Here is a 125,303-nt window from a genome sequence, read left to right on the forward strand (position 1 = left end):
ATTTAACTAAGACCTCAACTGGTAGTATTGTAATGTAACTACGTCCTCCATTGGTAGTATTGTTATGTAACTAAGTCTTCCATTGGTAGTATTGTCATGTAACTAAGACTTTAACTGGCAGTATTGTTATGTAACTAAGTCTTCTATTGGTAGTATTGTCATGTAACTAAGACTTCAACTGGTAGTATTGTTATGTAACTAAGTCTTCCGTTGGTAGTATTGTCATGTAACTAAGACTTCAACTGGTAGTAATGTTATGTAACTAAGTCTTCCATTGGTAGTATTGTCATGTAACTAAGACTTCAACTGGTACTATTGTTATGTAACTAAGTCTTCCATTGGTAGTGTTGTCATGTAATTAAGACTTCAACTGGTAGTATTGTTATGTAACTAAGTCTTCCATTGGTAGTATTGTTATGTAACTAAGTCTTCCATTGGTAGTATTGTCATGTAACTAAGACTTCAACTGGCAGTATTGTTATGTAACTAAGTCTTCCATTGGTAGTATTGTCATGTAACTAAGACTTCAACTGGTAGTATTGTTATGTAACTAAGTCTTCCATTGGTTGTATTCTTATGTAACGAAGTCTTCCATTGATAGTATAGTCATGTAACTAAGACTTCAAATGGTACTATTGTTATGTAGCCAAGTCTTCCACTATTTGTACTGTCATTGATGGCAGCCAAGTTCTTTATGTTGGAACAGAAGTATCGGCAGGTGAAATAACTGAGCTACAAGGCTTTTACCGGTAGTGTTAGTACCAACTTGTACCGGTAGTAATGAGTACTGGCGGCATTGCTTGTACTGTATTAGCATTGATACTGGTGGTACACACTGATATGGATCACCTTAGACATGCACAGGTGGTACTGATATCGATGGTGATTGGGTCAGAAAAACCGAATAGTAACTCTGTTACTAAGAGTGCACTGTGATACTGAGGCAATGTCGGTGGCTAGGAGACTGGTTTGGAGTGGCAGCTGTGATGGGTATAGTGAGTGGCTTCCGCCAGCGGTACTTGCACTGTTAGTAAGTTACTAAGACTTGAGCTGGTGGTAATGACATCAATGGTGATTGGGTTAGAAAGACTCCCACTATGGAACTAATGGTGACTGTGTTACTCATGCCACACTACTACTGTACTCGGATAATGGTGGTTAGGATGCTATGGCTTTCATTGGCGATAGTAACTTACCAACAGTCTTAGTACCGCCAGTGGAAGCCAGTCTCTAAGACATGCACTCACACTAATGGCAAGCGGTCCTGCCCATGCTCACGCCGATCGTGACTCCATGGTAGCACTAATTACACTACTGCTATAAGAGATAACATTGGAAAGCTTTGTTTTTAAAAGGGAGGGGTTGTGGCCTTCTTGAGTGTCTAATTATTTGTATTTGGGATGTCATAGTAAGATTAACAACATCTCTTGAGATGTGGTTGTTTCAGGTTAAGGACACACAACAACCCTTACAGTAACATGACTTTTCCATTGGTACCCACTGACTTCGTGAATATTTTGGATGGTCAAAGCAGGAAACTGGCTATGTATTCAGTGAGCATGGAGTATAGAATCAGAAGGGCTACAAGTCCAATGCAAAACTACTCCAAATTCGGTCTGATGAGGAAATCCGGAGTCGTCTGATCAAGCTTACAGACAGCCCCATACAAATGCCAACTACACAACAGATGGCTGACGGCATTGTCTATAAAGTAATAGTGTGTTTTTTTTTAATTCTATGAAATTCTTAATTTTGCTCAATTGGTAGAAACCTTGATCAATATCGGAGTTAAAAAAAAGGCACACCTCAAGTGTGAAAGACAGAACGCGTTGGCTCATTAAGGTTAGCGCTGTGAGCTGTAATCAAGTGACAGAACTGCCTACGCGTTAAACACCTACTTTTGATGCATTAATATATATAGGCAGCGGTGACATCCACTGTACACCGTTGCTAGCTCTTCCGACTACCTGCAGTGGAGAAGTGGTTAGAGGGTGCAGGAACGCCAGGTTGAGGCCATTGGAGACATATGACACATGTCGTATAAGCAGACTTTACCCAGCTCGAGGCTGGAGTAGAGTTATGGCATGGGTCCTGCAGGCAGCTTGAGACCAGCCAGGGTTTGGCTAGGGAGCGACAGAAGAGAAATAGGTCTGAAATTGCTAAGCACTGACGGATCCGCAGAAGGCTTCTTTAAAAGAGGAAGTACGAATGCCCTTTTGCATTCTTGGGGGCAGTAGCTGTCTCCAGTGACTGGCTACATATAGCTATTAAAGGACCAGCAGGACACTCAGATGGTGGCTTCCAAATTATGGGTGGTAGGTAGTGGATCTCATGGAGTTCCAGAGGTAATAGATTTAGCAGTGTCAGAAAATGAACTTCCCGATGGATGATCAAAGTCATCGAACGCCATTAAGGAAGAACCTGCAATTGGGGAGGCCAACCCTATTTCCGACACAGGAAGAGGAGTTGTTAAGTATTAGGATCAATGGTGAGAGAGGTGAGAATATCTTTAATCTTATCCTCAAAGCAGGCTGCCAAATCCTCACTAAGTAGTTGAGTGGGAGTAGCTGGGTGTACAGCACAGGAGCGATTGGATAGAAAAATGGTCCTAGGAGCTACGACAGCAAACGAGATGGCCGCTTAGTGTCCCGGCTCCGCTGACCTCCGTCTTTCGCTCGCAGATCCTGTCGTCTATCCTGATTTTTCCGCCACATGTCCGTGTCTATGAACTGATCTGCAGTCCGATGAAGCAATCCCGAGACTTTTCCGGCATGGTGGAGTGGAGTAATGTCGAGGTTTGACTTGAGGCCTAACCCAGTCTGGGTGCCGGGGTCTTGAGTGCTGGTCCTGCCGGGGTCCCAGTTGAACAACAGCGGACTGGTGAGGGTGGCAGGGTCCGGTCTGTGTAACGTTCAACATTTTTTGACCTGCTTTGCTGCCGATCTGCTGTCTGGTCTCGTATAGAAGGTGAGGAGACGTGTGACGCCTGGGGCGGTGTTGCGGGGGTCCCTGACTCGGAGGCCTGGTGTTCGCCTCGCCGGCGCCTTTGGGTTGGGGGATTGGCGCGCACGGCCGCCTGTTGACGATCTGTCCCTCACGGCTCATCCCTGCTCCACCTAATCTTCCCCCGGGGTGAGCGGGCTCTCCAAGGGGATCACTGTGCCTGATGTCGTGCGAGAACCGGCGGAGCGGGCTGATTGTGGCCCGTCACTGCGGTCTGTGCTGGCAGCCCTTGAGGCACTTCGGGTGACTGTGGAGGCCCGGGTCTGTAAAATGATGTCAGCAGCAGACGGAATTAGACAATCGGGACCGGACTCTGATACATCGCACAGGACTCGACGGCCAGCTCTACTCCCGATAGACACCCCAGCGGTACATTCAGACCCTGTGCATGGAGATGTGCCTGCCCCTACAGAAGTGGAACTGATAGAATGTGCTGCGATCTGTGTATCGACTGTATTGTTGGAATTCTCGGTTTCACTACCAGTGGAACATTTACCTGCTGTTCCCATTCTGGTACTTTTTGGTCGAGACTGTGAACTGCGTTGGATTGTGTCGCACCCCCTTCCCAGCTGGTTCATCAAGATGGCAAAGGAAACAGTGTCGGGCCTTGGAGTCGGGGAGGGGTATCGTCGGAACCGGCCATGTACTTTGGGGTTTGCCATCTCTTCTCCATCCAGCAGACTATATTTCGGCAACCTCTATGTATATTTCGACAATTTGTGGATGGAGTTCTACTCACCAAAGGGAGTCAACAGGTTTGATCGACTGGGTCTGGGCTGAGACTGTTGTTTTGGGTTTACTATTGTGGTCCAATCGGTAACGGGATTTGCTTTATTAGGTTAACGGACACCGGGCGGGGTATATAGTTTCCTCCAGAGTAATCTTCTATTGTGTTTTGCTCGATTGCGTCTGCTTTGTGGGGGAATTTTTGTTAGGGCGGAGGGGCGAGAGACCGGGACCGTGTATGACAATGCCCTCCTCCATCTCTACTAGTTACTCTTTATATGTCTTCGTTCTCTCTATTTTTCGGGTCTCAGTTCTTTGGGGCGACAGGCACGCTGCTAGGGGGGTAGGCCGTAGTCTTCTGCAGGGGTGCAGGGTGGGAGGTTGGGGGTGAGGATTTTTTGTTTTGCCTTTCTTTGTTTCTATGGCCTTTTTTCTTTCGTTTCCTTTCTTTTGCCTTTTCTTTGTTTCTTCATTTTTCGGGTCAGCATAGCGGGTCCACTTTTGTGCCTATTATCGATCTTTCCTCATCTGTGCCTATACTTCAACAGTATTATCGGTATCAATGGACGGGCGCCTAACTGGTGCGAACTGTGATTGTATGCTTGTTTATCCTGGATCATATGTTTTAGCGCCATTGTTCTAACTGCGATCGTTCTCACTGTGGATGTTCTACTATTTTGCCCGCCCTTTGTGTGACTCTGACTTATTGTATGGCACCTGATCCTTTAATTTTTTCTATTATAAAATGGAGCCTTTTAAATCCTGTAATTTAGTTGGTACGCTCAATAACAAGTTTTAACCGAATCTATGGTACCCCCGATTCACGGGCTGCCCAGTCGTATCGTAACTGACTTGCTGTGATGGAAACTGATTAGCGGCCGGCCCTGGGGGTTGTAGGCCCATACCTGTAATCGTTTGAAGTAACAATAAAGGTTTTCCCAAAAAAATAAAAATGGTCCTGGCAGGATTAAAGGCTCATGACATTTTATTTGCAAAATATTCTGCCTTAACTTATCAGGCCTTGAGAGGACCTATTCTTTGGCCCATACCCTTCAAGGCCTCAACAGAGGAGGCGCTGCAGGGTGGAAGCTGACAGAAGCAGGAAAAGGGCAGGGGCAGACTGTGCACACCTCTCAGTCCCTTTCATGGGGTCTCACGTGCTAGTCACTGGGGGTCTCACAGAAACTGAAGGAAACTGAGGCGGTCTGAAATCTTCACAGCCCTTGTCTTTTAGAGGTAATGCATAAGTCTACCTAGCTTAAGGCAGGTGTAGAGGTACAGAATATCTCCTACAAGTAGACAATAGGCATCTTGAGATAGGTGTATGGTTACGGCACAAGTCCTACAAGTCAACTTTACCCAGGTTAAGGCAGGTGCAGAGGTACAAAACCAGTCCTACAAGTCACCTTTACCTGGCTTGAGGCTGGCGTAGATTTAAGGCACAGGTACAAGTCAAGTCAACTTTGTCCAACTTAAGGCAGGCGTAGAGGAACAAGACAAGTCCTACAAGTCAACTTTACCTGGTATGAGGCCAGCGGAGAGGTACGACAAGGCTCCTACTAGTAGACTTTACCTAGCTGAGGCTAGCAAAGAGGTAAAGCATGGGTCCTACCTTCACCCAGCAGAGAGATACGACATGGGTCATACAACTAGACTTTACCCAGCTTGAGGCAATCAGAGGGGTACAACAGAGCTCATTCAAGCAGACTTTACCTGCTTTGGACAGGCGTAGAGGTACAACACGGGTCCTACAGTAGACTTTACCTGGTTTGAGGCAAGTTTACTGGTACAGCACCAGTCCTACAAGTTAACTTCACACAGCTTGAGGCCAGCGGAGAAGTACAACACAGGTCCTACCTTTACCCAGCTTAAGGCCAGCAGAGAGGTATGGCACGGGTCCTACAAGTAGACTTTACCCAGCTTGAGGTCAAGGGAGAACCCCAACATGAATCCTACAAGTCAATTTTACCCAGCTTGAGGCAAGCTTTAGAGGTGTGACACTGTTCAAATAAGTAGATTTTCCCCATCTTGAGACCAGCGGAGAGGTAGGACACGGGTCCTACAAGTCCACTTCAGCCAATTTGAGGCCAACGGAAAGGTACGACCCGGGTCCTACAAGAAGACCCCATCTTGAGGCCAGCGGAGAGGTAGGACACAGGTCCTACAAGCAGAGTACTTTGAGGCCAGCTTTAGAGGTGCAACACCGGTCCTACAAATAGACTTTACTCAGGACCCCTAAACGCTTCTGCTGGCTTGAACATTTTCTACAGAATCATGTGACACACTCACAGGTGAGCATTCTGGGGAGGGAATGGTACGGATGTTGATTCAGCAAAATGCCACAGTTAGCAGAAGTGACATCACACGCCCTCCAACCATCGCTGTCATCATACAGATGACCTCTTGGCCCCTGCTGAGCCCCTGAGCAGCCTAGGAGAAGAGCTAAGAGTGGAAACAACAGAAAGTAGCCAGAGCTCTGTAGAGCGCTGTTCACAAACTGTTCTAATGTTGAATTGGGACCCCAGAGCCCAGAGGTAGCAAGGGCAGAGCCAGGGGTGTTATAGAGCAGGCCCGGTACCAGCCATTGCTGCCTTTCCCTACGCCTAGCTGGCTTCCGCGAGGAAAGAACAAGCAAGGCTGCTATAACGACATTGGTCTTTCCTTAGATCACTACACACTTTCAAGATAGATTTTGCTTATCCTCTTAAATGAAAATAGTTGCTTTCTTACAAATGTTGCTTAAATTGTGTCCTTAAAGTATACAACATCACATTAATGTTCTTCTTCTGCCAGCATTGAGCAAACAAATGAAGTGGCCATTGAGTCTGCCTGCTGGGTGTGTGCCCAGGTGTTTGCAGTTGCAAGAGAGAGTGGCAGGCGGGTGATGGCCAGAGCTTGTGCCACTGACGCGGTTGGGTGACTTCACTGGGATGAACATTTCTTGTGGCAGGCCCCATGACAACAGGAACTGTAACATACTTGAGCCAAAACTAGTTTCTGCCAACAAGCTGGCTGATCATCTGAGTTGCAGAGACTCTATTCCTACATGAGTTCAGCTGTGCAAAGGCAATTCTAAATATTTTGGGGCAAATTTGGGACCATCTGCAGGGAATCAGAGATTCCCCACAGATGCTGCCCCATGCTTTTTGATACAGGCCAGAAGCAGACTTTTGAAGTTTTCTGCCCTGTCACGACAGCAGATATCACCGCTAGCATTCATTCTATAAGATGTGGTCCTCTGTAACAAGATGCATATGTTAGTGGAATTGATTGCTCTATTACTCGGGCTAGTACTCACTTCTTGTTTAAAGCTTCACAACTCACCCTCCTTCTATAAAAAGTCAATCATTGTTCCTCTTTTTAAATAAAAAAGAAATAACCGAAAGCTGACTTCGCTGTTCTCACCAATATCAGACCTAGCTTCTTCCTCTTCTAGCCAAATTACTGGAGAAAGCGGTTATTCAGCTTTCTAGAAACCCACAAGATCTTAAAACCTGCTTGGTCAGGGTTTCGTCCACGTCACAGGACTGATACCATTCTGGCGGTAGCTGCTGACTAGGCGCATGAATCTGGTCCAGGTGGTGGGATCCTCTTGGACCTATCTTTAGTTGTCGATTATGGTCGACCACAGCATTCTCATCGCGGGACTGGAAAATTTGGGTATTAGATCAGGTGCATTGGACTGGATTTGGTCATTACTGCTGGAACCACATCGAGTAGTCTCTGAAATGTGGGGTCCCTCAGAGCTTGGCATTAAGCCCCGCCATGTTCAACTTATATGTTACCCCTCTTGCTTCTTTATTTCGTAATTTGGCCTATCGTTTTTAGGTCTCGCCTAGACGAAAGCAAAAGCGAAGCTTTTGCTGTCTAGGGCGAGACAACTTATGTTATCACTTTTGGGGGAATGTGGACAGCAGACTGTCACGCGCTTCTCCTGCCGGAGATTTGACCTCGTGGGCGCGCTTTGGCGCCTTGGCTGCTTGGCGGTGCGCGCGCTACATCGTCAGTTTCTGTTCGTGGGCGCGCTTTGGCGCCTTGGCTGCGCGCGCGCTACATCGTGAATTTCGGTTCTTTTTCTTCTTAAAAGGGGCTGGCGTCAACGCGTCTTGAACATGCGGCGTGTCTCTATATTCAGTCAATAACCAGGGTCCAGGTGGGACCGACTCCCCAACTAGGGCCCAGGAAGCGGCGAAGCGCCAGCGCGGCTCTCCCCGGAGCAGCGGGAGAGCCGCTCATTTAATATGCGGCGCAGCCCATAATGCCTTGCAGGCCAGGACCGGCCTGCAAGGGCAATACAACTTTTTCTTGGGGGTCTTGTTGGAGCGGCCCTGCTGACCAGGTGGGGCCGCTCGGTGGCACTGTGGCATGGTCCGGAGCTCTTCCCCCCCCCACCTGACAACACTCACCGGGCTCTGCTGGCGGGGGCTACACGAGAGCTCCCGCTCCTCGGGGCTCTTTCCGCAGCACTTCTCTTTGCTCCCGGTGTGACTCCTCGGCTCTGCAGCTCTTCTCCGGGGCCGCGGGACAAAAGGCAACTCCTCTGCGCAGGCGGCTCCGGGGCTCTCCACAGCTCACGGGAGGCCCGGGCCGCGGGAGGACTTTTCCTCTCCTTTCTCGGGTGCTCGAGGAGGCGGAACTTCCGGCCGGGCCGCGATGCAATTGGCCGGGCGGCCGGCTGTGCATTGTAGGCGGGGGTTGAACTGTGAACGTGCACATCTCTTTATACACTCTACGACACCTTCGTGAGCGAGTGCCCGAGCTGCAGATCACGCTGGTATTGCAGAGGCAAAAGACTGAAGCAGCAGAGTTCACGGACCTCTGACTAAAAACAGCACCGTGGCCGCTCCCGCTTCCCCAGCGCCACACGTCTGATCGGCTTCACAGTCTGCTTTAATTTTTATATGTCATTTCCACCATGTGGCTGCATATTTACAACAGCACCGCAACGGCTGCAATGATGCCACACGGCTTCTTTAATATCCATATATTTGCTCCTACGCGCACACTTCACCAATGCCACGCGTCTTCTTTAACATGTTGTTGACTAAAAAAGAACTCGGTCCCGTGTGATGTCATCGGGCGAAGCCGGGTTTGATGTTGTTGTGGTCGTGGGGCAATGGTGCTCTTCGGCCGACTCTGCAGACTGTAGGCTGCTAGTTTGCAATGGTGGCCAACCCGGTGCAGGACGAATTCACCGCTCCAGGCAGCCCGACTGGGGCAGACCGGAGGGGCTGCGGACAGAGCTGCAGAAAGCAGGTAAGGGCTTCTCGGCAACAAAGCCCCTAGTGCATTGCATACCAAACCGCCCTTCAGTGACACCCTTACTGCCTGCGGACACCCAGCTTTGCCACAGTTAGTTGTACTCTCTTTACCACCATGCACACTCCTCCGCTCTGCCACATTTGGTTGTACCCCCTTACAACCCTGTGCACACCCAGCTCTTCTCCCTCCCACCCCAGTCACGCTACAACCTTGCCAGTCCCACGGCACCAACATATCCCCGCTCCCCCAGTAAGACTTCACCAAGGGGGGGGCTGTGCGAGGCTAGCTGAGGACCGCTGATCATGGCCTGCAGAGAGACGCATTCCCATTTCTTAAGCTGGTGAGACAACAAACTAGGTAAGCAGGAACGTAATGTGAATCCGCATCAGTAGTGGAAGGTGAAAGAGGACCCCAGTGCTGGTTATTGTTTGCAGGTCAAGCAGCGATGCACCTTTTGGGTAACACCAGTAATAATAACTTTCTTTAGAGTTTTGTGATTTAAAGGTGCTGGCACCACACCCCCTCACTGCCCCCCCTCAGTGCACAATACCTCCTCACTGCCCCCCTCAGTGCACAATACCTCCTCACTGAACCCTCAACGCACAATACCTCCTCACTGCCCCCCTCAACGCACAATACTTCCTCACTGCCCCTCTCAGCGCAAATGCCTCCTTACTGTTCCTCTCAGTGCACAATACATTCTCACATTTGCAAGATTAAGCTATTGGCATTGTAAATAACGATGCCATTTATTATTCTGTTTTCAAAACCAACACATAAATAAAAATGTTGTCATTTACAATGCCAACAGCTCTAACTTTTGCAAAGGCGAGACCGTTGCATTGTAAATGCTTGTTTCTTATGCAGGCGATACGCTACCAAGCACTTGCCCCCACCACTCTACGAAACTGTCTTACCACTGTGGCCTGCTGGATGAGGGAAACAGCGTTTACAACCCTGTTGGTACAACACGGTGCCATTACAACGCGTTCAGTACAATGACTGCGTTGTTACCACGCATACCATTACAATGCAAGTAATTAATCCCAGAAAGTAAATGCAGGCACTGGTTCACCCCTGTTCCGGAAGTGTCCACTTCCGGAACAGAGGTGAACCAGTGCCTGCATTTCCCTTAACACACTAGCTAGAGGTTCTGTTGTAGCGGCAGACCCGCCACTCAACTTGATTACAGGCACTTACTTTCTGGGATCTCAGGTACACCGGAGTCCTCGCAACAGAACTTTGTGTCATTGTCATTACGTCTGTCCTGCGTTATTGTATTATGTTCTGCTCTCATTTCATTTGCTCTGTAACTGATGTGAAGCGCTCCGATACCCCCGGTCTGGCTAGCGCTATGTAAAACTTCTTAAATTAAATTAAAATAAATTTATTTTTTACCTTCCTAAAGACTATTCCGTTTATTCTTTTATACTTAAACCAGACCTGCCAGGTTGGAATTATCACCGGCGGATCGATCTCTCAAAGACATCCACGCTTTCCCATACAGCCCTGAAGAAGTCACGGGATACTTCCCATTGTGACGAAACACATGTTGGCTGGTTGTGTCCATTAATGATTAAGATTAAATAACTGAATAAATTCTAAACTACTTGAGTGGACAGTATTTGACTACTCTCCAGATGCAAGAGACTTTATTAACCATTGTTTTTACCCTGTAACGTGTGCCTGAGGCATTGTTTTTTCACAATTTCATTAACGTATCCTTCTCTCATGAATAATTTTTGTTACTTGAATCCAAGATGTAGTGCTCATTCTATTCACGAAACTGACTTCAGGCCACTTCAATATGTAATCTATTAGTACAATGGCAAACATGGAATTCACCCAAAACTCTAATGGACCCCAAAATGTCTACAGCCAACTTTGACCATGGTGCAGTAGGTGCATCCACAGAAATGCGTAGAAAGGTCTAGTCACTTTAGTGAAGGGGGTAACAACTTTTGCAGAAAATTCAGCCAACTCCAAGAAGGACCTTAACTAGTCTTTGTTGGAAGAAGCTGGGGCCTCTGCAATGGCTTTCAACTACTTTATTTTGGGTCTAACGCCACTCTTGGATATGTGATGACCCAAGTAGTCCACACAAGTTTCTTCAAATGTTCTTCAAATGTATACTTATCAAACTGGAGCATCAAACCCTCTTTCTTGTAAAATGGTTACTCCACATTAGTTTGAAACACAATAAGTTATCTTGGAAATACCGAACACCTACACAATGTTTGAACGTCTCCCTCATGAGCCTTTGGAATACAGTGGTTGCGGACGCTAAGGCAAATGGCACGCGCTTGAAAGGAAAAGCTCTCCCGGGTGTCACAAAGGAGGTGTCTGTTTTCCTCACATAATGTAAATGTAAATGTAGGTGTACTTATATAGCGCAAACCTGTCACCCAAAGGGCATCCTTGCGCTTGCTTAGGAAACCCGTCCTGGTATACCCCTGTGAGAAACCCCGCCAGGGTGTCCACAAGGTGAAAGTCAGGCATCCCGCCGCGAGGGGCCGTTGTGGAGATTAAGCAAGCTATTGCCCAGAGTCGCAGAGTGTGAACCCGTGAGTCGAGGAGGCACTGGAGCGAGAATTGTCGAGTCCGTGGAATTTTTAGCCCAAGACCCGCCGAGGCGGGGAATTGAACCCTGGTCCGGGACCGATCTCAGCTTCCGGGTCTGCTGCCTCTAACCCCTGAGCCACACTTCTCCACTACATTACCTGATGGTAGGCAGCTGGCATATTAAATGTTATCAACACTGAAGCACCTCCAAGAGAACTTAACCTCTTCCATGCTCAGGACGGCCCCTGGCAGTCCGCGTCACGGTGGGCGTGTGCTGAGGATGGCCGGGGTCCGTCCGAATCCCGCTCACTTATTAATTCTCCCGCACAGCGCCGAAGGGGTTAACATATCACAACATACGCCCAACCATCATATCATGGAGTGACTGAAAAGGGTGTCACGCTCTCCTGGTTTTAACTTGCTATTGTGTTATCCTAGTGATGAAAGAGTGCCCGACCACCCAAACCATTTTTGTCACTAGACCCAAAAGGAAAATTGGTGACATGGCTTTAATTCTAAATGGTTTGCAATGTCTGAGCAAACAGAGTAACATACGTTCCCAGCTCTCGTCCAGTCATTTATATAAAAATTACACAGCACCTGAGACATCTGAGAGAGAAAGCAAACTTGCAAAAATGTATATAAGAGTACATTGGTTGCATCATCGCCCAACATGAACATTTGACTCCAAACCTGTACCCTTCTCGAATAAAGTATCCCTAGGGTAGCACCTGGTCTTTAGAGAAAAGGCAGCATTGGGATGGATATAATACGTGCAATGTTCAGAGTCCCGCCTTCCTAGTGTCTTGTTTTTAGTGTAATCTTCCTGTGAATGCTGTTACTGCCGCCACCAATCAAAAAAGCTGTGCATGTTCACATCCTTACCAGGTAGTCCAGGTTTCGGTGAAATGAGGCTAGCACTTCCATGAATTGACACACAGTGATGCCTCTGGCTGGTACTTCTTGGCGCCCCTCAAAGTGTACAATATCACCGCCTTCTCATTGCCCTGGTCAGCTTTGGAACATAGGACATGTAGTGTGACCCAGGCGTGTGATCCAGCCCAGGACTCTTCAAGCGAGCCACCAGTAGACGTGCCCAGAGCGCTCTGAAGAACGCCCCGAAGTGTACATTTTAACTAGGGTGGAGGGGGGTCAATACAGCATTTCAGCACCTTGCAGCTCGCCGCGGTGTGGCTGTTACTCAACCTAGTTTGTGTGTTCTTCTCTCCTGCAAGCTCATCATTCAGCTGTCCTCTACAAGCAATTAAACGCCCTCCCGCCCTTTATAATTCGCATATATGAAACCCCAGGACTGCTTATATGCTTATGCAATTAAAAATGCCTTTATGTCAAATATACTGTAATCCAAATTTCCATTTACTTTCTTTGAGTGGGAGACATTCCTTCCATCTGCTTCATCCACAGTACCTTCAAAATGAACCCCCACGAGCAGATGTGGCACCGTCCCCACCACATTTAGCCCCATGACCGTGGAATTAAGAGTTGCAGCCAGATTGCTAATGCCAGCGATGGAAAATGTAGCATTGATTTTGAAAATGGCAGCTGACCGCTTCAGTGCCAGGTATCATCAAGCAGGCAAATGGAAGCCGGGCTGGAATGAGAGGACCTCTGCGACTCAAAAAAATCCAAATGGAAGGCATGGTGGCCGTGGTATAGTCTGTCGCGACAGGAGAGGATTTTGTGGTGAGACAGAGAAGGCGAGGAACTGAAGCTCTGGCATAGGGTTCTGTTTAGAAGGTATCTCCAGCCTGTTTCAACGTGCAGAGTGCCACCATGGTGCACCACGCGGGCGTTAAGAAGCGATGTACCACCTTCGAGTTACAGCATGGCGGCCAGGTCTTCGCGGCCCATCTTCAGCATGAGGTCGAACAGCGTGCCCACCGTCGCCTCCGAAATCTTACACTGCAGAGAGGGAGACAAGAGACAAGTCATTATTGATACAGCAAGGAGAGATTGTGTGAGCTTGTGTGGCAGAAGTTGCTACAGCTATTACATGTACAATAACAAAGAAGTACACACAGTAACATTCATTGCTAAGTAACACAAGCTTCTGAACTGCATAACTCATACATATTTGATATGAACTTATATAATGTGCCTACTGCTGTTGGTGTCACCTTGAAGGACCACTTTGGTTCAGATGTGCTCAAAAAATGTATTTAGGGTAAAATGATCGCTATCTGTATAGCGCAATCAACTTTTACGTACATAGGGTTTTTGAGCTGAATAATGTATGCAAAGTTGTAGGGCAGCACACCACAAACACCAATAGGAACGAATTCAGACCTGTTGCTGCTTATATGACAAAGTAACACAACCGAGCATTGTGTGCAATACTGGTGTCAAACAAAAACAGAGGCACACAATGGGCAGAAGATGTGGGAGCCAACGCTGCATGTTTTATCAACTCATAATATATTTAACAGTCACGAAAAGTACAGATATTGTGCAGTATACCCTTGAATGGTGTCTTCGTAAAGACAACTGCAGTCCAATTTATGGCTGTAGTACAGAAGTCACCTAAGACCGCTTTCGGACTGCGCGCAATGCTACACCGCTTGTAGCTTAACACAAGCATTGCATTGTTTGCTTTTGTTTTGGCAGTGTCATCATCATGACGCAATGTGTAGTAAATATGATGCAGCATTAGCTTTGTCACTCTGCGTAATACAAAGATCAGTGAGATCGCCAGTAGGGGAACAGAGCGGTTGTATTCTTCATGGGAATTAATGCTGGTATTCCTAGACCAGAACACGGCGGAGCTGTAGGTTACTGTGGACTCTTGTCAAACAGGAGGTGGTAAAGACAGCTACATTGTGTCTCTACTCTGAAGTACCCCTTGAGGGTTTTTTAACAGTTTTACTATGTTTGTCAAAGTTACTAAATTGTCTATCAAGTAGGAAGGGACCTTTAAGTTTGACAAGTATTCTCGACTTAGTATTATGGCTCAGTTTGCACTCCGGAATCCCACGTCCTCCCTCTCAGATGAGTTCAGAGGGGTCCTGTGGACCTTATCTTTCTGTTCTACATGGTGAAGTTGACATCTCCACTGAGTCGGTGGAAGTTTCGTCCAAGAAGCTCTTTCTCTCGCTGTATACGTCGTCGTTGAGATGTTGCATGGGAGGTTAGGTTCTGAGGGGAGCAGAGTGGTGTCAATGCTAGATAAACTACTCACCCAAGCCCACCCAGCGTAGTGTATCCCAGGCCTCCCTCAGAGATGTTTGATGACCAAGCTCACCATGGTACCTGGAGCTGCTCTTCTCCAGGAAGCAGATCAGCTGGGCGCCCATGCGTTTCCCGCTCTCCAGAACCTCAAGCATTCAAAGTAGTCCCAGGGAAATGCGAATCACGTGCTAAGGATTTATTTTTACATCACTGTTCTCTTTCAATATAAAAAAATAACTTTATGATTTGTGTTTTGACCACCTCTACTAATTTAGACCATCTTACAAGAGTGATATGACATGCTTTTTTTTTTTTTGGGATGCTCAACATGAGAGCTTGAAGGCAAGTGCATCTTTATCTTCCAGAATAAATCCATGCTGCGGATTGAGATGTAGAGTCTACTCCCTGTCTCCAGGTGCCTCAGAAAATCTTTACAAAATACCCTTCTGTCGGTAGAGCATACGTTTTCCTAATGCAGTCATAATAGTTAATTTAAAAAGCGGATTTTCTCAACGGGCCACAAAATTATTACACAATATATACACAGTAGCGCACGGTACGGTATGGGCAGGGGGGCGGCGAGAGGGAGAGGAGGAGTTGAAGAAAAAAATTACAATTCAATTACCTGATCTCGCTGCGTCATTCCTCCGTCCCTCACACGTTGTGTCTCTTCCAGGAAGCTCCCCGGCTCCCCACAGCCAATCACAACGCTTCAATGCAGCGTTGTGATTGGTCGGAGCACCATGATTCCGCTCTCAGACAGGGCTGTAATGCAGCCTGGGTGGAGAACATGCAAAGTGTGCATGACGCTTTGGCTGCCACTAGACAGCCGGACAAAGCGTCATGCGCACTTGGGAGTGCAGCAACCACTCCTCCTCCCCGACGTCAGGAGAGCCAAGCACCGCCCGTGATGATACTAAAAATAAAATGATAATAACTGCAGTCCGTTATTATCATTTTCTTTTACACTGCTCTGTGAGAAGTGGAGCGACGCTCGTCTGCCTTAGCGGAGGATCGCCACTGAATATACATAGTAACGACACTAACCTAGCACTGACAATAGCCAGGTTAACATGCAGGCCACCTCTCCCACATTTGTGAATGATCTTTCCTGCTCTGGTGCAACATTGTTCCAGATGTTTGACTTTGCATCCCCTATTCCCCAAGGTAATCTTTCACCTGACATCTGTGCACGGTGCCTGTAAAATGACCCTGGCGTTTGAAGCAATCGCAACCCATCCTTCCCTTAAATGGGCAGCCCTGGTCCCTGAAGAAGTATTGTATCCTATCACCGGGTTTCAACCACCCAACCATACCTCCTCTGAAGGGCCTGCGTCACTTCACAAACAAAGACACGTGCACTTCGTGGTGAACTCGTGCTTTTTAATCACGCTGTGGAGCCATGCAATTATTTTCAGTGTGGCTTATTTACTTGCATTATTTTTAGTGCACCACATGCATTATTTTCAATATGGCTCACTTACCTGCATTATGTACCACCTACCATACTGCTGCAAGCGCGCTGGACTAGCGCTGTGGACATTTTAACCTTTTGTTTGTTTCTAGCTGGGTTTACCTCGGTGTTTTTCTTGGGTTTATATTTTCCCTCGTTTTTAACTTGCTCCCTCCTGCCTACATCCCGCTCCCCTTACTGCACATAAAAACGGCACCTTTGTGCCTTCAAAGCACCACTACTTTGTGGGTCCGGGTCCTGGCTCTTCATTTCGGGCGCCATCTTGGATTGGGGCTTGGTATTTGGCGGCGGCCGCCATCTTGGAGCGGACTCGCGCGCCAAGGGCTCATTGGAGAGCCTATTTAAGGCGGTCCTTCGTGGGGCAGGGGTCGTTACCACCTACCATACTGCTGCAAGCGCGCTGGACTAGCGCTGTGGACATTTTAACCTTTTGTTTGTTTCTAGCTAGCTGGGTTTACCTTGGTGTTTTTCTTGGGTTTATATTTTCCCTCGTTTTTAACTTGCTCCCTCCTGCCTACATCCCGCTCCCCTTACTGCACATAAAAACGGCACCTTTGTGCCTTCAAAGCACCACTACTTTGTGGGTCCGGGTCCTGGCTCTTCATTTCGGGCGCCATCTTGGATTGGGGCTTGGTATTCGGCGGCGGCCGCCATCTTGGAGCGGACTCGCGCGCCAAGGGCTCATTGGAGAGCCTATTTAAAGTCGCTCCCTTACGCGCAGCGGTACGCGCAGTGGACGCCTTCTCTGTGCCTGAGTCGTGCCGGAGTCCTGCCCGTCTGCGCCCGTCAGCGTCGCGGGGCGGCGGAGGACTTTGGTCGGGTGAGGGTAAGGATGATCTACTATTCCTCGGCGACTCTTCATGCTATGCGCACCACATCTAACTTGTGTCGTTCTGTATTTCCTGGTCGACACAAGGGGAAACGTCATTGCCCGGCATGCGGCTGGTCGCCTACGGGGGCACGGTGCAGCGTCCTTAGGACACCCGAGGCTCATGTGAAACATCGCTGCTTGCTGCTTAACACTAGATCGGTAGCAAGGCATGCCCTGCACATACACGATCTTCTGGTCAGGGAGAATCCCTTATGCCTGCTCCTGACCGAAACCTGGTTGGGAGAGGCGTCGAACCCAGATATTTTCACGGCGGTCCCTTCATCCTATAATATTTTCCGCCAAGACAGAGCTAAGGGTAGGGGGGGAGGAGTTGCTGTGGTGGTGAGGAAAGACATTTCCTGTTCAGTTCTTCCCGTGAACTCCATCGAGGGCTCCGAATCCCTGAGCTTTATGCTTAGACTGTCTCCTGGTCAAGCGCTTAAGGGATTGCTGGTTTATAGGCCTCCCGGCCCGGTGGGCTCTTTTTGGGACGACCTACAGATAGCCATCTCGGAGTTGGCTCTGTCTGCGCAGCATTGTCTGCTTGCAGGCGATTTTAACTTTCATCTTGATGTTTTGGACGATCCGGATGGGATCAAACTCCTAGATATTACATCTTCGCTTGGACTAGCACCGTTTGTGCTAGGGCCTACTCACGAGAAAGGGCATACTCTCAATCAGGTGTTCTCTTCTGTCCCTATTGTTGACATCGCTGCACGGCCGGTGCTTTGGTCGGATCACTGGCTGATTGGGTTTTCCGTGTTGGAGAACGGGCGGTCTGGCATCTGTGCCCCCGTGGTGCCCAGAGCTGCCTCGAGAGCGTTACACAGAGTGACGCCGGCTATGTTGGAGCAGGCGCTCACGGAACATCCGTGCTCTCTCTCGGGCGACCCGGAAAGAGACACTGAGGCCCTTCAGCGTTGGTTGACTGAGAGGTTGGATACTCTCGCCCCAAAGGTAACCCCCAGGTCCACCGCGATACGACAATCTGCGCCATGGTTCACCGAGGCGCTGCGTGTGGCTCGCAGCCAGTGCAAGGTTGCTGAGCGGGCTTGGCGCCTTCAATATGATGGGGAGGCTAAGCTCGCCTATAGGTCTGTGGTGAAGGCCTATCACCGGGCTATTCTTGGCGCCAAGCGGGACTACCTTGCCAGGAGGATTGAGGTATCGGCGAACTCCTGTAAGGAGATCTTTACGATAGTGAAGGAATTCACGTCGCCGACCTCTTATTCACCCCCGCCTGTGTCATCTGAGGCGTGGGCGTGTGATCTTGCCACTTTCTTCACCAACAAGATTAAGGCAATTCAGGCCTCCTTCTCGGAGAGCTCAATGGAGGATGGCTGTGGACCTGGGGCAGGACCTGGAACATCGCCCGTGTCCATGGCAGTACTGGCTGACTTTCCACCTGTCTCCAGTGACATGTCTCGGACACTGTTGGCCAACCTTAAATCTGGCTCACCACTGGACCCCTGCCCTGCCAAATTTTTGGCGGGCATGGCGGCAGTGGTGGATCCTTTGGTCAACCCGATCCTTAATGCCTCCTTGCGGGAGGGGATTGTTCCACGCACCTGGAAAAGGGCGATGGTGATCCCCCTCCTGAAAAAGCCTGGTCTTGATGCCGAGGTGTTGGCCAATTACAGGCCAATTTCACTCCTTCCGGCGTTGGCTAAGATCACGGAGAAACATGTCCATGGCGTCTTGTCGAGCTTTCTTGAAGCTAACAATCTGCTCCATCCATCCCAATCCGGTTTCCGTCCGAACTTTAGTACGGAAACAGCGTTGGTGGAGGTCTCGGAGATCATCAGGGAGACCTTGGATGTGGGTGGCAAGGCCATGCTAGTCATGTTGGACCTGTCGGCCGCCTTCGATACCGTCCCCCATGAGGCGCTTCTCGCCAGGCTCCATGACATCGGCCTAAGGGGGACGGTGTTCAGATCGTTTACATCTTTTCTGGAGGGCCGCCGCCAGACGGTCTGGGTGTCCCAGAGCTCCGCCGAGATGCCGCCATTGGGAGTCGGGGTTCCACAGGGGTCTGTGTTGAGCCCGACATTGTTCAACATCTTTATGTCCCCTCTGGCGGCGGCGGTGGAGGCTTACGGAGCCCAGATCGTGTCCTACGCCGACGACACGCAACTCCTCTTCACATGTGGCAAAGATCAGCCCTTTGATGGGGAGAGAATTCGGGATTGTCTGGATATGGTCTTCGGCTGGTTCCAGCGTAATAGCCTGAAGGCCAACTCCAGCAAGTCGGAGGTTTTATTCTTCGGCTGTGCTATCGATCCCGAATGGCGGCAGTGGTGGCCGGTTGCTATGTGTCCTCCGGCGCAGTCCTCTACGGTTGCCAAGAACCTCGGTGTTAGGCTTGATAACAAGCTCTCTCTGAGAGCGCATGTTCTCGGCCTGTCCGGCACCTGCTTCGGTATTCTGAAAATGCTCCGCAAGTTTCTCCCTTTACTATCTGCGGAGCACAGACGGATTACAGTGCAGGCACTAATCGGATCTAGGCTCGATTATGCCAATGCTCTCTTTCTGGGCTTACCGGACTATTTGGTCCAGCGTCTGCAGGTGGCACAGAACTCTGCAGCCCGTGCGATCTTTGGTCTGCATAGACGAACACGGGCTTCTGGGCTGCTGCAGACGTTGCATTGGCTGCCGATCCGCAAACGGATTATGTTTAAAGCCCTGACGCTGGTGCACAAAGCTCTGTTTGGCACAGGTGCGGGATATCTGCAGAAGAGATTGGCTTTTTATCGTCCTGCCCGCTCTTTACGCTCTGAATCCCTTTTTACTGTTGTGGTCCCACGGGTGAGGAAGGCGCGTACGGGCGGGCGTTCTTTTAGCCTCAAGGCCTCACAGCTGTGGAACTCGCTCCCACTGGTACTTCGCAGTACTCCCAACCTGCTTCAATTTAGAAGGAACTTGAAAACTTGGCTTTTTAATCTTTCTGTTTAGGTGGATTTTCTTTTTCCTGCTTCTGGGATCTGTTTTTCTTGTTATGTTCTACACTGTAGTTGTTGTGGAAAGCGCCGGGACACTCTTTTAGAGTAGCCGTGCGCTATATAAACGCATTTTAACATAACATTTTAACATAACATAACATGCACCACTTACTTGGATTATTTTCAATATCACAAGTATGTTATTTTTGAATGCACAACTTGCATTATTTTCAATATCGCTCGTTTGCTTTATTTTTTAGTGCCCCACTCACTTGCATTATTTTCAGTATTACTAATAACTTATTTTTTAATGCACCACTTACTTGCATTATTTTCACTGTTGCTTCTTTGCATGATTGTCAGTGCACCACTTACTTGCATTATATTCAATATCACTAATATATTATTTTGCAATGTACCATTTACTTGCATTATTTTCAGTATCACTAGTATAGTATATTTCAATGACCACTTGCGTTATTTTCTATGTCGCTCATTTGCATTATTTTTCTCTGCACCACTCATTTTATTTTCAGTGTGGCTCAATTAGTTGCGTTATTTATTTTTCAGTAACCACTTACTTGCATTATTTTCAAAATCAAAAATACGTTATTTTTCAATGCACCACTTACTTGCATTCTTTTTAATATTACTAGTATGTTATTTTTCAATGCACCCCTTACTTGCATCATTTTCAATATCACTTCCTTGCGTAATTTTTCAATGCATCACTTTTTTGTATTATTTTCAATGTCGCTCATTTGCTTTATTTTTCGGTGCACCGTTTACTTGCATTATTTTCAATGTGGCTCAATTACTTGCGTCACTTTTTAGTAACCGTTTGCATTATTTTTGAATATCACTAATATGTTATTATTCAATGCACCACTTACTGGCATTATTTTCAATATCACTTCCAAGCATTATTTTTCGGTGCACCACTTACTTGCGTTATTTTCAATGTGGCTCAATTTCTTGCGTTATTTTTTAGTACACGCTTTAAAAACCACAAAAATGTTCATGCGCTCTTTCAGTCCAGTAAATATGAAACCATGCCTTACCTCCCATTTCCTCAGCAGTATTTCCGCGGGGTCTTTTTCCGTCTGTTGCCATTTTTTAATGAAGATCAGCTCAACGGCCAGATGTTCCGCCAGCCACCTCCAGTCGAGGCCTGGAATAAGAAAAGCAGAGCCGATCAATTAGTTGGGGTTGGTCCACTACAAAGCTTCACAACAGGAGTTTGCATGGGCACGTGCAGGCCCTCGACTTCATTTGGGGATGTCCCCGCTTCTTCACAGTGGGCACATCTGGTTACAAATTGAACCATTGGCAGGAGAATTTATTGAATGTGGATTTTACCAGATTGGTAGTAGAGTGCAGACTGGGATTTTGGAAGGCTTAAGTCAGAAACATTAACCGCATGCGTGCAGCGCGAATTCCCCGCCCATGCTGACTCCGCCTTGCGCGGGCGGAGTCATGACGGAACGGTTCCGTCATCAGCACAGCTCAACCGACGCTGATGACGGAACCGTTCCGTCATCAGCATCGAAGGGGTTAAACAAAAATACAATAGTTGTAAAATCATAAGCTTGAGAACATATTCTAATTAAACAAAAAATGTTGTCTACGGTGAGATTTTAAAATAAATTGCCCTTGCCAAATACAACGTCGGGACGGGCTGCTAGTCAATTGAATAAAGTTGATGGAAAGATCTGGCAGAGATCCAGTCCATCTCACATATCACTTCCTTCCACTGACTCGTTAGTGTATGAAATAAAAAGAGTTAAATTAATTCAGGGAGTACAGCTTTCCACTTTAGAATTCTACTAGATGTCATGCGGTCTATGAAAAATAATTTGCTAATATTCCTGTTGAAATGTAGCTTGAAAGTAGAGAAAAAAACAAACCCCCAGATTCATCAAAGTCCCGTTTTGTGAGTCCTTAATAGCGATTATTAAGGAATCGCTATTAAGGACTCGCAAAACGGGATTCATGTAGAAATCGCAATATTATTTGCGATTTCTACAGCTTCTTTATTTGCGATTAGCAAATTGCTAATCGCAAATAAGGAATGACTCCCCATTCATTCCTATGGGCCTACAGGCCCATAGGAATGAATGGGGAGTCATTCCTTATTTGCGATTAGCAATTTGCTAATCGCAAATAAGGATGCGATTTCAAGGCTGCCAGGGGTGTCCAAAGGACACCCTGTAGCACCCCTGAAATGAAAATGTAGACTGATGTTGCGCACACACATGTCAAAAGGACATGTGTGTGTGTAACATACAACTTAGAAAAATGCACTAAAGTGCATTTTTCGAAGTTTTCGCTATTTACCACGAAGTCAGACTTTGCGGTAAATAGCGGCCAAAAATTGCGATTTCGCAATTCTAAAATGGTTCATGAATTGCATTTAAGGAATCTCAAATAGAGATTCCTTAAATGCAATTCCTCGCAATTTAGCGATTTCGCAATTTGCGATTTTTGCATTTGGGATGATGAATCCCAAATGCAAAAATTGCGCTCGCAAAGGGCCAGATTCGGAGAATCTGGCCCTTTGCGAGCCGATTTTCCGTTGATGGATCTGGCTGAAAGAGTTTGAAGGCACTAATTCTAAAGAGACCTAAAGTATGGTTCCAGTATACCTTACCTAACCCCTGTCGTCTGCCGGCTCTCCCAGGAGCGGGCCAGTTTTACTTACAGGTCAGTTTGGCATCTGATACTAGGCTTTTTTATACTAATTTTAAATCTGGAGGTCTCTTTGCAGCACCAAAGAGAGGAGCATGGGAAGGGACATCATGGAAAAAGGTGCGTTTTGTTTTCTCATCGTAGTCTCCAAATGCTAATTCCTGTTCTATTTGTGCGCGAGGTGTGGAAGCGACTCCGATACTGAATCATTAGACCCTTTTGTGTGACCAGTCTCATTTGGGCAATGAAAAACATATAAAATTTGCTATAATGATGTATTAGTATGATGTAATATTTATTGGCACCTTTCCTACATGTAGGAGTAGACTTTACTATTTTAAGTGAATGTTAATGCAGTGGGTTCTGTGTAGGGCACAGTAATAGGGTTTGTGCAGCAGCCAGAAGAGGTTTATGAAGACAGCAAAGGAGAAGGCAGGACACCCCACATTCTGCCACCCAAGAGGCTGGTGCAGAAAATAACAAAGGGTGATGGAAACTGAGAAAGGGGCCAGGACCCAGGCACTGCTTGGAACTGGGGCACGTGGGCACCCTGAGACGGGACAGGAGTCCCCCGAGACTGCAGGATGGAAGTTCTGTGCCGTGTGGTTCACGGTGGGCAGTCTAATGCGGCTTGTGGTGGGTTTTTGGCATTGCCACCACCCGCTTCACCCCTCCTCGTCCAGGGCTAAGCTGAATTCAGCCAATCTGGGCAGGTGGTTTGGGTGAGGGCGGCAAGTACTGCAAATGGGCCTTAAATTAAGAGAAACAATACACATGGGCTTAAGCTGACCTAAAAGGACATGTTGGGCTGAAAGCTGCCCAAAGGGTGCCAGTGAGCTGCCCTAAGGGTGACAGCGAGCTGCCTTATGGGTGACAGCGAGCTGCTCAAAGGGTGCCAGCGAGCTGGCCTAAGGGTGACAGCAAGCTGCCCAAAGGGTGCCACCGAGCTGCCCTAAGGGTGACAGCGAGCTGTCCAAAGGGTGACAGCGAGCTGCCCAAAGGGTGCCACCGAGCTGCCCTAAGGGTGCCACCGAGCTGCCCTAAGGGTGACAGCGAGCTGCCCAAAGGGTGACAGCGAGCTGCCCAAAGGGTGCCACTGAGTTGCCCAAAGGGTGTCATCGAGCTGCTCAAAGGGAAACAGCGAGTTGCCCATAGGGTGCCAGTGAGCTGCCCAAAGGGCAATGCCCGAGGGGCCCGTATCGTAGTTCCAGCTGTGGGCTGCTTTTTTGAGCAGCCTGGGGGGCGATTTGGGCGGTTTCTGCGTTGTTCGATGCCACCAGCAGCCCAGTGGGTGCCTTAGCGGCCTTTCTGAAGGCAGATGGGCGTCCAGTACCTTCCTTTTATCAATGGCAGAGGTGTCACTCCCTTTCTCTCGCTGGGCCAGCCCTTTCATATATGCATCTTGAGCAGGGACAGGGCGCCTCACTTGTTTTCAGGCGTTTCACCAGTGTAAACTAATCCATGCATTTTTTTAAACCTCTTCCCCCACCCCCTTTTTTAATAAAATTTCACAGAAGCAGTGTTTTGCAGAAAGGCAAGTGTGGCCGGGCCGATTTTTTATCGTAATCTAACCCTGATGCCCCCTCCTTCTCTTCAGCGCATCCGCCACGGGGTCAAAGGCACGGACCACCACGGGCGGCAAAGTGCCTAGCAACGTCACTGTTCGGAGCGCCCTGAATTATCAGCTGCGCCACAATGCAGTCAATGCATACATAATGTCATCTTTGAACACGCATATGCAATACAATAGGGCTCGCATTTACGCAAGTTTAAGCTATTGGCATTGTAAATGGCAATGCGTTTTATTTATGTTTTAAAAACCAAAACATGAATAAAAGGCGTTGTCATTTACAATGCCAATAGCTCAAACTCACGTAAATGCGAGACCTATTGCAAATGGTAAGCATCACGGACAATCGAGGGAGGGTGGGGGATACGGGAAGGGAAAAGGCATTGACACAGGGCGGTCGGGGGGACGATGGGATGGGAGAAGGCACGGAGAACGGGAGGGTGGGGTGGTAAACAAGCCACGACAACAGGGGGGGGGGTAAAGAAGGCACCAAAGCCTGTCGTGCCTCCGGTAGGAGAAACTGAATAAAGAAAATAGTGCTTAAAGACTAAATAACAGGTACCGTATAACAACCTAAGTAAAGGGGCCAGTCGCCATGGGACGTGACAAATGAAGAGGAGGCGGTACTAAGGAAACACTAACAAGCCTATTTACGAAACAGAAGCCAGCATTTAGGACAGAAAATGACACAAACCAAAGGCAAATATGGGCGGGGAGTGGGCAGGGCTTCTATTCGATACTCCTCCACAACAAGTCTTGCAGAACAGCGCATTCGCGCTGGTCTAGGCTCGACCTAAAAATTGTAAAGGAGCAGCAGCATTCGGACAGAGTCCCTACAAAAATCTTTTGGAAGTCCGAGGAAAGTATTGTTTCTAGTACGTTCGTAATGAGGCTTAAAAGAAAGTGAATCCGATGGAAATAGCTTGTTTGGTAACATTGGAAATAACTTGTGTTATTATTAACACACTGACAGTACACACAAGGGTGGGTGGCAGTGGCCGGTACTACTTACTGGCCTTGAGTTTTGCAGCACTACACACCGTGTGACAGGAGTCGGTGACTCTGCAAGGCAGCAGGCTCAGGCTGGGAGCCACCCCCACGGCAATTATTTCGGTTTGCCGCTCGCTTTTTGTCCAGCCTGCCGAGTGTCCTCATTGCGTCCCGTCTGTCCTGGCCGCAGTTGCAACTGGTCATGGTCAGCCATGACTCCATGACAACTCTCTCCCTGGCCCTGGGCTCAGCAATAATGAATTTGCCGGCCATAATAAGATCATAATATTACAGCGGCACAGGCGGCCTAGAGTGAGCAGCAGGCAGCACTGCAAGCTGAGCGCCAAAAATTGCGGCAGGTGCTGCAGCCTACAAACCAGTAACCTGCTGCCTTTTTCCCGAATTCCCCGCTCTGGCAGCCATTGGGCAATACCTTGTGACGTCAGGCTCGGCTATGTGACTCTCAGAGCCCCATGGCACTGCAGGAAATAATAGATACATTGTAGTGAGCCTGCCAGCACCGTAGCAGCGCCCCAAGCCTGCGGGAGTAGCACAGACAGGCCATGGGTGGTGCGCTGCAACACACTCAGTTTGCAGCTCTTAAGTGACAGCGGAGACGCATGCATATGCGTGACAATGCATTTCAGTGCAGTGATGCGGAGCACCACACTGAAATGGGTGAGTCTAACACCTGATGCGTGGTACTTGGCAGGACTGCGAGAGTGCTGCTGTGTTTGTCCAGTCTAAGATTCCAGTCACCCCAGATTTGGAAACCTTTCATCCCACTGACTGAAAATACACCACCAATGTGTTTTCAAGGTTGTGCAGACCTCTTCCTCAGACGATACCCAAAAGCAGCGTTATAAGGACTGAAGTAGCTGAACTGGGTACTATGGGGCAGATTTATGTTGCCTGACGCATCTCTGCAAATCAGCAGAGCTGCGCCAGGAAAGATGCGGCAACCAAGTTTATCCTTGCACCACCCATGATGCGCCGCATTTACAATGCAGCGCACCATGGCGCAGGAATAATCAGATGCGTGTCGTATCTAGGGCGTGAAGTTGGCGCAGTGCTGAAGTTGTGTTGCATGCGGCACGCAACTCCAGCACTTTACCAACTTGCCCTATCTGTAACGTGGTGCGTCAAGTCTACGCCTGCTTCAAGCAGGCGCAGGGTTTTGACGCATCAGCGTTGGTAAAGTGACTCCGTGAAAGCTTGTAGATTTCACTGAGTCACTTTTCAGGGGCGTTTCTGCAACGGCCCCCCCTGTGTGGAAACGCCCACATGAAACCTGACGCAGGTTTCATGTGCCGCAGGGCCTTACATCGTGACGCATCTCCATAGATGCGTCACGATGTAAGTATATCGCAATGTGCCGCAGGGTTTACGCCGCCGCTGTCTCACAGAAGTGACGCAACGGCGGTGCAAAAGTGGCGCAAGTCCAACATAAATCTGCCCCCTATGTGTTTTTTACACACAGTTCAAAAACACCAGTATTAGACTTATAGCAGTGATGAGACATAAACACAAGCAGTCCAACTTGTTTGTTTTTCTACTTTTCTTTGGTTGATCAGGCTTACACTCCCCTTCAGCAAAACAAAGGGAGGAGTCTGGTCAGTAGTGTCTGAAATGAGTGCTTCAGAGCAGGAGGCCACACCGCCAGGTTTTTGCGCTCTATATTTCAGGTGAGCGGAAGCTCCTGCTTAGCTTCGGTCCCTATTTTGGGTTGGGGCGGTGGGATGTAAATAGCCTTTTGCCCTTACTTGCAGGGGAAAAACAGCTTTTAATTACCCCTCTTGATATGCACCGTAACCTGTGGCTCTGGCACATAACAAGCAAGCAGGGTAATTAATAGCTATTATTGCCTGTGGATATGGGCAATAACACTAAAGTAAAACTGTTATTGCACTCTTTGAGATTCTCAACAGCCTTATGCTGATGGTAACATACACTTTTCTATTGGCTGCTTTACTGAATTGAGGGAAATAAAACTACATCCCATAAGCGTTAACTAACGGTAGCAAGTAGTTTCAGCCTCAACCTGTGGCTTGCCCTTTGTTACCCGTGGACCTGCCCTAGCTAGTCCAAGGCATCGGCAGAAGCAGGAAGTGGAAAGGACTGCAACAGCCATCTTCACTTTCTGTAGTTTCCTCTCTGTGTCCTCCTGTTGTCTGTATGGCTGCAACTTTGAGGCTTCTGAAGGGTTGGGGATTGTGGGTGAACACTGTGATGTCATCGTGGTCAAACGGTACATTATATCACTTCCACTTCCACTGGCATTCTGGAGAATGAGTAAACCTCAGGCAGTAGTCCGTCTGCTAATAAACAAACAATGCCAGCAATTTCCAATGCACTCTAATAAGAACCAATTACCAGTTCCAGGCTGCAACTGGATTTACCTGTACGCTTCTTCACAGCAGTTGATTGCATGCCTAAAAACTGAAATGCGACCACTGGATCCAATAGAAACCATTAGTAAGTGGTGAACTGGACATGCACACTTCCTCTCACCTGTGGGATGTTGTAGGCTGAGTGCTGTTGTGAACGGGTACCGGTCCGATAGCTTCATATTTTTGATGGCGAGCACTTCCGGCAGACGCGGACCTGTAACGGACAGGCACCAGGTGAATATCGAGCAGGGACCCTATTCCAATGTGTGGCTTTAGAATTTACAGGTGACATTTAGGGCTTGATATAGAGTTAAGTGGTGAAGGAAATTCCTCAGAAGAATCCACCCTTATGGCAAGATATCCCACACTGGATTAACTCTAAATTTAGCACTTCCTATTGAAAGAGGCATATTTACCATTGCCATCAAGCTGTAACCTAGGGCCATATGAACAGATTTTAGGAATAGTGATTACTTAATTGTGTATTCTGCAAATCGCAATTAGGAAATTGCTATTCCTAATGTATGAAACACAATCAATTTAATTTAGCGATTCATAATGGGGTCGCAAACAAACCTACCTTATGACCTGGTAGGGCACACCAGAATAAGGGCCTGATTTAGAGTTTGGCGGATATGTACTCCATCACAACTATACATACAAATGCACTTGTGATAAGGCGGACGGGATAGCCATCAAGTTTGTTATGGGAGCCCCCGTTCGGCAAGCTCTAAACCAGGCTGTAAATTCCACAATTACGTGGAACGGGTTGGAGAGTGGTTCCGTTAACATTCAAGTGGGGCCGCACCAAAGAGAAACCCGAATATTGAATCACTGTTATATTTTGTCGCTGAAACTAAATGCACTCTCTGCTTGTCCAGTACATTATTCCGCAATGTGGTTAGACCAAGGAGAGTCTATGGGCCTGATTACAAGTATAGGTGCTATTTATCGTATGGGTATAGTATAGGTGTTAAATAATAATACCACTGAGTTTGTTATTTATCGGGTGCAGTAAATAGCATGTATTACGAGCTTCTGGGGAATAACATGCAGATTTTGGTGTTTAACGTGCCAAAATCCGCTTGATAAGGCATTTACCCTCAGATTCATCAAAGTCCCGTTTTGCGAGTCCTTAATAGAGATTATTAAGGAATCGCTATTAAAGACTCCCAAAACGGGATGCATGTACAAATCGCAAAATTTATAGCGATTTCTACATCTTCCTTATTTGCGATTCGCTAATTGCTAATCGCAAATAAGGAATGACTCCCCATTCATTCCTATGGGGAAAAGGCCAATAGGAATGAATGGGGAGTCAATCCTTATTTGCGATTAGCAATTAGCGAATCGCAAATAAGGATGCGATTTCAAGGGTGCCAGGGGTGTCCAAAGGACACCCTGTAGCACCCCTGAAATGGTAAGGTACACTGGTGTTGCGCACACACACGTCCAAAGGACATGTGTGTGTGTAACATCCAACTTAGAAAAATGCACTAAAGTGCATTTTTCTGAGTTTTCGCTATTTACCACGAAGTTACACTTCGCGGTAAATAGCAGGCCAATATTGCGATTTCGCAATTTTTAAAAGGTTCATGATTAGCATTTAAGGAATCTCTAATTGAGATTCCTTAAATGCGATCGCAATTTGAGAAATCGCAATTATTTGCGATTTTTCAAATTGCGAGTTCATGAACCATTGATGAATCTCAAATGCCATTTTTGCGGGCGCAAACGGGCGAATTTTGCGATTCGCACCGTTTGCGCTCGCAAAAATGCTTGATGAATCTACCTGTTACTGTATAGTTTTCCCCTGTTAAATTTCGGCAGGTTTGACCTAATGAAATTTAAAGAAGCTTGAGGTATTTAACGCATTTGATAATCATTGGATGCGTTAAATAAAACTCAACTCGTAATTTCCGACCCGTGCGTAAACAGAGGTTTATGCACAGGTCGGGAAAAAAAGACTGACTCATAATCAGGCCCTATGGAGGTTCCCATTCAAGATGGAATACTGAATGATTTCTCAGGGTAAAGGTCAGCAAGAGCTCATGTCAGCCCGGACAGATTATAAATGGCAAACTAAGAAATACAAATTCTCTTGCAGCTGCTCAGTTAGACCCTGGAGTTGCTTCTGACTCTTCGTTTGAGTTAGTATTCCCTGTCCTGTTGATGCTACAGTTCATGTTCTGCCATGGCTGCCAGAAATTCAGTAATCTTACTGACTTTGGCAATGTCAAGAATTTTGTCTGCTTTATGGAGCGGTCTCTTTGCAAACAGACCTTCGACCTTGAGCAATGGATCTATTCAAAATTCACTTTCAATGTTAAATTTAAAAAACTGGTCTTTGTTTTATAATGTTGCATTGCATTCACACAAATCCGATTACTTGTAGTAAAGTGTCAGTCTCAATGGTGTCACATCATCTGGAGAATGAGCAGATGAATAATAAAGAAAAAAAATAAATGTATATTGATTCTATTTGTAGCATGTCGCGTGGGATTATTGGCATAAAACAAGGAGTCCTTCCAATATGTTGATATTTTCTTTTCCATATGGGTGAGGATGGGATGCATACATGTGATTTTATTGTGCATAAAAATCAGTTTGACAAAACAGATCGTTAGCCTACTCACAAAATAATTAATAAAATGCAAATCAAAACCCCACAATACTATTCATGCAAAAAACGATTGACAAATGAAGATGAGAAATTTAAATATTCATTAAGGCCATTTTATTGTAATATCCTACAAAAGTGAATCTATTCCATTTTTCAATAATATTCTAATGTCACACCCTTCAGGGCGCAAAAACATTTTCATAGACTTTTGTAGCTGTAACATTAGTTTCTCCTTATTTTTATACCATACCTTGCAAAACTCGTTTTCATGTTCTTGCTTTAGGTAGAAGATTTAAGTTTGAATTTGTTGTCAAACTTTATGGGATGTCTGACTGATATATCCCAAACACAGGGACATTTGTACATGTAGATTATTCTTTCTTTTTCACATTCTGCACAGTATCTTAAGGTCACTTTTTAGCATTAGATGGCTACATTAAAGTTGACCTAGTATTAACATTGTTACACTAGATGAAATCCAAGCAGTGGTAAGATCAGAGCCTTTTGGTTCCCCAGTCATCTATACCTTTAAACCTCCTTTCAATTCAGCATTGATTCCTTTCAGTTTTGTTTCCTGGTACATACCACAAGAGGATTTCAACTGCCTTCATGCATTTTGCATTTTTCTTAAGGTGATTACATTTTAACATCTCCCACTGTGTTTATTGTTTCTTGGTGAGCCAGTATTCTGTTTTTCATGTTTCCTTGGGGGGGGGGGTGCATTATATGCACCTTCTCTTGTGGTGGGCATTTTCTGGCAGGCTGTCTCACTGTGCAGGTGTGTGTTCATGTCATTGCTGGGTACAAGAACTTGTTGTGTTACAAGAAGACATGCCCTCCTCTTTGGTACTGCTGCCTTTGCTGACCAGAGAACCGTGCCCAGTACTACTTCTCTTCTACTTGGCAGTGAGTTATGCCAAAGTTAATTGTCTCCTGAAGCATTTTCTTTCACATTTGCTTCTTCTGCAAGCTATTCCAATGTGAATATCCAGCTGTCAATGTAAGAAGCAGACAGAAGACAAACGGGCAGGTTCCCAAAGCATAAGAAGCTGTTGTAGCACCAACTTCTTGGATAGACAAAGGCGAGACAACCATGATTTAGGTCTGCAGTTGGAATACCTTACACCTGATTTAGAGTTTGGCGGGCAGAGTGCAGCCGGTCAGGGTGGTCGAGGACATTACCTCCACCACCCTGACGGACTAGCACCCATGAAAATTTAGAGATGACCGCTGGCCCAGCGGGTGTTTCTGTACATTAGTAGAGACCACTGTCACAGCAGTTCCTGTCAATGTACTAAAGGTGACCAATCAGGCAAGGAAACGCCAGGTTCCAATCTCAGGTGCTGAGTAATCCGCAAAACGGCGTACTGTGCTTATTGTCTAATCTGAGTACCACCGGCATCACCAAGACCTCAAGAATGCGTTTAAATGCCGATTCATGATTCCCTGCAGGAGGTTCATAATGTCACACTTAGCATCCCTTGGAGCAGCTTGCAATCGAGTTGCAATACAAGTGCAGAACGATGAGGCTGGGTCGTTGCTTGGCACAATGTGCGTTGACTGATGGCTTGTTCATGGTGGAGCTTCTTTCCCTAGGGTTGTTTTTGCCTCGATGACTCTCTCAAGCCCATCATGTGCCAAATCCATGGGGTTCTGCTGCATTGACCTTTCCATGACCCCTCTCTCACATGTGTTTCATTTGTATTACAACACCTCTCATACCAGTGTAGGGTGTTGGAACACTTTATAGCACACACACATACAGAGACAATTACTCATACATGTGTAAATCAGTGTATAGAAAATGTTATGTAGGATTTACATGTCATCCATACAGGTAGGCATTTTTTAGGTGTTTGGTTGGGAGAAGCACAAACTCTGGATTCAAATACTAACACAGTAATAAAAATGTATTCCAACCCAAACCAATTTTAGAAACATTAGGATATTTAAAGACTGGGGAAAAAACATACGTTTTAAACCGTACCATGCAGCTTTGGTGGTAGTTCACAGCTCACTGTGCTATATTACGATTGAAAGCTATGACCTGCAAGCTACAAAAGGATATCCGTGACAAAAGCCGTAACCCACTGAGCTATGCACAATAAATACAGTTCTGTGATCTGCATGGCACACAATTGCAGCAGGCATAGGAACCCTCTGCCCTACTTTAGATGAGTCAAAACTGCTAATAGACAAAACTTCGATCTCTTTTCAGCAGGAAGACTAATCACCAGAGGTATTGACCATGACACTTTTATTGTTGCCTGAAAATATGAGGAACTTTGCAGCGAGAGCGTGAAGGGAGTGATAATGCTTGCCAGGCCTGCTGAGTTTGTTACTGGATGCTGATATTGCAACACTGCTGCAAAACTGACCCCTAGTAATAAAACCACCACCCTACCTATCCAGCCTCCCTGGGAAAAACCCGGAGCCTGGGAGGGCCAGTCCGGCCTTGATGATTTGGTGCCTAAAAAGGACCCAAGTCTATAAACTGTTCTTTGACAGTAGATGGGAGCTCTCCTTTCTACTGTTGATAATTTCAATATAAAATCAGAAGTGAAAAACGAAAATAGTTATTGCAAAAACCTGTAACAGGTGCACAAAGGGGGTTCCTTGTGCCTACCATGGTTAAAGGCCTGATATTATAGTGACCGCTAGCACCTGATTGGTTTACATGTAAGCCATTGCTCTACACCATGGGTACTCACAAACATTTGCCCAGGGGCTACAAAGTATAGTCTTTGGTGTGATTGAGGGCCGCACTGATGCCAGCAGGGCAGCGGGAGGGGGTCTGGGTGGGTCAGGGATTGTGAAAGGTGGTCTAAATGTTTTTAAAATAAACGGGCAAGCATTTATTTGCAGGTTAACTAAAATTACGGGGTGCAGGACACCACCGTAGTTACTTCATTTAACCTGCAAATACCTGCTTGCCCGTTTATTTAAAACAAAATCTGAACAGGGGCGTAACACAGGCCCCCGCAGCCCAAGCGGTGCGGGGGAGCCCCTAGCTCCAAGGGGACCCCTCGGCCCTGAACTCTGGCTGGGACAGCTCCTTATTGAGCCCGTAGGGGCCCCCCCTAAGTACCGTGCAGGGAGGCCCCCTCACTTTTCGTTACGCCAGTGAATCTGAATATTAGTGCTCAGCAACTAAGTTGCAGCTGGTGCTGCTGTTCACCTGGGGGTCCGCATATAAAGGTCAGGAGGGCCACAAGCGGCTCCCGGGCTGTACTTTGAGTATCACTGCTCTACACACGGTTCCTCCGCGGTTGCTTACCCAGATACTGGAGGAGGGACGGCTGGCCGCGCATCACTTTCACGACGTCCATTCTCAGTTCCTTCAGCTTGTTTGCCATGGGGCGTAGTTTCTCCTTGGACCTATCCATGATCTGAAGCGTTCGCATGAGCTCTCTCACATTCAGAGGAAGCACCTCCTGCGGAAACAGAAAGTGTAATCAGGAAGGTCTTGCGTTTTGGTTCCACCAGCTTCGCTGTTTGCAATGTGGCCCAGAATCATTCAGAAGACAGACTATCTCAATGAGCACTGCGCCACACTACCTCGCTGGAGACAATGGCCTGATTTAAACTTTAGCGGGCGGGCAATAGTAGAATACTCCGCTGCCCGAACAGACTACTCCACCCTCCTACAGGAGTCCCCGCCTGCAAGATTTTGAGATGTCCGCTGGACCAGCAGAGAATTCTAGCATTGGCAGGAACAGTAGTCACAGACGTTCCTGTCAATGAATTGTAAGTTTGACGGACAGCTCTGTCAACATGATGGAGTCACACAGCAAACTTACAATGTTTTTTTATTTTATCCAAAACAAAAACCCAAAGTGAGATTTTGTTTTGGAAAATGCCCCTTGGCCTTTGGAGTTTTCTCCTATGGCCAGGGGGACATTTTGCAGTTTTCATTTCCACCAATGGACAGTGAAAACTGCCCATATGTTTGCCCACTCTAAATTGGGTGGGTGGACACATCGCGAAATCTTCAACAGCCCATCCTCCGTTGGCCTACCAGAGGTTTCTGTCAGCGCCAGAGACATAATGAAGGTTAGTTTGAAAGGTTTAATGAAGTTTTTTTCAACCCTTTGAAATGTGTGTTAAGGTTAAGAGATATACAATGTAACAAAAAAATCAGCAAAATTAGGTTTTGCAAAAAAAATCTCAATAAAGCAGAAAAGCTCACTTGCAAAACCTTATGACACAATTTGTCTCAAAAAATGTTGCTAGAGGGATTTTTGTCCCAAGGTGGAAGCCAAAAAAGCCAAACAGCCTCCTCCAACTAATGATGTTATTACTCACAAACACCCAGGGCATGCTAATGAAGGCATAGTGAATGCCCCACCATTATTCTCCACCCTCGATGTTTCCTCCCTTCGCCGCACTCTTACATGCCACCTGACGACCGCCCACTCCCCGAACACCACTGTCCACCTAGCCTACCTCCAGGGACCTTGTCATCTCTTTCTCTCTTCTCCTGTGGCACACAGGGCAAAACCTTATAAACCATGTATCCATTTGCATTATTGTGTATCCACGCTGTACTGGTATACTGTCAAATGCCATGAATAACAAAGCAAAACAAAAAAAAAGGAAAGGTACGTGTGTATTCTTCATATCCTATCATCTGTGTTTTATGGACCTCAGAGCTCTAAAATTATGCTTAAATAACAGTTTTTCTTTTGATTGTTCTTTTCTCCTCTCTTTTTTCTTCTCTTTCTCTTCTTCTCTCTTTTCTGTTGTAAACATAACTAATGCAGCACATTAACTCTGATGTCATACAATGCAAACTTGCATGTATATGATGGAAGCTCTGCAGACATTTGATGTGACATAATAGCTGTGCTGTCATTAAAAATATTTACAAAACAAAAAGAGGGATTTTTGTCGATAAGTGAAGTTTTGAGAAGTTAACAAAACGCTGGGCCTCATTTATGAGGTTTTGATGTAGGGCAGTGAGTAAGGAATTTTGCACCATGGTGCAAGGGTGTCACCATGTAAAGGGTCTTTACGTGGCCTCATAAATATGCCGTGACATATTGCGCCACCAGAACGTCAAAAAAGTGAGGATCTGGTGACGCAAAAGTGCCGGTAGGGCCTTGTAAATGAGGCTCTCTGTACTCTTCATGAGTACGAAGATTGTAAACTTCAAAAATTTTCATTGACAAAATGCGCATGTCTCCATTCCCTGACTGAAATATTTCAGAATTATACTTGTTCTTGCAAACATTCGCTCTGCCTTTGTTTAATAATAATAATCCACACTTGTAAAGCGCAAACATCCACCCGTAAGGGTCTCCAGGCGCTGGGGGCCATCAGGAAGATTAAGCAAGCTATTGCCAAGAGTCACATGGTGCTGAGCTAATCTGCCGCCGGCGCCGGGGATCAAACCGTGATCTCCAGATTCCAGCGTCAGTCCGGGATCGAACCGTGATCTCCAGATTCCAGCGTCAGTCCGGGATCGAACCGTGATCTCCAGATTCCAGCGTCAGTCCGGGATCGAACCGTGATCTCCAGATTCCAGCGTCAGTCAGCCTGGCCGCGGCACCACACCTCTCCCTTGATAATGCACCGAAAGGTAATCAGTGGCTTCGCAGCTCAAGTTGCTAACTTGGCAGGTGAATTACATTTTCTCGAGTACCCGACCTGCAGATCTCTTGTTCAATAGTAGATTTGATTTTTCTCTCACGGTGCTAAGTATTCAACCAACAGATATTTTTGTATTTCTTCTTTTCTATTCTGAACTGTCCTTCTCCCATCAGGAAATGGCCAGATGAAGAAAAAAACCTTGCGAATCCTGATAAGGTGCTTGTTACCTACAAGTGGTCCTCGTGCTTCGATTCTATCCTTTTTGCCCCAGTATGCACGTCTAGGAGGTGTGCACAGGAGCAGGGGGAGTGGCTGGAAAAATGGGTATACTTACTACTAAATGGAAGGGGTTTATGGAGAATAAGAAGAGGTGTAGGAACAGTGAGGGGGAACCTTGGGGATGAACATGCACTCACGACAAACCAGTAATTTGCTATTCACAAAACACACTTCTAAAGTTACTACATCCAAAAGGGGGTTTATTTTAAGTCTCTGTCTCCATTATTTTCTATGGGAGGGTGTTGCAGTATCACTGGTTGGCCATGAATGGTGCTGGACTTACTACTATTTCTTTTTTCGGCAGTAGTAACTTAGACTGCTTTTTCAGGCGGTGAATACATCACTCTACACTTTTGTTTAGTAATAAATATCTTTAAAACCATTCAAATCTTTTAAAACACTTAAAAGTCCTTGTATCCAAAACAAACAATTCATGTGGGCTACACTTTTGAGTAACTTTACACTCGGATTTTCACCAAAAGTAGTAGTTTTACTCAAAAGTGTAAGAGTAAATTACGTATAAACTACTCACAAGTGTAAGATACCTTTCTTAATAGCCCTTCCTGTGTCAGAGGGCAGGTAAAAATAGAAAGGGACCGATTTTCAAAAACATCACGCAGCGCATCCCCCAAAGAGGCTGCGCTGTGTTGCGTGACCGGAAGGGAGCAGGAGAGCGCCATATCTTCAGAGATATGGCGCTCTCCTCCACTTTCCATAGCGCCTGCGCTGATTTCAGCTAAGCGCTAAGGTGCGTGCCTGTATCTAGCACCCTTCATTTACAAAATACTATGCCTAGACAAGTTTCAAAGATGTTCCTACTTTGTATGTGCATTGCACATTGCACCACGCATGCAAAGTCGGAAAAGCACAGAGAAATGAAAAACATTTTTCCTGTTAGCGCCTCCTTTGAAGTGGTGTTAACTATTGGCACAAATCCCGGTCTACAATTCTTTGTAGATAGTGTTTTGCGTCAAAAGGCAGGTGTGGTTGCATGAGAACCCCCATGTATTACCTACGTAATGCTCCCTCAGTACTAAGTAACGCAAAGCATTACTGAACGCTGCTCTGTGCTACTTTTAGGATGATTTCCAGCACAAAACAAGTTTTGCGCTGGAAAGTAAATTCCCCCCCAAAAGTTTTGCACTGGTTAGTGTAACTTTTTGTGACACTAACTCAGCGCAATTTTTTTTAAAATCTACCCCGATGTCTTAAAGCTTATGCTTGCAGTGGGGAGCAGGCTGCAGAGTAAACAGGCATGTCCAGTGCCCCGAGTATAGTATGTTGCAGTCCCAAAATAAATAATATGAAACTCTAGTGACAGACAGAGAGTCAGCTACACAGTACGAGTCGAGTACCGAGAGAGCCCATACTGTTGTACGTTTTTTAATTATTTTAACTGATGTAAATTGATTGCATTGAATTGTTTTACCAACTGTATTAGCTAGAGTTGAATTTGTGGTTTTTAAAATATCTTAATACCTTTTACAAATTTGCTGAGCGAGAACTGAATTTGGGGCTTTTAACATACTCTTTAACTAACCTAATGTGAATCTGAATTGGGGCAATTTCACTAACGATAGATCTACCCTTGCGCCTTCCTGCTGATTGGCTGGCCAGGCGGGGCAGGAAAAGGAAGACATTAGTTAGGACCCGCCCTCGCGAGGAGAGAGAGCCAGGTCAGTGGTCTAGCCATTTACAGGAAACGCCTACTTATGATGCCCACAGCGCGGACGCGCCAAAGGCGTGCCTAAGGCAAGCCCGTCTGCGCCCGGGCACGGCTAAGGGCCAGGAACCCTGCCTGTTCAACGCCAGAAAGTCAGAATATCATACCGAACTCTGGAAAAGAGCTACTAGCAATGAGGCTTCAGGGGCCACTCAATGCGGTCAAATCCTCCCGCCAGTCAGCCGGATAGGTAAGGAAACTACATGTACACATTGCTTTGCTAAGGTTAGTACAGGGAGCACTGTCAAGAACCAACAGATAAACAGGACCATGAGCAAGACCCTGTGGAAAATGGGACTCATTAACCCGTTCGGTGAGTCGGACGGCCGGGGTCCGTCCGAAACACTCCCAAAATCACCTGCACTGCAGCAGAATTCGCACCGCGGTCAACGGGTTAATAGCAGGTCACTACCAGCACACACTACAGCTATTAGGCTGCTCATTCAGAATGAATAATTGGACATCCTGTTTCTGACAAGAGACATGGCTGAGAGAATGCTCTTCTCCAGATATAGTCCAAGCACTCCCTCCAGGCTTTGCAATTAGAAGGCAAGACAGAAGGGAGAAAACAGGAGGGGGAGTGGCTAACATATATAAAAATGAATATGGCTGCATGACCACACCCCTGTCTATCGCTAATTGCGATACATTACTATTTAGCATTAAACTCACGCCCAACACCACCTTCTCAGGTACTCTAATCTACAGACCTCCTGGCTCCACCAACTCCTTTCTAGAGGAATTTCCTGGGATAATAGCAACAGCGGTGGTCAGTAAAGGTTCACCACCGACTTGGGGATTTTAACTTTCATTTAGATATACAGGACAATAGCACCTCAAAAAACTGATCCAATACATGGAAGCCTTGCAACTGAAACAATTGGTAAGAGATGGCACACACGAAAAAAGGGCCCCTACTATCTTCTCCAATGAACCCAAGTTAGAGGTAGGGTCTCCCATGCCAGTTCTGTGGATTGATCACCATCTTATTCCTTCTACATTAGAGAACCCCCAGGCTCAACCCATAGGTGATCAGTGCACAAAGTCTAGAAATAAATGGCCCTGGTTGCTAACGGATAGTATGGTGAGTGTTGTTTCTGTAGATTTGGTGGTATAGATCATAGGGTATAGGCGCCTATAGGTAATTGCACTCGGTATTCTGAAAAGGTCCTGAGTAATGACGGTGCTTATAAGGGTAGAGAGAACCACCTGCCTCTCTAGGTTCTGTAGCAAAAGCTACAAGACATCATAAAATATATACCCTAGCACACATATATTTCAAACTGGTATATTCCAATATAGATTATATTGGAATAAACCAGTTTGAATTATACGTGTGCTAGGGTATACATTTTATTTTAGTATGGTGAGTGAACTAGACGCTCAGGCCCCATGCTTAACAGACAACATAGAAGAGGCTGATAAGATGTGGGCAGAATGGATTAATAACATAGCAGCTGGTCATCCTCAGAAAACCAGAACAAATATTAAACCTGCCAGGAAAAAAGTGGTGTGGTATAACGTGGACCTAATCTTGATGAAAAAGTCCTGTAAAAAATTAGAGAGGCAATGGAGGAAAAATTATGACACCGCCATCAAAAGCCAATACAAGACAGGTATTAGACAGTACCATAATGAGATGCCCCAAGCCATATTTTTCGAAGGAAAAATAAACTCAGCTGGTATCTCGTCTACAGAACTTTTTAAGATAGTACGCTCCCTTACCTCCAACGATCAGAGAAACAAACAATAACGCCTCGTCCAAAGAGAGATATAATAGTATGACAAACTTTTTAAAAAGCAAAGTGGAAATAATATACAACTCGATGCTGGGGAAAAAGAAGTCCAAATCTAGTCAACACTCACCCAAGTAATAACGACAACATAGAAATTAAAACAGGGGGAAGATTAGACCACTTCACAGACCTAAATGAAGAAGATATGACCTCTATCTTGCTAAAGATTAAATCCAGTTCCCTGCAAGACACGATTCCACCAGACATCTTGAGACAGGGAGGTAAAATATCCAGGTCCACGACGGCAGCACTTATATATCTTTCCCTAACACAAGGAATTATTCTGAAAACCTGGAAACACGCTATTATCCGGCCATCGCTGAAAAAGCCCCAGCTGGATCCATCTGAACTGGGGAACTACCGACCGATTTCACTCTTACCATTGTTAGGCAAAATAACTGAAAAACATGTCAATGGGATTTTGTCCCAATTTCTAGAGGAGAACAGTATTCTGCATATCACGCAAATGGGCTTACGACCCAAACACACTACAGAGTCAGCCCTGTTGGAGGCAACAGAGGAATTGAAGAGAATCCTAAACCAGGGAGGCAAAGCCGCTATTCTGCTCCTGGATCTCAGCGCTGCATTTGATACGGTGGATCATAAGACCATGATCCGCAGGCTAAAGGAAGCCGGTATCACAGGTTCGGCATTAAAGTGGATAACCTCTTTTTTAGAAAACAGATCCTTCCCAATTAAAGGACGGTGAGCATCTATCTGATATCCTCCAAATTTCATGCGGAGTCCCACAGGGCTCTGCACTAAGCCCGACACTATTCGATATGTATATGCAACCATTGGCAGAAATAGTGCAACAATTTGAACTATCTATAGTGTCCTAAGCGGATGACATCGAGCTGATACTTTCAGTGTCAGAGGGCCCCCAATCCATGCAAGAAAACCTGGCCCCATGCATGGTGCAAGTAGCTGAATGGATGAATAAGGGATGTCTAAAGCTGAACGGAGGAAAACAGAGCTCATGTTCCTGGGAAATAAGGGGATCCCAAGAAACATGATGAGCTGGCCTCCAGAAGTGGGGGAACCCCCAATCCCAAAGACAAAGGCAACAAATTTGGGAATGTGGCTGGACGATAGTGTGTCTATGGAGACTCAAGCTAGAAAAATATCAGGAACATGTTTTGGAGCGCTGCGAACGCTACGAAAGATCCTACCGATCATTCCTGAAAACACTCGCAGAAGTGTGGTACAGGCTCTAGTGCTGTCGCAGCTGGACTATGTAAATGTAAATGTGTAGTACTTGTATAGCGCACAAATCACCCATGAGGCATCTCGGCACTTGTACGCATACCGCTGTGGAACCCTTCCTGGCTTTTCCCTGTGAAATGTCCACTCCTGGGCACCCCCAAGGTGAAGCCAGGCATCCTAGCGTTGTTGGGGCCGTTGTGGAGATTAAGCAAGCTACTGCCCAGAGTCGCGGAGTGGGACCCATGATTAGAATAGGCACCGAGGCGAGGATCATCAGGTCCGAGGAAATTGAGCCCAAGACCCGCCGAGGCGGGAATTGAAACCCTGGTCCCGGCCCAGACCTCTGCATCAGGGTCTGCCGCTCTAACCATTGATGCAAACTGTACGGGGGTTGTGTGGAATGCTTGTTCCTGCTCTAACCATTGAGCCACTCTTCTCCACTATGGCAACTCCTTGTATCTTGGTGCCCCTAAATACGTGATAAACAGATTACAAGTGGGAAAAACTTAAAACTTGGCTCTTCCCTTGAACCCCCATGTACCCTCTGCCATTTTCTCCCAGCGCTGGGAAGCCTTCGAGCTGCTATGCGCTTTATAAATCCCTAAATAAAATAGTGCTTGCCATGGGCAACTGAAGTATCCTCGTCTGCCTGTCCACAGGGGAGACATTTTGCTGACACACAGGTGCTTGCTTGAGTACCTGCAGATCAGAAGTCCAGAAGTTAGCTGGGCAGGGGCAGCCTTACATTCTTCTGAGGTCAATTAAGACAGCATGACTTAGCTCAGAAATAGCATATTATTTAAAAGCTTAAAGACAAGAGCCTCGATTGAAAGAAAATAAGATAATTCTTCTAGCTTGTATTGTCTCCATTTGTTATGATGTACCAATGTTTTATAAGTTTTGTTGGATCGATTGAAATTGTATGTAGCTTGACTCCTGAGGCCACCAGGCTTAGGTTGGCTGTGCTGCCCTCAGTGCAGCACAGCACTCAGTGACAGCCACCCATGAGACATGCACACACAGCTGGGCAGGCTGCTGGGTTCATGACAGTGAAGGCACTTCACTACCTTGCAGTCTGGAGACCAGCCAAGGAAGTTATTTTCGGTGAAACAGGGTGGCCGCCAGCCAGGGTGGGCATTTCCCCGAAGGGTGAATGTATTCCCCTGAGGCCACCTCTATGTTGATGCTGAGGTGTGTTGTGCAGAGCACCGCTACACATGTTTCTGGCATGTTTCAGCCCTGGAGCTGAGGCGGGGCGATGCATTGTCTTGTCCCAACGCCTCCATTCAGGGGGAGGGTCTGAACTCCTGATCTATCTTGCACCTGGGTAAACGTCCTTCACAACGCGGTCAAAACACCGTGGTGCCATTACGACGCGTCTTTTACAACGTAAATCGTTACCACGACTTGCTCTAGAGGGCGCTCTAGACTAAGAAATAGTAGATTTACTATTCCAACACCTTCCCTACTGTACGTAGGCTGGAGTTGGAATAGTAAATCTTACTATTCCTAAGTCCAGCACCCTACAGCGCAAGTCGTGGTAACGACTTGCGTTGTAAAAGATGCGTTGTGATGTACCGCGATCATCATACAACCTGAACCTGTTAGCTCCTGCATTAAAGAAACTAACAAACCCAACCAATGGCCATACAAGCTACTGCACTCCTTCCCTAAGCATAATCAATCAGCTATTGAGGTTGATCGTGTGTAGGCTGTTGAGTGGTCACGGAGGATCAGAGCTCTTTGCTACCTTCTTCCAGGACAACGAGGAAGTCGTTCCCAATGTTTGCCAGAGCTGGCTGTGCCTCAGGAAGTATATATCACAATGCTGGACCTGTTACTTATGGTGATGTGATTATCCTAGGTTAAACCCTCCTATATCTCCATTAGGATGGGGACATTGCCACAAACTCACGACAATTTCTTCAGGGCTTGTGTATCTTCACCCTAAGAAATTGCCGTGAGTTTTCTAATAGGCAATGAAACATGTCGGCATTTTAATACGAGCAGACTAGCAGCCTAGAATAAATCAGAGAAGGCCAGCGAGTATTAGCTCACTTTTAACATAGTGGGGTTCAACCTTGCTATACACATATCTGGGTGTATATGCAGGCACTGTTACCCAAGCACCCTCACCTACTCTTACTCTTTTTCTTTGACACTTCACAATTTCTGTTCGAGTGGTGTACGCTGATGATGAGAACCTAGGTGGCAGGCGAGTACCTTCCTGCAGAGCCTCCATGGTGATACTCCCGTGAGGCGACGCCACTCTTTTCCTCACGTTTTTCTCATCTTGATCCTCATCTAACTACTGTGTCTAAATCCCCCCTACCTGTGCTTTTCTCACTAGATGTGGGTGGCAGGTGAGGTAGAGATTGGTAGAGATAGATGGGCAAACAGTGTTCTCTCTTTTATGTAGTCAGAAAGTGGTGTACCTGGTCTAGAAACATTAGCCTGTAGAGATGGCAATGTCCCCATCCTAATGGAGATATAGGAGGGTTTAACCAAGGATAATCACATCACCATAAGTAACAGGTCCAGCATTGTGATATATACAGAGAGAGGGGGACGACCTGTTTACTTGAATCCCCTATGCTCCCGCATGTAGCAAATGTGCCTCAGGAAGGCCTGCATGTTTATAAGAGGGTGGTAGTTGGCAGCCTTTGACGTCTGCAGTAGGTTTCGTGAAGGGGGTGATGACTGCATGTTTTAATAAGTCAGAAATGTGCCAGTAAGAAGAGAAGCATTGAATATTCTTGTGAAATCTGCGGTAATGGAAGGCGGAACTTACATCAGGAATGCAGCAGATCACGTTGCCACTGGAAGGCAGGAAGCTTTGATTTTCTTGGCCAAGTGTATCACTCCTTCCTCCAACAGGTGGGCCGGGAGTTCTGGGTGGGCTTAGACCTGTGTTCATGAAATGCAACGGGTGCAAACATTCTTCGGTTTACCACTTTGACTCTCTGCCAATCTTCTACAGCATGAGACCTATGAGCTGTGACAATGCGTGATTGAGCAGTGTGAGGGAGATAGTGTATAACACCCACATTGATATTATGTTATAGTTATTCAGGAGAACAGATGAACAGCAGGTCCTGCCTTATCGGTCTGTGTTCAGTAAAGTGAGTACTTTTAAACTCAGTAACAGCAAAACCAGCAACTATAGCACTTAGAAATGGCATAAGTGCTTTATAAAAATGATTAAAAAAAATTTATCAAGCTGAAAATCCTTCTGCTCCTGACATCTGTGCAGCGTTCACCTTAATTCTGCATGCAAGCCTGTGAGCACCTATTTTTAGGTCTCGCCTAGGCAGCACATGCGCTGTCTCTTCAAGACATGCTGTATCCACTCTGTGGGCTTACAGCCCGCCCCCTTTCTTTTGATTTGTTGCTTTTTTGTGCCCTTCCCAAGAGCTTGCTTCTATATGGGTTATCTGTATTTTGTGTCCCTCCTCCTACTGCCTTTCTCCCTTCCAGGGTGCAGTGGCCTATTACTTGCATCTTTTCACTTTTGTCTATCTCAATTTGCATAAGCACACTATTTTTAGGTTTCGCCTATTATCATTCGCTTGCGAATGTAATAGGCGAAAATTCAAGGGCTCGATCGACTCGTCAAACCACTGCGGTTTTTCCACAGTGCATGTGAGTCACGTGACCACAAAAGCTGGTCACGTGACCACACAAGCACGCGCATCTCCCTAATCCGCCTGCCACACTTCTCCTCCCCTCGCTCGCATTCCCGCCCCCATCCGGCTTCCCTCCGCGCACATAAAACATCTGCTGTGCCTTTAGTCACACCGAAGTCCGGATGCCACACTTCTCCTCCCCTCGCTCGCATTCCCGCCCCCCCACCAGGCTCTCCCGCCCCCATCCGGCTTCCCTCCGCGCACATAAAACATCTGCTGTGCCTTTAGTCACACCGAAGTCACGTTTTTAAACGACGCTTTCTTCTAACTAATTACAGGTTTGCAAAATATTTGATATCACCATCGCTGACACGATTAACAGAAAACATTCCTGTGAGACATAGTTCTGTAATAAAAAAGTCAGCAATTATTCCACTGGATGTCACCGCCCCATATCCTGCTCCGATGTACTCTAGGGGGTGATGTCACGCACACTTTAACTGCCACACTTCTCCTCTCGCTCGCATTCCCGCCCCCCCACCAGGCTCTCCCGCCCCCATCCGGCTTCCCTCCGTGCACATAAAACATCTGCTGTGCCTTTAGTCACACCGAAGTCACGTTTTTAAACGACGCTTTCTTCTAACTAATTACAGGTTTGCAAAATATTTGATATCACCATCGCTGACACGATTAACAGAAAACATTCCTGTGAGACATAGTTCTGTAATAAAAAAGTCAGCAATTATTCCACTGGATGTCACCGCCCCATATCCTGCTCCGATGTACTCTAGGGGGTGATGTCACGCACACTTTAACTGCCACACTTCTCCTCTCGCTCGCTTTCCCGCCCCCCCCACCAGGCTCTCCCGCCCCCATCCGGCTTCCCTCCGTGCACATAAAACATCTGCTGTGCCTTTAGTCACACCGAAGTCACGTTTTTAAACGACGCTTTCTTCTAACTAATTACAGGTTTGCAAAATATTTGATATCACCATCGCTGATACGATTAACAGAAAACATTCCTGTGAGACATAGTTCTGTAATAAAAAAGTCAGCAATTATTCCACTGGATGTCACCGCCCCATATCCTGCTCCGATGTACTCTAGGGGGTGATATCACGCACACTTTATTATAACTATAATGCTCACGTTTCAGCCCTAGACACAGCTGTCTGACATACGGCGTGACGTCACTGCAGTAGCAGAACAACTAGCTTCCATTGCACGGCATGCACAGAACCCTGCACCCCCTCCCCCTTGTATCCCGTGCAGAGAATATCGGTGGTTACCAGCGCCCCAAACTGAAACTCAGCAACCCATGCACCCAGACCCTCTCTTCAACAAGGCACTCACATCTTCAGCGGGAGGCAGTGGAAGGACAATTCATTCATCTTGACCAGCAAGGTGGCCTTAGCCTGACTTGGCAAGGCCTGTTAAGATGGAAACACATGGGGTCTGGTTCGAGGCAGGCTCCATTATTTTGCCAACATTCATGCTTCTCTGTCATGTGCTGGTTCTCTGTTTGATCAGAGCCTCTGACAGGAATACAGTGCAAAGTGTATGCCAAAATATGTCTTCTACGACCGACCACAAAAAGGAGTCGTGCGAAGTGGATGGAGTGGGTGATCAGAAAGCGCAAGGAGACACGTATAGGCTATTATGTCATTGTCAACATCACTGCAGTGAGATAAACACAAGCCTCGACAACTAGCAACGCACACATACATCCAGGCAGTGCAAACAGTCAAGCACAGATCCCTGCGCCCCCGCATCCACTAACCACAAAGAGAACCCCATATAACCTCAATAATGCACGAAACCACTGAACATTCAAGATATTTTCATTATCAACACCTTTAGCAAATCGTAATAATGAGAACACAACAACAATAATAGAGACATATCCTCTACTTAAAACCACAAAAGTGGCAAGCACTCGTGACAAGAAATGTTAAAGCTAATACACGAGCATTGTGTCTTTCAGTTATTTTCATTTAAAACATTTTTTAAAAATCCATGCCTGGCGGGGGGCTTCTTTTTGGGCTACTTTTGCATTATTTTCTTCTACTGTATCATTGAAAATGTATATAGGTATCATTTAGTTGCAGTTAAAAAAATTAAAACAAGCACTGGCGTTGCCAATAGGAAATTTGGAAAGTTGGAGCTATTGGTTTTGTAAATGACATTTTATATTTATATATCGTTATTGGCATTGTCAATAACAATATATAAATATACAATGTTATTTACAAAACCAATAGCACCAACTTTCCAAATGCGAAACCTATTGCCAACGCCAGTGCTTGTTTTAATTCCTTTCATCCTGTGTTTTGGGAAGGTTCCCTTTTGTTTCTTTGTAGTGTTGATGATCCTAGCACCGTTTCTGTAAACAGCCCTGTAAATCTTGACATCCATTCTGTAACATTGCATACAGACTTCCATAATTTTTTTAAATACATCATTTTTTTATGCAAACACATTATTTGTTTGTTTAATTTGGCTGTTCGTCCCCTGGGAGCTATGTATGTAGAGCCTCCCGCCGAGACTCACACCTGGTGGCCCCGCTTCATCCTTTACCTTTGTCTCCACACTCCATATGAGTGCATGTGTTTAGACTCGAACTCCTCTTTGTTTTATTTTTTATTTTGTACTTTAATATAGAGCGAACTTGACCTGAAGGTATTGGAGCGTTTTATATGAGGACCCAGTTGCATTACATATGGACACTTTCATTTTTAGTTACAGGGAGATTGTTATATTTTATTTGTAAATTTTTATATAGCGCAAACCTGACCCTAGAGGGTATCAGAGCGCTTTACAAATTGCTAGCCAAGAAAAAAACAGGTAGAACAAACATATATGCTGACTGTATACGGTGTAAATCAGGAAAAGGCCAATAAGTTAATAAACAAGGACAGTGCAAGAGAGTAATAGCCTTGTGTGTCGACACTAAATCATCTCAGTGCCCGAATATAGGAGTCAATGGGTTCTAGGGTAGAAAGTTGTTCATCAAAAGCACTTTGACTTCTTTTTTGAATGATTAAGTTGAAGAGTTCATTCTGGTTTCAGAGGGCAGGAAGTTCCAAATCCTCATGGCCATTCCCGAGAAAGCTCGGTTGTAGGTTTTCTTTTTCAGAAATTTCTGAGGTTTCGAAATAGGGTGTTCGAGTTTCCAGAGGATCTGCAACCACCAGACAGCTCAAGTTATTCAGCTAGGTACTTCGGTGGGTTGAAGTGTAGGGCTTTATGGGTCATGCAAGCAATTTTCAGTTGTATCCTTGCCTCATAAGGGAGACAGTTTAGCGACTTCAGATCGGGAGTGATGTCGTTGTTTCTTCTGGATCCAGTGATGAACCTTGCAGCAGAGTTAAGGGATGCCCTTAGTGGAGCCAATTGGATCTAGACAGACCGCAGAGGGTTGCACTACCATAGTCCAACCTGCGGATCACTAGAGCTTGCACCGCTGACTTGAAGTCGTCAAGGGGAAGGAAGGGCTTTATTTTTCTCAGTACGTTCATTTGAAAGTTTGCTCCTTTGGTGTCTGAACTGATGTGTTCCTGCATATTAAGATCCTTGTCAAGGGTTATTCCCAGTGATCTTGTGGAATCTATAATGAGTGGAAGGCCGTTAAGGGCTGTTAGATGCTTCATCCATTCTTCGATATTGAGGGATTGTTTGAGTTGGGCGAATAAGCGGAGTTCGCTTTTGGGTGTGTCTAGTTTGAGGTCGTTTCAGGTCAGCCAGTTCTGTTTTTTTTTTTAGAGTTATGTTGAGGGATCGCATGTCTTCGGGGGGCGAATGACCTTTACAACGTGATCGTTACACCGCAATACATTTACATTGCGGTCATTACAATGCAAATTGTTACGACTTGCGCTGGATGGTATACATTAAGGAATAGTATGATTTACTATTCCAACACCTTCCCTACTGTTACGGAGGCTGGAGTTGGAATAGTAAACCATACTATTCCTAAGTTCAGCACCCTCCAGCGCAAGTCGGTGTAACGACTTGCGTTTTACTAACTGCGATGTAACATACCGCAATGTAAATTATCGAGTAGTAACATATTCATCTTCGGGGGAACAGATTTTTAGGCATAGCTGGGTGTCATCTGGGTACAGGTGGTATTGGATGTTAGATAATTTTAGAATTTCAGTTAAAGGCTCCATGTACAGGTTAAAGAGAGTAGGTGAGAGGGTGGACCCCTGTGGAAACCCTAATGTGACCAGAGTGGTATTGGACAGGGAGTGGTTAACCTTGATTCTTTGAGTCCTGTTGTGGAGAAATGAGGCAAACCTGTTTACAACGCACCCTGATAATCCCATGCTGATGTTTAAGTGTGTCAAATAGACTGTCCACAGTTCAAAAGTCGACAGCTTTGGCCGTTATGCCACACCCTTTCCCCAGAGTTTCAGCTGACATTACAAACTAACTTGTGCAACAAACGATATGCTAATTTTACAGACCTGGCTTGATGTTTATAATTTGCTTATATTTTGCACTGCGTGTGCCATAATATGAAGATGTTCGACTGTGTGATGTTAATTATTGAATTGGTAATTTTTCCGGTCATTGAAATTTAGCGTGATCAGATGTTTTGATTGGTGGTCCTTTTATACTATGCTTTCTAGAAACACAGGGGCATATTAGCAAGGGCCATATCGCCGCTTTAGCGGCACTTTTTGCCGTTAAAGTGGCGATATTTTTATGGCCCTATTAGCAAGCTGTTGCTAACAGCAGTTAGCTACAGCTTTTAGGCGATAGCGACCGGTTTGAGGCCCGCTTTGCATGTCAGCGATATTTATCGCTAATGACATGCAAAGTGGGCGTACCCAAACTGTTAGCGACTGAAAGCAGTCGCTAACACAGCTATCGCTTATTAGCAAGGCAGGCATAACGATAAAAATAATCGCACTAAGCGCGATTATCGCTATAATCTAACGCCTGCTAAAAACATGACTTACTTGTTTATCCAATGGGAGGTGGATCTTCAGGTTAAGTCCCCATTGGCGTTAATGCGTGAATATCGCTGGAAATTCAGCGATATTCACGCATTAACGCCGCTGGATATTTTAGCACAATGGAGAAAAACGTTGCTAATAGCAGGTTTTCTGCGCTAACATATCCAGCAATAGGCAGCAATAAAAAAAAATGCGCTAAGCGCATTTAGCTATAAATATTGCTATTTCTTGCTAATATGCCCCAAAGTTATTTCCAAGATGCAGCACCTTTTATTGACAGCAATACATATGGCTTTTTCCTCCTTACGTGCTCTTTCCTGGTCGATATTTCAATTGTTAGCCGTGCCTCATTTATCAAATTTATACAACTGCAGGACCGAAAAATGTTAATTGGCTGAGTTTTGTGCTTTTGAAATGTTGAGTACGACTTAATTGAGGAACTAGCATATCAAACATTTTTTACATTTTTTAGTTGTGGATACAGTTGGATGTTTTGAGATGATGACGGTCCTTTTCCAAAGAGTGTTTGATTTGGCACAGACGTAAAACCATCCCAATTTTGGTTGGAATGGCTGACGAGTTTAACTAGTTGAACCACTTCTAGCTCCCAGCTCCAAAGTTGCATAACCGTACCGCCATGCTGCCTAGGTGTTTATTTGGTACACTGTTAACATTGTGCCTTTATTTTTCACACTTTAGGCCATTCGTGGTCTCGCTTTATACTTATGACCGTTTACGAAGGATGCTGGAAAAAAATTATAACACGGTCAACTTTGGCTGCATAATCACACTTTTTTTCTTGACTTTAAGCCATGTTGCACAGCAACTTGCGTGGTTGCACAAGATGACTAAAAAAACATTGGCAAAGCCATCAAATCTTGCATAGACTGCTTGCTTAGTAGTAAAATATAACAATAATCAGTGTTTAGTGGGTTTCCTAGACCTTCTGGCCCTTGTGTCACTGCACTTGCTGCACCATTCAAATCAAGACCCTAGTGCCTGCAGGGTAATTGCACTTGTGACTGCTTGTTTAGTAGTAAAATATAGCAATAAAATATAGCAATAATAGTTGTTGAGTAAGTGTCCTAGACCTTTTGACCCCTGTGACACAGCACCAGCTCCATCATTAAAATTGATTCTAGTGCCTGCAAGAACAAATGAGGTAATTGTTTATATCCAGTAATAGGTATGCTCAGAAAAAGTCACAGTTGCAGATGAAATACATAATTACTGTGTGGCTAAACAAAAACACAAAAGCTTTTAACAAAAAGGATTCATCATTATAATTAACTTTACAAATTTAAATAGGCCGGTCAAATAACAGCATAGCTAAACAAAACCGTTGAAACAACGGCGGACTGGAAAAAACACACCTCATTCAGAATTCACAATAATAAAAAGTCCTGTGCACTGCTCATCCGGTACCTGCCGTTGTTCAGTACCACTGTCCAGCAGATTAACAACAGTAGCAAAGTGGATGGGTGCACCGTTAAGAAGTCCAAAGCATTTCCAATAAGTTAACCTTTTCGATGCGATCTGCCCACGCGTATGATTCGGCCGCACCCCGGCGGAATGTCTGCCGCGGCGGAGAGGTTATTTCCAAATATGCTTATTTATTTTCATCCACCAATTCCAACAAAATCCAGCCACCACGTTTCGTTCCAACAACTAATAGAACTTAGTCAGGGCTTAATGCAATAATATATAAGTGCATCCGTATCATGCATAGTAGAATACTACAAATCCATCTAAGTCATGATCAGAGGTAACTCATGATAAATTGTATCACTGTATCTCGATATGTAGTGGTCGAAATAGTGAAGTTCAGGGATCAATACCTAAAAGTGAAAGTGCGTCGTGCCACACACTAGTATGAAATTAAATAAACAAGTAGTTCCCAAAGAACACACAAACATAGACTGCAATAAAAAACTAATATAAAAGAATAACAAAGCAAAAAGAAGTAACATAGGTGCAACCTATTGGCTTTGCCAATGCTTGTGTTTCTTTGTAGTGTTGATGCTCCTAGCGCTGTTTCAGTAAACAGCCCTGTAAATCTTGTCCTTATCTAGTCAAATGTGCTGTTTTTCGAGGGGGTCGGTTTCGTCCACCCACCCCTTCCCTCATCGCTGCTTGCCCCCTTAGTCGTCGGCCGCTCTTTCCAACTCCTCCCCTCTACTTTAGCTTCCTGATCCCTTGTTACAACTGCTTCCAATGGAGAGCACCACTCACACATGAGACCGCCAATCATCACACAAGGGCACAATGCATTTACAATTATCGCAACCATCTATCCACACCCCAAACTTTACAGCTATTTTTTTTTAAAAGGAACTCTTAGTGCACAGTCTTGAAGCTACCCCGCATTTCCAAAAGTTAACATTCAGGAGCAGGGAAAGCAGTTGTGCGAGTAGTCTAACTCATCTTTTTCACTCTACGTCACGTGACTCAGGTTGTCTGACGGGTTGCACAGAGTCGATGCTGCAAGAGGTGATTGATTTACGGACATTGAGTCACACTTTTACGTCAAACCACATCAGCAATACTCCACAAAACAGCTACCACTTCTATCATGTGTTGTGAGGGCTCAGCCATAACAATATACAGCGCTCTGCTGCCTTTTAACTCCTTCCCCGCGGTGCGGGGGGGAGGGGGGCTGCGCGCGGTGCTTGTGACGGGCTGAGCGCGTCACGACTCCACCCACTCAATGGAACGCCCCGCACAGGAGTGGAATTATCCCCGCGTGGGTGTTCCACGGCGGTTATGACGAGCTCAGCTCGTCATGAGCACAGCTCCACCCACTCAATGGAACGCCCCGCACAGGAGTGGAATTATCCCCGCGTGGGTGTTCCACGGCGGTTATGACGAGCTCAGCTCGTCATGAGCACAGCTCCACTGTGCCTCATGATGAGCTGAGCTCGTAATGAGCGCCGAAGGTGTTAATTAGATTTATATATAAATACCTTATACATACACCTACTGTACTGAATAGAGGCTAAAATAAGATCCCCTCTCCTACTGAAAGAACCAAGCCTCTGCGTGCTGTGCTAAAACCGCTTAACAAAAGCACGTACTATAGCTCGCTGAACAAAGGGAGCTTATGTAATCTGCGGTAATAGTTTCCAAAGCTGTTGAGGAAGTGCAGTGCATTAATGCTTCAGCTGGCTAACATCGACAAAAAAACATTTGCAAAGCCAATAGGTCTACCGAGGCAGACACAACATTCAACATACATCACTTAATCAGCAAAACATTTTATTAGCACAATCTACACTTACTATCCACACAACTACTGTAAAATAGAGAAAACAGAAATAGAACCTCTTGCAAAGGCGAGACCTATTGGCTTTGCCAATGCTTGTTAAGAAATGTGAGGAAGACTACTGGATTTCATTAAAAAAGCAATTATTCGCATCCAGTAGGTTTGGCTTTAATGTGCGGACACATGCAAACAGACTATTGGGTTTGCTAATGCTTGGTGTGCCAGTAAGAAGGATTTTCAGAGTCTCAAGCTAAACGTTATGTTGCCACTTGTGTCCTCCCTCCTTTCTATCAGTAACATTTGCAATTGGGAACCAAGCAGGAACCATTTGTGGTAGCACCGGAAGGCATTTTTTTTACAATGGCCTGAATACAGCACCAACACCAGCTGACTCAGAGTTCATGGTGTGCAGTGCTCTGCAGGCACAGCCCTTCCCAAAGGATCCACGTGCATCCGAATTGGCAGGAGTGTGGGGGCCACAAAACTGCCTTCTCTGGGCCCAATTCACAGAACTAACTTAAGACAAAATCCTAAACTTACTACCATTTTGGTATTCACAGAAGGAACTTAATCATTTTGGTATTTACAGAAGGCAATTACTCATTTTGGTATTCACAGAAGTTAGCAGTCCTAACTCCTAAATGCTTTCTGTGAATTCCGAAAGTCTTTAAGTTAGGATCCTTCTCAGTTTAGGAGTCCTAAAGTTAGGAGTCCTACATTTACTACTCCTAAACTGAGAAAAATCCTAACGTAAAGACTTTCGGTATTCACAGAAGGCATTTAGGAGTCCTAAAGTTAGGACTCCTAACTTCTGTGAATACCGAAATGAGTAAGTGCCTTCTGTGAATACCAAAATGGTAGTAAGTTTAGGATGTTGTCTTAAGTTAGTCCTGTGAATCGGGCCCTCTGAAGCCCACACCTACTCCGGGTCCAATGTAAGCCCCCACATTCCACCCTTAATAGATGCTGAGCTCGCTGCAGAGACAAAGGCACTCATACCTGGTTGCTGGATCATTGGTTTCATTTCACCTGTACAATAAAGGGGGGGGCAGAGAGAGTGAGGGAGAAGAGAGAGCTGCTGTTGCAGGGACTTTGCTGACTGGTGCAGTGAAAAAACAAAATCGAGATTTCTTTTTGTATACGATGCATGAATGAGCTAAATAATTTGAGATATATCAATGTACTTTGGAGATGTCCGATAGACGCTCATGCATTGCAATGCAAACACCCCTTAGGAGGCAGAATAACGCACCAAACAGCCAACAGCATGAGGTGAGAGAAAAATACTCCACTGAAGGGAGCCTGAGACACCTCTACGTGTCTGGTTACGAGTAGACCCTGCCGGATGCTACAAATTTGGGGAGAGGATGTGGCCTAAAGGCCAGTGCTGCCGGCCTTGGAACTGGGGAACCAGGATCGAGTCTCTGCGTCGGCCCAACATTTTATGATTGGGCAAATCACTTAATCTCCCCATGTCAACCAAAAATTAATGTGTCTTTGTGTAACACAACTGGTGCTCATGGAAAGCGCTTCAATACCTTCGGGTTGAGTTTGTGCTATATAAAACCGCCCAAACTTTTTTTTTTATATTGCATCCCAAAAAATCCAAAATGACCGAATGCAGTAATTATCGCACAGTCCATCATTTATTCCCCTAGATCCTGATGAAAAGCCAATAGGGGTATGGCTAGAAACATGTCAACCTCTTAGGAAGCAGGTACATTTAACCCTTCTTTCCTAAATCCCCCCTTTTTAATCATACTGACAGGAGGTCAGAATAAATATGATAAACCTACTAGCCAGAAATTTGTAAAATTCACTCCAGCACACAAACACCCCACTCCTATTTTTTAATTTTTTGATATTATCTCCTTTCTCATTGTATAATCATTCAAGTGCTCCCACGTAAATCGTAGGTCACAGCACGCCCCGCTCCATAGTGGAACGGGATGGACCCGATGGTGAAGCATGCCACCAAGGGGTAACCCTGGAGGGTGAGGGTTTTACAAGAAAACTTAGTTTTTTCCTGTGGAGGGTTAGTCTCCTCATTATAGCTGGGTTCTTGTTTTTTGTTGTAGACCTGCCATTGAGAGTTTATCAAACCCTTGCGTAAGGCCTGAAAGAAATTGTTAAACTCACTCATTCATTATTGTGCTGAATCGTACAGTATAATCAAAACCAACTAGTGCCTGCCTGGTGTCATGGGGGAGGGGCACTAGGACCCTGCAGTGCAGAATCCTCCCAGGTCAGACAGCCAGGGGACTAAAACCACTTCCTGTGAGAGAGATAGAAAAAGGCAGGAAGCAAGGGGAACAAGGGACTATCTAATGCGGGCTAGGATAGGGACAGATGGGTGGAGTCAAGCTCCCCCAGAAGTACAGGAACAACTGTAACAGAGAGTGTATGATACCAAAAACAAACAGAGCTAGCCAGTAGCGGTGTTCATTGGGTCTGTTCATATGGCATGAGGATACTACACCTGGGTTTGTGATGACAGAGGTGCAATCCCTATACTCACCGGCCCAGCAAGACACCATCTTGTGAATGGCAGTACGTGCATTAGTGTTCGCCATTAGTGGTTGGCAAAATGCACACCGCAATACACATCTCTTGCCAGTCACAAGAAGTTGTCTAGGGATTTCTGGGATATTGAATACTAAATGAGCAAGGTGGAGTGTGTTTGTCCCACTTGCACACTCTGTTTTATCTTATTTTATCAATTCCAGCGTGCTCTAGGGTGCACCCTCCGTGCTGGGGTGCATCCAAAACAAAATTCAACAGCGTGTCCCGTCTGGGAGACGTCCCCTAGTCACAGCTCTTTCATCCCAAAGGGGGAACTCAATTAGTAATAGATTCCAATTAGTCGCAACGTTTTTAAGTTCACATTCATTTATTTTTTCATTGTTTTCAAGAATTCCTTCATTCTTTTATAAGCATTTGATTTTCAAATCCAATTGAATTGTATTCAATCACATTCTTCAAACTTATCCATCCAATGCATTTCGGCTATTATTAAGCCTTCATCAGGGATATCAATTTGGATACAGAATACTGCAGCTTCGAGTGTTCACTCAATAAGTTGACCGTAATACACGTCTCTTGCCTGTCACAAGAAGGTGTCTAGGGATTTCTGGGATATTGAATACTAAATGAGCAAGGTGGAGTGTGGTCACACACAGTATTCAATATCTATTGAGCATGGGCCAACGAGGTATCAAGGTTAAACAGGCACAAAACAGACCCTGAATTGGCGTAAGGCAGCACATTGTCCGCGAGCACAAGGAGAGGACAGGAATACACCATGTTAAAATAAGGTGCATTCAGCACTCTTCCTTTCATGCAGGTGTCTTACTGCATTATTTTGCAGGAAATATTAATAAATCTGCCCCTGAGTGTCTGGATAAATGATCCTGTGAGACAAAAGTTAGTTAGAAACATTACATGGACGTCAATTCACCAAAATGCTAGGAGTAGCAGAAATTACATCGATATGACGTCCATCAAAAACCACATTAATTTTGGTTAAGTGTTCTAGAACCAGAAACCCCACCGAGACAGACTAAGCACCTTTGAGAGGTGATGATGAACCGAGGTAGGCGATACATTAACTAACCTGATCGGTCCTGAAAACCTCGGAAACCGTCTTCAATTCCTCTGGCGTAAAATCTCTGAGCTTCCCAAATGCAGTCAAGGTCTCCTCATCCCAAAGAGGATCCAATTCTGTGGAGAGAAACCAACAGCACTCATGTGAGGGGGCCAGACAGGCAGTCCTGCCCCACCTGGGGTTACAGCATCAAGGGATGACTAACACAAGCATAGACCACAGACAATCACAAGGAAGCAATGGTTGCAAACATCCCACTTTTCTGGAGTTTGTGAAAGGTATGGATACTTTCCTGAGCACAAAGAGACAGTAGAGTAGCAAGGATGCCCTGGACCCTATGCAAGGAGGTAAAATTACCTCTTTGACTGCTGCTGGAGTAGTGAAATATAGCAATTCTTTTATCCATGGATTGTGATACTAGTGATTTGCATTTGTTTCCTATTGTTTTGTCTCTTCCTTTCAGATATGTATTGATTTTTGTCTTTATTCTTATGTTTTGTACTTGAAAATTCAATAAAATAAAAATAAAAATAAATATATATATATATATATATATATATATATATATATATATATATATATATATATATATATACCAATTACCAGGGTTAAATGGGTCCTTTGGGGCTCTGGGAACTGGTCCCACTGCAATTGCTGCACCAATGTCAGCTACGCCCCTGCAAAGATTATCAGATAATGAGCTCAAGTACTGAGCACATCCACCACCCGGTTACGAAGGCCATCAGGACTGTAAAACCACTAGGCACTGCAAGGGGTGAGGAATAGATGCCTCACTGACCCACTCCCCATAACACTGCCCCTTATCCTATGCTCCCTGTTACTTCCCTAATTATCCTGCAACAATTCGTGTGTGCCCCCTGACCCAGCTGCCCTTGAAATTATAAAGCTAGAGCTGTAGAAGCAGAAGTCAAATGACCTAGAAAAAGTTAACTAGCAGGACCCCATCAAGGAAAACTGGAGCAGGAAAGACAATGGATAGGGAAGCGAAGGGGGAGAAAAAAGTGAGAAAGCTCACACCTTTGGACTTAAGAAACCCTGGTTACAAGTGAGAACCAGTGGCTCAGGTCTCATGGGCGCAGCCACTTCCCGGAAACAAGGCTTTTAAGTAGATATGTACCTTTGAAGTGGTATTAACTTGAGGAGACCCATTGGGGTACCAGCCCATGTCCAGTATCAAGTCTTCAAACTCTGGGTTCGGAGACCAGTGAGGACAATACGTGTTCTCCGGTTGAACAGTATCTGGTGTCCTACAAAAGCCAAAAAAGCAGCCCCACAGGGCTCCATCCCTGGACACTGGAAGTTATTCTTGGACTACCTGGACGCATCCGATTGCCTCAGGACCTGAAGAAGCTAAACCGTTGTGAATGCAAGTCTCATCCGCTGAGGAAGTAAAGAATTGACGTGTGGCTCCTGTCTCTGTCCACTTCGTAGAAGAAGGACTTAAGGATGTGGCGCCTGATAGAGTTGGGGCCAGGTTCTTGCAGCGGGCGCCTGTGGTTCTCTCGTCTTGGTCTTGTTAAAAGCTTCTGCTCCAGGCTCTTAAAAGTTGGTGACGGAGAGCAGTTTGATATACATGTACCTGAAGAACACAGTCATGATCAGCGCATGGATCTCTCTTTTGTAGAATTAGCTCAGCCCCAACAAATTATCTGAGAGGGAAGTAAACCACTTCTCTGAAGTAAACTGTTGGTCTCCCTTAAATCTGTGGCAAGAGGGGTGCAGAAAAAAGAGAGAGAATTGCAGAAAGAAGCAAAAGTGGTGCTCTAAGAGGCAAGAGGAATACAGAAAGAGGCAACAGCAGTGCAGAAAGAACCAAGAGAAGTGCAGAAAGAAGCAACAGAGGTGCAGAAGGCCACAGAGGACATGTCTGAAGGGAAGATCCTTCAAGCTGCTTTATTTTATACCAAGGTACAGGCACATTCTGAAGGACAACGCTGTGTTCACTGGAAGTTGACTTGCAGTTGGTAAGAGGAAACTAACAGAACAACCTTGAATGAAGGGAGGCATGTGCCCAGGTTTGGCAGCCCTGCAGAGCAGTCTTAATGCCACATTTAATGCCACCTTGCATCTGATGCTGTAAGGTCTTGGACACAGGCACATGGAGTGCATACGCAACAAGTGCTAGTCATTGGATGATGGCATACAACATTCATTAGGTAACGGTGATAGAAGCAGACTAACATTACACAGCGACATGCAGACAAACAGACCACGACATAGACAACTATTAGATAGACTGGCAGAGGTGGGACACCTACCTCGAGACGAGCATACAACATTCTCGATGGTCGTGTATTGGCTGGGGCCAGTCTGACAAGTCGAGTCTTCTTGACTGCCACAACTGGAGTCCGGTGAGATCTGCAGTTTATGCAAGCTCAAAGATCTACTGCTTTCTTGGTCAGGACAGCCGGCGCAGTTGTATAGTCCATTGATGTTGGAGGACAGAGGGTCTCCTGGTGGAGGGATGGAGGGAGTTTGCAGAACCACACCCCGCTGGGTTTTTAACTTCACTGGCACAACGCCTTCTATACACTCGTTTGCAACATTGAGAAAAGGGTGACCCATCTGACCACAGGAAACCCCTGGAACACCCACTGGCAGAGATGGGTTTCCTTTTTCTTGCTGGGGCTTGTGCCAACTGACATAGCCTAGCGTGCTGTTGTTGAAGGCACCATGGAAGGTAGTTGCTCGTTGAAAAGGAGGCCCAGATGTTGAACTCTCGACTGTGAGTCCTTGATCCTTGCTTAGATGTTTCGTGCACGATGCAAGTGCAGAGTCTTCTTCATCCTCTTCTGGCTGCAAATTCCTGGTCAGGCCACAGCCCAGCAGATGTGAGACATGAAGATCTACAGAGCTGGGACTTGGCTGAGTAGACTGTTGTGGTAATGTGAAGCGGTCTGACCTGGGAGCAGTGGTAGCTGTCGCCATCTCTCTGCTGTGCTGGTCTGGCCTCTCTGGATGGAGCATGCCATCATCTCCTCCGCCGAGGCATGCAGTGGCACCAAGAGCTGTGGATAAAGACAAGGGTATAGCTATTAAATGCAGTACAGAGGGGCATACTTATGACACACCGTGCATCTACAACAGAGGTTACAACTGCAGTCTTATGAATTTGGAGTCTCGGACATACCATCCAATAATAAAAACTTTAGCCCTCATTTACGTGGAACTGACGCAGGGCAACACTGCAAGTCTTCTTGCTGCGCTGCCGTAAGCCAATGTGAAAGGCCAGAATGCACTGTATTCAGGAAATACGGTGCATTTCTGTCATTTCAGCCTGCGCTGCTACACATTTTGCTACATAGCGCCAATGCAGGTACCCTTGCACCATGGTGTGAGGGTGCCTGCATTGCATACAGGATTGTTTTTGTGCAGGAAGGGAACACCTACAGCAACACCCATGGAATGCCCCTTTACGCGGTCTTGTAAATATGGGCAGGAAGACTGCGCCGCCGGTTGATCTAAAAAAGTGACACCGGCGGTACAATGGGTTTGTCAATGAGGCCCAGAGTCTGATTAACTTACCTAGACAAGGAAAATCAGGTTTCTGGACATTCCTGTCCAGAATGTTGGGGCAGTTATAGGATGCGCTGCGACTGATGCACAGATGTGTGTCGAAAGAGGTACTGTCCTGGCTCTCACAGCTGGAGACCCATTGGTCACACTGAAAAGATCGCCCTGCAGAGAAGAAAAGGCCAGATACAACTTTAGAACATCAGCTTTTTGTAATTAGTACCAAGGCAGATCACAGCTTCAAGAACGTCTGTCCAGAAGCACTTCCTGGCCCAGCGTCCCTCCGCGACGACCAGTGTCTCACTCACCGTATCCCACAGCATCACAGCTTCCAAGGCTGGGAAGGGGACGCCAAGGGACACAATCAGCCAAAGAAGGAGCAAAACGTAAACAGGCGTTTTTCCTCTTTTTGGGGCTGTTTGAGCTTCCCTCAGAGGCAGATGCCCGGGCAGCCATCTTTGTCTGTGCCTATGAACCTGTGGCTGCAGGTAAGGGCTGCAGGAGAATGGTGCTGTTTTTTTTCCCTACTTTTCCTTCAGATAAGTGACAGCTCCCTCAAGGCTCCCTATTTTTTAGGGGGGGTGAGGGAGGCATCTAAAAGCCGCATTGGCGTTACTAGCAGGGCAAGGCTGGTGATTTCCCAATATGTGGGCTATTATAAGGGCCACTGAAATTATGCAGTAGAAGAGGGTCAAATTATGTCGGCAGGGTTAAATAAATTATGCGTCAAGAAACTTCTAATTATGTAGCATTATGCGGCACATTTTGTGATAGTATTACTTCATTATTTAGTCATTTTTAGGTCTCGCCTACGCAGTGCACAAGCGCTGATTAGGAGGGACCTCTTGGCATCGCACTGTACTTTCTTGGCAACTCGTGCATGTTTTGCACTGTTTCCAATGAGTACTCGTGCATGCAGAGCGTTTGCCTTGTGGGAGCGAGCAGCGGGGCCATTTGTTAGCAATAATCGCGCTCGCCGCTGCTCGCTCCCGCAAGGTAAACGCTGTACATGCCCTCTGCTCGCTACCGCGTCGCTTTAACTTTCGCGGCCGCGGTTGGCTTTCTGCGCTTGTTGCATTTACAATTATATGATGCGTTTCTCTCTGTTTAAAAAAGTGTAACAGTGCAGATCAAATGATGACCTTTTCAGCAGAATCATGCCAATACACTACAGAACTTAATGTAATAATTCTGTTTATTTTTTCGTAACGGGCATTGCACCACTGCAAGGGTGCGTCCAATTACATTTGGAGGGCAGGCGGTTTACTTATGCCCTTACACAAGGCACGGGGTCTTCATAAAAGTAAAATAGAGATGTGTCTACCGCTATACCCGCATAAAACTATATTGACTGTGTGCACCTGGGAAAACGAGGGGACAGAAAGCATGACTGTTTTGGGTAGGCCCTAACCTGCCGCCCCTCGCTGCTGGGTTTCTTTGGAATAGCGGCTGGGCTACCATTGGTACCTCGCGCACTTGCATGCAGTGTCCACGCGAGGACCCCTCCTCTCAGGCCGCCGATATTTATTTACAAACTTTGCGAGGCGGGCAAAGCTCACCGAGCACACCTCGGAGCTCCGTGTGCGGGCTGACACGGACCCAGGTCCAAGGAGCGTCGGAAACTGCCTGGCGGGCCCTTATGGTTGAGGTGGAGGACTCATATGCAAATGACTCTGCTCCAACCCTACCCTTCTGCCCGATCCTATCGATGTACCACGTCTCACCGACCCCCTCCCAGAGCAAGCCAAGGTCAGGGCAGTGGCTGAGCCGCTCTGTCCCAGCGGGTAGCACTTCAGATAATAAGGACGTTCAAAGCTTAGGCAGTTTTTCTCGCTACAACTTAATCATTTGATAAAAGCGGAGTTGCCTTACTGTGTGATCCCTTTAAAGTCAATGCGTCCAACTGAGACTTATCAGTAACAAACCTGTCACCAGGTGTGACAGTTACGGGGGGAGGATTTAGGTTGCTGTTGCCCGTTTTGACAACGACAGTCATGCATTTAAAAAATAACAAAAATACAGACTACCCGTCGAGCATGGGACTTACTCTGGTCATAAAAAGTAACTTTTTTGAACCCTAACCAAAACCTTGTTTACTCCCAAGTTCCAAAAAGGCTCTGGATCGTGTCTCTGTAACCCCAAAGTTGGCGTCTGTAATAGATTGCTGCATTTTCACGGCCAGTTTTCTTATGTAACTCCTAATACTGTGTGGCTGACTGTTTCTAACAAGCATTGGCATAGCCAATATGTCTCGCCTTTTGACATTTTAAGTTCTTTTTAATCAGGGTGGGAGACAGGATTATTAAATTAGTTGCCCTGATCCTCCCATTTCCCTGTTTTAACTCACTTGGTCTTTTAGAAACCACTACACTACACTTCTACACTTTAGGGCCCCTTACACACACCTCACCATACAGCAAGGAATAAAAGATCTCCGCCAAAGAGCCCACACTGAGGGTGCCCGTCGGGTATTGCAGCGCCGACCCGATAAGGAGCATGCCCAATGATGAAGCATGACACCCAGCGGGCCGGGTGTGTGAGGGCCCTAATTCCGAGGATCCTACACGCCACTTCACCCATCATGAATATGGCAACGGTTTAAATAAAATGCTAATTGACAGAAACCTGACAATTATCAATAAGGTCGACCTAAACACTTTTTTACTACGAATCAACACTCGACTATGAAATAGTCTCAGAGACTTTCCAGGGTAATATTGAACAACCAGAAATTAACCTAACCCATTTTGGTGACCATGCACTGCTTTGTGTCACAATGGAAACAGGGTTAGGTAACGCCCTCCCTACACAAAAAGTTTGCAAACCAATTTTGGGCAGGAAAAACAGCTTCCTATTAAAATATAACCAATTAGATAAAGCAAAAATAGTCCTGTTAGTTTTAAATAACAACAAGCAGCTTGTCATAGAATGCCTGGTCCCCGATAGTATGCCTGAACAAATCATATCCTGCTTCGGGGACTTCTTTGTCGAAGTCATAAAGGCAGGGCTCGAGTCAGGGTACCACGCAGGTGGACGGCGTCCGCCCACTTATTCTACCGGGTGGACGCCGTCCCCCCTGCCAAACAGATGGACTTCACTTTTTGCCCTCTCTGGGATGAGATCGGAGCTCACAGCACGCTGCTCACGCGTTGGCTTCTCAGATGCAATCGCATCTAAGGGGTGAGCGAGGGGAGGCAATGAGCCCGATGGTGCAAGCCACCTTTCGTGATGTCACTTCCTGTCGTGATGTCACTTCCGGTGACAGCGTCCCCCCACTTCTATTTTTGGGACTTGTGCCCTGCATAAAGGCCCTGACCTGTGCCCAAACATCCAATGCTGCTCCATTAAATTGATGGTTTGAAGCATTGCATATAGCACTTAAAGGAAGCCCCCAAAATGGTGTATTAATTGCGTCCCTTAGGAAAACATATTCAGAAGCCAGAAAATCAAGAGAGAGAAGCCTGAGAGAAGTGGCTCGGGAAAGCTTGGAAAAGGCAGCACTAACTAAATGTTGTAGCGAGTTTTGGAATACAATTAATGCTCCATTCTTTAAAAACTCAGAGGCCCCTTCACTGGATACCCATGTGGGTGAAGAAGCCTGGGTGGCCCACTTTTTACGGGTCTTTGGCTCAGTGGAGAGCGGATCACTTGAAGATTCTCCCATAATCCGTGCCCAGACGGAGCATTTAACATTCACATTGGAAGAGATAAAAGTAGGTTTGGGAAAATGGATTGGTGGTAAGGCACTGGGTCCTGATGGAGTCCCCATTGATTTATTTCTAACACATGAGGACCTGTTGGCCCCTTGCCTTACAAACGTGATTAATGCAATAGCAAAAAAAGGTCCACTATCTACCTTGTCGTCCAGTATTTGTATCCCGATTTTCAAAAAGGGAGATAAGGAAAACCCACAGAATTACAGACCAATCTCTCTACTGGACACAACCGCAAAGCTAATGGGTCACTTGTTGCTACAAAGGTTGGAGGAGTGGGCTACAGAGAAAAATATACTGATTGAAGCACAATATGGGTTTCAAGAGGGGAAGGCACAATTGACCAATGCCTTAACTAAAGTTTGATTTACCGAAAAATATGCCAGGGGAGGTCAGATTTTTATGACATTTATGGACCCTAGTGCTGCATTTGATTCCGTATCCCACACCAAACTGTGGTGGCTTCCATGGGGATCGATGCCGCTATTATAAATTTCATCCCCCAACTATATACCAGCGCAACAGCATCTGTCCGTTACTGAAAAAATGGGGAATGCACGCACCGCTTCAAGATCACCATGGGGGTAAGACAACGGTCCGGCCTCACCCCTTTCTTATTTTCAATTTACACAAATGGGGTTGAGGCAGCACTCAGGGGGTCAACATCGAACGTCCCCATTTGTGATAGCCGTAACGTACTGATACTGGTATATGCGGATGACGCAGTCCTAATTGCTAGAACAGGAATGCCCTCCATCGCTGAATAAATAACTATGCATCCTTTATGGCCTCTCTGGACCTGCGGATAAATGAATCGAAATCTTTCATTCTTACTGCAGGAGTACCTAAGGGTAAAAGAACACTCCCCTTTCATATAGGCACATGTAAACTGAAGGTGGTAGAATCCTTTCCTTATCTTGGTGTCCTGTTTGATAAAATTCAATCATGGGTAAAAATGGTCGGAAACAAGTCCCTTGTGATGGAGAGGAGTTTGAGAGCAATCCTGGCTTTCGCTAGAAAGCTAGGCTCAAAACCTCTTGAAACAATTAAAACTGTTTACAAAGCGAAGATAGTATCTGCCGTCTCTTATGCGGCAGGCATGTGGGGCATGGCGAATGTAAGTCAACTACAAAAGTTGGAAGATAGTTTCTTTAAGGGTTTGGGGCCAGATGTATCAAGATACCCTTTTGCGATTCTCAAATAGCGATTTTTAAGGAATCGCTATTTGAGAATTGCAAAATGGTATGTATGTAGAAATTAGCTATTTTTTTGCGATTTCTTAAAATTCCTTAATTGCGATTAGCAAATTGCTAATCGCAATTAAGGAATAATTTCCCATTCATTTCTATGGGCCAGGAGGCCCATAGGCATGAATGTGAAATTATTCTCAATTTGCAATTCGCAATTTGCTAATCGCAAATTGAGAATAATTTCAAGGGTACAAGGGTGTCTTAAGGACACCCTACTGCACCCCCCTGAAATTGACATGTGTGCGCATATGGCGTACATACATGCCCTAAGGGCATGTATGAGCGTCACATGCCACCTTTACAAATTGCAAAAAATTTATTTGTAAAAGAATTCGCAAATTACCACCAACTACAAGTTGGTGGTAATTTGCGATTTCTTAGTGTGAAATCGCAAACTTTCTTGTTTCTTACATACCATTTAAGGAATCGTTTTTTGCGGTTCCTTAAAAGGTAGCGCAAAATGAAGGAATCGCAAAACTTGCGATTCCTTAATTTCGCAATACGATTTTTTTCATACATCACATTTTCCGTTTTTTTTTTAACGTAAACGCTGCTATTTTGCAATTCGCAGCGTTTGCGACAAAAAAAACGCTTGATACATCTGCCCCATAGTCTCCCTTCCCAAATCTTCATCAAACTATATTTGCCATATAGAGTTGGGTTTGCCTTACGTGACTGACTGCATCAAGCTAGCACCACTCATGTTATGGTATTCTATCTGGCGGAGGAATACAGTGAGTTTAACTGACTCAATAAAAGACTGCCAGCATTTAGATAATTTGTATATAATCACGTGGCTGCAGTACAGGGAAACAACAGTAACTGAAATAGGACACAAGGAACTATTTGAGGACCCTACTGTTTGCCGGAAGATTTAAAAATCTGAACTCCAGCTCTCCTTTTTAGGTCTCGCGCCTGCGATGCATATGGCGAAGCCATATGCATCGCGCCAGGCGCGATACTATAGTTGCGGAGTCTGCTTCCCAGGAGACAGAGACTGGCGCGCGCACGCTCAGGAAAGCGATCGGAGCCGGCCGCGCGCGCGCGTTCCCAATCTCCTGTCTCTCTGGGAAGCACACAAGCAAGCCCAGCAAGCCCCGCCAAGGCATCACGAGCACGTCCCAGCCCGGGGTGCCAGCCAGAGCCAGCCCGCGCGAGGACACACCCTTTTTTATCATGTGAGAAACTATTTGAATATTGAATTATTTCCTTTAGCAGCTGAATCAGTTCACTTGCCTCCCTCCAAAAATATGAAAGTGTGCTGATTTTGCAGGAATTGGATTGTGTTCATTTCGGGTTTCCTCATTCGTGTTCGTTGGTCTATCAGAAGAGCATACGCAGCGGGCAGATGGGAAGAGAAGACGCTGGAAAAGTACGTCGCTTTTACACTACAGCATAGTTAACCCGCCCTTTCTGTAGTATTTTAGCCCACTCTACACAATCCCCCCCCACCCCGTACGGGTTAGCTGTTACCCAGTCACCTCTTGTCCCGCATTCTAATGTTATATTTATGATCGAGCGTTATTTTACCACTCCCTACATCTTCACGTGGATACATGCTGCACGACAGGACTTGGGTGTCCCTCGCCTGCTTCTTGCTTCCGTAGCCTGTGCTCTGAAGATCTTTTCATTTAATAAGCAGATTAACAATGCAGCAAAGCAACCTTTCGCCCTCTCCCGGGCATTCAAATGAGGACCATTGAATTGGGTAAATGTAGAACATTATATATTTCAGACTGTGGAGACGATTCATCCTGTGGGGCAGTAAAATGCTCTAGATGATGTCCCGTGCAGGTTCTTCCCGCTCTGCAGAACACTGACGGTATGTTTAAAGTAATTTCCGATGTGTGCGCCTGGTCATCCGTTTTACTAAGGCCTAACTAAAGCTTTAACGTTCTGACACACATTTGTAATAAAGAAAACATAATATATAAGCTATTCCAACTATGTGCTACACAAAGTTAATATACTGCCCCAAAAAATACTATCACAGAACATCTTGGAAAAGATAAACACTGTTAAGGTATGCAGGCATTAAGGAAAAAACTTAAACAAGAACAGCACGGATTACCTTAATGTTTTATATATTCATTGATTATAAATCGATCAGTGTTTTTGCACACAAAGTTAAGGACATGAATACAAGGCCAGGAAGCGACCCGTTTCATGTTCTTTTTACATTACTGCAGTGTCTGAGACCTAGAGGGAACCGGTTCACTTAAGTCCTGGCCTACCCGTTTTCTTTTTTTTAACGTCCTAATTTTTTATTGGAGTAAAAGCACACAACAGTTGCACAGTATGGTACATAGGCAAGACGCACCAAGTAATACAATGCAGTGCGTGGAACAGGGAGGGGGAGAATACTGTGTCGCAGAGTAGAGGTCCGTCACATATGTAACCAAAGGCCACTGCCTATGGCAAATATGGATATCCCATTGAATGAGGAGGGTCAAGAGATCAATTATTTGAGAACTGTAGGGGGTAGGGGCAGAAGAAGAAGATAAGTCTGCTGCAAGGGGGAGGGGAGATGGGAGTTGCTCCCTATAGCTGAATAATATAGATATGGAGGGTCGAGGAAAGAAAAGGGCATAAATGGGAGAGGGGTCTCGTTTTAGTAGAGCTCTCTCCACTGGGAGAGCGATGGGTAAACGTTCTTATGTCTGTGGAGGAGAGAACGTGGGAGTACAAAAATGTAAGATTAGGAAGGCGGTGTCCCTCTGAAGGAAGGTCTGTATGTCTGCCTTCTCCGGGTAGGGAGGTGGGATGCATTGGGGTTGGGAAACGGGGAGGAAAGGGGAGGTGAGTTTGGGGTGGGGAAGGGGGGGTGATCCGATTGCTTCAGGGAAGGTGAAGAGGTTGGGAAGGGGAAGGGGCTTGGGTGAGAGGCAGGGAAGGGAAGGTAAACCAAAAAAGGGAATTGGGGCCAGGGAGGTGAATGAAGAGCAGCAGGGGGTAGAAGGAAAACGGCTGTGATGATAGTTGAGGTGGAAGGGGAAGATGGTGGGTGGAAAGGGAGATCAGCGAGGCATGGGTGAAGGACGGATGAGAGGCCTCGCATAGAAATGGCAAGGGTCTGCTACACAGCATGTAGGGACACTGAACCCAGTGTCCGTAGGGGGATGCAAGGAAGGATCGGTGGGAAATGAGGGATGGCAGGGCCAATCTCTCAGGAAAGGGGCCCAGATCTGCGTGAACACCTCAGCCTGGTCTTGGAGGTTATAGACAACACATTTATGCAATGCCGTCTGCATCAGTGCCACTGTCTAATTCTCCGCTGAAGGGGGAACGGGTGACCTCCAGTGACGGAGGATTCATATCTTTGCCTCCAGCCAGGTCCGTGTGAAGGAGGTGACGTTTTGGACGGGACAGGTCCGGAGAGTCCCTAGTGTTGTGGAGGAGAATGACTGTAGTGTGAAGGGAAGTTGCACTGGCATGGATGCTACCAAAGTATCACCTACATGGGACCAGGAGGGCTGGATCAAGGCACACTCGCATAGGATATGAGTGATATCACAGTGTGTCTCTGCGCATCGCTAGCAGTTCATGTATGATATGAGTCCTGCTCTGTTCAATTTTGTCGAAGTCCAGTGCCAGTTGTGGAGTGTTTTTAAGAGGCAGAAATTTCAGAGGGTTTCGTACGTGCCCCTATTCAGGGCATTCAGGATGTCAGTCGAGTCCTCTTTCCCCAAAGTGATCTGCAGGCGGGTCTGCCATTTGGCTCGGACGCTGCGAAGAAAAAGTTGGGAAAAGAGAAGGCCCAAGCGCACCCCCATAAAGACCCAATGTCACTCCCTTGTGGCGGCCCCACAATGTCAAAAAGGCCACTGTCAGCGTTGATTATAGTGACCAAGGGCGGGGACCTAGACAACGTTGCAGGCAGTGCTGCAATTGCAAGTGACACCAGGCTTGCTGAGGATGAAGGCCAAACTCCTCCCGTAGACGGTTGAAGGGTTTCAGATCCCCATCATGCAGGATTTGGTCCAGGGTGTGGATGCCATCCTCCATCCAGGGAATTTAGTGTAGTGCCCGGCCGCCAATATGTAGTCAATCATTACCCCATAACGGCCTTAGCCATTATTGGGTGGGCGGGGGAGGGGGTGGGCAGCACTTCCTTTTGTTTGTTGTGACACCATTTAGAAATCCGTGTGGTGTAGTGGCCTCCCTGCCACCATCAGTGGCAAATTGAAGGCATACCCCCGGGCTGGCCCTGCGGGGAGGGGTTGAAAAACTGGTTTGTCCCATTTAGGATTGGGCTGTGGTCAATGCCTATTATTTAAACTTCAAATTTTGAATGAAAACACACAGTTTCGTCACCTTTCTGTGAGGGAAAAGTTGGGAAATTGTGATGAGCCACAAATTTCCTACTACCCTGAGTTCCCACATGTCCCTCAATAAGAATGGTACCCCACCTGTGTGGGTGGACCGAGAGATCAAGACACAAAAGACCCTAAAGTGCTTCATTGATAAAGAAGCAATTGGGGTAGCTGCGGTATTTGGGGCAGTGCTCTGATATCACTCATGCAAATGTACAAACCAGACATGTTGGAAACCTAGACAGCCAGAGGATTCCAGGGTGGTGTTTCTTACATTAATCTGATTACGTTTTCTTACCTTCAGTGCCCTGCAAACCTCAAGCTTTTCCTGAAATCATGCATCTTCCTTACATTTCTGTGATGGAATTTTGTGGAATCTGAAGGAATCCACAAAGTCCTACCATCCAGCATTACCCCACTTGTGCCGATAAAAATGCTGCACTACTTATGTGGCTGCGCCTAGTTGCCGGGACAGAAATTGAACACCCCAAGCTCAGTGCAAATCCTTGCCCTCCCCAAGTGTGCTCCCCATATTGATGCTGCATGATCTTGTTATATTGTTGTTGAATAGCGTGATAGTTTAGATTATGCAGTGGCACTGTACCAAGGGAGGGACACAAATATTTTACTGTGTCGTCATGCAGTGTTTGTTTTTTAAAGAGCTGTGTCTTCAGCTGTTTTGTAAATTGGGATGAGGTGGTGTAGTCCTGATGGAAATGGGACGTTGTTCCAGCTCCTGGGTATATCAACCAGAGAGCTAGAGGCTATATTGAGGCTGCAGCTGGTGTGTTCAACAATGGGCTCACAGTTCAAGATCCATGGCAACTATTCTGGATATCCTTTATGAAAAAAATGTATATCATTGCTCTGAATGGGAAACCATTGTCATAATAGGTAGTAATGCTGAAGTAATAAATTCCAGACACACTTTATTATTATTCTATCCTCATCATCATCTTGTAAGTAACAACTTTTATGTAAACTTTCCAGCGTATTTGCTGTTGTTGAGCAATACATATATTATTTCAGACATTCACCCCTCAATGCAGCCGCTGTCGGTACCTTTTTTTAAATGTATACTTATTCTTTCAAAGCTTGATTGCTAAATTGCACCATTTCTGGTGGCTGTACGCGCCACATAGCAAGCAGTGACATTTGATGGGCAGACAAATCAGCTCACAGTTGGCATAGGCGGAATCTTATTTTTATATCTTTAGTTTAACATAAGTTATTTGGTGCACAGATGATTAACATATTTTCCATGTGACAGTCAAGGGCAGCATATAATTCATTTTGAAGTGTCAGATGTAAGTGTCTCCATCACTACTCACTGCTGGGAGGGGACAGATCTTTTCGATATCACCTGGTCTTTAGGAAAGATTCAACCTAAGCTCTTGCATGAATGTTTCTTTCCATGCTGCTTAACATTTCTGATGACAATACTCATTCACTTAGTCTGGCTTACAGGAAGTGGTTAAATTGTCATTTTAGCAGCATTTTAGAGCCAAGAGGTGGGGCTCCTTTCTATTTTCAGCAAATAATTTCACAAAAATATACTTGCTGCTCCAAGAAGCAAGATAAGGCTGCTCCCTTTTAGGTCTCGCGCCTGCGATACATATGGCGAAGCCATATGCGCATCGCGCAGGCGCGATACTATAGTTGCCGGGTCTGCTTCCCAGGAGACGGGAGACTGGCACACGCACGCTCAGGAAAGCGATCGGAGCCGGCCCCGCGCGCGCGTTCCCAATCTCCTGTCTCTCCGGTTAGGGCGCGCTGCGAAAAGCGTGTCGGAGATGGCGATGTGCATGCTCACGGCGACGTCTCCGCCGCGCGCCACAGCCCCATGATGATGGTGACGTCAGTGGACGCTCGCCGCCTCCGGCGGCTGCTGGGTGCAGGGCTGGCCGGCGGTCGCTGCTCCTGGACTCCCGGCCCTCGCTGGACTTCCTGTGCTCCAGCGCCGTGTTGCACTTCTTCTCCCCCGGCCCGCAATCCGCTGTCCGTAAGTTTTTACCACTTACACAAAAGCACTTTTCAAGCCGTCTCCTCACACAGAAGCTTGGACCACTTCCAGGCTCGGCCAGAGCGCAGGCAGCTGACGCCTCTGCGGGGACTACCCCCGGCGTCCTCAAGTTATGGAGTCACACTGGACAGGGCGGTGCTCGGAGAACTTTTCACCTGCATGTGCGCTGCCCTCACAATCTGCCACGGAAGGCTCCGTCTGCACAGCTCGCCACACCCTGCAAAAAGCCTCGGAGTGCTTTACATGAAATGCCACCACACTTTCTGCTAGGGTGCCCCTGCTCTGCGGCATGAAGTAGCTCACGATAAAATCTTTTCATTCCTGAACATGACTAAGTGTTTTAAAAAAACAACGTATTGTGGTTTAGCAGTAAAAGAGCCGTACGTCACAGTGTAGGTTGCATGCAAATATTATTTGGAATCCCAGCAAACAGCACAGTTATTTATTGGAGGGAAATATTTCTTTGGGCAGACATGTTTGCTTTCACCACGCTGTGTTTATGTACACAGTGCATCTGATAGCAGCCAGCAAGAGCAGGGGACAGAAATGTCGCACCCCACAGCACACACATGGAGCTGCCTCTCCTCTGTTCAGACAGTGCTCTTGCAGCTATATAACACCGCCTTCATTTTAGTCTTTGAGCACTATTTACTTTATTGACTTTCTATTACTGCAGTCACGACGTGTTTGAATGTAAGCAAAGCACGCTGTGTCTGCAGTAAGCAGCCGGGACAATGGCGGCAGGCATTCCAGTGCCAAAGGTCTCGATTTTTATTTTTACAAAGCCTTTCCTACCACGCTTTTGTGGTCTCTCAACTACATAAATAACAGGTAGTACTACTGTCGAACGTGATGGCATTCAATATACCAACCTAAGGAAGATGGAAGGCTGAAGCTGTCTTTAGTAGAATTCGACTTTGGTTTGCATGTCAGTGGCAGCAGCAGCTTCTTCGTAGAATCTACAAATTGTGATAGAGTTGTTTTTGTTTTAAGGAGACACATTTATGTTTCACCAGACCCCTTAACTTTGTTAACACAGCCGTCTATTTTAGTTACTTGAAATTCTTTGCACTTTAAGGAAGTGAGCGTGTGCCCTTATCTGTGTGTCATGCTACATGTGGCAAACTGAATCTTTTTGAAATAGCTGAGGTGTCTACATTTAAATCAGTATTTAATTGTCACGTCGCCAATGAATGCAATAGGAAACAACCATTTACAATGCAGTAGGTCTCGCATTTACGCGAGTTTAAGCTATTGCCATTGGAAATGACAATGCCTTTCATTTATGTTTTAAAAACTAAAACATAAATAAAAGGCATTGTCATTTACAATGCCAATAGCTCAAAGCCGCGTAAATGCGAGACCTATTGCATTGCAAATGCTTGTTAAATAACGCTGCTATTAATTGATATGAGGCTAATTGTTAAGGAAACTGATTATTTTCTAAACAAAACATCCCCAATTCCAACGGTAGAATATTTTTATCTGGGAATTAACAACAACCCCCAGCACAGATATATGTTAATTAGGTTCCAAATGAATATAATCCCCTTGATATTGGGCTTCCAAGCAAACAAGTATACCCATTCTGACAACCCATCCTACCCATGCGATAAGGTATCAACGCAGTCAGTGCTTCATATAGTTCTATTTTGTGGTTTTCATAAAGCAGAACGTGCAAGGTTTATTCTTCCTATTTTAAAACGTAATTTTATTCAATGTTGTGTTGCACTTTATTTTTTAAAGAGGCTTCCAGAGCTTTTTATAAGCTGCTCATTAGCCTAGTTTATTAGGTCTCGCCTAGGCAGCGCGCATGCACTACTCTAGGAGATGACCTTTGGAAATTGGTCAGCTCTTTTCAAGCACTCGTGCTTGTGCTGGCATCCACCTTGCGGGAGCGAGCAGCGCCGAGCGCACTAATTGAAAACATATGGTCCGCACGCCACTGCTTGCTCTCGCAAGGAGCATGCTAGCACAAGCACGAGTGCTTGAAAAGAGCTGTTTTGCCTGCAGATAAGCCTCCGTGTGCGCGCGTCCTCCGGCGGCATGTGCACTCTTTCACTTTTTGCCGCCGCTATTATCTCCGTGTAAACGGAGCTGATGCTATTGCTGCTTTTCAGATAAGCCTCCGTGTGCAGCTTGCTGGCCAATACTCTGCTGTCCCGCCGGGTCACGGGAGGACACTTGCATCCCATGGTCAAAGGATTACTGACAGATTCTCAACCCTCTGCCACCGCTGCATCCGAGGACAGCTGGGAGTCCATGCACAGTTGGGCGTTGGAGAGCAGCTCTGCAGCAGACTGGTGAGTGCTCTGCAGAGTGCTGTGTGTGGTATTTATGCCCTTATTCCGTTATCAGCCACTCGGGAGGCAATGGCGGTTCCATGTTTCGCCTGTAACTGTGGCGTGGCTGGCTGCTTGTTATTAGTGGGCGTCTAAATTTCAGCGATGGCCCCCCAAGTTTGCAGATTACTAATTTCCTCCATTAGCCTGGGCGTTTGCACGCAGAGACACGCTTGCTTGTTCCCCTGGGTGCTCTGAGCAGAATTCGCGCGCCCATGCGGGTCCCGTCTGGTCACGTACATGGGAGGTCACCCCTTCATGTGCGCTCCCCAGGCGCACCAGCTGCAGCCTTCTGTCTATCTTCCTCAACGTGGAAATAACCCTGTTTACATGAACAGCACGTTTTGTAAGCCGTTAAGTAACGGGGAATAATGCCATGAGTAACTTGCAAATTTAAAGCGCTCTCTGCATCACAGCACTTTGAACCTGTAACCATTGCATTCATTTAGATGAAATAAAAAGGCTTCCAATGAACCAATATGCATGTTTTAATTGCAGGGGACTCAAAGAACAGGGAGCTTCCTCTGTCACCCAAGATCTTTTCCACGAATGGTGCTCTGCGGACAGGGTTAGGTTTTCTTATTAGTTCCTGTAGCTGCAGTGCTCTGCACAACCTTGAAGTGGTCTTCTTGGACGAGGTGTTGACTTTGTTTGTGTGCCTCATGCAAATCCACGGAAAATACAAAACTGCGACGGATCACAGGCTCATTAATCAGGGCTCTTTAACAGGCCGGGGTGTCCCCAGAATGGGTCCAGGGCTTTAAATGGCATGGGAAAAAAGTGTATGGGGTCTCTAAAAGAGGTGTAGGCTATGTGATTAAGGGCACTTTGAGACAAACTATTTTGTTTATTAAACCACAGGAAGACACAGGTGAAGAAATCCTCAAATCAAATACTGAAGAAAATAGTTTTGAAGATAAAACCGCAGTTCAGGGATGTATACATTGTTGTTGAAATGACCTGTTCTTTGTACCTCCTAAACCGCAGATGACACACAGAGAGGTGCTCGTTAAACGTGTGCGAACGTTGTCGTTGATGCATTTCTACCTTTGTTCCGGGCGTCGTCCATTCCCCTACAGCCCCCCCATACGTGTTTCTGAGGAATCTCACACAGTATCTAAAGAGATGTCCTGGGTGTTTGTTTAGAACACACAAAGCCTTACTTTGCCCTATAAGCCTCAGAAGGGCAAGGGGGCGAAACAAGTGGGTGCTAAAATAGATCCAATTTCCAGGTCCTTAGCTGTGATCACACCTTCTCCGGGACGAGCCCACGTCTCCCCTGAACCTCAGACAAAATACCTCGCACAAAAGGCCTGTTTCTTTTATTTTCAGTTCTTCATGAAGCCACTTTAGGACTCGGATCTCGGGTTACCAGGTGACTCAGTGTTACCAGATGCTATGGGCCTCATTTATGAAGCCGTGCGCACCAGCAGCGTAAAAAGTGTGCCTTGGTGCACCATATTTACAAAGTGACGCATCTAGGTAGATGCGTCACTTTGTAAACCCCTGCGCTACAGTATACCTACGCCAGGTATAATGTATGCAGGGGGGGCGTTCTGACGCAAGACAGGGTCATAGAAGTGACGCAGTGAAATCTATAAGATTTCACTAAGCCACTTCTAGGACACAAATGCGTCAATTTCTTACGCCTGCCTCACAGCAGGCGTAAGACTGATGCAGGCCCTTTCACATGGGGCTTGCCCCATGTGAAAGGACACATTGCTGGAGTTGCGTCACTTTTGTGGCACACTCCAGCAATGCGTCACTTTTGCGCCATACAGATACGTCAGAAATACTGATGTATCTGTAACTCCTTGCGCCATGATGCGTCATACTGTAAATATGATGCATCATTGGTCTCGCTGTTTTTACGCAGCGATGCGTCACTTTTCATAAATGGGGCCCTATGTTTCCAGTGCCCAATTTCCTTTCCCAAATCATTGCTTTTAGGTGTCAGTCACATTTAACTGAACCAACCCTGTAACTCTCAGAATGGAGTCTTTATTGAGGAAAGCGCAGGGCGAAAAACAGCCATCAAAGGAACATGGAATCGCTGGCAACGGAGTAGGCAGAAAAATACAACACACCCCACCATGAGCCATGTTCCAGCCAGCTCTGAGCGAGTGGATGCGGCAAGCAAACCAGGCAGTCGTTCGGGAGATAGCCCCTATTAGGGGTTTTTGAAATTCTTTAATTTCCTTTCTTCTCTGCTGCTTTCTTTCAGTCTTTCTTTCCATCCTTTTTCTGTCTTTCTTCCATCGTGCTTTCTTTCCATCCTTTATGTACATTTTGCCATTTATCCACCTTTCAGTCTTTTCCATCTACCCTTCCTTCTCTTCATCTTTCTTTTTATCCTCCTTCCTTCCGATGCATCCTTCTCCTCCCTTCCTTCCCTTTTCATCCCTCTTTCATCCACCCATTCATCCTTCTCTCCATTCACCCTCCTCGCCATCAGCCATCCTTCTCCCCAACCATCCGTTTCTCCATCCATCCCTTCATCCTTCTCTCCAGCCACCCATCTCTCCATCGTTCCTTCTCTCCATCCTACCGTCTCTCCAGCCTTCCTCCCTTACACTGCAAGAGATTGATTCTACGAACTTCCTGGAGACCAGAGTCTTCATGTTACACAAAATGACCAGCCGCGGCCGGTAGTGGGAGTACCTGCCGGGCGGTGACGTGGGGAGGGGGAGGGGCAGGGTGGGGGGTAGTGATGTATGGATTACGGACCTTAACAGGTAATTAAACATATAAATAAATAAAACAAATTTCGTTGCGTGCACTGCATCACATTTGGTGCAAGCACACGCAAGCAGACGCTGCTCAACAGAGCAGTTCTGGGGAAATTCTCTATTGAAGAGTTCAGCTGATATGAGGCTTCCTGTTAAGGATCTTGGGGCGCTCTTTCACTTTAGGTATGGCAGCTGCCCCCATCATAAACAGGCTGCAAAAATATCTTCACTGAGGTCCGTTTGTTTTTGACCGGGCGTTTTGAGCTGAAGTGTTTCTACAGTGACGAGTCTACATGGGAAAGGCATGCTCTGGCTAAACACTTATAAAAGTCACAAAGGCGAGACCTATTGGCTATGCCAATGCTTGTTATGGGCTTGTATTAGAACTAGGAAAACTTAGCACCTTAGCACCATTTATCCCTGTACCTTATGGACTGATTGAGACATAAGGGGCCTTTCTGTTCACAATCCAGAACCTGTTATTTATATGTTTGAAGTTTTATTGCCATATCGATTTTATTTTTATCTTAATAGTAGAGCTGCATGTAATATTTACCCTTTTCCTCCAGTCCTATGAATTATTTGAATGTAATAGGCTGAGGCCCTTCCAATTTAAATGTTTTTATGTACACGTCTATTTTAGAATCTTGAGTATTGTTAAACGGTTTCAGGATAATGTTTATGGATGTTTTAAGTCATTTGTAGTTGGTTTCGATCTGCTTTCATGGATTGATATATAAATCCGAATAAAGATTTTGAATGAATAAGAGATTATGTGGCAAATGCGGCAAATCTATAATCATGCAAAAATCACCACGGCCGCACAAACGCATCATTCCAGTGGTCATGGCTATAATCAGGAGGCAGAAAAATGGCCATATCTGAGTGATGTTTCATCCAACATCCACAAACTCGCGATTTGCAGGCACACCCCATATTCAAGAGGGTTAAAAATGGGTTTCTCCACAGGGAAGACATTAGCCATGTCTGCCCCAGTGGACTGGCTGCCGCAGGTCTGACCATGAAGGTCACCCCCCCCCCCCGGCTCCTGTCCATCAAATAACCTCCCCCTTTGTTGTTGGTACATCTTGGGTGTCACCTAACGCTGGCGTTGCCAAAGTGGCTCACTTGGGACCCCTTCCAGAGTGTCTGCACCCATGCTTGGCACGTCTGTCCTCCCCCAGGGTTCCCTGAGCCATGACTTTCCCCAGTGACCCTCCCTAAAACTACGGGTGCTGACGCACACACGCCCAAGGACACGTAAGATGGGCGCAAGCAGGGCTCGAGTCGGGGTACCACGCGGGTAGAGGGCGTCCCCCTACTTATCTTACCGGGAGCTCGATAACTCAAGCAAATGGAGCCACACATTCACTCTTTGGCGTCTCTGGGGCGAGATTGGAGCCCATTCAGAACGCTGCTCACGCGCCGGCTTCTCTGATGCAATCGCACCTAAGGGGTGAGCGAGGGGAGGCAATGAGTCTGATGGTGCAAGCCACCTTTCGTGTGAAATGGGAAATGGATTATGAGAGAGAGGAGACAAGAGTAATATGTTGCCTGAAAAAACAATATACATTACACCATCCTAATTCCCTGTAGGAAGCGGTGACTCGACTTGCGCCTTGCATTTCATGAATACTCTACAGAAAGTTTTCAAAAATAATTCTGTTGTACCATGATTAAAACAGAAAGGGTAAAAGCAATACAGAAATTGATATGAAAAATATCTCTTCGATTAATAAAGTTGGAATTTTAAACAACACAACCCATATTGTTTAGCAACACGCAAAATGAGCGAGCTGCTGTGCAATATCACGGTGCACGCATCTGAAGTTAAATAAATACATAACAGCTTTTCCGACTTGGGTATTGTGTAATGAGTTTCGTGCATGGACTATGAATATTTTGTGGTGAAAAAAACATGGTAGCCATAAATCCACAAGATGTTCGATAGCAGAACTTAAACGTGAAGTGTATGGTCTGTGACATATATCTACTGAATGCAAGATTTAGATTCCTTCTTAAAGAAAAATAAGAACTGATTCAATTATATTCTTTTCATAAATACATATTAACCTTAAAGGAAATCTCCCTTCCAGCAGTAGAACAAAAGCTCCAGTCATGGAAGAATTTAAAAGAGGTGTTACAGGGACCGTCGTATGCGGAAGCAGGCAACGATAATGGTTTGTCTACCAGCCAGGACACAAACATTTGACTCATTTGGCCCGTCATGTGCTGGGAGGAATTCGACTTTTTGAAAAACAAACTGAAAATTGGAACTCCACAACAAAAGTGACATTCTTTTGGGCATGCATGACTTTCAAATGCTTGTAGTAGTTCGAACTATACATACGGACACATTAGAGCTATGGCTTCACTGACAATTTCCTTTTTTAACTTTTTAAAGATTATTAAGACCTTTTAAATTATATTTAAAGGAAATCTGTTTTTTTAAACTATTAACGTACCAGTGTCTAGTCAACCTAGTAGTACTTTGCGAATTTAACTATGTCGTCCTTTCGGAAGAAGAGTGGATGTTATTTTCCATATAGGTACCATAATGTAGGCCCAGGTAACTTCACAACCTTTCACCTATATTCTTCCCTACATTACACTCATAACGGTCTACAGAGATTGACATTTTACCTAGATACAACACTGCATTCAGAACGCTGGTTTTCACTAGTTCGAAATTTCATACATAATGCATGAGGAGGCTTGGAAGCACAGCAGGACTACCAACTCCTGTATAATATCTATGTATAAACTTCATGCCCAATGTCCTCCTTAGTCTGACACAGTAATACATTGAGGTAGGACCACTGGGGAGTCCTATGGGTATATATACATCACATCTTGCTAAGACAGCGAGAGGAGATCAGGACTTCCTGGCCGACACACTGACCAGAGATGCTGAGGTTCCTGCATGTAGACACTCCAGCTCGCAGTGGTCTAACATCCCTCGCGGGGTGTCCAACTCGAGACCAAGATGGGGTCCCATGGTCTCTAACCTCAGGTAATGGGGTTGACTTTATCCTAGAGGGATTCTTGGCTTAACACCTACACACATGCTAGGTACACTTAGGTACATCTAGTTATAGGAGACATCGTAGGAGTACGCATCTTTTTATAATCATGTATTTTAAGTACTTGTATGTATTCATGATTACTGCAAAATGGTAGAGCTTTACCATCCATTTACTTTCATAGTGCTTCTAATCCTATATATCTGCTACTGTCTAACGGTTGTTGCAGCTCATCTATTTTACACCAGAAATAACAACTGTTCAATAAATACTGATTGAAAATGCCCACCCTGTTTATTCTGTGTACTTCTCTAAGACAGACTAAGTAAGAACGAGTGACTGAGCGAAAAGTGGTATAGTGTTTCCACAGTCCTGAGGGAGCAGGATTGTCATGTTTGATGGTTGTCAAAAACTATTCTCTCCTTGGTAAGAGGAGATTCTAGTGGCACTGTGAGCTAGCTGGTACAAAAGGCCACCATATCCGGTGGGGGTGTTCGGAATCAACCAGACACCAATCCTACAGTGTATGTTGTCCAAACGTGCAGATCCTGTATAGGTTTTAAAGGAACTACACAACATGGCTGTAGGACCCAGACGATGATCTGAAAAACAAGAGCATGTGGTGCTGAACAGTTTGGCGGTGGTCACATCATCCTAGGACCACCACAAGCAAATATATGGGCAACATGATTTTTCAAATAAAAGGCCCAGCAAAGCACTATGGGATGAGTCTCCGTGGTGCAGTGAATTTTATAGCAGCAGCTCTCCAGCTGTGCAGGGGAGAGCCATGAAGAGGTTTTTCTTGTCTTTTTCCCTCTATTTTGCTACCGCTTCACGCCTCTGTTTAATTTTTCTTCGGAGTGTTTCAACAATATTAAAGTAAAAAAGAATCGCAGATGAAGTGATTTGCCCAGAATCACAGGATGTTGAGCACGCTCCGTGTCTCAAACCTGGTTTCCATGCTCTGAGGTCAGCAGCGCTGGCCGCTATGCCACATCCTTTCCCATATAAAACGCATAAACACAAATCCTGGGAAATGTAATGAAAAGTGCAGAAGCAAAGAAAAAGCCTGCCAAGATGTACAAGCAGTGTGGTGAGGGTGCAGTGTCATAGGCTGTCACTAGGTGTCCCTTGGGATCTCTTTTAGCCACATATGGTACTGCACCCTGCAACATGGCAGGGGAAAGGATATGGCACAGAGGTGAGAGCTGCAGACTGGGAAGCTGAGGATTCGTGTTCGAGTCTGGTGTTGGCTCCACATTGACCGCATGGATAGGTGCACTATATAAATAAAAGGGACTAATTGAAAATAACATAAGAATTCAACGCAGCAATCTCGTGGGCAGGCAAGGACTGTCATGTCATGTCATGCACATGGGTGGGGGTAGACTGGGTAAATTAACCAAACAAGCAAAACAGCAGTGGCCTCAGAGGGGTGGTGGGGGCCTGCAAGCAGTGTTGTGGGAGGGGTGAGGGGAGGCACCCGGCAAGCAAATGAAATGACCTGTTTCATTGCACAAGTAAACAGAACAATTTTATGAGCAAAGAGGCAGACCAACTAAAAACTGTGGGGCATATTAGCAAGAACCTCATTAAAATGATCGCAGTTTTAGCGACAGGAAACTGCTGCAAAAGCGGCGCTAACGGGCTTGCTAATATGCGTTATAGAATTCCAATAGAAGCCCAGGTTAGATGTCCTGCACATCTAACCTGGGCTTCTATTGGAATTCTATAACGCATATTAGCAAACCCATTATCGCCGTTTTAGCTGCAGTTTCCTGCCGCTAAAACGGCGATAATTGTAACAAGGTTCTTGCTAATATGCCCTAGAGTTCTCTCGAAGTATAAATAACTTGAACAGTAAGAACACATGTAAGAGGGCCAGTCCTCGTAGAAGGATACAAAATTCCAAAAGGAGGGTCTACTAAGTGTATTCACCAATGAAAAGCAAGCATTTCTAAAGCACAGGAACCAATGAAAAAAATGGGCCTTTTTTCAATCCCATATCCTAGAAACTGCATGTTTCAAAGAGACAACGCAAGCGCTGCCTAGGCAAAACCTAAAAAAATCCCTGATTACCCCTGCCCTGAAGGGCTAGTCGGATTGGTGTCTCCCCGCTCTTACGGTGCACCACCAGGGTGGGGTCTTTGTGTTCCCAGAAGAGCTAGGTTCACAATAAGGGCGTACATTGGAATTAGAGGCCCACCCACAAACTGAGTAAAAAAAAATGAAAATACAGGGGTTCTTCATGAACGAAACACAAAGGGACTGCCAGCACAGTCAGCTGGGGGTTTTCATCCTTACAGTAACATGTCATGGTTTCCTCTCCTCCCTAAGGGGAAGCAAAGATGAAAGATAGAAATAGGGAAAGGTCATATGAAGTCAAAGCCAGTATTATCTTGCGTTATGGAGAGGAAAAAAAGAAGATGCAAACACTTATAATTTGGGGAAGTTGGTCTTTTCTACCCTAACTTGTGCAGCCTGCTCCATACAGAGCATCCGATCAGAGATATTTGAAATGCATGCAACCCATTAAAAGAGCAATTTACACTGTTTGATGACACTTTATTTTTTTTTACATTATCATTTTTATACAGTTTTGAACAGGTTCAAGCACATGGACTTTCGTGCATAAGATCAGTTGTCAATCACAATGTTGAAGGGCACTTAAGTAGGAAATGCAATAACACAACGCAGTCATGCCGAAGAAATCAGGTAGGCTGGGATTTTACGCCCAGCCACAAGGATAACGTTGGAAGTAAAAGTTGCTTGCAACCATTTTTAGGTGTGGCTTGATAGCACCGTTGTTGCGTTACCTACTGTTACCAATTCTTTGAAGTATACATGAATGGACTTTGGATCCGTCTAAAGTAATATTGCGCTCTCACCTCATGCTATTGGCTGTTTGGTGTATCATTCCTCCTCTTATGGAGTGCTTGTGTTGCAAAGCAAGTGGGAGCTATTTTACCATCTTAAAAGTACTTTGAATCATCACAAATAAACTCTATCTCATAAATGCAATGTATACAGAAAGCAATATATATATTTTTTTTGTTTTCTTTTTTCACTACAGGATTTTCTTTTTCAAAGCTTTCTTCAGGACTCAAACTGCAATCCAGAACTACTGGCTTTGCCAATGCTTGTAGTCTGCAGCTACCACAAGATGAGCCCACATGTTGTTAAATTGTTTGGGTTTTGCCAAGGACGTATGCAGTTAAACATATATAAATGGGATGCTAAACAGATGAAAATGGGGAACAGCCATAACAACGCGGGGATTACCCCGCACTGCCATTACAACGACTTTCGCTGGAGGGCGCTGTTGGATAGGGAATAGTTTAATTTTCTATCGAACAGCTTCCTTAATGTCAATGTGGGCTGGAGTTGGAATAGAAAATTAAGCTATTCCACTATCCAGCGCCCTCCAGAGAAAGTCGTTGTAACGACTTTTGTTGTAATCCCCGCATTGTAATGGCATGCGGGGTAAAAGCCTGCGTTGTATTGACATACAACCGATGAAAACACTATCTGTGCCATCATGATGGCCCACATTTCGCATGAAGCCCTAAATGAAGAACTGAATCCCAGCACAACTGGGTTTGCGCCATTGGGCTTATTGTCCGATGTCGCCCACAAGCCTAACGGAGCACCCAAAGTAAGATTATAGGACAAGGCTCTAACTCTCTGTTTGTAAGACAGGAGACATGATCACTTAACCTGGGAGTGGGCAGCGCCACCGTCATGTGAGGGGCGAGAGTCAGGCACGCGACTTGAATGCAATTGGAAGATATTGACATGTTTGACGATGGTTTCTTCCGTAAGGTTTCAACGTGGTACATATAAGAAGCACACATATGCCCCCATTGCAAATAACATTTATGCCTGACTGCAAGTAGTTTTAGCATCCGTTGTACCCTCATGCAAAAGTGAACAGGGAACAACGTGTATAAAGACTACTTTTGCCCTTTGCACGTGCAGTATTACCCTCTATGCACACTTTTGCATGGCCAGTTGCCAGCAGCAGGTGGTAATTGCCTGCGTAGATTAGTTGAGAGGCCAAATTGCATTAATCTCCTAATGGTAGCTGCTGTGAAACTGGATGCAAATTCCATTTTCTCCCAGTTTTTAGGTCCCTCCTACTAGACAGCACATGCAATGTATGTTGCCAGGCATATTGTAGGTTACCAAGGACACAGAGGACCGTTGGGGTCCTCTCAGTGCTTACCATTGATTGGCTCAATGGCGTAACAATAGCCTCCACAGCCCCCGCGGTACGGGGGGCTCCTAAGCTCTAGGGGGCCCCCTCTGTCACTGTGCACGGGTGGTGGCTAAGAGCTCCTAAGTGGGTCCAGAGCATGGGGGGCCCCCTTCTGTACTTTGCAGGGGGCCTTCACAAGTTTTGTTACTCCACTTTATTGCCTTCCTTTGTCAATCTCATTTGCCTGCTTCTTGTTTGCATCCCAGCTTGTCAATCTTATGTTTGTCCCTCCCATGGAGCATTGCATCTTTACAGTCTCTTTGATTGGCTGGCATCGCTGCTCTCACTGCTTGCTTTTCAAGCACTACTTTTTGTGTTATACACTCCATTACAGTGTATATGTTTTCGAACCGTCTCCCTCACGTATGTCTCTCCACTCTTGCCCGATTTCTTCTTCTCCCCCTCGTCCCCCTTGAGCTTCCCTGTGTACTTCTCCCATTGCTTCTTCTCACCCATCCCCTCCCTGTTGCTTCCCCCCAAACCTTGTAGCATCCCCTCCAGCCCTCCACCCTGTTGCTTTCACGTCCCCTCCCATGTTGCGTCACCATTTGCTCCCCACCTTCCGCTGTGTTGCTTCGCCATTACCTGTAATCTCCCGCCTGTTGCTTCACTCCCCCTGCCCACCAGCTTGCTTAAAACAAAATGCGCATTTTATTTTCCCTTTAGTTACCAATGCGACTTAGATTGGTAATAAAAAATAAGTATCTGAATCATTTTGAAGTCGCCTGCTTGCATGTTGCGGGTGCCTACAAAATGACGTGGGCCGCCATGTCAGAGGCTTTTTACTTAGCTTTAGCCATGCTAATACTGTGCAGCCTGACTAAAAACCATTGGCGAAGTCAATAAGTCACACAAGTGAGACAAATTGGCTTTGCCAATGCTTGTTGTACTAGCGCTTTGGTCTAAATTGCCATCTCAGTCATTTCATACCTCCCACCTTCATAGATTCAGGAGTCATCCATTCTTCCCAGCTGTCCCTCTTTAGAAGGAACAGTGCAGATAATCACAGTACTGGTTCCACGTGTATTTCACTTTTCACCATTTGACACAAAATACACAGGGGTATCCAAGCCATGTTGCAACAATTGCAACTTTTGCCCAAATCAAGTGTATTTCATTTTCCATCCTCCTGGACCTATCAGCAGCCTTTGACACAGTCTGCCACCGAAACCTATCAGCACGCCTCCATGATGCTGGAATTCAAGAGAAGGCCCTGGCCTGGACCACATCCTTCCTCTCCGGCAGAACCCAGAGCGTCCGCCTCCCACCCTTCCGCTCAAAAACCACTGAGATCATCTGCGGCGTCCCACAGGGATCCTCCCTCAACCCGACGCTGTTCAATATCTACATGGCACCGCTCGCCCACGTCGCACGACAACATAACCTCAACATCATCTCCTACGCCGACGACACCCAGCTGATCATATCCTCACCAAAGACTCCCACACTGCCAAAGCCAACCTCCACAAAGGAATGAAGGCCGTAGCCGACTGGATGAAGGACAGCAGACTGAAGCTGAACTCAGACAAGACGGAGGTCCTCATACTCGGACCCACCCCATCGGCCTGGGACGACTCTTGGTGGCCCACATCGCTAGGAACAGCCCCGGAACCCACCGACCACGCACGCAACCTGGGGGTCATCCTCGACTCCACCCTCTCCATGACCAGGCAAGTCAATGCCGTCTCCGCGTCCTGCTTCAACACCCTCGGAATGCTCCGCAGGATCTTCAAATGGATCCCCCCGACACAAGAAAAACCGTCACCCAGGCCCTCATAACCAGCAGACTCGACTACGGGAACGCCCTCTACTCAGGAACATATACCAAGCTCCTGAGACGACTACAACGAATCCAGAACGCCTCGGCACGACTGATCCTCGACATCCCCCGACGCAGCCACATCACACCCCACCTGAGAGGCCTGCACTGGCTCCCCGTCAACAAGAGGATCACCTTCAAACTCCTCATCCACGCACACAAAGCACTACACAACACCGGACCTACATACCTCAACAAGCTTCCACACCCCCACCCGAAGCCTCCGATCAGCCAACCTCGCCCTCGCCACAGTTCCTCGTATCCGGAAAGCCACCGCCGGCGGCAGATCCTTCTCCTACCTCGCCGCCAAGACCTGGAACACTCTCCCTACCAGCCTACGACAGACTCAGGACCTGCTGGCCTTCAGAAGACTTCTCAAGACCTGGCTCTTCGATCAGTAGCAGCCCCTCGCCCCCCCCCCCCCCCCAGCGCCTTGAGACCCTCACGGGTATGTAGCGCACTTTAGAAATGCAGTGATTGATTGATTGATTGATTGATTCCAAACCCAAAAGAATCACCAGCTGAATTGATACTGCTAGGCTCAAAAGTGATACCCATAATATAAATGAAAGCATGTGTGTGCACATGCACCTGCACATCACAGAGACTGCAGTAGCAGCTCTGTTTCATTTATTATTATTATAGATATTTGTAAAGCGCACAAATCACCCCCAGGGGGTCTTCCGGCACTCAAGCACCCCGCACAAGGCAAGTTTACATGAAATTTAAAGATTAAAAAGCCATGTTTTTAGAAGTTTTGTAAAAGAAGCTAAATCAACATAGGAGTGTAGATAGAGTGGTAGCTGGTTCCAATGATGAGAGGCCAAAAAAAAGAGAAAGAGCAACCTCGTACATAACCGTACGAATATGCTGGGGGCGAAGTAGCAGTTGCTCACCGGATCTAAGGTTGCATGTAGGAACGTAGGGTTGCAGCTTATTTTACAGGGAGCGAAGGCCACTTCCATGGAGGGCTTTATGTACCGAACATGGGTTCAGAGGGAGAACGACACGGTAAGTTGCAAACCAGCCTCGCTGCCGTGTTCTGTATCACTTGGAGCTTCGAGAAGAGACCCTCATTCATTGCAACCATTAGACAGTTTTCATGGTCCAGGCGACTCACAATGAGTGCCTGGATAAGGGATTTCTTGGTCTGAACGGGTAGCCCCTGAAAGGGTTTGCTGAGCATACGAGCCAAAAACCGTAGCTTCTCGCCTATCACAGGTCATTCATAGTGTTGTCTCCATGGGCTGCATGGTTTCATCCCTGGCAGAAGCACCATAGAACCTATCAGAAGGATTATCATTCTGTTGGATTCCAGATAGGTGACAGGAGACCTTGTAATTTAGTTAGATGCTCAAAAAGCATTCAATAGGGTCTCCTGGCAGTTTCTTTGGACATCAATGCATAGAAAAGGGATAGGAAATAACTTTATGAGTGCGGTTAAAGCCCTGTATAAAGAACCTGAGTCTATATAAATGGGGAACTGACGGAAGCCTTTAAAATAACAAGAGGAACCCGACATGGGTGCCCCAGTTCACCGCTCCTTTTTGCGTTATATATCGATCCTTTCCTGAAGCAGTTAGAACTGGCGGGAGATAATTCCCCCATTAATTATGCTTGAACAGGACAGTAAGGTGTTGGCCTATGCCGACGATATAACTCTAGTCACTTCCCATCCTGAACAGGATATAAGGGAAACAGAAGAAGAAGCTCAGAGTTTCGGTGCACTGTCAGGTTGTGCCCTGAACAAGGATAAAACACAGATAATTATTCATGAATTTGTATCTTTTACTAATTACAGGGTAGTAAAAATCAACATATCTAGGGGTCACGATAACCTCTGAGTTGGATGAGGTGGTATAGGAAAATCAGGGGCCATGTGCAGAGGAGACTAAAAAAGCGCTAAAAAGAGTGGATAATTTACATCTAACACTGATCGGCAGAGGAAACCTAATCAAAATGGTATTTTGTCCTAAAATACTGTACTTTTTCAAATCAATTCCTCTTGTTTTCTCGAATTTTTGGATAAAGAAATTTGAAAGCATATTTGCACAATTTATGTGGGCGTATTCTAGACCAAGAAGATCGATTAAACATTTATCATTACCCAAGGAACGCGGTGGATTGGCCCTTCCAAATCTTAAATTATACTTGTGGGCGGCTTTAATAGTGCAATATACAACACTCCTGAAATTAGACATTAATAGAGGGTGGTCAAATTATCCTTCCCCCTTCGAACTGTTGATTGGCCCCGAAGCCTGGGGGTGTCTATTGCGCCAACTTAATTATGGCTATTATAAAAGGGTGCGTTTTAAGACACTGCTCGCGGATTTTAAGGTATGGACCTCTGTACACCGCCTACTAGGGCTGGGGAGGTTGAATTATTAAACTCCACTTTTACAAAATAAGAACCTGCCTGAGATTTTTAGTGAGCCTTATTTTAATACCTGGATAAAGGCGGGAATGATATATATAGGATTTTCTTTTACACCTTACGGCATAATAGCATACGATTAATTGAGAGTGAAATTTGGTTTTAGTAATAGAGATTTTTTTTTAATATCTTCAGATTAGAGATTACTTGCAGAGGAAGGGGGTGGTGGGGTGGAAAGATTTGAGAAGAGTGAATTTATGGACAAAATAATACAGCCTGTCCCACCCTATATTGGGATTTTGTATAAGTTTCTTAATAAATATATGGAAGACAATCTGGAAAAGTGCTCCATCGAGTGGCAAGGGACTCTAGGTATTACAGACACAGCTTTTCAAAGTGCTTTTTCAAATACCCTAACGACTTTAATGCCTGCCATACTTCAAACACCGTATTATAAATCCTGTTTTGAACTATATTACACTCCGTATCAGATTGCTAAATGGGGTGAGGGGAAAGATGTGCATTGCCCGCACTGTGCCCTGTATAAAACAAGTGCTTTATGTCACTGCTGGGTCCTCCGAGCACTAAACATACACAAGTTATTATTCTCCATTGCACCAACCAGGGTTCAATTCTGTGGCTCTCTGGTTACAGATACAGACCTCTGCAGTGCATTAACTAATTGAGATTTCATAATGTACGATGGTGCAATTTCCACTGATTAACTTAACTTGCATTTATTTACCATTTAAGCTACGCTTCATTATATATGTAATTAACTGAAGGTGAAAGACAAAAAGGGTTTTTAGCCATGCCACGCCTTTGAACCCACCCACATGCTCATTCACCCTGCCCCCATTTGCGCACAGAATCACAGTTCCCATACTATTTTTAATGCACTTCAACCACTGGCCCTACTGCAAGCAAGGGAAAAAAACCTGACTACCAATTGGGTAGAAACATCAGCCATAACTGATATAAGAAAGCATTGGAAAACCAATAGGTCTTGTCTATGTAAGAGCTATTGGCTTTTCCCAATGTGTTTTACCCATGTTGAACTCCAGCGTGGCTGCTGCTCAGATGACTAAAAGTTAGTGGCATAGAGGAGAAATTCTAGGAGTGGAGTGCTGTGGAGTGGCGTAGAGAGGTGTAGAGTGGCATAGAGTGGTGTAGAGTGGAATAGAGTTGAGCAGAGTGGCGTCGTCGCATGGAGTAGAGTGTAGTGTTGTGTAGTGGTGAAGAGTGTCATGGAGTTGTATAGTGGAAATGCATAGAATGGAGTCGCATGTCATAGAGAGCAGTGTTGTAGAGCCGAGTAGAGTGTTAGTAACATACAATGTTGTGGAGTGGACTAGAGTGTCATAGAGTGGAGTGGCGTAGAGGGAGTTACATACAGTGGAGTGGAATTATGTACAGGGAATCGAGTACAGTGGCGTAGAGTAGAATGGTGTTGAGTGGAGTACAGCGTCACAGAGTGGAGTGGCATAGAGGGAGTTACATAGAGTGGAGAAGAAAGGGATAGAGTGGAGTGGCATAGAGATAGTTATGTACAGTGGAGTAAATCAGCCTAGAGTAGAGTGGAATTGAATGGAGTATAGTAGAGTGTAGTAGAGTGGAGTGGCATACAGTGCAGTAGAGATGTGTTGTGGAGAAAGTATAGTGTTGTAGATTTGTGTAGAGTAGAGTGGCAGAGACTGGAATAGATTATCATAGAGTGGAGAGGCATAGAGTGGAGTAGAGTGTTGTGGAGTGTCATGGAGGGAGTAGAGTGTCATAGAGTGATGTAGATTGGAGTAGAGTGTCATAGAATTGAGTGGCATAGAGTGGAGTAGAGTGTTGTAGAGTGGAGTACAGTGGAGTGGCATAGAGTGGAGTAAAGTGTCGTAGAGTGGCATAGAGAGAGTTGCGTAGAGTGGAATAGATTGTTGTACAGGGGAGTGGCATAGAGTGGAGTAAAGTGTTGTAGAGTGGAGTGGAGTGCCGTAGAGTGGGGTGTTGTAGAGTGGTGTGTTATAGAGTAGAGTGGAGTGGCATAGAATGGAGTATGTCATAGAATGAAGCATGGTATAGAGTGGGGTGGCATAGAGTGGAGGACAGTCTTGTTGAGTGGCATAGAGTGGAATAGTGGAGCAGAGTACAGTGTCTTAGAGGAGAGTGGAGTAAAGAGGTGTGGAGTGTCATAGAGGGGGATGTTTAGAGCATGGTAGAGTGGAGGGGAGTGGCATAGATTGGAGGGGGATAGAGTGGAGGGGAATAGAGTTGAGTGGAATAGAGTAGAGTAAAGTGTTGTGGAGTGGAGTGGAGTGGTGTAAAGTGGAGTGGCATAGAGTGTAGTACAGTAGAGTGGAGTAGCATAGTGTAGAGTGGAGTAAAGTATCACAGAGTGGAGTAGAGTATTGTAGACTAGAGTGTCGTAGAGTGGAGTAGAGTGTTGTGTCATAGAGTGTTGTGTCATAGAGCATTGGGTCTAAAGTGGCGGGGCATAGAGTGGAGTGGGGTGCTGTAGAGTAGAGTGGAGTGGAGTGACAGAGTGAATTGGCATGTCATAGAGTAGAGTGGAGTGGCATACAGTGGAGTGGCATAAAGTGGATTGATGTGTTGTAGGGTGGAGTGGTGTGTCATAGAGTAGAGTGGAGTGGCGTGTCATAGAACGGCACGTCATACAGTGGTGGGGTGTGTTGTAGAGTGGAGTGGAGTGGTGTGCTGTGGAGTGGCATACTCTAGACTGGAGTGATGCATCCTAGAGTGCACTGGCATGCAGTGGAGTGCAGTGGCTTGTTGTAGAGTGGAGTGGCATGTCATAGAGTGGAGTGAAGTGAAGTGGTGTCTTGTGGAGAGTGGTGCGGAGTGGAGTGTCGTAGAGTGGAGTAGATTGTTGTAGAGTGGAGTGGAGTGGCGTGCCGTAAAGTGGAGTGGTGTATCGTGGAGCGTCATAGAGTGCAGTGGCATGTTGTCAAGTGGAGGCACATAGAGTAGCACAGACTGGAGTAGAGTGCTGTAGAGTGGAGTGATGTAAAGTGGAGTGGCATAATATGGCGTATGCATGTATGCCGCAGAATGCCTCATCCAGACTCATCTTCGGCCTTCCCTAACGAACCCACATCACCCCCCCCCCCCCACACCGTCAGGCAACTCCACTGGTTCCCCGTACAGAAGAGATGCCAATTCAAGTTGCAAGCCCACGCATAAAAAAGCTCTACACAACCAAGGACCTGCCTACATTAACCAACACCTGAACTTACACCAACCATTGAGAAGACTATGCTCTGCCTCCCTTTCACTTGCTCGCACTCCCTGCATCTACTGAAGCAGAAGTGGAGGACACTCCTTCTCCTATATCACAGCAAAGACCTGAAACAGCCTCCCCATCACTCCACTTCCGGAATTCTGAATGGCTCTCAAGACCTGGCTGTTCGAATACACCTCTTGGACCTGCAATCGCTTATATGCCCTATCGGGTGATTCGCCATGCTTTATTAATCCTGATTGTTTAATATACATAGCGTGGTAGTGCACTGCTATTACAGACAACACATTTTCAATTGAAAGAACCAGTACAGTTGCAGGAACATACAGTTTTACTGATACAATTTTGCAGTACAAAAACACAAATAATAATGTGTGGAAATGGCAACACCTAGTGTATTGATTTGTTTAGATTGTACTAAAATGTTTGTTTCCACCACACTTCAAAATTACTGAAAATTTGTTTTGTTTGTGCTTTCCCAATTCTGATATATTCTGAAATATCTGCACATTTGAATTACAGACATCTAAATGTTGTCAAGTTCTAGAAAAAAGCCTTTCCTTTCACAACCACCAACAAGTTTGTCACAAAAATCCTCTCACTTTGAAGCCAGAGAAAGAAATATAAACACCAATTTCCCTCGGAAGACAGAGCCTGACAATTGACCTCTGTCTTTGAATGCACATTAAATGTGACAAGATAAGAACAAAATATAAAGGCCTGTTCACAGAAAGCGAGCACTCATGAAAAAATACAAGGAGCCAGGTGAACACGCTATGCTCCACAGAAGGGACTAATTTAAGCTGGACAGCCTAAAACAAATAAAGGCAGCAAATAGAAAGGAATCAACTGTGAGTTACAAAACACAAAGCCAGTAGTAAGCAATGGGCGGAATGCATTCCTTGGGAAGCTTTCTTAATGTCCCCAATGTGTCTTTAGCAAACCAGACAGCTGTGCTGGCTGGTAAGCTTCAACCTACAAGGATGTTTGGAATGTCGTCATGGTAAAAGTAAGGGTTTATTTCGAGTTTAGTGGGGCATGAAGCCCCCATAAGTCGCACTGCCATATTCGTGGGTACCCCATCTCAATTAGAGAGGGAAGAAACTGCTGGGTTTCTGCCAGTGGGGCCTTTGCTAGATGCGCCACATGTGTAGATGCACTTTCATTTTAGAGATGCTCGCACATGTCGCCAGGCAATAATGGCAGCTATGAACCAGAAAAATATAAAGCTGAACATTCGGTTTACAAAATTTGTTGCCAGAGCTGCAAAAATGTTGGGGAAAGAAAAGGCAGCAATCCTTTCGCCGGTTGGTCCAGATATCATTCTAGAATAAAAACTCAAGCAGCCACCGGCCCCCTCCAGCAAGGTCCACATGGACTCCGAGTTCAGCATTTTAAAGCCAGCTGTCACATTGACTTGTTCCCCTCTTTTAAACCTTTTTAAAACTATTCCGTGACTGCCATGTTACTTAATGAGCTTGATCTGTAAAAGATAAATGCATATCCAGACACTTTTTAAATGTTATCCAATTTTATTGTCAATCTATTGCACTACGGTTGTACTAATCAAAGTTCCTCTTTGATCCTTTTTAAATTAACACATGTATAGGTGAGTTATATGGTCTTAACATTTTTGTCATTATTTTAAGTAATCAAACAATAAACTTGAATTTGAAATTAAAAGAATTAGAGATGCTGCCCCGGCAGGGTGCTCTGATCATGGTAGGTAGTCCTGTGACCGGGGAGCAGAGGTGAGGACATGGCAGGTTGGCGGGTCACCTGCTCCAGTATAAATGACCCACTACAAGCCTTGTTGCTATGTAATGTGAAGAAACCTTCTACTGGTATAACAAAAGGTGTAGCAAAAAGAGTTCCCCCAGTTAGCCTTTCTTGCAGAGGGAAAAATATCAAAATAAGCATTGGCAAACCCAATAGGTTTCACCTATACAAAATCTATTGGCTTTGTCATTTTTAGGTCTCGGCTAGCCGCGCGAAGCGCGTCTCCGCCGAGCCCCTATTGTCGGCATGTGAGCTTCCCAGGAGACAGTCCTGGCCGCGCGCATCGCCTTGGAGGCGATTTGAAAGTGGCACGCGCTGACTGGCACGCGCCGCGCTCGGCCTGGCTGTCTCCTGGGAAGCACAAACATACCCAGGCACACCTCCCCCTGCACGCATGCGCCCACACACACACACGAGCGGAGACAGACACACAGACAGATACACCCCCCTCCCCCTGCCGTCGCACACAGAGACACACACACAGGAGCGAACATACACGCACACACGCGCACACACACTCACACACACGAGCGCCCCCCAAGGCCCACTTACCGCCAGTGTGTTCTGTCGCCTCCGCGGGGCTCTCCGGCATGGGAGCCCCGCATCACGCACTGCTCTTGACCAGGAACTCCGTGGGCGCGGGCTTCGCGCACAAGACGGAAGTCCCGCCCCCACGCTAGGTTTCGTTTCATTTTGGAATGCGCGCGCAGATCGCATCTCGCCTGATTTCGCCGATCATCTCATCTAAATGCTTGTTTTCCTACTGGAGCTGAGCATTAGTGACAAATGTTGTGGTTTAATCAATTTCCGGCCATTCTGCCATGTCGTTTCTTATTAACGTCCCCTATTGAGCTACCACCAGCGAGGTTACCTACTGGAATTCAGCCGAACTTTGATCTTCTCTCAGCAGATTTATTTCAATCATTTTCTCAATACTTTTTGTGATTGTGCTGTGTTCAAGTCCAAGGCCGCACTTCGGAACTTAAGTCGTTTGTCTGATTCCACACGTATTTTTTTGACGTTTGGTGGTAGCATTTCTTTTCAAGGTAGTGCACGTTTCCATTCTTTGAACAATGTTTCAAATGAGCAGTAAGCCTTTTGCACATCACTTCTAGCCTTAGCACACAGGTCAATGATACGTGCTGATTTGCACAAGATCACCCACGCTTGGTGAAGTGGGGATGCTGGGATTAGCTGTCGTGTTTCTCTGTTCCACCTCAGTGCCGAGAGATCCCGCAGTGGGTAAGGCGCACAGAATAAGCGTAATCAGACTTACATCTCAGCTGAACCATTTTTTTATGTGAACATTCCAAAGCCATGTTCTCCAGTGAGGAAGGGATCAAAAGTGCATTGGAATGCAGGGATGGGAAACGGATGGGAGCTTGTGGGTAACAACTGCCGGTGGCTAAAGCATTGTTGCCACATAATTGACACGTTAGATCTGTTCACGGGGGTTAGGAAGACCGACTGTTCGTATACGAACAAAGAGATGAGTTGAAAGCGAAGTTCCAAAAAATAAGGCCTGTTTCTTTTTGTTCTCAACAGTGATGCAGCACAAACCAGTCCAGTTTGAAACTGAAAACCCACTGCTGTTTATTGCCAAGTTCTCAGTATCGGCAGACAGTCTGGAACTTGTCTTCAGAGCACTGCTAGTGGTGCAGGCCCCTAACAAGTACAGTGTGCTCCACATAGTTCTGCTCTGAAGCATAAATAGCTTTCAGTGCTGGTGTTTTGTGTTTGCTGGAGGGAAGGGTATGATTTCTGGCTGAACCATTGTTCTTCAGCTCTCAGCAGTCTTCTGGGATAAGTCCTCGAGTGAGTAGTGAGTGCCGAGTGAGTGCAGAATAGTGAGTGCAGAGTAGTGAGTGCAGAGTAGTGAGTGCAGAGTAGTGAGTGCAGAGTAGTGAGTGGTGAGTGGTGAGTGCAGAGTAGTGAGTGGCTGGCCCTGTTTCTAGCTCAAGCGGCACCGGCACCTGTAGTCTAAAGATAATATCTCTGCCTCAAGTGAAGTACTCTGGTACCCAAGGATGACTAGCAAACAATATTATTCACAACGTTGCTTACTATTCAGCAACATTTGACAGTTTGCAATCAATCTTTATAAAACAATTCAGAGTTTGATAACAAATTAATGCAACACATTGTAATTCACAATGGCAATAGCTCAAACTTTAATGCTGCGAGACCTATTGCATTGTAAATGCTTGTTTTATATGTTGCACAGCAACAAGGGGTGCTGGTGAATATGGCTTAAAGTGTTTTTAAAAGCACAATGGAGCAGCCAGTATTGACTGCGTCATAGCGTTTTTTCCCCCTGCCATGCCATGCCCACACTGCTGTGCAACATATAAAAAAACAGTGTGGTGGTTTGGAGGGGTTGAAGCAACACGAGGGAGGAGGTTGCGAAAGACATCGGAAGGCGGGGTTGCACTGATTAAAATGCTAGAGCAACCTATTACCATTACGTAACCAGAGCGGCAATGTTGGAGTTGCAATGTTTATTATTCAGCATACACCACGCATAACTAGAGCAAAGTATTTTTATGGTTGTCTTAACTAAAACGAATATTATGTATATGGACAAGGAGGCTGTAATATAGCGTTTTATGATGTGGTGAAGGGATAAAGCAAATATAGAAATGACAAATTCACCTTGCACACTTCGTGCACTTTCACCAAGTTCAGGAAAATAGTTTAAAAAAATAAACATCATTTTAATTAATGACTCGAGGTATTTGGAGGCTGTTTATTACTCCTGTCTTTCTACACGTGCTGAACAATAAGCTTGACTTTACGGTTGGATACTGCACGGGCAGAAGCTGTGTGTAAATCACAAGCAACAGCAGGCAGGTGTGTGGCGGATGAACAGCAACAAGGGGAGGAGGGTGAGCGAATAAAGGAGCAGCGACAAGCTGGGAGGAGAGAAGAGGGCCTGCAGATGCACTCGCATGGAGCACTCAACAGGAAATGCAAACAAGCATTTACAATGCAATGGTCTCGTCTTTGTTAAAGTTAGAGCTATTGGCATTGCTCATGACATTATTTTGTTTTTAAAACATATAAATAAATTGTCATTTACAATGCCAATAGTTTAATCTCTCACAAATGCGAGACCTATTGCATTTGCACCCACACACACACAGAGCCACACACAGAGCCACACGCACCTACCCACACACACAGAGCCACACACACAGAGCCACACACACACAGAGCCACACACACACAGAGCCACACACACACAGAGCCACACACACACAGCCACACACACACAGAGCCACACACACACAGAGCCCAACACTCGCACACACACAGCCCAACACACGCACACACACAGAGCCCAACACACACACAGAGCCCAACACACACACAGAGCCCAACACACACACACAGAGCCCAACACACACACACACAGAGCCAACACACATACAGAGCCCAACACACACACACAGAGTCCAACACACACACACACAGCCCAACACACACACACACAGCCCAACCCACAAACAGAGCCCAACACACACACACAGAGCCCAACACACAGAGCCCAACACACACACAGAGCCAAACACACACACACACACAGAGCCACATACACACACACACAGAGCCACACACACAGAGCCACACACACAGAGCCACACACACACACAGAGCCACACACAGAGCCACACACACACACACACACCCAGTCACACACACACACACACACACAGAGCCACACACACACACACACAGAGCCACACAGAGACACACACAGAGCCACACAGAGACACACACACACAGCCCAACACACACACACAGAGAGAGCCACACACACAAATAAGTAACGCCCCAGGGAACAGAGGCAAGAAAAAACGATGACAAGCAGGGAACAGAGGCAAGAAAATCCGATCACAAGCAGAGAACAGAGGCAAGAAAATCCGATCACAAGCAGAGAACAGAGGCAAGAAAAAACGATGACAAGCAGAGAACAGAGGCAAGAAAAAACGAAACGATGACAAGCAGAGAACAGAGGCAAGAAAAAACGAAACGATGACAAGCAGAGAACAGAGGCAAGAAAAAACGATGACAAGCAGAGAACAGAGGCAAGAAAAAACGCTCACAAGCAGAGAACAGAGTCAAGAAAAAACGATGACAACCAGGAGACAAGCAGGGAACAGAGGCAAGAAAAAACGATGACAAGCAGGGAACAGAGGCAAGAAACAACGATGACAAGCAGAGAACAGAGGCAAGAAAAAACAATGACAAGCAGAGAACAGAGGCAAGAAAAAACGATGACAAGCAGAGAGCAGAGGCAAGAAAAAACGATCACAAGCAGAGAGCAGAGGCAAGAAAAAACGATCACAAGCAGGGGACAAGCAGGGAACTGCGGCAAGAAAAAACGATGACAAGCAGGGAACAGAGGCAAGAAAAAACGATGACAAGCAGAGAACAGAGGCAAGAAAAAACGATGACAAGCAGAGAACAGAGGCAAGAAAAAACGATCACAAGCAGAGGACAAGCAGAGAACATAGGCAAGAACAAGCATTGGAAATGCAATAGGTCTCGCATTAGAAAAGTAGGAGCTATTGGTCTTGTAAATGATTTTTTTTTTTGTGTGTAGTTTTTCCAAATAGCTACATTGATAGATTTGTCATTTACAATGCCAATAGTTTTAATTTTTGTGAATGTGACACCTATAGCATTTGGAATGCCACCTGATTTGTATTGACGTGACTTTGATGGCAGCTTTTGTTGTTATGCCACATTTCTAGAGAGCAGTCGAGTGCAGCAGGGGATAGAAGCACAGCCCTGCAAGCTGAGCGTCCTCCCATCGCACACCCATATGTGGTTTGAGTGGTGTGAGGGCTGTGAGAGTGAGGGATGTGAGGGTGAGGGGTGTGAGCGTGAGGGTTGTGAGTGTGAGGGAGTGTGAGTGTGAGGGGGTGTGAGTGTGTGTGATGGTGAAGTTGAGTGAGTGTTTGTGAGGCTGAGTGTGTGTGACGGTGTGTGTTGGTGAGGGTGTGTGAGGGTGAGTGATGGTGTTTGATGTTGATTGAGGGAGTGTGAGTTTGTGGGTGTGTGACGGTGTGAGGGTGAGGGTGTGTGAGGGTGAGTTAGGGAGTGTGATTGTGTGTGAGTGGGTGAGTCTGAGAGTTAGGTGTTGTGATGTTGATTGAGTGTGAATGAGGGTGAGGGGATGATGGTAAGGGTGTGTGAGGGTGAGGCGTGTTGATTGTGACAAGTTGCAAGGCTGAGGGTGGGTGAGTGTGTGGGAGGGTGTTTGATGGTGAGGGTGTGAGGTGTATTGAGTGTGAGAGTGTTGTGAGGCGTGTGAGGGGAGTGAGCGTGTGTGAGGGTGATGGGGTGTGAGGGTGAGGGGGTGTGAGTGTGTGTGAGGGTGAGTGAGGTTGTTTGTGGCTGAGAGTGTGTGAGGTGTAGTGAGTGTGAGAGTGTTGTGATGGGTGTGAGGGGAGCGTGGGTGTGTGAGTGTAAGGTGTTTGAGGGTGAGGGGGTGTGTGTGTGAGTGTGAGGGTGAGTGAGGGGGTGTGAGGCTTCAGGTGTGTGACGGTGTGTGAGTCTGAGTGTGTGTGAGGGTGAGTGAGGGTGAGAGAGGTGTTGTTAGGCAGAGGGTGTGTGACGGTGTGTGAGGGTGAGGGTGTGTGAGGGTGAGTCATTGTGAGTGAGTGTGAGTGAGTGTGATCGAGTGTGAGTGAGGGGGTGAGAGGGTGTGGTTGTGTGACGTTGTGTGAGTGTGAGTGTGTCTGAGGGTGAGTGAGGGAGTGTGAGGTTGTGTGAGTGGGTGAGGGTGGGAGTGAGGGTGTGTGAGGGTGAGGGTGTGAGGGTGACTGAGGGTGTGTGAGGGTGACAGAATGAGTGTAAGGGTGTGTGAGTCTGAGGGGGTTGATGTTGAGAGAGGGTGAGTGGGGTGAGTCTGTGAGGGTGAGGGTGTGCGGTGTAGTGAGTGTGAGAGTGTTGTGAGGGGTGTGAGGTTGTGAGTGTAGCGAGGGTGTGTGAGGGGGTGTGAGGGTGAGGGAGTGTGAGTGTGGGTGAGTGAGGTGGTGTGAGGATGAGGTTGTGTGACGGTGTGTGAGGGTGGCTGAAGGTGTGTGAGGGTGATGTTGTGTGAGGGTGATTGAGGGTGTGTGAAGGTGTGTGAGAGTTTTGGGGTGTGAAGGTGATGTTATGAGTGTGTGTATGTTAATAATATATATACTTTTTTTTATATGTGTTGTGTAAAAAAAACATGATAGAGCTTCCCTTTGTAATTGTCCTGCCTTATGTGTATTTTTTTATGTAATTTAACTGTGTGTGTGCTTTAATTAATGTGTGGTGTTATGTGTGTTTTTGGTGTCTGTGGAGTCCCGTATTAATTGTATAAATTTCAAAATGGCCGACGCAATGCGTCACCTTGACGTTCCCTACGTTAGCGTTCAAGTTTTTTTTTGTGTTGTGAGTGTTTACGTTTCCTTGACGTTTATTTGTAGCCAATCGGAGCGCGACGTTTTTGACGTTGCGTTCCGATTTGCTTACGTCAACGGTGGAATTCCCCAGAAGATCGAGAATGTTGGTGCGCGGAAGGCGTGTTCTTGTTCCTGTGCTGTTGCTGCGTCGTTTGACAGGTAAGAATTTATTCCAAAGTGTTTTTTTATGTAATGTAATGTAGTATCTATAGTATCTTTAACTTAACGAATGAATAGGAGTGTATTTTTATAACTGTTGACATTTTTTTTTTCGTTCGTAATATTTGGAAATGTTTATTATGTAATGTAAATTAAAGTCTTGTTTTTAATCGTCGATATGTAATGTATATGTTTTCGAAAACTGTAATGTAATGTATTTTTAGCTGGTGTTTGTTATTTGACGTACAAGAGCTGTTGTTTGAACTTTGAAGTGCTATTTAGTTTCTATTATATTTATGTATGTTGTGTTTGCATTGTTTTTTTCCTGTGATGCTGAAGTAGCCGGATTATATGTTATTGAGCTAATAGATGTAGTAAAGGCAAGATCTTGTATTTGCTGAATTTATTTTCCCTAGATGTTGAAATAAAATGTATGGAAGGACGTCTCAAATCGTCTCTCTTCAAGAAAGAGACAACCAGCAAATTAATGCTCGCGTCACTCAACATAGATCGCGCATTAAGAATAAAGTCACATCTGCTCCCATGGTACAACACTTTATGGATCATGGCCATTCAGAAATGGACTTTAAATGGACAGTCCTGCACACAATTGGGCTTAATAGGAGAGTCCTTGATGTCGATAGGCAAGAACAAGCATTGGAAATGCAATAGGTCTCGCATTAGAAAAGTAGGAGCTATTGGTCTTGTAAATGATTTTTTTTTTTGTGTGTAGTTTTTCCAAATAGCTACATTGATAGATTTGTCATTTACAATGCCAATAGTTTTAATTTTTGTGAATGTGACACCTATAGCATTTGGAATGCCACCTGATTTGTATTGACGTGACTTTGATGGCAGCTTTTGTTGTTATGCCACATTTCTAGAGAGCAGTCGAGTGCAGCAGGGGATAGAAGCACAGCCCTGCAAGCTGAGCGTCCTCCCATCGCACACCCATATGTGGCTTGAGTGGTGTGAGGGCTGTGAGAGTGAGGGATGTGAGGGTGAGGGGTGTGAGCGTGAGGGTTGTGAGTGTGAGGGAGTGTGAGTGTGAGGGGGTGTGAGTGTGTGTGATGGTGAAGTTGAGTGAGTGTTTGTGAGGCTGAGTGTGTGTGACGGTGTGTGTTGGTGAGGGTGTGTGAGGGTGAGTGATGGTGTTTGATGTTGATTGAGGGAGTGTGAGTTTGTGGGTGTGTGACGGTGTGAGGGTGAGGGTGTGTGAGGGTGAGTTAGGGAGTGTGATTGTGTGTGAGTGGGTGAGTCTGAGAGTTAGGTGTTGTGATGTTGATTGAGTGTGAATGAGGGTGAGGGGATGATGGTAAGGGTGTGTGAGGGTGAGGCGTGTTGATTGTGACAAGTTGCAAGGCTGAGGGTGGGTGAGTGTGTGGGAGGGTGTTTGATGGTGAGGGTGTGAGGTGTATTGAGTGTGAGAGTGTTGTGAGGCGTGTGAGGGTGTGAGGGGAGTGAGCGTGTGTGAGGGTGATGTGGTGTGAGGGTGAGGGGGTGTGAGTGTGTGTGAGGGTGAGTGAGGTTGTTTGTGGCTGAGAGTGTGTGAGGTGTAGTGAGTGTGAGAGTGTTGTGATGGGTGTGAGGGGAGCGTGGGTGTGTGAGTGTAAGGTGTTTGAGGGTGAGGGGGTGTGTGTGTGAGTGTGAGGGTGAGTGAGGGGGTGTGAGGCTTCGGGTGTGTGACGGTGTGTGAGTCTGAGTGTGTGTGAGGGTGAGTGAGGGTGAGAGAGGTGTTGTTAGGCAGAGGGTGTGTGACGGTGTGTGAGAGTGAGGGTGTGTGAGGGTGAGTGTGAGTCATTGTGAGTGAGTGTGAGTGAGTGTGATCGAGTGTGAGTGAGGGGGTGTGGTTGTGTGACGTTGTGTGAGTGTGAGTGTGTCTGAGGGTGAGTGAGGGAGTGTGAGGTTGTGTGAGTGGGTGAGGGTGGGAGTGAGGGTGTGTGAGGGTGAGGGTGTGAGGGTGACTGAGGGTGTGTGAGGGTGACAGAATGAGTGTAAGGGTGTGTGAGTCTGAGGGGGTTGATGTTGAGAGAGGGTGAGTGGGGTGAGTCTGTGAGGGTGAGGGTGTGCGGTGTAGTGAGTGTGAGAGTGTTGTGAGGGGTGTGAGGTTGTGAGTGTAGCGAGGGTGTGTGAGGGGGTGTGAGGGTGAGGGGGTGTGAGTGTGGGTGAGGGTGAGTGAGGTGGTGTGAGGATGAGGTTGTGTGACGGTGTATGAGGGTGGCTGAAGGTGTGTGATGGTGTGTGAGGGTGATGTGTGAGGGTGATTGAGGGTGTGTGAGAGTTTTGGGGTGTGAGGGTGATGTTATGAGTGTGTGTATGTTAATAATATATATATATATTTTTTATATGTGTTGTGTAAAAAAAAACGTGATAGAGCTTCCCTTTGTAATTGTCCTGCCTTATGTGTATTTTTTTATGTAATTTAACTGTGTGTGTGTTTTAATTAATGTGTGGTGTTATGTGTGTTTTTGGTGTCTGTGGAGTCCCGTATTAATTGTATAAATTTCAAAATGGCCGACGCAATGCGTCACCTTGATGTTCCCTACGTTAGCGTTCTAGTTTCTTTTGTGTTGTGAGTGTTTACGTTTCCTTGACGTTTATTTGTAGCCAATCGGAGCGCGACGTTTTTGACGTTGCGTTCCGATTTGCTTACGTCAACGGTGGAATTCCCCAGAAGATCGAGAATGTTGGTGCGCGGAAGGCGTGTTCTTGTTCCTGTGCTGTTGCTGCGTCGTTTGACAGGTAAGAATTTATTCCAAAGTGTTTTTTATGTAATGTAATGTAGTATCTATAGTATCTTTAACTTAACGAATGAATAGGAGTGTATTTTTATAACTGTTGACATTTTTTTTTTTCGTTCGTAATATTTGTAAATGTTTATTATGTAATGTAAATTAAAGTCTTGTTTTTAATCGTCGATATGTAATGTATATGTTTTCGAAAACTGTAATGTAATGTATTTTTAGCTGGTGTTTGTTATTTGACGTACAAGAGCTGTTGTTTGAACTTTGAAGTGCTATTTAGTTTCTATTATATTTATGTATGTTGTGTTTGCATTGTTTTTTTCCTGTGATGCTGAAGTAGCCGGATTATATGTTATTGAGCTAATAGATGTAGTAAAGGCAAGATCTTGTATTTGCTGAATTTATTTTCCCTATCAATGTATTAAGAGGATGCACAGTGATGTAATGTGTGTATTTTATGCGTTTTGTGAAAGAAATGTTTCATTTTCCAATCCCTGCTTGCATATTTGTGTATTAATAGCTGCACTCTCCTTGCGTTGCTTTAAGTTTGCATTTTGGAATAGCTGCAAGTGTGTAATCCGCGTTTTACGTATATATCAAATAGTTGCTTAACGCTATTTATGTGTACAGTTGGAGGCTGGAGTTGTATTTGGAGGGTAGAGTTGTAGAGTGGTATTGTAGTTATAGGGTGTAGTTGGAGGCTGCACTTTGACGGTGTGAGTGTGAGGGTGAGTGCATGTGAGCGTTTTGGAGTTTGCCACAGTATGTGTGACTTTGTAGTAGTGTATGCAGTCTATTTTCTTTCCCAAACGTGTTTTGTGTTTTTTAGCTTTCTATGTGTTAGATCAGAATGTGTATGTGAACTATCTTTGATGTATGCAACAGTGAGAATAAGGGTGTTGCTTCCAATTTATGGGCATAAGGGGAGACGTTTTTGGATGTTTTTGTATTTTCTGTACTTCCCTAGATGTTTGTGAACAGCTGCATGGGCAAGGGGCGTTGTTCTCCTTGTCTTGTTGGCGCGTCGTTTGACAGGTAAGTTTATTTTTTAATACTCAATACATGAATATGGGAACGAAATCTCTATTGTATAGATGTTGTTGTTAATTTGTGATCTATATAGATAGTTAGATAGGTATATTGAGGGCGATAGCTAACAACACATGCAGCATCACTTTCCAGAAGCTTATCAAGACTTACCAACACAGGCGCATCAATTATGAATCAATAGTCTCATAGTGGTGTTGTTTTTGTATGTGGTGATGCTGAGTGGTGTTGTGATGGTGCTGAGAACTCTTGTATTTTGGAGTGTTGGTGTGCTGCTGTGTAGTGTTAATGTGGTGTTTGCGAGTGATGATGTGGTGCTTGAGAGTGATGTTATTGTGTTGTTGCGTGTTGTTGTGGTGGTGCTGAGCGATGTTGTAGTGTTGCAGTGTGATAATGTTAATGTGCTGAGTGTTGTTGTGTTGGTGCATTTTGTTAATGTGGTGTTGCTGAGTGATAATGTGTTGATTCGTGGTGTTGGGCTGGTTGTTAGTAGTGTTGTTGTGTTGTTGAGTTGTGCTCTTTTGATGCTGTTTGATGCTGTTTTGTTGTACGGTGTTCCTGTGGTTGTGCACTTCGCACCACCAAAACACTTAGTGCAACAGCAGCATCAGTCATAGCAACATCAGCATGACTATGCAACACATGCAGGATGACTCCCCACCACCCTATCAACACTTAGCAACACACCAGCATCACTCATTCCTACCATATTCTCACTCTTCATCAGCTCTGCATCACTTAACAGTCTAACAGGATCATTTTGCACGACAACAGCATCACTGTCCACCACTGTAGCATAATGGGGCATGCTTAGTGATGCTTGTGTATGTTAGATTTTTGTGTATGTTTGTTGCTATTGGATGTATCTTACGGTTGTGGATGTTTTAATTGTGTTGATGCCTGATGGTAGTGTGTCTGTTGTTGTGTGTGCCCTGTGTAAGCTTGCATGGATGGACTTATTTTGTGTTTGCATGGCGTTAAAGCAAGCATTAGCAGTTGCTGTGTTTGGCTGGCAGAAGCATAGTATGATGTTTGTAGTGTGTGAAAGATCCAGAGTGCGTGAAAGATCCAGAGTGCGTGAAAGATCCAGAGTGCGTGAAAGACGTGAAAGATGCAGAGTGGGTGAAAGATGCAGAGTGGGTGAAAGATGCAGAGTGGGTGAAAGATGCTTAGTGGTTGAAAGATGCTTAGTGGGTGAAAGATGCTTAGTGGGTGAAAGATGCTTAGTGGGTGAAAGATGCAGAGTGGGTGAAAGATGCAGAGTGGGTGAAAGATGCAGAGTGGGTGAAAGATGCAGAGTGGGTGAAAGATGCAGAGTGGGTGAAAGATGCAGAGTGGGTGAAAGATGCAGAGTGGCTGAAAGATGCAGAGTGAGTGAAAGCTATAGAGTGCGTGAAAGCTACAGAGTGCGTGAAAGTTGTTGTGTTTTGTTTGGCAGATGGATTGCATGATTGTTGTAGGTGTGTGTGACTATGTTGTATTAGTTGAGTGTAGTTGTAGTTGTATTTAGCCTTCCTTTGTAAAAACAAGACCATCCAGGTTTATAATTTTTATTTCACACCTTTTATTTTTTTTAAACACAAAAATATTTATTTTGAAACTTTGTACAAAAATGTGATAGCATGTCAACATGAAATTTTTAGTCTGAACATATGTCTTCATCGTCTTTCTCTTTTACAATGTTTATGATTTTCCCATTACAAAACACCACTTCACAAGTTTGCGGCAAATAATGTACAAGCGCATCTCCAATGTTGTCCACCTCATCATCCAACATAAACCATTTAATTAGTATGTCATTTTCTATGGGCATAGATTGATAAACGTCTGTGTTTGTCACTCTAATAGTTATAATACTTGTTTCATCTTTGGTGCTTTCGACGCCATAAATGTGTATATCAATATTTTCCCTACTGTGACTTAAAGTTGTTCCCTTATGATGCAAGCATGGAATGTAGAGTGTGAATGCAGCCAATATGTGATGTTGAATGTGAGAGAACTTGTATGATTTGTGTATAAATACCTAAATCAAGTTGGAGGTGTGGCTAAATGTTATGAGCTAATGTATGTATGTGTTGAGAATGTATGCTGTTGAATGATAGACATGCTGGATGTTTTTTGTATAAATACAGAAACGTAGCCACAGGTGTGGCGAATTGGTATGAGCTGATGTATGGTGCTGAATGGGACAGAGGCTGGATGATTAGGATTTAAAATAATGTATCCAATATATGATGTTGAATGAGAGAGCTGCTGTATGATTTGTGTGTAAATACCTAAATCTATACACAGGTGTTGCGAAATGGTATGAGCTGATGTATGCTGCTAAATGGGAGAGAGGATGGCTGAAGAGGAATTAAAGGATTTAGCACGTCTTCTTTCCTTTGTTTGGGCTGTATATTTGAGTGTATGCTGCTCAATGGTAGAGAGGCTGGCTGATGAGGACTTTAAGGAGTTTGCACGTCTTCTTTTAAATGTTTAGGCTGTATGTTTGAGGCTAGAGTCTGAATGTATCCAATGTATGCTGCTGAATGGGAGAGAGGATGGTTGATTTCTGTTGTAAAACGTAAAGGTTGTGAAAGTTGTGGCGAAATGGTATGAGCTGATGTATGCAGCTGAATGTGAGCACGGCTGTATTGCATTGCCTGTTTGTACACAAGTTTTTTATATTCAAGTCTGTTTATTTTAAACACAGCGATGAGCCTACAACCTCGTATCGAGGCCGGCCGCGTAGGATGCAATTGCTGAGTGCGGCGGCAAAGCGGCCAGAAGTACAAACTTTAACACAGCGCCTTGCCTACAACCCTCTCAGAAGGGCCGGCCGCACGGCTTGCAGATACAGTGTCAAAGCGTTCGCGGCAGGCAGGAGGTTATTCGCAGTGGTGAGTAGGGTGCGTAAAGGGCGGATGGCCCGCCTGTCTCTAACTGCCCAACGGGGCATAACCGTCTCTTAGAGAAACAAGTGCCATAGTGGCAAGTAGGAAGAAAGAGAGTAGGAAAGACAGAGAGTCTTAGGTGGGGACATGGAGTGGGGGGGGCAGAATGTCAGGCACTGGCGGCATGGCGGAGGACAGCTGGTGCAGGGGCGTGTGTGTCTGTAGACGCAATTGCGTTGCGCATGGAAGTCAGGGACGCAGCCGGGCCGGGTCTCTAGGGACAAGCGCGTCTTCGAAGAGGTGCAGAGTGCGGAGCCTAGTGGGCATGTATCGCGCATATTCTATAGAGCAGAGATGTCGTACTAAGGGTTCCCATACCGCCTTGAAGCGCGTATCCTGCGCCTGCAGCCGCGCTGTTAGGAGCTCCATTGCAAGGACCTGCCACAGGCGCACAAACCAAGAAGCTATGGGTGGCGCCTCCACTCGCTTCCAGTACAATGCAATGAGCTGCTTGGCAGCACCCAGCATATGGAGCGTGAGGATCCAATCGCCGCGGGTGAGCGCCTTGAGAGCGGTAGGGCGTATGCCCAGCAGGACCGTGGTCACATCCTCTGGCAGAGGGAACCCCAGTACCCCCTTGATATGGCTAAGCACCTCCTTCCAGAAAACAGCAAGGGTCGGACACGTCCACCAGATATGCACAAAGTCACCAGTCGCAGATTTACACCTCCAGCACACCGGGGAAACGTTAGGGAACATCTGGCTAAGGCGAAGAGGGGTGTAGTACCATGTACACAAGTTTTTTGTACTGAAAGTTATGCACCCCTACAGTGACTCGAAGTTGTGATGCGAGCCTAGAATATGAATGTATAAAATGTATGCTGATAGGTGGCCAGGAGGGGATAGACGGGCCGGCGGCGATTTCTTTTGTAAGTCGTTTGTGAAGTCGTTTGTTTTTTGGATGCGATTTCAGTTTCAAGTCTATTTTGTACTGAAAGTTATACACCCCTACAGTGACTCGAAGTTGGGATGCGAGCCTAGAGTATGAATGTATAAAATGGATGCTGAGAGGTGGCCATGAGGGTATAGACGGCCCTGCGGCGATTTCATTTGTAATTCGTCTGTGAAGTCGTTTGTTTTTTGGCGGCGATTTCAGTTTCAAGTCTTTTGTTTATTGTGTTGTGCGAGCCTGGCTGTGTGCAGGGAGAGAGAGGGGAGGTGCTGGCGTCTGGGGAGGGGGAGGAGAATTGCGAGCCTGGCTGTGTCCGGGGAGAGAGAAGGGAGGTGCTGGCGTTTGGGGGCTGGGGAACAGATGTCGAAGGCTGGTGAATTTTGTTTAAAAAATAGTCTGTTTCAGTGGTCAAAAAATGAGTTGTGCAGGTTTAAGGGTTTAAGACGAGACAAGGTTTAAGGGTTTAAGACGAGACAAAGCCGTGATACTGCAGGGAGCGAGAGGGGAGGTGCTGGCGGATGGGGGCAATAGGTCTTGTATTGGAAAGAGTTGAAGCTATTGCCATTGTAAATGACAATGCCTTTCATTTATCTGTTTAGATAATTAACAAATAATTACAATGCCAATAGCCAGCGTTCAAATGCTGGTGAGCCCAACAAAATCAAAATACAATGGCAGCCCTCTATCTGTTTCGTGTGCCTTGATGGGGTGGGGGGCTGAGGGGGCTTTCAATGCGGCTTCCCTTTGCAGTCTCAGTTTGAAGCCCTGGTCTTAAGTATGCAGCCTCGGCACTCGATACAAACGGAGTAGCAGCAGAAAGGAACGGGCTGCAACTTGCAACCAGCATTTGAACGCTGCCGTTCACTACCACACATCTAGATAGTGTATTTTTTGTTTTCGGTACAAGGCTAATTAATGTGTGTTAGTTAATACAAATTCTTTTAAGAACATGATGCTTCCAACATGTTTAAGTATTCAATGCGAAAATGTCAAATGCGGGTTTAAGACGAGACACGGCCGTGATACTGCAGGGAGAGAGAGGGGAGGTGCTGACGGATGGGGAGGGGGAGGAGAAATGCGAGCCTGGCTGTGTGCAGGGAGAGAGAGGGGAGGTGCTGGCGTCTGGGGAGGGGGAGGAGAATTGCGAGCCTGGCTGTGTCCGGGGAGAGAGAGGGGAGGTGCTGGGGGCTGGGGAACAGATGTCGAAGGCTGCCGAATTTTGTTTAAAAAATAGTCTGTTTCAGTGTGTAAAAAATGAGTTGTGCATGTTTAAGGGTTTAAGACGAGACACGGCCGTGAAACTGCAGGGAGAGAGAGGGGAGGAGCTGGTGGTAGGGAGGGGGAGGAGAAATGCCAGCCTGGCTGTGGAGAAATGCGAGCCTGGCTGTGTGCTGGGAGAGAGAGGGGAGGTGCTGGCGGCTGGGGAGGGGGAGTGGGAGGAGAAATGCGAGCCTGGCTGTGTGCGGGGAGAGAGAGGGGAGGTGCTGGCGGCTGGGGGTGGGGATTGCCGTGGGAGGGAGCCTTGTCGCTTTCATGTGCACCCGCTTTTAATGTCAATGTGCTTGCGCATTGAGCTTCAATTTGACGGGCACTGCAAGGAATCGCCATGGAATCGCAAGTTGGTTAAAGTCTGTTTAAGCCCCCATAGTCTCGCAAGCTCAATGCGCATGCGCATTGACAGGCGAGACCTAAAAAACGATGACAAGCAGAGAACAGAGACAAGCAAAAACAATGACAAGCAGGGGACAAGCAGGGAACAGAGTCAAGAAAAAACAATGACAAGCAGAGAACAGAGGCAAGAAAAAACGATGACAAGCAGAGAATTGCATAACTTAGTGATTCACAAGCAAGATGACAACCAGCCACTAGCAAAAAAACGTAATGTGACCATTGTAATTCACAGTGGTGTGCTTGTGCATCGTGATAAATACTACAAAATATTAGAGGCAAACACGTACCAATGTAGCGACCCGCCTACTGGACCCAACTACACACACACACGTGCACCGAGGACGCACATGGAGATCTGCTCCAGGGCGAACGCCGCGTCGCAGTAGCTCGGCCGCTGCAGGTACTCCAGGGGCGGCCGGACGGCGGCGGTGGCTCCTCTCCGGCCGCCGCCCCGGTTCCTCCGGCGGCTGCTCAGCCCCAAAGGCGGCACTGCTGCTCTCCCGCTCAAAAAGCACCACCATAGTGGGAGCGCGGGACTGCTCTTCAGAGCCTGGGCGGTGTGGAGGCGGCTCGGGCTGGGCTGGCGCTGCTGGTCCTCATGCTGCTCTCGGCCGGGGAAGGGGGGAGGAGGAGCCGGCGAAAGACGGGCGCATGCAGCGGGGGAAGCCTTCTCTGCTCTCGGCCAGGGAAGGGGGGAGGAGGAGCCTGCGGAAGGCGGGCGCATGCAGCTCACAGAGGCACCCGCGCAAATTAAATATTTAAGTAAAACATTAAGTCGCGGGGTAGGCACCCGCGTAAATTAAATAATTAAAGTAGCGGGGTAGCGCCCGAGGAGTGTGGAGAAACAGACAAACAAGCAAAATGGTGGCAGCAGCTGCGGATAAGCCCCGTCCTTTTCAGACTGGAGGGCGTGTTATTTTGTTGATTGCCTGAAGACGTCACAGAGAGAAAGAAACGAAAAAACACACCCCCAATCCGAAATAGACGGGGCTTGAATTGAAAGACGCCCGTCTTCTCCAATGGCTGGCCAGCATTTGGGAGGCCAGCCAATGGAGAAGAGGGGCGGGTTCAAGCTCCCATACTAGGAAACATAAAATCTCGCCTGCGAGACTGCGCCAGCGCAGCCTTCGCTAGCCGAGACCTAAAAAGGAACTTCAGAGTAACAGCCAATGGAAGTACAACGGCCAGTAGGCAGTGATCAGAAGCAGTACTTGGGCCAAGCTTCACTGTATGGACAGGGAAAGCAAAGCAGGAAGGCATGCAAAGTTGACATGGTGACCAATCATCAGAAGCATGTAAATTAGAGTGAAGTTGATATCAATGAATGGCATCTTCAGGTATGTTTTGGGCAGGTTCCAATCCCCTTTACGATTTTTTTCTAAAACAAGAGATTTCGCAGCACAATGCAAGCGCTGTGCAGGTGAAACTTAAAAAGGAGTACTCATGCCAGAAGGGGAAGTTCTACCAGAATGTTTCCCACCAGTGGGAAGCATAAGAACCACAACTCATCTACCCAAAAACACTGAAAGTGCCTTTCCCTTCTCCTCATCACTGATGCCTCTCTTCCCATGCCCTTTTGTGCAAGTACTTCCTTGCAGGCACTCCTGCTTGGTCCATTAATTTACCTTCGCTGGCTCGGTCCTGCATCGTTGGTCTGCGTTGTCCTTTCTGCAACAGGAAGCAGCCGCAGGCAGCCTCCCTCCCCTAAGCCAATCACAATGCTACAATGGCAGTGTTGTGATTGTCTGGGACACCGACCACACAGGCGTCTATGGGGAGGCCATTTTCTCCACGTAGGCTGTAGCCTACATGGAGAAAAGGGAGAGTGCGTATGACTGGTTTGGTCGACCCTGGTGCCGACTAGTCAGTGCCCTCAGAGTGGGCAAGCCACCCTTCCCCTGCCCTACAGCTGGACCGCCCACCTGCCCGCCCCCAACCAAACCCTTCTGCTTTCTTGCAGTGCGAGAAGCAGAAACATAAAATGGTATTTATAATGTCCTGTCCTGGCGGGGGCTGTGCCTGATCCTTGCCAGAATGATCGTGAAATGCTTGCCCTGCTGCATTCCTCCTTCCAGATCACAGGTTCCTGCCTCGGCTGCCGGCATGAGAGGGCCCATCTTTAATCAGAGACTTTTTTTTGTTTTTGCAGATTTATATAGCGCAAACTTGACCCGAAGGTATTGGAACGCTTTACATGAGCACCAGTTACGTTGCACAAGGACACATTCATTTTTTTTTGGTAGATTAGGTGATTTGCCCAGAATCACAGGATGTGGAGTCAACCCCGAGGCTGGAACCTTCGTTTCCCAGCTCCAAAGTTGGCAGTCTAGCCGTGAGATGAGAGCACGTGTGCTTTGTTAAAATACCCCTCACACACTAAAAAAATCCGTTAGTGTCATGCTTCATCATAGGGGTCTTCCCGTCCCTATAACGGGGCGGGGCGTGCTACGACCAAACGGACTACGCGGGAGCACTGTAGATGTGACAGGGCTATGTGTACCTAGGGTCCTCGGAGCTGCACGGTAGGGATGAGAGGCGAATTGCCATGCCGGTAACTAGACCGAGCAAATCTTCCTCCGCCTGCAAGCTCATGGGGCACTGCCAAACTAACGAAAAAAGACCACTGGTCACTCTTTTTTGGCACTGATTATTGGTGCTTTGCTTCACTTGGGCCAGCTCATGCCCCGAAGCACAAATATTCAGCTTATTTTTGCTGGTATATTTGTAGGACAGTAGGCTTACCACTGTAGAACTGAGCTATTCCCAGTAGGGATCACTGAAAGGTCCTGATGAGTAGGCAGTTGGGGACTGCCTATGAAACATGTCGACTCGGTAGTCAGCAATTGCTCTACCGTTTATCCCCTTTTTAATATTTCCAGCTAGAGAAACCAATAAAATATATTTGTTCTACTAGCCAGGGAATTTTTATTTTTGTATTTTTTGTGCATTCACTAGTTAGATCCCTACACTTCACTGACACCACTGCACCTACACATAGCCCTGTCACATCTACAGTGCTCCCGCGTAGTCCGTTTGGTCGTAGCACGCCCCGCCCCGTTATAGGGACGGGAAGACCCCTATGATGAAGCATGACACTAACGGATTTTTTTTTTTTTTTTTTTTTTTTTAGTGTGTGAGGGGTATTTTAACAAAGCACACGTGCTCTCATCTTTTCCACTGTTAAGAGAGAGCCTATTATTTCACCAAACAAAAAAACATAAAATATTCAGCACCTCTACACATTGATAGAATCTCTATGTTTACATGAATCGTTCAGGAGGGTGATTCTATCTCTACCTCTATGCTTCCCCCTTTGGTTTTTTGTAGTCTAGCCGTGAGACCACATCCTCTCGCCCTGAGGGGGATCAGAGCCCGCAGAGTTCTCTCTGGTGGGAGGACATCTTATCGTTTGTAATAAGAATTCACGCCCTCCACGCCCAGCCCTGATTGTGGACCTGTCTTTTTGCAGCAGGGCGTACAGGGTCGAAGTAGGGGCTAAGCTGAGCAGATCACCTCATTTCATCATTAGTGTTCCAGCCCTTTTCTTTCACAAAACATTTTTCCAGGTGCGGGGACAACTGTTAGACTAGAAATAAATACTACAACTCCCAGAATGCATTGGGCTGTTAAATCCGAGATAGCGTCCCGGAGTCACCTGGTAACCTTAGAGGGGCGCTAACGGTCAGGCACACGCACACACACACACACACACACACATTCGCTATGTACTTCGATACATTGCTAAAGGGGTCGAGGCGGAGGCCCCACGGAGAGGCCCAGGAGGGGACCACTGGGGAACCCTTGTGCCAATGGACCCTCGGGGAGCCCGACACTTGGCACGTGCCTGCTGTGACAAAGGCAGTGACTTTCAGCGCCACAATAGATACTTATCATCAAAGCGGGGGCGCCATGAACCGGCCACACCAGCCCACCTCTCACTTTAGTATCTCGCGTCGCGGGGGGGGGGGGGGCGTTACTAGAATGTTCCGTGTCGTGTCAGGCACTTACAGGGGTGTTTACAACTCCATTGACTTTGAAGCAGCTATGGGAAGAGCTACAAGAGAGCACAGGGGGAGAGGGGGGAGGGGGGGGCATAGGTGAGCATTAAGGATGTGACAGATACGCATGTGGATGGAGAGAAAGGGGGTCGATAGACGGATGAATGGAAAGAGGACAGACTGAAGTGATGGATGAGAGAAGGATGCGCGATAGATGTGTGGGTGGATGGAGAGAAGGATAAGAGGTACATGGGTCAGCCGGCGCCTTGAAACCCTCACGGGTGAGTGAGGGGAGCTACACAAAAGCATGATGGATTGATTGAGGGCTAGGTGGATGGAGGGAAGCATGGACGGAGAGGAGGATGAGAGGTAGAGGGTAGGTGGATGGAGGGAAGCATGGATGGAGAGGTAGGTGGATGGAGGGAAGCATGGACGGAGAGGAGGATGAGAGGTAGAGGGTAGGTGGATGGAGGGAAGCATGGATGGAGAGGTAGGTGGATGGAGGGAAGCATGGACGGAGAGGAGGATGAGAGGTAGAGGGTAGGTGGATGGAGGGAAGCATGGATGGAGAGGTAGGTGGATGGAGGGAAGCATGGACGGAGAGGAGGATAAGAGGTAGAGGGGTAGGTGGATGGAGGGAAGCATGGACGGAGAGGAGAAAGAGAGGTAGGGGTAGGTGGACGGAGGGAAGCATGGATGGAGAGGAGGAAAGAGATAGGGGTAGGTGGATGGAGGGAAGCATGGATGGGGAGGAGGATAAGAGGTAGAGAGGTAGGTGGATGGTGGGAAGCATGTAAGGAGAGGAGGATGAGAGGCAGAGGGGTAGGTGGATGGAGGGAAGCATGGACGGAGAGGAGAAAGAGAGGTAGGGGTAGGTGGACGGAGGGAAGCATGGATGGAGAGGAGGAAAGAGATAGGGGGTAGGTGGATGGAGGGAAGCATGGATGGGGAGGAGGATAAGAGGTAGAGAGGTAGGTGGATGGTGGGAAGCATGTAAGGAGAGGAGGATAGGAGGCAGAGGGGTAGGTGGATGGAGGGAAGCATGGACGGAGAGGAGAAAGAGAGGTAGGGGTAGGTGAACGGAGGGAAGCGTGGATGGAGAGGAGGAAAGAGATAAGGAGTAGGTGGATGGAGGGAAGCATGGATGGAGAGGAGGATAAGAGGTAGAGAGGTAGGTGGATGGTGGGAAGCATGTAAGGAGAGGAGGATGAGAGGCAGAGGGGTAGATGGACGGAGGGAAGCATGGATGGAGAGGAGGATGAGAGGCAGAGGGGTAGATGGACGGAGGGAAGCATGGATGGGGAGGAGGATAAGAGGTAGAGAGGTAGGTGGAAGGTGGGAAGCATGGACGGAGAGGAGAAAGAGAGGTAGGGGTAGGTGAACGGAGGGAAGCGTGGATGGAGAGGAGGAAAGAGATAGGGGGTAGGTGGATGGAGGGAAGCATGGATGGGGAGGAGGATAAGAGGTAGAGAGGTAGGTGGATGGTGGGAAGCATGTAAGGAGAGGAGGATAGGAGGCAGAGGGGTAGATGGACGGAGGGAAGCATGGATGGAGAGGAGGATAAGAGGTAGGTGGATGGAGTGAAGCAGGGATGGAGAGGAAGATAAGAGGTAGAGGGGTAGGTCGTTGAAGAGAAGGATGGATCGATGAACAGAGGATGAATGGAAAGAGTTTAGATTGAAGGGGTGGGTGAGAGAAGGGTGGTCGCACTCGCAGGGATAGGCGCTGAGAGGAGTGGGTGGATGGAGCTAGGGATGGCTGGGTGGAGAAGTGAGGGATGCCTGTGAGACGGACGGATATGGAGAAGGGTGGAGAACAGGTCAGATGATGGAGGGGAGGAAAGAAGGGTAAAGAGACGGGCGGATGAAGAAAAAGAAGGATGGGTTAGTTATGGATGGAAGGAAGGAGGGGAGAAGACGGGCACAGAATAATAGAAGGAAAGAAGGATGCACGGGTGGAAGAGGACTGAAAGAAACTGGAGAGAAAGAAAAATGGAAGGGTGGATGGAAAAAGACAATATTTGAGAACTGGAAGGGAAGACGGTCCCACACCCTGCTCCCCGGACGAGTGTCGACCCCACCCGCCGGTTCGGTGTTACTTCGGGTACGTTCCAAGTGGGGAGCATTTTAATTGCCTCGTGACTCCCCTCAAGAAAACTAAACCCACACGCACCAGAATGCAAAGATGGTTCCATTGCTTGGAGAACTCCCCAGGCGTGAGGAGGCTAAAGTGGGTGCATGGTACCCCCCCACCTGCTTACCCGGAGGCAGCCTCTGCGCTGAGCCCTCCTGCTGCTCCCAGTACCACCTGAGCTGGGCTGCCGGGCTGGACAGACTGCCCACCTCCAGCAGGTCGTCCATCGGCGCGCGCGCGTCCATCCCGGGCCCTGGCACCGTCCCCGCGCCCGGGGACTCGACTCCTCTTCCCACCGCCTCTGCCGGGAAATGCCGCCCTCTCAGAGAAAGTGAAAGCACCCGCGGCCGAGTGGGCTGAGTATCGGTGGCCCACGCGCACATGCCAACCCTCAAAAGCCCGGGCTAATTTTAGAAGTGGGCTTGCGGTTAATTATCCCGGCTTCCCCAGAAGACGAAGCGTGTGATCTTGTGCAGACCGATTTATCGTCCCGCAGCGCTGCACGGAACTTGCGTGCAAAGCAGTGCCAACAAGAGTTTTTCAGTGAGAGGGGAGAAGCAGCAGGCTGGAGCAGGAGGGGGCGGTTCCCACCGCACCACAGTTTATTTATCTGTAATGTCAAGAAATAGACTAAACAGCATTTTATCTTGACGTGTTCCAGTGGCTAAATTAGCAGCTCAAAACCCAGTGTAATGGGAGGAATCTTGCCAATAGTCTAGCCGTGGACAAACGCTCTGGGACCGGAGGTGGCTTTAGGCAGAGATCTTCAAACTTTGAAGGTTGAGCCCCCCCATCTGAATTTTTTTTAGATGTCGGCCCTCCCACCCCCTGACAGGAATTTCTGGAATCTGGTACATTACATAACCGACCGCCACCCACATATCCCGGGCCATATCCGGCAAACAATGTTCAAAACAAAGAGTGTTTCCTACTTCTCCATGAATTCCCTCACTACCACTCACCAACAATGCACCTCATATCTCTCTATAGCACCTTTCTGGCAAGCATATACTTTTTTTTTATAGCGCTACTCATAGTGTCATCATACTTAGGGGCATATGTACAAGCCCCTATAGAATCCACACCGTCACTTTTTACGACGTTGTGGTGGCGATAGGGGCATTGCCGTATTTACAAGGCAGAGTTAAGCCACTTAACTTGGCTTAACGCTGCCTTGTATATAAGGCCCCATTTCATGCAATGCTTAGCGTGAAAGGGTGGGCAGAGGGGGTTGCAGTGGGCGTTCCACTCCAACAGGCACTGATTTTGATGCTGCGCCCTATTTACAAGGGCAGAGTAAAAGGAAGGCAGCATTAAAATTAAGAACAGGGAAAACCTGGTCTTAAGCTGGCGAAACTAGGAGAAATGCATTATTTCTCCTCATTTTTGCTTCATCCATGGAAAAAGCAAAATGCCTTGTATTTGTAATCTTAAAAAAAAAAACACATTTTGTGTTTTCCCTGTGTGCTGCATTAAGCAGCACACATGGAATTGTGACAAATGGCATTTAAAGATTGTTTATGTACATGAAGGTCCCCCTCCTGTACATAAACAATCTTTCCCCTGCACGCAGACACCCTTGCACTATGGTGCAAGGGTGTCTGCTTTGGCCCTGCACTGCTAAGTGTAGCGCCAGCGCAGGGGAAACGCAAGGCTGCACCATTTTGTTGTAAATATGGTGCAGCTTTCCGTTTCTGAAGTGGCGGAGAGAGGCCTTAACCCATGACTGCTAACGCCTCACTCCGAAACTTCCTTGAACATATGCCCCTCAGTTCTTTGATCTGCATGGTACACCTTCTTTGTAGCAGGCACATTAACCCTCTGTGCTGTGAGGGTGGCAGGAGTGCTCATGTGAGTGCACAGTGAAGTGTGCGACAGTGTGAGAGTAGGGGAAGTGGAGTGACTGCAGGGAGAGTGAGGTGACCATATGAATTTGGGTGTGCATGTTAGTGCAGAGTGGGACTAATGAATGCATGGCTAGTGATGGGCTTGTTTAAGTGAGATTGCAGTTTGAGCAGTGAGGGCAGGTGAGTGAAGTGTCACATGAGTGCAGGGTGGGTAGTGTGCTTGTGTGGCTGCAGGTTGAGGTACAGGGATAACCGTGCAAGTGCATTGTGAGAGCAGAGTGATCACTGTCAGTCAGTCAAGTGCAGGGTGAATGGTGTGAGTGCATGGGGGTCAGTGTGAGGGAATTAAATACTGGGCTGATCTTGCAAAAAACTTCCAGTTTTATGATTAGGGTTGCCAGCTCATTATTTTGATGTCCCAGGTGGTACAAAAATAAGCAGTCACCTAAAGCTCTATTTTCAGCACTTATCAGTGCATACTCTGAACAGCAAAAATAAATAGAAAGCACTTTGAATTGTGTTTTAGGGGTGCCTGAATGATATGACTGATAATAAAAGGGAACAAAGACAGAAAAGTCACATCATAAATGAATACATACTTCTTTATTTATAACCCGTATTTAGATCTGATGACCGATTCGCTATCTTTTTTTGTTCGCCTAAGTTGAATTTAGGTTCACGAAAAAATAAATGTATTTAGTAAATTTCTAACCGTGCGTCACAGATTCAGGATTTCAGTAGAAAAGCAATGTTATTAAGACATTAATTTGTAAATGCTCTTCCGTCACGTCCCAGTGGGCTCTCCAGCCTCAATGTAAAATTTTCTTTAACATCTTGTGCGAGTCACCTGCTTGGTGGTTATTTCACCGGTAAGAACCATCTCGTAGAAGAGTAAAACTGAAAACTCAACCGGCGTGACGCAGTATCTATTACATGTATTTTCTTTATATTTAATTGCAGCCGCACAAAAGCCTCATTGTGTGAATGCCACATCTAAATTGCTTTAGTAAAATAATTTCGGCAGTGACGTTCTCTGTGATCAGTGGCAATGCATCTGAGGGCGTGACGGGTGCATCCCGGCATAAGGAAATAGTCGGACATTACACTGCTTTTTGAAGGGTTAAATATGACGCCTCTGTTCAAAGACACATCTTGGACTACCGATAATAATAATTATTATCAGGACAGAGTTGTCGATAGATACATTGTTGCCTCGGAGTCCCGCTAGCCACGCATCCCTGCTTGGCTGCACTCACTGTATCTATCGACAACTCTGTCCTGATGACGATCCCGACTAAAGGGGATCGAAACGCCGTCGACTATACAGCCTGAATTATATGACGCATATCACGCTTAATGCTCCTGTAGAAATAATTGTTTTTCCAAGTGATTGTAACTTGTTTTTGGAGCCTTTAACTGATGTACATACTTTGTTTAATGCGTCGCCAATGCTGTTTTTAAAGCACTTGCACATTCACCTCACGAACTGTACATAGCACTTTGCACCAAGTGTCACTGGGTTGTCACAAGATCTGGTCTTTACAGTGCTGCTTAAACTGTAATTACATATGAAAGAATTTTCCCTTTCTGTTCCTTGGTGAATAATACTACCTCTTCCGAAATCAATTGACTCCTTGTCTCTGTTCCTTCCGTAATGCTTATGGCATACATATTTGAAATTGTCTCTACATAATACCGAAAGAAAAATTAGGGCACATTTTGAGTGACTTCTCAAATCCTCTTATATTTCATTAAAAAAATTCTGATATGCAGTCTCCCAAGATGGCCACCAGAGACAAAAGAGCCTGTGCTTAAAAACTCTGTTAGCAAAGCAGGCATTTGAGATGTAAAAAACGTTTTAATATATAAAAACATTATCCGCTAATAGAATTAGCATTTAAAAAACCTTGCGAATTCAATGAAAAAACCATAGGTTTCAGGCCTTATATAGTTAGGAATTAGCATTTAAAAAACTTTGCGATTTCACTGAAAAAACCATAGGTTTCAGGCCTTATATAGTTAGGAATTAGCATTTAAAAAACCTTTGAAATTCACTGAAAAAACCATAGGTTTCAGGCCTTATATAGTTAGGAATTAGCATTTAAAAAACCTTGCGAATTCACTGAAAAAACCATAGGTTTCAGGCCTTATATAGTTAGGAATTAGCATTTAAAAAACCTTTGAAATTCACTGAAAAAACCATAGGTTTTAGGCCTTATATAGTTAGGAATTAGCATTTAAAAAACCTTTGAAATTCACTGAAAAAACCATAGGTTTCAGGAGTTATATAGTTAGGAATTAGCTTTTAAAAAACCTTTGAAATTCACTCAAAAAACTATAAGTTTTAGTGGTGTTATAGTTAGCTGGACATTTTACTCATACAAAACCATTGAAATTGCTCCTATATAGTTAGTTGTACTAACTATATTTCGCGCACCCGCAATCCACTGCTGATGATGTCACATATTAGATCATTCATGACATGGTCAGTGACATCACTGATGACATCTCAAATGACATCACTGATGACATCATCCACGTGACAATCACATACACCTTTTCATACACTATTACAATTTTTCATCACTCTTTGTAAAATACAGAGTATCATATTTAAATCCATTGTCACAGCAATACAAGTATCTAAAAATCCACTCAGTGATTCATAGATGTATACACACATCTAGGGCCAGATGTAGGAGCCAAAATACCGGTCGGTAACGGCCGATTTCGGCCGTTACCGACCGGTATTTAAGAATTGGCATGTAGGTGCATACAGAATCGGTAAATTTACAGAATCGGTAAATTTACCGATTCTGTAAAATACCGAATCGGTAATTTTACCAATTCGGTAAATCCAAATGTAGGTGGGACTCTTCTGAGTCCCACAGGCCTTACAGATTCGGTATTTTACCACCCAATTCAATTGGGTGGTAAAATACCGAATCCAGGTGTGCATGCACATGTGTGCATGCACACCTATGCCATGTGACAGACAGACATGCCCTTAGGGCATGTCTGTGTGCCACATGGCACACATGCCTGTATTCGGGGTGCTAGAGGCTGTCAAAGTGACACCCCCTGCACCCTTGCAAAAATCGGTATTTACCAAATCGGCAAATACCGATTCGGTTTTGCCCATTGATTCCTATGGGCTTCAAGGCCCATAGGAATCAATGGGCATTACCGAATCGGTATTTACCGATTCGGTAAATACCGATTTTTACAGATTCGTTAATTTAATTACCGAATTTACCTAAATCCCCCCCTTTCTATTTTACCGATTCATAAATACCGAATCGGTAATATTCGGTATTTATGAATCGGTAAAATAGAATTACCTACATCTGGCCCCTAATCACTTACCTATGGATTCATTCATACATGCTGTCAATGAACAATAGAACACTATCAAAAATACTTATACATCTATATCGACATTAAACAACAGCACGCATCCTATTCACATATGAAGTCATCCTACTCACTTATGCAAACAATGGATCATACTTACATATTTACTTAGCAAAACACTTAAACAAACACCACTTCTTCTATTCATTTAGATAGTAAGTCATACTTAGTGAATTATAGAATCATTATTAGAAGTATACAGTTATCCATACAGTCACTCACACAATCATTGTGTCTTATGTAAACTTATTTATATACAACAACTGACACATACACTGCCTTTTATTTTTCTAGTTTGTTGGACCTGTACCATTGAGAAATATATTTGCTCATCACCACACCCATAAAGATATTCACTCACCCAAACAACTGTTAGAACATGTCGTTTTAACTTCATATATCTACTGAATCAACTATTCACACATCTTTGGACAGTCACACACCCCCCACCGAACCACACACACTTTCACACTCCCATACAAATACTCAGTTAACTAATCAATAACTAATATAGACTTTCACATAGCTAGTAACCAACTGTAGAATCAGTTTACACAACAACTGACAAAGTGATACAGATATTCAAACAGTTTAGTCACTATCCACTATATTTAGTGAGACATTATAAATTGGTCAAGTAAACAGTCAATTACACTGCTACTAAATCCTCCATCCAAATATTTATTTATATATATATTCACTTATTCTTCAATGCAAATTGCTATATATATAATGCATATTTAAATAACGAAGCAAACCACATTCACTGGATGATGTCATCAGTGATGTCATCAGTGATGTCATTTGAGATGTCATCAGTGATGTCACTGACCATGTCATGAATGATCTAATATGTGACATCATCAGCAGTGGATTGCGGGTGCGCGAAATATAGTTAGTACAACTAACTATATAGGAGCAATTTCAATGGTTTTGTATGAGTAAAATGTCCAGCTAACTATAACACCACTAAAACTTATAGTTTTTTGAGTGAATTTCAAAGGTTTTTTAAAAGCTAATTCCTAACTATATAACTCCTGAAACCTATGTTTTTTTCAGTGAATATATATATGTATGTGTATTCAGGCGCGCAACGCCCATTGGAGTCAAAGGGCTTCAAAAACGCCCCCCCCCAGTCACGTGTGTCAGCCCGGGATGAGACGCTTCCCTGGCGCACACAGCCGTACCCGAGCACTTCACAGGTCTTTAAAAGACCTTTTACTTGTTAATGAGGCTTTGATGGTTTTCACCCCTTCTTAGGGCCCCTAGCTCCACTCTGCCGTTTGCTTTAAGAGGACAAAGGTGAGATTTTCGTGTGGAGTGCGCGCCACCCCTGAGACGGTGTCACGCCCCTCTAGGGGGGCACGCCCAACAGATTGAAGAACTCTGCTTTAGGGTCACAGCTGCCAACTTTGGAGCCAGGGGGGCAGGCATGCAAACCATTGCTTTTCACTCACAGTGCCACTCTAGACAGAGGCCCGCCTTATGCAAATCTGTACTGACCCTGCTGCTCATGGAACAGCTAACCCAGACTGCCAAGCCAGGCCTCCCCCAGACCCCAGACGGGTTTAGGCCCTTAGCTGAGAGTAGCATTTCAAGCCATCGTTTTTTGCCCACTGTGCCACTCTAGCCCAAGGCCCACCTTATGAAAATCAATACAATGGGTTGGAATGATACCAGAGTTATTGCCAGTGGTTGCGCTATTTGCAAGCATCCTCCCATCTCCTTTTGTATGTTTTATGTAACACCCAGAGTGGCCAAGGGTATGTCCAGACAATCAATCAATCAATCAATCATGCCATTTGTATAGCGCACTACTCACCCGGGAGGGTCTCAAGGCGCTTGGGGGGAGGGGTATGCTACTGCTCGAACAGCCAGGTCTTGAGTTGTTTCCTGTAGGCGAGATGGTCCTGGGTCAGCCGAAGGTGGATGGGGAGGGAGTTCCAAGTCTTGGCAGCCAGGTAAGAGAAGGATCTTCCTCCGGCGGTGGCTCTTCGGATGCGTGGTACGGCTGCGAGGGCGAGGCTGGAGGACCGTAGCTGGCGGGTGGGCGTGTAGAAGGTCAGGTGGTCGTTGAGGTACTTGGGGCCCAGGTCATGGAGAGACTTGTGTGCGTGGGTGAGGAGCCGGAACGTGATCCTCTTGTCGACGGGGAGCCAGTGCAGGTTCCTCAGGTGGCTGGAGATGTGGCTGCGTCGGGGGACATCCAGGATGAGTCGGGCGGAGGCGTTCTGGATGCGCTGGAGTCTTTTCTGTAGCTTGGCTGTGGTCCCGGCGTAGAGGGCGTTTCCGTAGTCCAGTCAGCTGGTGACGAGTGCCTGGGTGACAGTCTTCCTGGTCTCGGTCGGGATCCAGCGGAAGATCTTGCGAAGCATACGCAGGGTGTTGAAGCACGATGAGGTGGGTCTCTTGTTTGCTGTGCCGCAAAATCCAATCTATATCTCTCTGTAGAGGTCTAACAAGGTTGAAGCCGGTCTGAGGTTGCTTGTGTTGTCTCCTGCAGCTCAGGGTGGACTTCTCCCATGAGCAGAAGAGTCTGGACTGATTAGTATTAGGCGAGCCTCTGTCTAGAGTCTCAGAGTGGGCGAAAAAGGAATTGCCAGTGGTTGGACTATGTGCAAGTGGTCCTCCAATCACCTTTTGTGTGTGTTATGTAGCGTCCGGAGTGGCCAAGGATATGCCCAGTCGTGGGCCCCTTGCTAGCTGTGCCACATGATCAAAGTTATACCTTATTGACTTGGCACAATAAGGCTGAAAATGGTCTGGGTGGTGTGGTGAAGATTCTTCGCAAAATAAAGTACAGTAGATAGGATCCGAGCAAGTTTATTCTTCAGTAAAATGAACTCCAGCCGTCCAGCGTACAGCTGGCTAGGAACAACCGCCTGTTATCATCCAGTACCCTCATCAATAAATATTCTAAGAACTCTGATGGCACAGCATTGAGAGAACAGCTAGTGCGCTACGCAACATGCAGAACGGGGATACCACACACCTCCCCTATACGGAAAGAACACGACAAAAGAAAGGAGTGAATAATATTTACAGAGGTCAAAACACTTACAAACACACACACACCAGGTACACAGGAAAAAAACATATATATTAAAATGGATGCCAATACAATAGATAAAGTATATCTAGCACTTCTTAACAATAGCAATGTGGCTCAAATTCCAGATGTGACCAACCTTACGCTGAAGGGCCCTTTAAACATCTTTATAACTTTAAGAGCCACTCTAAACTGTGAAACCCTTTTTTCTGTGTATTTTACCACTACCATATCTCCAACACCTACTCCTAAATCACATTGAGCTTTCCTAAGTCAAAATTCACTTTCCAAGATATTTGTTTTGATAACTCCTTTTCGCAAATATGTGTAAAATCCCCAACATCAATCACCCTTTTGATTCTCCATACTCTCCCTAACCGATGGTCGGCAAACAAAGGTATAACGCTTACTTTCTTTGAATAATTCAAGCAGTGTGTCTCCTGCTGTTGAGTGAGGAGTGTATTTGAAAGATTCAAGGGGTACTATAATTTCTTCTTTCCAATTCTTCCCCATACTCCTGTCCAGATACACTTTCCATTAATTTCCTAATAAATCTCTCAAGTATACCATTGGCTTGGGGATGATAAAGTTAACGTGAAGTTAACTGAAGGCCTTTATTAGTCAAAATTGACCTAGGGTTGCATTCCTTACTGAATACCTCCTTCAAAAACTTCATCACTGAGTTACTCGTTATGACATTAAGCAATTCTACTTCTGGCAACTAAAACAGAATGTCCATCAACACTAATAAATAGCACCAGAACCTCCTTGTAATGGTCCTACTGTGTCAAAAGACACTTCCTCCCATGGACCTGTGAGCAAACCTCTACATACCATGGAAGGTGTTCTGATCTTACACTCTACTCCATCCCTCATAGTCCTTTCCACCACAAGATCCGCACCTGGCTACCAACAATATTTTCATAAATGTTTCATAGTTTATATATATACCATAGTGACCAGAATGGGCAAGGTCAATTAAACAAGACCTCAATATATATATGTTATATTATGTTAAACAAAGATTTATAGAGCGCACAGCTACTCAACAGAGTGTCCCGGGGCTAGAACAAATAAGACAAGAGACCTAAAACTCAGAGACCGGAAGGGGCAAGTTAAATTAAAGTAATTGTTGGAACAACCAAGTTTTTAACTGTTTCCTAAAGGCCAACAAGGTCGAGACCTGCCTGAGTGGTAATGGCAGGCTACTCCAGGCACGAGCCACTTGCACTTGAAAAGCGCGCCCGGAAGCTGGGCGTCATGATTAGATGTTGATGTGCTGATCTAAGTGATCAGCTTGGCATGTAGAAAATAATTATTTTCCGAATGTAATGGGCCCCTAGCCCGTGCAGAGCTTTAAACTCGAGAACTAGGGCCTTAGAGAATTCTGGACCGAACCGGTAGCCAATGTAAGTTCATCAGGTGATGAGAAATCCGTTTTCTGGTCCTAAGTTCGAGTACTGCTCTGGCGGCTGAGTTGTGAACAATCTGAAGCCTGTTCAATAAGAACTCCGGCAGGCCCAGATGAAGAACATTAACATAATCCAACCTGGAGAATACAAGGGACTGCACCACCGTCTTTCTATGCCTGATCGGTAGCAGATAAAGGAATTTCCTCAACATTTTCAGGAGTCCAAAACACGTGCCAGCCACTGTCTGGACTTGGGTTTTCATGGATACCAAGTCATCAATCTTTACTCCCAGATTTTTGACAGTCTTAACTGCCATCTGAGGAGAAGACATTTCATCTGGCCACCATTGTTTGATTGATTGATTGATTGTTTCCAGACATCCAGAGGGGGGTACCAAAGAAGATAATTTCCGACTTCTCACGGTTGCATTTCAGTTGGTTAAATTGAAACCAAGCAAACACTTCTAACAGATACTTTCTAATCTTCAGTCCGTTAAAGTCTTTCCCCTTCCTACATGTGACCAAAAACCACGTGTCGTCCGCGTAGGAAATAATCTTCGCCTCGCCAGCTTCGCCAGATTAGCCAAGGGGGCCATGTAAAGATTGAACAATGCTGGGCTCAAAATAGAGCCCTGAGGGAACTCCACATTCAAGGGAGGAATCCTGGCTGCGAAGGGAGGAGGCGAGACGTCTTGCTTTCTGTCTTTCAAAAAGGAGGCAAACCATTTCAACACCGTGCAACCCAGGCCACACTCCAGCAATCTCTGCTGTAAGCGAGAGTGGGTCACGGTATTGAAAGCTGCAGAGAGGTCCAGG

The 125,303-nt window shown here is 46.0% G+C and overlaps 1 protein-coding gene across 2 annotated transcripts; it reads right to left on the minus strand.

The window, feature by feature from the left end:
• Positions 1-12,017: 12,017 nt before the first annotated feature.
• Positions 12,018-115,258, minus strand: LOC144785834 (uncharacterized). 2 transcript variants are annotated; one of them, XM_078664680.1, is made up of 8 exons: positions 114,894-115,258; positions 59,883-60,035; positions 58,616-59,365; positions 56,346-56,452; positions 33,562-33,718; positions 27,783-27,875; positions 21,085-21,194; positions 12,018-13,476 (listed from the first exon to the last, which is right to left on the minus strand). In XM_078664680.1, exons 1-8 carry the CDS (start codon positions 115,147-115,149, stop codon positions 13,393-13,395), a joined length of 1,710 nt encoding a protein of 569 aa, XP_078520806.1. In that variant the 5' UTR covers positions 115,150-115,258; the 3' UTR covers positions 12,018-13,392. The 2 variants fall into 2 exon arrangements, with proteins under 2 accessions (XP_078520806.1, XP_078520805.1); XM_078664679.1 differs by lacking the exon at positions 59,883-60,035 and having other exon boundaries at positions 114,894-115,248.
• Between the last annotated feature and the right edge of the window lie 10,045 nt (positions 115,259-125,303).

Source organism: Lissotriton helveticus, chromosome 10 (genome assembly GCF_964261635.1).
Source record: "Lissotriton helveticus chromosome 10, aLisHel1.1, whole genome shotgun sequence".
In the NCBI taxonomy this organism is placed as follows: domain Eukaryota; kingdom Metazoa; phylum Chordata; class Amphibia; order Caudata; family Salamandridae; genus Lissotriton; species Lissotriton helveticus.

Excerpts from the sequence above, each read along its gene's own strand:
- LOC144785834 (XM_078664680.1), bottom strand. The coding sequence starts at position 115,149 with ATGTGCGCGTGGGCCACCGATACTCAGCCCACTCGGCCGCGGGTGCTT. Across the intron at positions 60,036-114,893 it reads AGCGCAGAGGCTGCCTCCGG|GGCGATCTTTTCAGTGTGAC; the intron begins GTAAGCAGGTGG and ends TCTTCTCTGCAG. Across the intron at positions 59,366-59,882 it reads ACCTGATTTTCCTTGTCTAG|CTCTTGGTGCCACTGCATGC; the intron begins GTAAGTTAATCA and ends CTTTATCCACAG.